The sequence below is a fragment of the Peromyscus californicus genome, unplaced genomic scaffold (genome assembly GCF_007827085.1).
Source record: "Peromyscus californicus insignis strain IS unplaced genomic scaffold, ASM782708v3 Scaffold_4__1_contigs__length_199733344, whole genome shotgun sequence".
NCBI classification, from domain to species: domain Eukaryota; kingdom Metazoa; phylum Chordata; class Mammalia; order Rodentia; family Cricetidae; genus Peromyscus; species Peromyscus californicus.
In genome coordinates, this window is record NW_026294562.1 from 190661149 (window position 1) to 190805327 (window position 144179).

General features: G+C 37.5%; 3 protein-coding genes and 1 pseudogene across 4 annotated transcripts in view; 2 read left to right on the plus strand and 2 right to left on the minus strand.

The window, feature by feature from the left end:
- The first annotated feature begins 17190 nt into the window (after nucleotides 1–17190).
- Nucleotides 17191–32728, plus strand: LOC128095029 (vomeronasal type-2 receptor 116-like; annotated as a pseudogene).
- A 9445-nt stretch (nucleotides 32729–42173) lies between these two features.
- Nucleotides 42174–60917, plus strand: LOC128095031 (vomeronasal type-2 receptor 116-like). The gene is made up of 6 exons (XM_052713694.1): nucleotides 42174–42367; nucleotides 44517–44808; nucleotides 45090–45884; nucleotides 47178–47405; nucleotides 56914–57037; nucleotides 60013–60917. The coding sequence occupies exons 1-6, from the start codon at nucleotides 42174–42176 to the stop codon at nucleotides 60915–60917; spliced, it is 2538 nt and encodes an 845-aa protein (XP_052569654.1).
- A 33977-nt stretch (nucleotides 60918–94894) lies between these two features.
- Nucleotides 94895–122575, minus strand: LOC128125521 (vomeronasal type-2 receptor 116-like). Its single transcript, XM_052762997.1, has 7 exons — nucleotides 122418–122575; nucleotides 122024–122064; nucleotides 119617–119903; nucleotides 118541–119335; nucleotides 116989–117216; nucleotides 106865–106988; nucleotides 94895–95799 (listed from the first exon to the last, which is right to left on the minus strand). The coding sequence occupies exons 1-7, from the start codon at nucleotides 122573–122575 to the stop codon at nucleotides 94895–94897; spliced, it is 2538 nt and encodes an 845-aa protein (XP_052618957.1).
- A 10475-nt stretch (nucleotides 122576–133050) lies between these two features.
- LOC128125394 (vomeronasal type-2 receptor 116-like) overlaps nucleotides 133051–144179 on the minus strand; it is a 49047-nt gene continuing 37918 nt past the window's right edge. For both annotated transcript variants that reach the window (XM_052762775.1, XM_052762774.1), the window contains exons 5-6: nucleotides 138936–139059; nucleotides 133051–133952 (exon numbers count right to left, since the gene is read on the minus strand). In XM_052762775.1, the coding sequence (XP_052618735.1) occupies nucleotides 133051–133952; nucleotides 138936–139059 (1026 nt within the window). The remainder of the gene's footprint in view (nucleotides 133953–138935; nucleotides 139060–144179) is intronic.

The following is a 144179-nucleotide window of genomic DNA, read 5'->3' on the forward strand; positions in this document are numbered from 1 at the left end:
GGAAGCTGAGCAAAGGAAGGACTCTTTATCTTGTTCCATCACATATAGCCCTCCTCTTCACAGTTTCCATGGCACAGTAGCTGGTGGTGTATTACTGAAGGAAACACCACACTATTCAAAAGTATCATTCTAAATGAGTGTAAGTAAATGACTGTCAAATAGTCTGTGATGACCCTTAGATCATTATGTCGCTCCTAATGCCTGTACTAGGACAACTAATATTTACAGCAACCCTAGCTCCAGAGACTTTTTGCATGTACATTCAGTTACACTCTCAGATGCTCTGCATGTGGTCACATTGTGCCTTCTAAAGCTGCATCAAGAATGAAGTAGAAGACCTGTCCACTGTGAACTTCATATATGTTCCTGTTTCTCCATACTTCACTTATATATGTGTAACTATTAGACTTTGATTTCAAAGTCTAGTTCTTCACTCTCTCTATAGAGTAAAGAAGGAATGTGTGAACTCTAAAAGATATATTTGCATTCTTTGAAGTGTAAAGCTTTCACTAACGTGGTGACTGTTTACTCTCTTTGTCACTTCCCTGAGTAAGAGCTGTGGCATGTGGTACTTGGCAGGACTTGAGAACAGCTACCTACCAGTTCATCTTTGCCATTATTTAAGAGGAATGTGTCTCTTCCCTTTGTGTCTAAGCTGTTTATTCTCTGACACTTATATCACACTAACCTCTTACGTTTCTCTTTCTGTAGTTTTACTAATTATAGCTACATATTTTACCAATTTGGGCACAATACACATTTTAATTTTGTGTATTGCTGATAGTTGTTTTCAAACATAGCTCTTTAGTCTGGTAGGCTACTCTAACAGCTCAAGGCATTCATGTTTCTTAATGTTTAGTGTGCAGGAGTTAGTGTTTGAGATTCGTAAGTTATATCCTCAAGTTCCTGTTAACTGCTGCACTTAATCTCTGCATTCAGGAAAGAGCAGGTGCATTTCTGTGAATTTGAGGCCAGTCCATTTTAAAGCCAAATGTCATTCAAAACTATGGAATCCATGGCTTTTTTATGGCCTCAAGGAGTATTTCTCATGTCCATACACACAGATGCATTTATTTACCAAATATACTCTGCTATTTAAATTTACTTAAAAATAAATCTTCTGAAAAAACATTTTGTGCCTGCAACAGATAAACCAGAAGGAAAAAAAAGAATAAGATGAGGATGGACATGAGGGAGTATGTTAACTATATTGTCTACTAATTACAATTAATTATAAGCACAAGAGCTAAACGTTGACCCAGAAACACTACTGAGCACTTACCAGTCATGCTTTGAATGCCTTATCCAATTCAGTTTGTTTCCTTAAAATTACCAGAAACTTTGCTCAATCATTACATGTATTTTTCATAGTGTTCAAAAATTTTAAAATGAATTCATATTCAGGTTTACTGTTTGGTCAAGGCTATGTCCTTGTATTTACCTTCAGAGCAAGCACTCAAAATCTAAAGATGGACAGCCCTCTCTGAAAAATGCAGTCTTATCTTGTTTATGTGAGATGCACTCTCATGAACTTTTAAAGCTTTTGCAAGCTTCTACCTTCTTATTTAATCCCAACCTCACAACACAGCAGATTTGTTTCAATCATACTAGATGGTTGAGAATACTGACCAATACAAGATGATTGTCACTCTAACTACAAAAGATCATCTCTAGATTTTTGACCACAATAAACACTAATTGGATTGGGCTGGCCATCTCAGACAATGATCAGGCTAATCAATTTCCCTCACATTTGAGAACAGAGATAGAAAAATACAATCTGCTTCACCTTTGTGAGCATGATCCTAGGCAACATGCATTTATGCATACCAAGAGTTGAAGTGTATTATAACCAAACCACGACATCATCCACAATTGTAGTTATCATTTATGGTGACATGGACAGTACTCGAGGGGTGAACTTTAGAATGTGGCAATTTCCAGGTATACACAGAATATGGGTCCCAAACTCACAGTGGGATGATACTACACATAAGATAGACTTCACACTTGACTGATTCCTTGGGACTCTAGCTTTCACACACCACTCTAGACAGAAGTTTTCCTGTGTCCTGCAGCTGCTTGGTCACAAACAAACACACAGAGGCTTAGCAAACTCCCATAAAACACCACCATGCGGAGATTTCTGGTTTTAAATTTTTTTGTCCAGATATTGGCTCATCTCAAACACTCAGATAAATACCTGGCAAGGCTGGGTGGATAAAATTGAAATGTGAAGTCTCAGCATCTAAGTCTAAGGCACTGAAGAACTGCTCATCCAATGCCTCATTACAATGGCTAGTGTTCCAGACTTTCAATGTGGCCTTTATTGAGGGCAGTTATGATGTATACAATGCTGTGTATGCTGTGGCCCCTGATCTGTATGAGATGCTTCTTCAACAAGAAGATAATCAGTCAATGGACAAAGGAAAAAAAATATGTTAACTGCTTGAAGGTAGTGTTTCCTGTATTGGATGATATTTAGTGTCATCAATGTCATAGTGCTTAAAAATCTCTTAGATGCTCAAATCTACTGTATTAAAAATATTCATGAAATAGATTTCTAAACATTTTTCTTGCTGTGGAAGGAAATCTAGGCATTGCTATAAATCTCTAATGCAAAAGAGAATTAAGTGGAGGAAACAATTTATCAAGGAAAATCAGTGATTATGTTACAAACACCTGAATATCTTCACTTCATCCTAATACTGAAAACATATCAGTCCTTAGTCATTAATGCTTTCCATGTTGAGAAAATTAGCCTTCATTTATTAATTCTCAAATATGTTCTAATCAGTGTAGGAGATGGTTTTCACAAGTGTCCTTAGCTGATTCTGCTCCCACTCTAAGCTCTGGGAACTCACTTAAATCTAGGAGAGTAATTACATAAGAAATTTGCTAAGATTCTTTTTGATACATACATGCATGTTTGTGTATGTGAATGGATGTTCTCACTGTGCATGGATGTTTGTTAGTGTGTTTCTGTGTATCTATGTATGTATCTGTGTTGCTTTATATACGTGTGTGTTTCTGCCTAGCTGCATAGCTATCTGCCTATTTGTAGAAGTGATCATAAATTTGCCTTATGGCAATGTCTTTCTGTATGAGTGTTTGCTTTTGTGTGTATCTTTATGTGAGTATTAGTTAGTGCATGGGTCTGTATGTGCCTCTGTGTGTGTTTTGCATGTTTCTGTGTATGTTCTTGCACATACATATGTCTGTGTTGCCGTGCATGTGTCTGTTTGTATTGTATGTCTTGGATGTGGGCATAAATTTTTCTGTGTCAATGTCTCTCTGTGTAGTTGTTTGTATGTGCATCTCTCTCACTCTGCGTGTATTTCTGAGACTATGCATGTTTGTGTGGGCCTGTGGATGTGTTTTGTGTGTTTAACTTTCTTTGTGTCTGTTTGTAGGTATATGTCTTTCTGTCTATGTGTGCTAGTAAGTTTATCTGTGTGTCTGGGCATGTACCTGAGTGTGTAGAAATGAGTATGTAGCTGTATTATTTGTGTATATGTCTATGGATGTCAGTATGTCTGTGTGTAGCAGTGGATGTGTGTGTGTGTGTGTGTGTGTGTGTGTGTGTGTGTGTGTGTGTGTGTGTGTGTATGTGTGTTGTAGCATGAATCTTAGAGAGTCTTATTAATAAAATCAAACCTGAGGCCAGTTATTGGGGTCAATGCTGGTAGATCAGAGAGACAGAACAAGCCACAGCTATCTCACATTGCCAGTTCCTCAGCTGGTCCTGTTTCCTCAGACTGGAAGCTTCTGTGTCCTCATCCCAATGGCTCTCAGCTGAACTGCTGCTCGAAGCCTGAATGCTTAACCAGCCAAATGCTTCTAGTTTCTGGTCCTCACGCTTTATAAACCTTTCTGCTTTCTACCACCACTCCCTGGGATTAAAGGCTGCTTTCTGGGATTAAAGGTGTGAGTCACCATGCCTGGCTCTTTCCAATGCAGCCTTGAACTCACAGAGATCCAGAGGGATTTCTGTCTCTGGAATGCTAGGATTAAAGGCGTGTGCTAACATTTTCTAGCCTAAGTATCTTGTGACTTTTTTGTTCTCTGACCCCAGATAAGTTTATTAAGGTACACAATATTTTGGGGAACACAATACCACCACAGTGTGTGTGTGTGTGTGTGTGTGTGTGTGTGTGTGTGTGTGTGTGTGTGTAAGTCAGAGGACAGCTTGTAGGAGTCAGTCCTCTCCTCCTACCGCGTGGATTTGTTTATGTTGTTGAATTTCTCCAAGAATCAAGCCTTTGAGTCATTGGTTCTTAAGACCATTTGATTAGAAAGACTTTTCCCAGCCTTTTATTTTGAGGTAGTGTCTATCTTTGAAACTGAGGTGTGTTTCTTGTATGCAGTAGAAAGATGGGTCTTGTTTTTGTATGTATTCTGTTAGCTTGTGTCTTTTCACAGGTGAATTAAGTCCATTGATATTAAGGGATATTAATGACCAGTGACTGTTAGTTCCTGTTATCTTTTGGTGATAGTGTATTTGTATTTCTCTTCTTTGGGATTTACTACTGTGGGGTTATCTATTCCCTGATTTTTCATGGGTGTATCTGAGTTCCTTATGTTGGAATTTTCCTTCTAGTGCTTTCTGTAGGGCTGGATTTGTGGGTAGGTATTGTTTAAATCCAGTTTTGTCTTGGAATGTCTTGTTTACTCCATCTATGACGATTGAAAGTTTTGCTGGGTATATTAGTCTAGGACTTAACTGATGTCATGACTCAAATGGACTTAAACGATATCTACAGAACATTCCATCCTAACAAAAAGAATAATTTCATTATTCTTGTTTTGATCCAATAGTCATTAATTAGAGAGCCGTTCATTTTCAATGAGTTTGAAAGCTTTTTTTTCTCTTATTGTTGAAGTTTAGGTTTAATCTGTGGTAGTCTGTTAGGATGCAAGGGTTGTTTCAATATTCTTTCATTGTTTGAAACTTGCTTTGTGACCAAATATTTGGTCAAATTTGGAAAAAGTTCCATGAGGTCCTGAAAAGAAGAAATATTCTTTTGTGTTTGAGTGCAATGTTCTGCAGATATGTGTTAGGTTTTTCGTTTATAAAGTCTGTTGGCATGAGAATTACTCTGCTTTGCTTTTGTCTGGATGACTTGTCTTTTGGAGAGAGTGGAATATTGAAATCTCCTACTATCAATGTCTAAGAGGCAATGTGTGATTTAAGCTTTAGTTATGTTTCTTTTTCTTTCATTTTAAGTTATGTTTCTTTTAATGATATGAGTGAACTTGCATTTAGAGAATAGATGTTGAGAAGTGAAATTTTATCTGTATGGATTTCTCCTATATAAATATGGAGTATTCCTTCTCATCTCATTTGATTAATTTGGGTTTGAAGTGTATTTTGTTAGATGTCAGAAATGTTTCCCTATCTTGTTTTCTACATCATTTTTGCTTTAAAAAATTTCCAGCCATTAACTCCGAGGTATGACTATCTTTGATTTTGAGGTATATTTATTATTATTTCCAGAAGGACAGATACTCTTTCCACATCCATTCTGTTAGTCTGTGTCTTTTTATATTGGAGGTGATACTACTGACATATCAGTGAAAACGATTGCTAATTTCTCTTTTGTTGTTGTAGTTTGTTGTTGATGGTGATGTTTATGAGTGTTTCCTTTCTTTTGATTTTGCTGGTAAGAGATTATTTTGTTTCTTGTGTTTTCATGGGTGAAGTTAGCTTCTCTTGTTTGAATTTTCCCTCTGTTACCTTCTGCAGTGCTGTCTGTGTAGGTAGATACTGTTTAAATTTGATTTATCATGGAGTATCCCATTGTCTCCTTCTATAAGGATGGAAAGTTTTTCTGGGTATAGTGGTATGGGTTTACTTCTGTGCTCTCTTACATCTGCAGGACAACTAACCACATCATTATGGTTTTTATAGTCTCCATTGAAAAGTCAGATGAAATTCAAATAGGTCTACATTAATGTTACTTCACCTTTTTCCTCATACCATTTAATATTATTTCTTTGTTCTATATATTTAATGTTTTGATTATATTGTGAGGGCATCCTTTGTCTGTTACAATCTATTTGGTGTTTTGTAAACTTTGTTGTACCTTTGTAGAATTTTCCTTTCTAGATTAGGAAAACTATGATTTTGGGAAAAATATATTGTGGGCATTTGTGGTGGGATTCTTTATCATTCCTATAATCCTATTACTCTTAAGTTTGGCATTCTCATAGTGTTCCTGTGTTTCTGGATGTTTTGTGTCAAGGATTTTTTAGATTTAGCATTTCCTTTGATAATTGTATCTGTTTTGTCTCTTGTATCTCAATGACTTAGATTCTCTACTCCATCTCCTGTTTTCCTGTTTGCTGATCTGGATTTTCCTTTTCCAAAAGTTCCTCAGTTTGTGTTTTCTTTATAGATTCTGTTTCCCATTTCAGATCTTATACAGTTTTATTCATTTCTATCAATGGATTGTTTTTCCTTTCCAAGGATTTACTCATTTCCTACTCATTTTTGTTTGTAATTTTCTCAATTTCTTTCAGGAATTGATTAATTTCCTCTTTAAGATCCTCAACTATCTTGAACAATTTGGATTTAAGGTCTTTTTTATTATGCTTCAACTGTGTTGGAATAGTCATAGTTTGCTGTAGTAAGATAGATGGCATTGTGAGTGACATACTGCCTCAGCTGTTGTTGCTTATATACTTACACTTTTGTTTCTAGGCATCTGAGTTTGTGGTAATTATAGGTCAAATGCTTATTTATAAGTTCTTCTTATTTGTATATGTGTTTGGTTCCTTTGTTTCTGTTTTCTCTTTTGTCTTCTGGCCAGTGTGACCTGAGGTTCTTCAAGGCATCTCCACATGACTTGTGGGGGAAAAAACTTCTGGTGGCCAGATTGGCTTCTATTCCAGCAGGGGTACTCTCCCCAAGTTGGAGCATGGACACTTTGATACAGAGGTGAATGAGATTGTGGATAGGGTTGGGTTGGGGCACCAAAATGTGGGATAGTAAAGAGGATGGCCACCAACATGGACTTTTTATAATCATACATGTTCTCTGGTAGAGTAGGTAATCACCTACAGTGTTGTGGATCTGGGGTACTGTGGTCTGGAGTGTTGGGGATGGTCAATAGCATTTTGTGGACAAGGACAGTGGGGGAGAATCATGGATGGCCTACTTGGAATTCTGGGGGTCATTGTGGTCCTTGGTAGAGCTGGGAGAATCTGACCCAGGTGGGCTTGCAATATTGTAGAAAGGAGAATGTAAAAGAGGGTATAGGGTGGGCTGGCATCAAGAGAATGAAAGAAATGGGGGGTTCACCATGCAAGTGGCCTATGTAAACTTTTGATGGCAGGCATGTTATGAGGTAGAGACTTGATTGACAGTGTAGGGTTGTGTTGAATCATTGACTTGCTCTGTCACTGGTACTGTGAATATTCATTTGTTCATCTGCCCAGGAAATGTTCAAACAATGTTCAAAATACCTGTGGCAACAATAAAACTTTTCAGAATGGTCAATTAACAAAAATTAAGTAAAAATTAAAAGTAAATGTACTCAGATGCTTCTTACAGTGCTTCCCAAGTTGCATTGTGGGCCTATGTTTTAGCCTCTGTTATAAACACACATTGTGTATTTTGCACCACGTATTCCATAAAACTATGCATGCTATTTGACTAACTGCAGATCCTTACCTTTCCCTCCACTCCACCAAACCCAATCTCACAATCTCTTCCCTAGCTCAGCAGCATCCTACCTGCTATGGACTCAATTTTCTACCTCTGACTTTGTTGCAAGTGGAACACAGCAATCTTCCCCTTCTAACTTTCCTCCTGTCACTCATTGCATTATCACAGCCCCAAATTCCAGGAGACTTATCCTGGATACTCACAGCCTACTCCAGCCAGGGAAAAATAAAAGCTAACTGTAGATGTATCCAACCTTCTTATTAAATAAGAAACACAGAACCAATGCAAAGAAGAAAGCCAAGAGGTCAGAGCTAAGAGCTAAAACCTTACCCTTCCTCCTGAGGTGGTCCTACCTCTCCGAACCAGAGCTACCCCTGTGTTAAAGTCTTTATATAGAGTTCCTGTCCTGCCTTCTCATTGGTTGTAAACCCAACCACATGACCGCCTCCTCACGGCCTGTCTGTATAGGCCTCCAGGTTTTCCATGATTGGTATTAAGATTGAAGGCATGTGTATCCAATAATGGCTGTATCCCTGAACACACAGAGACTTACCCAGCTCTGCCTACCAAGTACTGGAATTACAAGCGTACGCTACCACTGCCCTGCTTTCCTATGGCTTGCTAATAGCTCTGACCCCCGGGCAACTTTATTTATTAACATACAAATAACATTTTAATACAAATAAAATATCACCATAGCTAACTGCAAATGTTCACCTTTCCTTCATCTCTGAAAAACAATGCAGTGCCATATCATAAACCCAGCTCTGTAGCTCTGCTTCAGCTAGTCATATCAACTTCTCCAGTGGGTCACAAAGATCTTCCCCACGAAAAATTCTTCTCCATACTCTCTGCTTTATCCCAACCATGCAAATTGAGCAACTATACCTAGGAAACACTCAGGACACTGTGATCAGAGAAACTGACGGGCTATCCACAGATATTGACCTCTCCTTCCATTCTCCCCAGTCAAATCACACATTACCATCCTCAGTTTTAAAATGGACAGTCTGTATTGCACTTTCCTGACTCTCCAATGCATTCCTATGTGACTAAGACACAGGGGTGGGGAAAACCTGCTTTCCTTTCTTCAATGGAGCCCTTCATGTTCCCCCACATGGCCCATCTTCATTAATCAGTTTCAGCTCCCAATATCTAAAAATATATTTTACATGAGAACCTCAGTCGACAATTCTATCATGATTGCAAAAAATTTTCTACCAAGCAACACACAGCTTCCAAAACTACAATGACAAAATCAAAATAACAGAAATCAACACTCACTGCTCATTCATATCTCTCAATAGGAATGGTTTCAAATTACCACAAAAAGACTCAGAATAACAGAATGGATGTGAAAATATGGCCCATCTGTTTATAGAATCCAATAAAAACTCCTCAATACCAAGGTTCGACATTACCTCAGGGTAAAAGTTTGGAAAAAGATATTCCCAAGAAAATGAACAAGATCGTGTATTCACTTCAATATAAATTAAAATAAGAATTCAAATAAGAACTAATCTGAAGAAATTGGAAAAGACATTACATACTCATAAGAGGACATACCCACCAAGATGACATTTCAATTCTTAACATGTATGGCCTGAAAACAAGGGAACCCAAGTTTGCAAAATAATTTCAATTATAGTTTCACATATTGACCTTCATACACTTATAGTGGGAGACTTCAATACCCCACTTTTATCAATGGTCAGATCAGTCACACAATAGATAAACAGAGAAATACTGGAGCTAATATAATTTGTAAACCAAATAGACATAACAGATTTTACAGAATATTTCACACAACCAAAAAATAATATACATTCTTCTTGGCACTTCAAAAATCTTTCTCCAAAATTGATGATATACTTAGACATAAATCAAGTCACAACGCATACAAGAATATTAAAAAAAAACCTCACTACATTTTGTCAAATCATCATGGATTAAGGCTTCATATAAAAAAATAGCAACAACATGAGGCTTACAATATCATGGAAACTTAACAATTCCCTAATGAATTAAAAATGGATCAAAATAGAAAAAAAAATTAACACATTCTAGAATTCATTAAAAAATGAACACACAGTGTACACAAACACATTAGATATACTGATAGCCTTTGTAAGAGGCAAGTTTATGTCACTAACTACCTACTTAAAAGTAATTGATTTCATATCAGTTATTTAACAGGATTCATTCTTTTGCTGCAGGCCATAAACACACTTCAACATCAAGGATAGACATTACCTCAGGATAAATTGTTGGATTAAGTTATTTCAAGGAAATGCACATAAGAAGCAAGGTTGTGTAGACATTTTAATATTTGACAAAAAAAGACTTCAAACAAAAACAGTCAAAAGTGTTAAGAAGGCCACTGCACACTCATCAAAGGAAAAATGACATTTCTGTTCCTTTTTTTTTTTTGAGACAGCGTTTCTCTCTGTAGTTTTGGAGCCTGTCCTGATTCTCACTCTGTAGACCAGCCTGGCCTTGAACTCACAGAGATCTGCCTGGCTCTGTCTCTCAAGTACTGGGATTAAAGGCTTACCCCACTGATGCCTGATTCAATTCTTAACATCTTTATAACCTATATTCCACCAAATTGGAAAATCTAAAATAAATGGATAGTTTTCTCAATAGATATCTCTACCAAACTTACCTCAATGTCAGATATACAATTTAAACAGACCTATAAACTCTAGTGAAATACAAGCAGTCTTTATAAGCCTCCCAAGGGGAGGGGGAAGCCCACAGTTATAGGGTTTTAGTGCAAAATGAACTAGACTTTCAAAGATGAGTTAACTTTAATTTTTTTTAAATTATTTTACAAGACAGAAACAAAATCAATATTACCTAATTCATATTATAAGATAGAGTTACCCTGATCACCAAACCACAGGTGAGCCCAATAAAGAGAGAATAGCAGACCAATTTTCCTGGTGAACATCAATGCAGAAATACTCAATAAAATACTTGTAAACCAAGTCCAATATCTCATTAAAAGGATCATCCCAGAGATGCAGGGATGGTTCAATGTATGGAAACCAACTAAGGTATCAACCATATAAACAAAATGAAAAAAAGAAAGAACACATGATCATCTCATTAGATGACAAAATCCAACACCATTTAATCATAAAAGTCCTGAACAGAATAGGTATGTAAGGGACCTGCCTCAACAGTTTACAACAAATACATGGCCAACACTAAAATTTAGTAATGCTGATTTCTTTATTTTTTTGTTCTTCAAAGGAGTTTATTAGTGAAAAACTGGAAACCTAAAAATTCAACAGTAGCTTAATAAAATGTGGCACATATGAAGAAATATCATGCAGCCATTAAAAAAGATGTAGAAATATATATATATATATATATATATATATATATATATATATATATATATATATATATATATATGACACAGCAAGATCATCATGGTACTGTTGAGTGGAAAAAATTACAAAACAGCATGTACAATTTGATCCCATTTAAAAAATCTCTGAGTGTGCAGAGAGTCTGGAGGCCACACACCTGTCACAGCACTTCTCCTCAGTTGGTGGAATCGGAGGCCATTTTTCTATTTTTCTTTTTGTCAGCATATTATGACTTGTATTAATAAAAAATCATTAACAATTCTTAAAAAGTCTACTTTGATGTAGGAATAAGAGTACAGCTTAGCAACCTGAGGTACAGAGATGTAGATAGGTTAGTCTATACTACTTCACTGGTTTGTCTAGCTGTTTTGATGCTGAACACCTGTTCAAAGGCACTGTGTGGAAATATGGTGGTTAGAGCTCATCTTTATTTAAACCAGTGGTTCTCAACCTTCCTAACTCAGACACCCTTTAATACAGTTTCTCTTGCTGTGGTGACCCCAACCACAAAACCATTTCATTGCTACTTCATAACTGTAATTTTGCTACTGTTATGAATCATAATGTAAATATCTGATATGTAGATGGTCCTAGGCGACCACTGTGAAAGGGTCGTTTGACCCTTGAAGGGGCTGCAATTCCCAGGTTGAGAACCACTGCTATTGACAGATGGGTCCACATTCCTAGAGATCTTACATAGCATCCAGGTCCTGGCATTCTAAGTAATACTTTCCTTACTGACACTAAATGCATCCCTCCACCTCATACCCACTTGTAAAACTGATCTGACAGTATCTCAATCCATTCATTAGAAGGCAAGAGGAAATTTTCCAGAGATGTCAAATTGCAAGCATCTGAGTGTGGAAAGCCAGCTGTTAGCTCTGCAGTGTTTCTCAACATGACCACAGCAGGATCACGCAATTGGTTTACTGTACAACTGGGGAGCCCTGCTTCCAGAATTTGGCTCAGTAGCTCTTAGGGGGTAAGACACAGATATTAGGAGTTTCTTTTTCCTTTTACACAACACGTATTTATTGAGCATATATGTGCCAAGAGTAGGTTATGATTAACAGAATTAAAGTCTCTATCTTAGGCTACATTCTAGAGTGACAGGTACATGCTAAATAAATAAATTATAAAAACAACATAATTACAATTAACAAACATAATAAAAGAAAGTGAAATTCCTTTTTTGTCTTAAAATATTTAAAAAGCTGTCACATGGAAGATTAACATTACTAATTCCACAGGCCCATGTAGACAAAAGTATAAATAAGGTAGAATATTTGAAAACAGCAATTAGCATTTCAACAAGTTTCCAGGCAATGCAGATACTGCTGGTTTGAGGTCTGGTACTCCAATAGGACACAGTAGGAGAGGGCAAGCATGGCACTTTCCTTAACTTCATAGTCTCATGAGGAGATGAGTGCCATGCAGGGAAGGAGAGGGCCTGGAGCAAAGCTGCCTGTCAGGCATTTCACTCTGGCTTGTGCAACTAGGCAACTCATTTCAAATGTCAGGTATTGGGGAGATAAGAAAGTGGACTTTCAGGGACTGTGTGTCAGCATCGTGGCATTCTGTGAAGACTGCACAAACAAGTTCTGTCCCACCCTCTCGTCTTCTCCCTGCTACACTTTACCTCGGAAGCATCCTTCCTACACTAGATTCCCTTGTTTCCTGTTATTTGAAGGTGAAGAAAAGTCTGGGAGGATGGGCTGTGTCATACTGGGGATGCTGACCCTAGGTTTAATTTCTGTGTTCCCCAGAGTGAGGTCCATTCTCATTTAAGGAACCTCATTTGCAATGAAGGTTTTTTTATAAGCACCATGCAAATGTTTTAACTATAATCTTGTGGGTTAGATTACTTTAAGGACAAAGGTGGATAAAATCCATTTCTTTTTCAGTTTGTGGAAAGCCTATAAACACCTTATTTATTATTTCATGAATATATGCACCCTTCACTCATTACTGTGCTACTGAATTATGCTCAGGGGCCAAGGGTTTATTTAAATAACTCTGAATTGCACCATGAATTAATAGGCTTCCCAAGAGTATTCTTCTATGCTAACAATCTCCTTAGGCCTTTACCTGAGTAATAATTAAACTTGTAACTTTAAACCAAAACCAAAATTAAACAAAACACCCAACCAAACAATAAAACCTCACTAAAACAACAACAATAAAAGTAAAGGAACATGCCTAAAGAATATGGTGGATTTGTGGTACAAGGGGACAAGGAGCCTTTGATATTTCCACATTACCATATGAATCCTCTGGTGGCTCAGTTCAGCCCCAGGAACCAACACTCCTGATGGAAAGCATAAGGCCCTGTTACCTACTCACATGGGTGAGGTGGGCATAGCTGGATCTGGCTGGATTCAAAGCAGTGGAGAACGGACTTGACAGGGAATAAGCAAAGCACAGGTGTGAAAGATGTCCCTCTAGTCCACTGTTGTAAAGCCCACACAGTATAGTGTCAAGAAGCTACAGGGACTGGAGAGGAGCATCTGTGTTTATAAAATGTTTACTATGCGCCAGGTCTTTGCTTAAGAGCAAAAGACACAAAGTAACACTTGTCTCCTATTAGGTTGCATACTTACTACCACCATTTTATCTTAAAAAAACAATAAATGGCAGTTATAAATCTGAGTTGAAACTCAAGGAGCCCAATATGTGAGGAAGGCTGGATATGAACCCAGGATCAACTCACACCATATTTACATTTTCTCCTGTACTGTTCTATTTCCCAAAACCTTAATTTGCTGAACTAAAGCTACTGTTTAAACTCACCCAATGTTTTGTAGTCCCTCAAAACCTAAATTTGGACAAGTATAACAGTAATGCTGATTTCTATATAACCAGTATTTTTCACTTCCTTTTTTTAAAATCATATAAGACTATGTGAGTGCGAAAGTACATTCAAATGTTTTAGTTTTAATAATGGAAAACCATAGTTAAGATGTTCCACTTTACAGTGAGAATGAATAGCTAAAAAAAAGACCAAATAAATTAATGAGCATGTAGGAGTTTTGGGAATTCCCATCATTGTTTTAGTATGAGTAGAAACTAAGGTCATCAATGTGGTAAGCACATAGATCTAATTCAGTCAGTAAATGTAGCAATATCTTAAGGTCCATCCACACCATCTTTTGAACTTTCTGAAGGTAGATAAGTCAACAAAGCACATAGACACTTGCCTGCCCATGTTTATTTCAGCATTATTCAGAATACAGAAAATATGGAATCAACCTTGATGCCCCTTAACAGAAGTGGAAATAAAGAAAATACTTCATATAAAATGTTGTTTTTATTTTATATAAAAAAAGATTCATTATTGGTATTTCCAATTCATTCATAGAATTTTAAATGGTTCATTTCATTAATTACCACAATTAAATGTATACACAGTAATTTCTTTTTTACCTTTTCCAGAGAGGGTTTCTTTGTGCAACAATCCTGTCTGTCCTGAAACTCATGCTATAGACCAGTCTGGCCTTGAACTCACAGAGATCCACTTGCCTCTGCCTCCAGAGTGCTGGGTTTAAAGGAGTGTGCCACCTCCATCTGGCCAAGTGAGTTTTAACTATACCATATACATTGGTTTTAGAGAACTTTAAATAAATCACTTATATGTAGATGTAACCAACCGTCTTATTAAATAAGAAACACAGAACCAATGCAAAGAAGAAAGCCAAGAGGTCAGAGCTAAGAGCTAAAACCTTACCCTTCCTCCTACGATGGTGCTACCTCTCCAAAAGAGAGCTACTTCCTGTGTTAAAGTCTTTATATAGACTTTCTGTTCTGCCTTCTCATTGGTTGTAAATCCAACCACATGACCGCCTTGTCACTGCCTGTACAGACCTCCAGGTCTTCTATGGTTGGTATTGAGATTAAAGGCGTGTATATCCAATGCTGGCTGTATCCCTGAACACACAGAGACTTACCTAGCTCTGCCTACCAAGTGCTGGGATTACAAGCATACGCCACCACCGCCTGGCTTTCCTATGGCTTGCTAATAGCTCTGACCCCCGGGCAACTTTATTTATTAACATACAAATAAAATTTTAATACAAATAAAATATCACCATACTTATATGCAATTCACAAATGATTAAATCAATGATGAAAATTAACAAATATGATTACTGGGTACAGAATGCTCTTAGGCATATGCAAATTCTGATGAAAGTCTCACAGGATTTATATACACATTGTGAGGTTGTCCTCAATCTGAAATAAGTAGATGATGTCATTAGCAGGAACTGGGAATGGGGCAGGATGTCATAATAACTAAAGAGACAGACTCTGGAAATTCAGATTTTTCACAGATTCTAGATGTCACAGTGTGCCTCTCTCTTTGGGTGTACATATACACACATATACACATGTTTTTACATGAAGAAAGTAAGAGAGGTATTATTTGAGAACAGAAGGCCTGAAGGAATTGGGACTGGTATAATATGTGAAGTAAGTATGAAGAAAACATCACACATGTTTCATAAATTAAACAAGCACACATACATAATAAAGTGAAAATAAAGGTGTTCTAACTAAGAAATAGAATCAGTATTTACATGAGCAATAGATGTGGGTGACAGAGGGGCAAATACCAACAAATGACATGCTACACATGTGTTAATGGCCATAATAAAACCATTTATGATGTATGTTAATTAAAATCAATATTACACTCAAAACAAAATTAGATACAATTCTGAATCTGAACCACTGGAATTTTAATTTGCACCCTTTAAGAAAGGTGAATTTGCTCTGTCTTCATACGAAAGAATCTTCCTTTCACATTCCTCCATATATCTTAGGACCCCAGGATAGCTCATCACACACCAGAGGTCATGTACATTTTAAATAATTCTATTTAAATGTACAATAAGTTCTAGAAGAGGACAGCAGTCCCATTTGCCTCATCTCAAATACTAAATAAGACATATCACCACACACAGCAAAGACTTGCCCCATGCATTTCTACTTTCTCTGCAGTCCATGTACACTGAAAGAGGCTCATCATCCCATACTTATCAGAACACTCTCACATGGACAGTACGTGTGCTAGAATACAAACTAAGTAGAAGACTAGGAAAATGGTATAAGGATGTCACATCACAGTTTCTATTTGCTCATCAGATACTCAAAATAGTCTTCTTTGCAGCCACTACTGGATTATAAAGTGAGCAAAAACAATGTAGGAAATCAAAGATAAAGAAGAATACATGGATTATCGAAAGGTATTGTTCTGTGAGATGCAAGAATCAAGAAGGAATATCATGTTTTAGAAATCAAATATTCACCTTGTCTTTTCATTAATAATGTTTGATTGGGAGGAGGAGAAGCGATATGTCTTATAAAGTTTATTAAATGAGGAACAGTGGTTTGGTGTTCTCTCAGGGTCTTGTTGAATATTTAAAAATCAACATCAAATGTAAAAATGAACTGTGATTCTTTGATGAGCTGGATAGTTTTGGAACAGCAGAATACAGGAAATTTCTGAATGTGGCCTGATAAGTTGTTCTCAAGAGAGTAGAAATACAGGATTTGGTAAATATTCTGGACCTGTCATTTTTGTAGCATAGGCCCCACTGGACAAGTTGTGTGGAACTCAATTGCTCCAAATATGAAGCTGCTTTACCCTCACAAGAACTTGGTGATACAATGCCCAGTGTGTAACCACGAATTCTGATTTTTAATCTTCCTGAACTAATAATGCCTCAATGTGGATCATCTATTACATCAATGACAACCCATCTAAAGGCATTAACATTAATGGGTTGATGAGGCAGTCATGGTTCCAAATATTCCCAAAATTGCATCCGGCCAGGGGCATTAATTACCACAAAGATGAGTGATGTCATGAAACTACCTGAACTCTCCTCATATATATTTATCAACCAAATGTAATCACATGGACTGCTGACATCAGATGCAGAGCCACAGAGTAGAAAGTGTCAGAGATAGTTCAAGGAGTGAGGAAACACCAGAAAAAAAACAAAAAGCATCATAAATGCACAAGTGTCTCTTCTCCATCCCCAGAAATGAAAGCAGAGGGGGATACATGACTGCCCATTTGATTTGCTTATCTGCATGGCTGGTCACAATTGATACTGCTAAGGCATACAGCTGGAAAATATGTTCATTTTGACTTTCCTCTTCTTTCTCATGAGCATTCCACTTCTTGTGTCCAGTTTCATTCATCCCAGATGCTCCTGGAGAAGAAAGCAGAATGAAGACAAGGATGGAGACTTGGTAACAGGTTGTGTCTTCTCCCTTGCAGCATTGCCATGGCCTGAGAAAAAAGAGAATTTCAACAATGCTTTGAATATACATAAGTTCCTTTGTACGTTAGGGATAGAGGATGAGGATCAGAGCAAAGCTTTGAATCTTCTCCCCCATTTTCCCAACCTGCACATCAACACTCAAAATTATTTTAGAGACTCAATGCTATTTTTTTAATTTTATTTTGTCCAGAGTGTTTTCTGTTTTTCTCTCAGTTACAACTCCAAATTATAAGGATGGAGTTGAGTAAAGAAAGGACTCTACCTTGTTCTATTGCATATAGCCCTCCTCTTCTAAGTTTCTGTAGCACAGTAGCAGGTGATGACTAATCAAATGGACCACAATTCTATTTCAATTAGTATCATTCTAACATGGTACATGTAAACAACCATAGAGTAGAGTCAGATGATGGTACTTTCATTACTGTGTAGGTCCTAATGCACGTGCTAGAGCAACTAATATTTGTGGCACACTTAGCTGCAGAGAATTTTCACATAGATATACAATTACTATTTCTGATGCTCTGAATGAGGTTACATTATGTCTTCTGAAGTCTCATCGAGAACGGAAGTAGGAGACATGTTCACTGTGAATATCATATTTTCCTATTTCTCCGTGCTTCACTTACATACATGTACAAACCCTGGCCTTTAATTTCAAAGTTCAGTTCTTCACTCTCTATTTAGTAAATATGGAATTTATAGAGTGTAAATAATATGTTTGCATTCTTTGAAAAGTGAGACTGTCACTTCCTTTGTCACTTGCCTGAGAGATGGCTGTGGTATGAGTTACTTGGGGATACTTGAGAATAGGGTTAGTGGAGTTACCTATTTGCACATCTTTGCCATTATTTAAGAAACATGTGCCTTGTTTCTTTATATTTAAATTGTTTATTCTCTGACACTTACATCCCAATTACCTCCTATGCTTACTTTCTGTAATTTTGCTTATTATATATGCATATTCTGTCAAACAGGGCATAATACACATTTCATTTTGTAGAATGTTGATGGCTGTTATCAAACACGGTACTTTAGTTCACTGGGCCACTCTAATGGCTCAAGTACTTAAGTTTCTGAATGTTTAGTGTGCAGGAGTTAGTGTGTGAGCTTCACAATTCTACTCACAAATTCCTGTTGTGTGATACTGAAATTTTCAATGGTATTCTTCTGGGTTGTAATAAAGAAATATTAAAATAATTTTTATTTTAAAAATGTACAGGTAAATCTTATTTTTTATACATAAAGAAAACACAGTGGTACAATTTCTAACTGGAAATGAGATTGTATTTAACTCTGAATGAATCATTCAGAATGAAGGAGTATGTTTGATATTTATTGGTCAGATGATGTGAATTGAGTATAAAGAAACATAAGTTATTATTCTTCCCATAAACAGAAACATAAGTTGTTATTGTTCACACCCAACTGTATATTACTCATTTTTATTACCATAAAACCCTCATAAACAATCTTTCATACATTTCACACTTTATAGTCTTCTATTTTATAAAGATTTAATACTGGCATATATAAATATCAGTAGTATATGCATTCTGTGTTAGTGTAAGTGTAAAGATAGTCATAAGATGTTTTCTAGAAAAAAATTATGTTGACCAGATACACCAAGTGCGAATATATGACTTGCCTGTGAAAACATAAAATAGGTGAACAATACTGGGGAGGTAGTAAATGCCCTTAATCTCTGCACTCAGTATCTGGAGCAGGCATATCATCGTACATTTCAGGCCAGTGTGCTCTAGAAGTAGGTATCATTCAAAAGCATATAATCCGTTCCCCACTATGGCCTATGTAAGCATTAGTCCTGTCCATACATGCAGATGAATAGTGACATATACCTTTACCAAATACATCTCTGGTAGTTAAATTAATTTAGAAACAAATCTACAAAATAAAAATTTTACACCTGCCTTAGATAAACCAGAAAAATAAAAGAACAAGACAAAATGGACATGAGGGTATATGTTAACTAGATTGCCCACTGATTATAGAAAATTGTAAGCACAAGAGCCAAATGTACAAACTATTGTGTGCTCATTAAACATTATTTGATTGCCTTAGCCAAGTCAGTTAAAATCATAAGAAAATGCCATAGTCTCATTGGTTCGCACATCACATGTATTTTTCATATTGTTTGATAATTCCAAAATGAAGACATGTTCAGGACTACTGCTTGGATAAAGCCTGTGTCTTTGTCTTTATCTGCTAAGTAAGAACTCCCAAAGCAGAAATGGACACTACTGTCATGGAAGATGCCAATGGCTCATGTTGTTTATGGAAGATGCACTCTCATGAAATTTAAAAGCTATTGTAAGCTTCCAGCTTCTTATGTCATTCCAACCTCACAGCACAGGACATTTGTTTCAGTATTTGGGGGTGGTTTGGAATACCATCCAGTTCATTATATTCCTTCTATTGACTATAAAGGATTATCTGTAGACCTCTGTCATTAATAAACACCATACCCTTTTCCAGAACACCAACTGAAAACAAACACTTTCCATTGGCCTTAACTTTTTCCCTGGATGAAGTAAACAGGAACCCTGATCTTTTGCCAAATATGTCATTCGTATTTGAATTCCCTGAAAGTGGTTGTAAGACTGTGTCAGAATTATACAGTCGCATGCCTTTATCTGAAGAAAATCAAGATTTCCCCCCTAATTATAATTGTATCGGAGGCACTATGTGTATAGTGATATTGAGTGGACCAGGCTGGGCAACATCTGCAATGGTTGGGACATTCCAGGACCCCTACAGATCTCAACAGGTGAGACATTTGTGGTGTGGGTTTGCAAGAAATCGTGACTCTGTTGGTACCACTCCCAGATGCTAAGAGTGTGAGGAGGATACTAGCCTCACACTTATGTCAGACAATGTGGTTCAAGGGTGCTTTTCAGAGACTTGATGGGGCTTCATTTCCTTTTTTGAAATTGAGATGAGGAAAGAAGTAACAGGTAAGAGGATTTTATGGAACTCTGCAAAAGGTGTGTTTACAAGTTCTTAGGAGTGCATGCAACCTCATGCTGCCCCCCTGTGTCCTAGGTCCTGCAGCATACCTATGGACCTTTCCATACCATCCTGAGTGATCATGAAAAATTTCCCTATCTGTATCAGATGGCCCCCAAGGACACAGCTCTACCCCTGGCCATGGTTTCTTTGATGCTTCACTTCAATTGGAGCTGGATAGGACTGGCCATCTTAGAAAATGATCAGGGTACCCAATTTCTATCACATTTGAGAAGAGAGATGGAAAAAAATACAGTCTGCTTTGCCTTTGTGAGTATGATCCCAGTCAACATGCATTTATACATGTCAAGACCCAAAGAGTATTATAACCAAATCATGACATCATGCACAAATATAGTTATCATTTATGGTGACACTGACAGTACTCTAGCTGTGAGCTTTAGAATGTGGGAATCCCTAGGTATACAGAGAATATGGGTGACTACCTCACAGTGGGATGTCACTACAAGTAAGAGAGTCTCCACAGTTGGCTCATCCCATGGGACACTAGCTTTTGCACACCACCATTCTGAGATTTCTGGTTTTAAAAAATTTGTCCAGACACTGAACCCTCTCAAATACACAGATGAATACCTCACAAGGCTGGGATGGATGAACTTTAACTGTGAGGTCTCAGCTTCTAAGTGTGAGACACTGAAGAATTGTTCATCCAATGCTTCGTTGCAATGGCTAATGAGACAGATTTTCGACATGGCTTTTAGAGATGACAGTTATGACATATATAATGCAGTGTACGCTGTGGCCCATGCTTTTCATGAGATGCTTCTTCAACAAGTGGATGATGGGAAAGGACACTATGGTAACTGCTTGAGGGTAGTGTTTCTTCTATTGGATGAAATGTTGTGTCATCAACAGTCTGTTTTATGCCCTGATTTACTGGATTAGTAAATGTTTAATAAAATAGACATATTTCTGAAAATGTAAGCTAGAGGTTGGTATAAATCTTAATGCAAAAGCAATGGAGTGGAAAACACAATTTATCAAGGAATAGTAGTAATTATCTTACAGAGCTTCTGAATATCATTGCTTCTGCTCTCCCACTGGAAACCTAACAGTCCTTCCTCATTAATCCTTTCCATGAAAAGAAGAAGAGCCCTTGTTCATCATTTGTCAAATATGTGGTAATCAGTGTATCAGATGGTTTTTACAAGTGTTCTCAACAGATTCTGTCCCACTGTAGGCTCTGTAGAACTCCTTTGGCATTCTGAGAGTAATTACACAGGAAACAGTGCTGTAACTCATTTCAGAATATACATGTGTATTTATAAGTGTGTGTGGATGGTTCCCACTGTGTATGGGTGTATGTTTCTGTATGTATATTTGTGTTGCTGTTATATATGCGTTTCTCTCTATCTGCATATCTATTGTCTGTGGAACTGAGCATAAAATGTCTTGTGTCAGTGCCTTTCTTTGTGGAAGTTTATTTCTGTGTATAAATCCCTGTGTGTTTCTTACCACGTGTCTGCTTGTGACTATTTGTGTGTTTTGCATATTGCTCTCACATTTGTGTATCTGTGTTCCTGTGTGTCTATCTGTATCTTTGTCTGTCAATTTCTCTTTGGATGGGAGCACAAATTTGCCTGTCATTGTCTCTCTGTGTGGGTGCTTTTATCTGTGTACGTCTCCTTGTGTGTATTTGTCTATAAAAGTGTGCAGTTGTGTGTGAGGCAGTGTTCATAGGTTTCTGTGTGTCTGTTTGTGTTCATGTGTCTGTTTATGACTGTATTTTCAGGTGTGTGTCTGACATGTATATGTATAGGTAAGTGTGTGTATGTTGTATGTCGCTATATGATGTATGAAAGTCTGTATGGATGTGAGTCTCTTTCTCTGTCCATGTGTCTTTGTCTCATTCTGTGTGTGTGCATTTTTCATATCAATGTTTGGTATCTGTATGTATGTCTGGTTTTCTTTTTGGTAGTTTTCTCTGAAAGAACTTTAATTCTAGGAATGTTATGATGCTTTCATTTATCCACTTACTTTTACTGTATTTCTCCCCAGGACACCTTCAATAATGTTGCTTTTAAGAAGAAATCAGTGTATGTTTTCTGACATCAAGGAAGGACACACAATATAGAATGCTGCCTCTCTTCCAGCTGCACTCCTTTCTGAGGAAGACTCACTTCACTAATCCTGTTGGATAAAAAGTGAATATGAACCAGAGAGAATACCAGCAGGGAGAGTATGACATTTTCCAGATTTGGAATTTCCCAAAAGGATTTCGATTTAAGGTGAAGATAGGAGAGTTTAGTCCATATTTCCCACATGGTCAACAGCTCCATATAAATGAAGATGTAATAGAGTGGACCACAGGAAGGAGACAGGTGGGTCTGACTTAACTGTAATCATTTCTGTCACACCATGGTAACACTGTCAGGTGGTGAAATAGAATGTCACATTGAGAAGCACTTTCTAGCCTCTAATTTATATTTTCTCTTTTCAGTTTTTGATGTGACATTTTATTAATTCTTTGGGGCCGCAGACATGCATGCTACACATACAGTGGATTTTTATCACTCTAGAACAGGTTTCTGGTTTTTAATATATAAAGAAAATTGATTGTTACCACTGTACTCTATTATTTCTAGCAAACTGAGCAATATCCTCTCGAAGCCATCCTGATTACTGCACAGTGATTGTCCTTTTTTTCTGCTGAACCTTTGACATAGATGCTGAAAGACTGAGGCCAAATGTAAGGAGGATTCAAGTAAACACATGCAAACCATTATTTCTTATTATATAATTCGCTTTAATCCTTTTTACCAGCAGGCTTCTAAATGCTCAACATCTCTAACCATACTTTAAGATAATATTTTCATAACACATTTTTAGATACCCTATGAATGATAACATTCTTCTCTCTTTTTTTTTCCTTTTTTCTATTAAATGTGTATGGATGTCTTGTCTGCATATATGTCTCTGCAACACTGGTTTGCCTGGTGCATATAGATGCATATAGACTTGGATCCCTGCGAAGTGGAGACATTGCAGGGCCACACAGTGGTGCTAAAAATCAAACTTGGGCCTTTTACCTGGTCAAGAATTGTGACAGACAACTGAACCAATTCTCTAGTCCCTGAAGCATGTCCTGTGCAAAATAAATTGCTCAATAGAGAATGTTTCTTGGTCCCACTAATTCTTTCACAGTCCACACAAACAAGGGTGTGTCTAATTTCCTTATGTGTGTGGTGAGAAAGCATTATTAGCAAAATAAATGGTTTTTGAAAATTCATAAATGATTTATTCTACTATAAGTCTATGGTATGATATAGGTATGACTTGGGATGGGGGTAGTTTTATGGTATCCTATTCCAACTTCCTGACTATAAAGTAGCTTGAAATTTAAAGAAGCTAACTTCAGAAAAGTCTTCAAGCTTGATATAAAGTTGTATGTCATGAAGACCAGATAGTATAAAATCTACAAAAATATTCTTTTTTTCAGAATGACAAGAAAAGTTATTATCAGGGAAGAGGACATATGAGCTGAAGGTACAGAAACTGAACTTTCTATCCATTCAGAGAGCAGCAATGAAATTTCAAGTGTGCTCTAACCAAGCTCACTTGAGTATTTCAAAAAACATCCACTGGAGGCATACAGAAGATTAGTAATAATGCAAGCAGTGCTCTACTCCCAGATACAAAATTTTCTATTCAGAAAAGAGGAACAAAATATAAAGAAATCAAATCAATACAACTCTAAATGTCAGAGTCATAGACTTAAATGTGAATATGTTCAAAGACATACTAAAAAAAGAATCCAAAGAATGATTATAACAGTATTCCAGAATATCAAGCAGGACACAAATCACCTCCAGCAGAATGCAATGAGATCACAAAAACTTGCATACAATGAGGAACTGAGTGAGCATGTGACGAACACATTTGAAAAGGTATAAACAAATGAAAAAATTCAAACTAAAATATGTAAAGAAAGGAAAATAAATCCAATAAATATCCTAATAAAAATTTCCACTAACAGATATTTCAAGTTGGAGACAAGATGGCAGACTTGAAGACAAGGCAAAAGAATTAGGAAACTGAAACTGTGACAAAGGTAAAAATAAGGACAAGTGAAGGATATATGGGACCAGGGGGATAGGATTAAAGGACCAAATTTACAAACAATGAGCAGAAGAGAAGAAGGACTTACCAAGACATCAACAGTATATCCAGTAAAATACAATGGGAATTTTCCACAATATAGGGAGACATGTGGACATCTAGAGACAGGAGGAATTTAAATTCTAAACACATACCAGTAAAAGAAAATCTTCCCATCACATATTTTACTTAAAATTTGAATTATAAAAGTAAAGAAAGGAAACTGAAGGCTGCAGAGAGAGAAACATATTTCTTCAAAAGGTCCCTTCAAGATAACAGCAGATTCCCCCATGAACTCTATTAAAAGGGGAACCTTCATCCAATAACTATACAAGCAGATGCAGAGATTCATTGGCAAGCACCGGGCCAAGCTCTGGCAGTCTAGTTGAATAGAGGTAGAGGGATTATTTCAGCAAGTGGGGTCAAGATAATGACAGGGCAAAACACAGAGAAAGTTGACCCAAGTAGTAAGAGCTTAGGGTCTCTAAACCTACAGCTAAGGGGCCTCCATGATATCTGCCTAAGCCCCTTGAATGTAGGTGGTAATTATGTTGCTGAGACTGTTTGCAGCCCTTGCAGTGGGACCAAGATCTGTCCCTGGTACATGAGATGGATTTGGAAACTATACCCTATGGTGGGATTAATTGCTCAGCCTTGATGCAGGGGGGAAGAAATTTGTCCTGCCTCAACTTGGTATGCCATTCTTTGTTGACTCCTGTGGGAGGCCTTACCCTTTCTGAGGAGTAGATAGGGTGGAAGAAAGGAGGTGTGGGGAGGGAACAGGGTGAAGGGAGGGAGAGGCAATTGTGGTTGGTAAGTAAAATAAATCATTTCTTTTTTTTTTGGTTTTTCGAGACAGGGTTTCTCTGTGTAGCTTTGCGCCTCTCCTGGAACTCACTTGGAAGCCCAGACTGGCCTCGAACTCACAGAGATCCGCCTGGCTCTGCCTCCCGAGTGCTGGGATTAAAGGTGTGCGCCACCACCGCCCGGCTAATAAATCATTTCTTAAAAAAGAAATTGGAGAACTATATACATTTTCTCCACTCTTCTTGAAAATTGTCCTTAATCTTAGCATGTACAAAAAGAAATGGTAAACATGAAATACAGACATAAAGGGAAGAAATGTGCCCAGTGGTAGCATACACCTTTAAACCCAGCATTCAGGAGGCAGGAGAGGCAGATCTCTGTGTCATCTAAGTTAACCTACTCTATATATGTAGTTGAGGTATACCAGCAATACATTGTGAGACCCTGTTTCAAGAAAACCACAACAAAAAGGAATATTTGTACATAATCATATTGTGTAGAAAGAGATAGAGGCCATGTGATTTTGATACAACTCAGTATTGTACAACGGATGCAAAGTAAGTATGCAACAATCAGCAGCTGTCTAAAACAGTATATAGATCGCTATCACCAGGTTTTGATTATACAAAGTTTTTGTATTTAAACTTAAAGAAATCCCTTAATTAACTTAAACTATCTAACTTTTATTCCAGTTCCCCAAATACTTGCAGCCTTTGTAAGGCACTTTGACCTCAGGAAACATTCCACCTAAAGCTCCATACATATCAATCCAACATTTCTTTACCACAAATGCACCAGGCTCTGCCTATTTAGCTGTTTTTCTCTTTACAATTTGTTGGCCATGCTTTGTAGTGGTATTTATAGTAGTTCTTGTTTTCTATTAGAGATTTGAAGAGATATTTCCTATGTTTCAGATATTCATTTATCCTAGTTTGCTGCACTGTTGCTGTGATTAAACACTGACCATCAGCAAACTGAGGAGGAAGGATTACTTAGGCTCATGGGTTACAGTAAAGGGAAGACAAAATAGAAATCTGGAGACTGCAACTAAACTCTGAAGGAACACTGCTTACTGTCTTGCTCTACTTGATCTCTCAAATAGCCCTGCATAGAGACAGCACTGTCCACAGTGGACTGGGCACTCCTACATCAATTACCCATTAATAAAATGCATAAATAATATGACAGCAGCTAGTTCCTTGGAGAGAAATATTTTAGTTAGAGTTTTCTCTAACTTTTCAATGATCTTTCTGTCAACGTAATTAAAATTAACTAGAAAAATCAGTTTGCACTCTGTGGTGTTTGCCCATAGCAAACAACCCTTTTTTATTCCTAAATTTCTAAGATTGGGAAGCTACTCGAATTTACATCAGATTGTTTTCATACATTTGCTTGTTGGGCATTATAAAACATACTAAGTTTGCTGGTGGTGGCGCACGCCTTTAATCCCAGCACTCGGGAGGCAGAGCCAGGCGGATCTCTGTGAGTTCGAGGCCAGCCTGGGCTACCAAGTGAGTTCTAGGAAAGGCGCAAAGCTACACAGAGAAACCCTGTCTCGAAAAACCAAAAAAAAAAATTTAACATGCTAATGTAATATAGTTATGGAAGGAGTTGGTAAAACTCCTGATAGCAGCATATGTCTGATTTTCCTCAGATGCCACCCTCTGTGTGCAGTGCTGATTGTGGTCCTGGATTCAGAAAATTCTTGCAGGAGGGAACTGCAGCCTGCTGTTTTGATTGCATCCCCTGCCCAGAAAATGAAGCTTCTAATGAGACAAGTGAGTGTTTGCTGCTGAGATAAATCCTTCACATAGATCTTCTCCCAAACACACAGGAATGACAAAAGGTTCTAAAAGACGTCTGTAAAAATAAACCATATCACTTTCCCAAGATAGCTTTTATAGAACTATTATTATTAACTTATTAACAATGTCACTTTAAATAACATGTTATGCTATGACATACATCTTTGAATCGTTGAAAATCCATTGTGACATTCTCAAAGAAATATTTGTTAACATACAATTAAAATCACATTTCAGTACAAGTAAAATACCACCACATTTCCCCTTTTCTATTTTAATAAAAAGGAAAAAAAAAGAAAAAGGTTATAACTAACAAAAGAAAAACTATATACAAAAGTACAATGACTATATACAATATATACAAGTAATAAATGTCTAAACAATGTCTAGTCCATTTGTATTTGACAAATTCAGAGAAAATAATTTCATTATCTATCCTATTTTGTTAAGTCCAAAATGTATCTAATTCACTTTCTATCCTAATTAATCTTCAACTATAACTAACTAACCTTCAACTATAGCTACCTAATCTTCAACTCCCTCAGAGACCTTGTCTGGGGGTCAGAGCTATTAGAGTCATAGCAAGTGCATGGCGGCGGTGGCGCATGCCTTTAAGGACCTGGAGGGCGGTACATTCAGGCAGTGACGAGGCAGTCATATGTTTGGGTTTACAACCAATGAGAAGGTAGAACAGGAAGACTTTAAAGACAGACACACAGGAAGTAGGTCCTTTTCGGAGAGCTCTCTTGGCTGGAGAGGATCCCTGAATCAGGAAGGGTGAGGCTCTTAGCTCTGACCTCTTGGCTTTCTTCTCTGAAAAAAAAAAAAAAAAAAAAGAAATATTTGATAATCAAACTGTAAAATGAGAGAATTCTATACAATGTCTTAACTAGTGAAAAATCTTCTCTGGAACTACATGTAGATTAGATTCCAGTCATGAATCTTTAATATTTTTTCTATTTCCATATCTGTATGTGACCTTACATAAGCTTATAGGTACCATGTACATGCAGGAAATCAATGGAGAAAAGACTAGGGTATCAGATCCATTGAACACTTTTATGTGGGTACTAGAAACCAAATCTAAGTCCTCTGTAAGATTAATGAAGAGTGGAAATAATTGCTTGTAAAATTATAAGAAACTGTCAAGTAAGATAAAGATTTCAAGCAATATCCAGGGAGCCCCCCTTTTTAAAGGTTCAATGTGATTTGAAATCTAGGGAATTGTGGATGTGTTGGCACATAATGTAGAAGTATTGAGTCCTATAGTCAATTTGTTTATATATAGCACACAGTTAATAATGTCAAACAGTAGAAGATTAAAATGATTTTGTATGAAAGCAACTAGCCACAGTTATTCAAATGGTGTTGTCACCTACACAGCCCATGTTAGTTAAATGATTATTTGTTTAGAGTTGGTTACAGAAAAATGGCAGATACATAGGCTTTCTCTCATATTTCCTGTCATCCTATATAATGAAAGACCTTAAAGGACATTTATGGCCATTAAGATGATTCAGGAATCAAATCTCTTGCTACTAAATCTGCTGATGAATTCATCCCTAGGGCCCATATAGTAGGAAGAGTTTTCCAACCCCTAGAGGTCATGTTCTGATCTCTGTGCACTCACACATACAACATACTCCAATTTAATTACACAAACTGTAATGAAACTGTTTAAAATATAAAAACATATAAGAGTAAAGGGTATTACAACAATAAATACAATTAAACAAAAATATTTTTATCATTTCTTTAATTATGTTTATGTATGTGATTATGTGTACACAATTGCAGGTGCATGTGAGATGCAACCAAGGCCCCTGTAGTTAGAGTTACATCCAGTTCTGAGACACAAGATGGGTTCCTGGAACTGAATACAGTTCTTCTGCAAGAGTAGTACATTTTTCCTCACAACTGAAACAACTTTCCATTCCACTAAACAATTAACTAAATACATGGGTCCATAAATGCATTGTTCTAGATAAAAAGACTTGAAGTCTAGAAGCACATCATCACTCTATTCAATTATCCAATTATTCAAAGCAAGTGTAGCCTCATTTCATAAACTTTCCTTGGTGGAGATTACAATTTATGGATGTGGTACTATTCCTCACAACAAACTGTCTGTGCTATCATTCTTGCTTGAATTTTCTTCTTTTATTGTGCTCATGGTATTGTATCAGTATCTACTTCATACTTGAGTACACTAACATAAACTGAGACTCACATAGATGGGTATTAGTGAAGGAGGAAAGTGGTTGCTTATTCCCGAAGATGATGGAATCAAGAGGTAGCTCATTAAAATGATAAGTATGTACAGAGGATTCCACCTTCAGGATAGGGTTACTGAACAAGAATCAGGGATAAAGCATTCCTAATGGCAGATTGGGATACAACTGAGGACATATTTATTTGATTTATTTGACTTTTGCATTTTAAAACATAAAATTATATTTATGTAACATTTGTCTCTCATTCTCATCCTCCTATTTTCCTCATATAAACACAACCACTCTCATATTTGAGCTCTGTTGTTATTTTTGCATGTATACAAACATACACATAAACAAACACACACACAACTTACTGATCCTGAAGGGACTCTAGTGAGGCTGATATTGGCAAATATGACTACAACAAGTCCTGCCCTTCTCCCCCATTCCCTTTGCCTTGATAAAATCCATTATATTCCAGTGATAGTTTAAATGAAATTGGCCCCATCAGAGGGTGTGGTCTTGTTGGAAAAGGTGTAGTCTTATTGGAGAAAGTGTGTCACTGTGGATGCAGACTTCAAGGCCACTTAAATGCTTAAGCTATACACAATGAGACAGCTTACTTTATGTTACCTATGGATCAAAAGATGTAAAATGTTCAGCTTCTTCTCCAGCACCATGTCTGCCTGAATAGCAACAAGGCCCACCATTATGATAATGGACTGAGCCTCTGAACTATAAGTCACTCATTTAAATGTTTAATTTCATAAAAACTACTGTGGTTATGTGTTGCTAAAGTTTTCCTGCCTGGCCCACAGTCAGGACAAATCTCTCTCACCTGCCAGTCCCACAGCTGCTCAGACCCGACCAAGTAAACACAGAGACTTATATTGGTTACAAACTGTATGGCCATGGTAGGCTTCTTGCTAACTGTTCTTACAGCTTAAATTAATCCATTTCTATAAATCTATACCTTGCCATGTGGCTCGTGGCTTACCGGCATCTTCACATGCTGTTTCTCATCATGGCGGCTGGCAGTGTCTCTCTGACTCAGCCTTCCACTTCCCAGCTTTATTCTCCTCCTTGTCCCGCCTATACTTCCTGCCTAGCCAATGGCCAATCAGTGTTTTATTTATTGACCAATCAGAGCAACACATTTGCCATACAGAACATCCCACAGCAGTTATGGTTTTCTTTACAGCAATAACTGAGGCTACATTCCTAAAGCTAGCCACCAGGGTCTATTCCCTAATTTGGCCACTTTCTCCTCCTGAGGCTATCAAGGTCAAGCTACCAAAGTATTGAAGTTAAACTAGCAAAAACTCCCTTGTGGCTCTCCTAATTAACATGTCCAATCAAAATTAAACAGTTCATCCTAATATGGGGTTCCCATTTTTCCTTCATAAACTGGCATTTTCCTAAAGGCCACATCTCTGTCCTCTCTATTCAGAGGCCGTTCTTTGTCCTCCCTGTCCTAAAACCCTTCCCCAACTCTCGTGTTGCTTTACCCTTCTCCTTCATTCTCTGTCTCTTGATTTTGCCTCCTATTTCCTGGTCATAGTCTGTAGCAGGATCCTTGCTGTTGTTCCCTTTGGGGGCAGGGGCCAAGTAGCTGCAGAGTCAAACCACACAGACTCCAGGAGAATGTGGAAACAACAAGCTCAGTTTATTCAGGAAGAGGCAAGCCTTATATACCCTCCACCCCTTCCTGGGGGAAGGTCTGATGAATATGCATCTGCTGGTATGACATGGCTGCCTCTCATTGGTCCAGGTCATCTCCAGATCATGTTTCAGCTGCTGTTGCTAAGACCCTTAGGCAGACCCAGGCTGGCTCTCAGAAAGTATCTTTTTTACTTGTTTGGGCTGTCTGGCTCTCAAACCCAGTAGGGATGAGTCATCCCACAATAGTCCTCTGGTGCAAATAAATATACTTTGCATTGAGAACTAGGTTTTGACTTGTGCTGATTCCAAGGGTCCCTACTGATTGTGTTTAGTATTTCTTCTATGTCAATGGGTTTGGGCCGGTAATTTGAAAGTAGAAAGCACATCACAGGACATGTCCAAATAGCAAACATGGTCTCCATCAATTACAGGAACAGCGGTCATAAAACAGACAGAAAGACATCAGGAGGCACTACAACCATGGGATCTGATACTTTAAAATAAACTCTGTGCAAAATAACCCTTAATGATTTTACCCTCTGTCAATTCACCAGTTTAAGTCCTTTCATCATAGTATTCAGAATGTACTGAAAATATATGCGATTTCTAATAATATAGAAAATGGCATCATCGACACACAGTCAAATAGAAAACATAATGGTTGATTTCATTCCTCATAAAGACAATGAATGAGTATTTTGGAAAAGAAGCATTGCTATGGAGCAATGTCCATCAACTACATCCTCAGAAACAAATGCAGATATTGCAATGCTTGTTCAACACACTTAATTGAAATATCCTGTCAATAAATGGTTGAAGCTGCACTAATCATACTTTTCTCTCTCCATCAGATGTGGATAAATGTGTGAGGTGTCCAGAGGACCAGTATGCCAACAGAGAGCAGGACCAGTGCATTCACAAAGCAGTGATCTTTCTGAACTACTAAGATCTCTTGGGGATGGCTCTTGCCTTAATGGCCTTGTGGTTCTCTGCATTCACAGTTCTGATTTTTGGGGTCTTTGTCAAACACCATGACACTCCCATTGTGAAGGCCAGTAACCAGAATCTTAGTTACATATTGCTTATCTCACTCATGTTTTGTTTCTTGTGCCCCTTACTCTTCATTGGCCAACCCAACTTAGCTACCTGTGTAATGCAGCAAATCACATTTGGAGTTGTATTCACTGTGGCTGTTTCCACTGTGTTAGCCAAAACAGTGACTGTGCTGCTGGCCTTCACATTTACAGCCCTTGGAAGCAGGATGAGGTTCTTCATGATTTCAAGGGCACCTAACTACATCATTGCCATCTGTACCCTCATCCAAATTATTCTCTGTGCAATCTGGCTGGGAATTTCTCCTCCATCCATTAACATTGATACACACTCTGTGCATGGCCAAATCATCATTGTGTGCAACAAGGGCTCAGTTACTGCATTCTACTGGGTCTTGGGATACCATGGCTCTCTTGCCTTTGGGAGCTTCATTGTGGCTTTCTTGGCCAGGAATCTCCCTGACACATTCAATGAAGCCAAGTTGCTGACCTTCAGCATGTTGTTGTTCTGTAGTGTCTGGGTCACCTTTCTCCCTGTCTACCACAGCACCAAGGGCAAGGTCATGGCTGTTGTGGAGGTCTTCTCCATCTTGGCCTGCAGTACAGGCCTGCTGGGATGTATCTTTATCCCCAAGAGCTACATAATTTTGTTTAAACTGGAGAGAAATTCTCTTGAAAAGATAAGGGAGAAAACATCTTCCTGATCACCCATTTCATAAATTGATACTGATAACTATAGTGTTGTTACAGAACCACCTACTCTGATACAATGCAAGATGTATGCATTAGCTAGTGATTCTCATTGTGTCTTCTAAAGATGATGTCAAGAAATACCATGTATACTACTTTTCTGTACATGCTGGCCTACAATCTTCCACTCAACCTCTTATTATACAAGACCTAGTTGTTGGGTATTAGCACATAGAGGATGTGTTCTTTTCTTTCTCTAATTCAAAAATAGACTTGAAATACTCTGAGCAATTCTTTTGATATCTGAGTGAATGTGTGACTTTGAATGTAAAAGAAAACAAGAGAAAATTTGTTGTATGTGAATGAATGTTTTCAGATGATGAAACTAATTTTTCCCTTTGCTGAGGAAGACAAGAGAATCCTGTTGTATCCTGGAAGTTAGAAGAGTAAAACTTACAAGACAGAAAGATGCTTTGTTAAACAGATAGAAATAATATGGAGAAATATGGAGAAATATCTCAGCATTTACAATCATGTGTGACTTTCTCAGAGGAGATGGGTTCACTAACTTATCCACACATCTTACAGTCCACAGCCTTCTATTCACAATAGCTCTAATGAATCCGATACCCTCTTCTGTTTTCCAAAAACACCTACACACAGATGTGAACATGATAACACACTCAAAAAGCATAGACACAAAATTGAAATTAAATGAATGTATAAGTTGAATTTTACATAGCACTATACTGCAACACTTGTTTTCTCATTCATTGAAAATAGATTTTCTTTCACATAATGTCCCCTGATTATGTTTCCACCTCCCTCTGCTTCTCCCCACATCCCTTCCTATCTGAATCCACCCCATTTCTATCATTCATTCGAAAACAGTCAGGTTTCTATGGGATAATAACAAAAATATACTAAGATAAAGACTATGTAACACATTGGAATTGATCAAAATGGGCAAACAGAAGGAAAAAAGCCCAAGAGAAAGCATGGGAATCTGAGCCATGTGTTTGCATATTGAGGATTTCTGTAAAAATCATACATATATGTGTGTGTGTATGTGTTTGCATACATATATACGTGTATATATATTTTTAAATACATTATGTATATCCTAAAATATTATATATATGTATACATGTGTGTATATATATACATATATATATATATATATGTGTGTGTGTGTGTGTGTGTGTGTGTGCGCGTGTGTGTGTATATGTGTGTGTGTATATATATCTGCTAAATAAAAAGTGGGGGAAATGAGGGGACCTCTGACACAATATTATGAGATGAGGACTTCCAAAAATGAGATTGACTGAGTTTTCTGTTTTCATCTATTTCTGGGCATCCAGTCTACAATTAAAAGTAGTTTAATTCCCTATTGAGACTCCTTTGGAGGAAAGTAAATTCCCATTAGCTGGTGGTTATCAACTCGAGATTGCTTCTGAATTAAGGAGGAGGCTTGTGTTCATTCTACTTTCAGGTCTTGGACCACAAATGGGAAAACATCCATGTAAGTACTGTTCCTATACCCTCAGGTCCTGTTATTTCTTTTGCATATCAATGCTGCTTATTTAGAAGGTCTTTTTTCTTTGGTGTTCTGAATGCCCTCTGGATTTTGTACTCTTTCTATATATGCATTCATGCTATTCTCTGTGCCTTGTAAGGATATATGTGAAGGAAACAGCCCTTTTAAATTTAGTTTTCTTTTTCTCACTAGAATATCTGGCTGTTGATTTCTGTATTTTTCCTGTCTGTTGCAGAATCAAGATTATCTGATGATGATTGAACAAGACCTTGATCTAAGAGTATAACACAATGCAATTACAAGATATTTTATTGCTTTTTAAAGAACTGTAGCATTTGTTTTTACTGCAGGTAACTGGGATATCTAGTCTCTGATTCTTTTTCACCCAAGTTGAGTATTTATGCAGTCAAATCAGATATTGGTTGCTTACTCTTACAAATTTGTTTTTTTTGTTTGTTTGTTTTTTGAGACAGGGTTTCTCTGTGTAGCTTTGCGCCTTTCCTGGATCTTGTCTGTAGACCAGGCTGGCCTCGAACTCACAAAGATCCACCAGGCTCTGCCTCCCAAGTGCTGGGATTAAAGGTGTGCGCCACCACCATTTCCCTAGCTATCTTGCAGGCAGGATATCACTATAAATCAAAGGGGTTTTGGATGTGTTGGCATTTACAATTCTCATTTGTTAATGGCCCGAGTACATTTCAGTATCAAAGACACTAGAATACTGGGCGAAATCTCAATTAAGGCACCAGATCAACTTCTGCATGTTTAATATGTTGTGAAGGTGAAGCTGTGAAGGTCTTACTAATTGGTCCTTGCTATCAGTCTTTGGAGAACACCCTATAATCCTGGTCACAGCCTGGGTTGCCTGGTGACTCCCATGGGATCCCTTTAGGCAACAATTTAATTAGATGTGACCCAACTTCATTTGTGATGAAATGGCCAGTTGGGTCTCTGTCTCCCTTATTATTTAGTGAATTTATTTAGATCTCCTTTAGGCATGTACATAATTTAGAAAGCTTCTACTGTATTAGGTTTATACAATACTCCTCAAATGGCCTTTAATTTTACATCTTTCTACACATTTCCTCACTCTTCCTTCCTGCCAGTCCTCTCCCCATTTGATCTTCAAAGTAGTTTTAATTTGCATTTTCATGTGGCTAAAAATGTTGAACATTCTTAAGTATTCGTCAGCCATATGTGTTTCATCTTCTGAGAACTCTTAGTTCTGTACCTTTTCAAAATTGAGCTAACTTGTTCAGATTTTACATTCTTTTAGATTCTAGATATACTAATCCTTTATTCCCAGGATGCCAAAAGTATTGGTTAAGCTGTTTTGTCTTTTCCATTGGTATTTTTTAAGCCTATTTCAATGCTAAGCTAGCTATAGCTGTGCAATCTAATTACGCTTTTCTACCCCATTGAAATATTTGTATAGAGTAGTGTCAGTATGGTGATCCTCTGTGACGATATCAATAGAGTGTAATGGAATATAAATATGATGATACCTCCAGCTTTGTTCTTTTTGTTGTGCATTGCTTGGTCCATCCAGAGTCTGTTTTTCTATTTGAATTTTAGGATATTTTTTCATAGTCCCATTTTTTTCTTTATATTATGATGGAATTTCGATGAACATTGTGCAGAGTATCAGTGTATTGTTCATTATATAGGCAAGTATTATTTGCACAATATTAATTATCAATCCAGGAGCATGTGAGATAGATTCCATCTTTCAGTGTCTGTCGGTTTCTTTCCTTGGTGTTATAAGACATTCACCATGAAGATGCTTAACATCCTTGGTAATGTTTATTCCCAGGAATTTCATGTTTTAGAGGTTACTGCAATGGAGTTGCTTCCTTGATACATTCCTCAGTGTTATTCTTTCTGTTATATGCAAGAGCAATTAATTTTGTGTAGTGATTTTGCAATCTGCTACTTTCCAGAGAGTAATCATCAGATGGAAGAATTTTCACAGTGAACATTTAAGGCCTCGTGTACGTGTACAAAATCATTAGCACATAGAGAAAATTTGACTCACTTTCTTTTCTGACTTGTTACTCTAAAAGAATACAAAGAGGCCTGCTCTTATTCCAGGGGAATGTGTATTTTAATCCTTTGTTCTTTCATAGGAAAGACTCTCAGTTTTTCTATTTTGTTTTTTAATTCTTGACATACATTTGTCATATGTTCTTTCATGCTGTCCTAATATTTTTCTTCTATGCTGAGTATTTTAGTGGTACTGAAGATTTCGAGAAGTGTTTTCTTCACATGTTGAGATGATTATGCAATTTATGACCTTGTATATTAAAGCAATTTATTAAACTCTCATGTTTTGGAAGTCACTTGTTTGCACTTCCTGTTTTACTAGGTAATATTATTTCCTTCTCAGGTCTCTGAGGGAGTGGAAGATTATAAAGTTGCAGTTTCAGTTTTCCTTATTAAGAAATTTCAGAAAATAAACTCAATAAGAACTTGTAAAATGTACAGTTTTGAAAGTCATAATAAGATAGTTTTCTATTAGTAATATGAGATAGGATATAGAGTGAATTAGGTACATTTGGAGTCACCAAGTTAAGATAGATAATGGAATATTTTCTCTGACAGATGCAAATGGACTAGACATTGTTGATGTATTTATTGCTTGTATATATGTATATAGTTATTGTACTTATTGTATATAGTTTTTCTTAGTTATAACTTTTTCATTTTTTATGAGACAAAAAAGGGGAAATATGGTGATATTTTGTGCTGATGCATGGTGATTTTTTTTTGTGTTTTAATAAATAAATCTTGCCTGGAGATCAGAGGGAAAAGCCAGCCATTGTAAGTAAACACAGAAATCAGGCAATGGTAGCACATACCTTTAATCTTATCACTTGGGAGGCAGGGATCTGTCTGGATGCCTGTGAGTTCAAGGCCACTCTAGAGAAGAGAGCCAAGCATGGTGACACATTCCTTCAATCCCAGAACAACCATAGAGGTCTGGATCGCTGTAAAGACAGACAGGAACTGACAGAGCTGGGCAGAAAGAGGAAGTGATGTAGCTGTACTGAGAGAGCCAATGAGAGAACAGAACAGAAAGGTATATAGGCATGAGTAGACAGAAGAAGCTCTCTTTGGAAGCTACAAAGTTGGTGAGGTGAGTTTTGTTGGTGGCTTGTCCCATTCCTCTGATCTCTCTCTGGTTTTAACCCCAAATTCTGGCTCTGTTTTTTTATTTAATAAGAAATTTAAAATTTAGAATTTCATCAACAACAACCCAATTGACAGCTAATAATAATCATAAAGCCAGTTCTTATGATTCAAAGCTGTATTCTTGTCTCTGTAGTTAATGCATGCTTATTAGAAAACAACTTTATACAGGAAATGAAAGTAAAATATTTTTTAGACTAGAAAACTAACCATTAGAAACTGTGACCAGGGATATTGACACTACAAAAATAAATCTTTTGTAGTCTTTGGTACTTCCTATTATAAAATATTTGTATTAAGACTCGTGATTTCCTTAAATAGAAATTTGAGAAATTCAGAGACTTTTGATGGTCAGAGTCATCTAAATACTACAAGAGATCAATTTGCCAAGTTGTTCTTCCCATATCAGTTCCATAATTGTGTCTTTTATGGTACACTTAAATTTGAAGTTTCTTATGTCATGCATGAAGAGAGCCCTGGTCATTACTTCTAAAATCTCATGCTTCCTCTGTAGATTATTTCTAATGCTGAGATCTTAAGAACCTATTGAAAAGTGGAATCTCAATGCAGAGTCTTTGCAATATTTTTCTATATTTAGAAACTATTAGGTAACTTGAGTTTTGTGTTTGTGTGTGTGTGGTTATGCCCACATGTGAGTTCAGGTAATCCTGAAGCCCCAAAGAAGCCATCTGATCATTTCAAGTTATTGATACAAGTGGTTGTGAATAGCATTTTGTTGGGGATACATATGAGGACCTCTGTGAAATAAATATGTGATATTAACCACAGAGACATCAATTTAGCTTCTGTAATGTTCTTTCTACCTGTTTATCAAAACATACCACTCTCTTCTAAGTTCTTCTGTTCTAACTCCTAGGATGCATCAGAATTCTCCTCCTATCCTCTTGAAAGGAGGTATATTGCTTTACTCTCATTGACAAAATGTTCACTCTTTTACAAATATCCTGTCTTTTTCTCTCACCCATCAACTGCATCAAAGTCAAGCATTCACTCAGATATTAAAATAAGAAGTTTGAATTTACTATGAACACTTCTGCATTTTAGAGCAGAGAAGAGTATTCCACTCTGCACTATTGCCCAATGGCTAGGTCTTTTGAAATTTATGACTGAGTAGGTTACAAGAGACAATGTAGGAAACAATACTAGACATAATATTGCTAGGCAATATCAATAGAGAAAATAGTGAGAGTCATTTTATAAGAGAAAGGACTTGCAATGTAATCTAATATTTTTTGGCTATGAACCAACTACATATATGGAGTGAGAATTCATTAAATACGAGTTCAGGAAGATGATTTCTCTCTGATCTTTTGAAGACAATGTCTGTCTATTTTTAACAAAATTGTGCAGCACTTGGGGATAAAGATGCATCCAAGCAGGCCTTCGGTGGAAGCCAAGAAGGAGAAAATCTCCAAAGCCACAATGACATCGCCCTTGGTACTATGGAACACAGGGAGAAAACTGACCCAGATACTGCAGAACAACAGCATGCTTAATGTCAAGAACTTGGCTTCATTGAATGTGTTAGGCAGCTTCCTGGACAAGAAAACCACAGTGAATCTCCCCAGTGCCTGGCAGGCCATGTATCCAAGGACACAGTAGAAGCCAGTGACTGAGCACTTCATGCACACAATGATAATGTAGCCATACTCAGAGGTGTATTGTTATCAACAGAGGGAGGATAAGCTCTTCACCAGACTGCACAGAAAATAGCTTGGATCAGAGTACATATGGCAATAATGTAGTTAGGTGCCCCTGAAACCAGAACATACCTTATTCTTTGTCCAGAGACTGTGATTATTAAAGCCATCAGCACAGTCACTGTTTTGGCCAACACAGTGGAAACAGCCACAGTGAACACAACTCCAAATTTCTGCATGGTACAGTAGCTGGATTAGGATGGTTAATGAAGAGCAAGGGGCACAGGAAACAAAAGATGAGTGAGATAAGCAAGATGTAACTGAGTTTCTGGTTGTTGACCTTCACATTGGGAGTGTCATGGTGCTTGACAAAGACTCCAAGAACCAGAGATGTAAATGCATAGAAACCACAAGTCCATTCAGGCAAGAGCCATCCCCAGGTGGTCTTCATAGTTCATCATGATCACAGCTTTATGATTTCATTGGTTCTGCTCTGTGCTGACATACTGGTCCTGTGGACACTTCACATACAGATCCACAACTCATGAAGAAAAAAAGTGTGGTTAGTGTAGATTCAGCATTGATATTTTCAGGACATTTCAATTAAGTGTGTTGAAGAAGCATTGCAATATCTGCATTTTGTTGTTGAGGATGTAATTGAATAATACTGCTGCATAGCAATGCTTCCTTTTCATAATGCTCATTATCTCTATGTGGAACAAAACCAAAGAATCATTTTCTGTCTATTTAAGGTTATTGATGAGATAGATCATTGGTCGTGTTTTCAGGAAACAACAGATTTTGTAGTATATTTTGGAGGTTATGATGAAATGATTTATACTGGTGAATTCAAAGAAGACATATTCATAAACCATAGTTTTGCTGAGTGCATTTTAAAATCAGAGATCTCATGCATTCAGTGTCTCCTGAGGTCTTTGTCTCTTTTAGGAAAGCTGTCTCTATGACATATATACTTTTTCTTAACTGGGACCAGATGTATGATATATTTTCTAATTCAAATTTGCTAGCCCAAATACATTGAAATAGAAACAACTCTAAATGGAATAAGTAAGGCATATGTATCTGTATATGTTTACAGCTGTATATACATATAAAAGTACAAAAGGAATTCATGAATTTGAGTGTGATTGGGTTTATATGGGTTTAAGCAGGAGGATGAAAGTGAGATAAATTTTTTGAATATAATATCAATATTTGAGAACTACAAAGAATAAAACAATAAATAAATACAGCATTAGTTGTGTCCTTCTCTGGTATTAGGGACAGTAACTTGCAAGTCCTTTTCATAAGAAGCAGTAACCTTACCACTGAAAGAAAACTCTATACATACTTAGTAATAAAAAATCTGTACATCTTCATTTCATCACCTTTGGGAGCATAGAGCACCTTCCTCCTGCCCTAACTTTCAACTTATTGAGATCCAGACCCTGTTAATGTGCTCACAGCTGAAGTAAATATTGATAAACAACATGAGAAAGATAACACAAGAGCCTTTAAGAACAAGTGGTAAAACAGAATTTTGTATAGAGCAATAGTACCCATAAGATATTATCATTACCATGGTAATTGGAGGAAACCATATTGTAATTGCTCTAAATCTTTACATAATTGCAGAGAGGCATGATGTGCTTCCAAGATTTAAAGTGTTTTTATTTAGAAGAATGTTTTTATGGACAAATTTGTAATTGGTTAATTTGTTTAAGGGACTAGGAAGTTTGTTCCTAGTTCATCACAAAACAATGGGTCATGAACTTTTTATATGTTTATTATTAAATGTACAAAAATATTGAGAAGATAACAGTAGTCCTGTTTGCTGCATCTCAAATACTAAATAGGACATATCACCACCCACAAAAAAGACTTGCCCTACATTTGTCCTACATTCTCTGCAGTCCATATCCATTGAGAGAGGCTCTTTATTCCATACTCAGCAGAACATTATGACAGTGGCAGTGCAGGTCCCAGAATGCAAGTGAAGTAAATGAGCAGAAAAATTGTATGAGAAGAATTTATACATAAAACACAGGGTTACTTCCCAGGTTCGATTTGTTTCTAAAATACTCAATAAGACTTCTTTGTAGCCACTAATGTATTATAAAACAAGCAAAAACAACATTGGAAACCACAGATAAATAAGAAAAAATGGGTCAACACATGTGAGGACTGAGAATTATGGATGAGTACCTTAGTTTAGAAATGAAATATTCAACTTATCTTCTCATGAATAATGATTGGTTGGGAGGAGGAATGATAGGTCTTATGTAGTATATGAAATGAGGCATACATCAGATGTTCTTTCTGAGCTCTTTGAATATTTTAAAAAATCAACATGTAATTTGTAAATGAACTATGGTTCTTTGATGATCTGGATAGTTTTAGAACAGCAGGATCCAGAAAGTTAAATGATTTGCACTGATTATTGGTTTTCAAGACAATGGAATCACAGGTTTTGGTTAGATATTCTGTAACTGATACTGGTGTAGAGTAGGCTCCACTCTGAATGCTGTGTTTAACTTAATTACTCTAAACATGAAGCTGCTTTTCCATGACATGGACTTTGTGATACAATGCCAGTGTGGAACCATGAATTATCAATTTATGAGTTCCCCTGAACCAATAATGCATGTCTCACTGTGGATAATCTAACAAAATACACTGGCATCATTTCTAAAGCTGATAACACTAACAAAAAGCTGAGACAGTCATTGGACTAAACTTTCCCAAAATGTCATTTTCCCTGGGGCTCTACTTTCCAAAAAGATGAATGATGTCATGAAACTAGCTGAACTATCATCCTATATATTTATCATTCAAATTGTACATCATGGACTATGGACAGCAGGTGAAGAGCCCCAGGGAAGAGAGTTTCAAAGTATTCTCAATAGGTGAGAAACAAATGCACAAATAAAGAAAATGAATCATGATACATAAGTAGCCTCTTATTTGGTTACAGAAATAAAAGTAAGTAGAGATGTCTGGGTGCCCATTTGATGTTCTGATAAGCATGGCATGTCACAATCCAAAAGTCTCAGGGTTATAGCAGAAAAAAAAATGTTCACTTTGATTTTACTCTTCTTGCTCCTGAACATTTCACTTCATGTGTCAAGTTCCATTCATCCCAGTTGCTTTTGGACAACAAAGCAGAGTGAAGACAAAGATGGAATATTTCAGTCATGTGCCTTTGTACTTGACACAGTTCATGGGCCAGTGGAGATAACAGAGTTCATACAACCATTCAAAGAAAGGTAAGTGCCTTATACTTTTTACATAGATGCCGTCATGAATATTTCATGAGGGGTCAGAGGTTGAGGATCAGAGAAATGCCTTGAAACTTCTGCCTCGTTCTCCCAACCTGCACATCAACAAACATCTCCAAATTCTTTTAGAAAGTCAATGCCATTTTTCTACTTTTAATTTGTCCAGAGAGTGTTTTGTTTTTCTCCCAGTTACCCTCTAACTTCCAAGCCTGGAAGCTGAGTAAAGAAAGGACTCCATACATTGTTGCATCTCATAGAGTCTGCCTCTTCACAGTTCCATATCACACTATCTGGTGATGTCTCATCAAAAGGAACCTCATTCTAATTCAGTGAATGCCACCCTAACTGGGAAAATAAATGGCCATACAGTAGAGTCAGCTGATGGATATGCCATCAATGGGTAGTTTTTAACACATTGCTAGGGCAAATGATATTTTTGGCACACTAGCTACAGAAAATTTTCACATAGCTCTTCAGTTACTCTCTCAGATGATCTGCATGTAGTCACACTGTGCATTCTAAAGATGCACCAAGAAGGAAAGTAGGAAACCTATCCATTTTGAACTTCATATGTGTTCCCGTTTCTCCATACTTCATTTGCATAGCACTGGCCTTTAATTTCAAAGTCCATTTATTCACTCTTTCTTTAGAGTAAAGAAGGATTGTATGGACTGTAAATGATATGTTTGCATTCTTTGAGAACTGTGGCTGTCCTTAATAGTGGTGACTGCTTCCTTCCATAGTCACTTGCCTGAGAGACAGCTGTAGCATGTGATAATTGGCTACAGTTGATGGTAGGGAGAGAGGTGTTGCCCACTAGCTCACATTTACCGTTATTTAAGAAGCTGTGTCTTCTCTCTATATATGTCTAATCTGTCTATTCTCTTGACACTTACATCACATTCACCACTTTTGTTTTTCTTTAAGTAATCTTATTCATTATATCTGCTTATTTTACAAGTTTCAAGACTATCTATATTTTAATTTTGTGTATATTTCATCTTTATTGGTTAGATGGTATGAAATGACTAGGAAGAAAGTGGAGTTATTATTCTTCCCATAGACATAAACACAAGCTGGTATCATTCTCTTGCAACTGACCTGTCACTCATTTTTTACATGAAACTTCATAAACTTTTTCATACATTTTACATTTTAGAATCTTCTATTTTACAAACATGTAGTAGTGGCACATACAAATTTTAATAGGATGCTATTCTTGTGTTAGTGTAACTGAGAAGGTCTTCAAACAATGTTTTCTACAAGAAAAAATTGTGTTGGTTAGATAAACCCAGTGTGAATATATGACATGGCAGTGCAAACATAAAATAAGTGAACAATACTAAAGAGGTAGTACATGCCCTTAATCTCTGCACTCATGACCTAAAGGAAGTGTATCCCTGTACATTTGAGGTCCATTTAGTCCACAGCTGGAATCCATTCCCTTCTTATGGATTAACTGAGCATTAATATTATCCATTCCCATAAATGAATACAGACATACATTATTACCAAATCTGTCTCTGGTATTTGAATTTATTTAAAAACAAATCTTAAAAAAGATTTTATGGCCACAAAACATAGACCAGAAAGAAGAAAGGTAAAGATTGTCAGGATGGCATATGTTAACTATATTGCCCACTGATTATAAAGAATTGGAAGTAACAGAGCCAAATGTTATCCTGACTATTGTGCATAATCTGACATTCAAGATTGCCTTACCCTATTCAGTTAATTTCATAAGAAAATACTATAAACTCAATGATTCACACACCATGTGTATTTTTTATATTTCTCAATAATTTAAAAATGAAATCACAATCAGGTTTACTGTTTGGTCAATACCTTGGGCCTTGTCTTTACCTTTTGAGAAAGAACTCAAAAACCAGAGATATACAAGGCTCTCTGTAGAAGATACTTATGGCTCATCTTAATTATAGGCCTGTATTCTCATGAACTTTTAAATGTTTTTGTAAGCTTCCATCTTCTTATGTCATCTCAAAATCCCAACATAGAAGTTTTGTTTCAGTCTTTGGGGGTGCTTGGGAATACCATCCAGTACAAGATAGTCCTTGTATTGATTACACATGATTATCTTTAAATCTCTGTCTCTATTAATCACCGTAACCTTTTACAGAGGAGGAAATGACAACAATCAGTTTGCACTGGCCTTAGCTTTTTCAGTGGACCAAGTCAACAGGAACCCTGATATTTTACCAAATACATCTTTAGCATTTGGATTTCTAGCAGATGATTGCAAGTTCATGTCAAAAGCATACGATATCATTCAATCTTCTGCAAAAGATCATTATAATGCACCTAATTATAACTGTGTTAATCTGACCATATGTTCAGTGGTGCTTTCAGGACCAAACTTGGCAGAATCTTTAGTAGTTGGAAAAGCAATGGACCTCTACAATTCTCAGCAGGTGAGATTTTGTGTGGTAGTTTTGCAATAAATCCTGTCTCTATTGGTGCCATTCCAAGATGCAGAGAAGAGTGTGAGGGACAAACTGACCTAACACTTATGTAAAACTACATAGCTCAAGGGTACTATTCAGAGATTTATGGGCCTTTCATATTTCCGTTTTTGAAGTATAGATAAGGGAATAAGTAACAGGTAAGGGGGTATTTAAGATCTCTTTGCAGAAAAGTGTATTTAACAACTTATTTTAATGCATGGTACCTCATGGTTTTCCCTGTGTCCCAGGTTGTTCAATTTACCTTTGGACCCTTCCATCCTATCCTGAGTGATCATGAACAATTTCCTTATTTGTATCAGATGGCCCCCAAGGACACATCTCTAGCCATGGCCATGATCTCTCTCATGATTCACTTCAGCTGGAACTGGATTGGGCTGACCATCTCAGACAATGATCATGGTATCCAGTTTCTCTCATATTTGAGAAGAGAGATGGAAGAAAATATAATCTGCTTTGCCTTTGTGAACATGATTCCAGTCAACATGCATTTATATGTGTCAAGAGCTGAAACATATTATAAGCAAATCATGACATCATCCTCAAATGTTGTTATCATTTATGGTGATACAGACAGTACTCTAGCTTTGAGCTTTAGAATGTGGGAATCTCTAGGTATACAGAAAATATGGGTCACCACCTCAGAGTGGGATGTCACTTCAAGTATGAGAGACTTTACACTTGACTCATCTCAAAAGACTCTAACTTTTGCACACCATCATGCTGAGATTTCTGGTTTTAAAAATTTCCTCCAGACATTGAGCCCTCTCACCACAAATGAATACCTGGCAAGTCTGGAGTGGATGAACTTTAACTGTGAAGTCTCAGCTTCTAATTGTAAAACACTGAAGAATTGCTCATCCAATGCCTCGTTAGAATGGCTAATGGGACAGACTTTTGACATGGCATTTAATGATGGCAATTATGCTATATATGATGCTGTGCATATTGTGGCCCATTTCTTCCAGGAGAAGCTTCTTCAGACAATGGATAAAGTGAAAGAACATCAATATAATTGCTTGAAGGTAGTGTTTCTTCTATTGGATGATATTTGGTGTCATCAATGTCAGAGTCTTTAATAGTCTCTCTGATGCCACATTCTAGTTGATTAGGAAATATTTTGCCAAGTGTAAAGCTTTCTGAACATTTTTGCTCCTGAGAAAGTAAATCTAGTGCTTGGTATAAATCTCAATTGCAAAGGCAGTAGAGTAGGACACAGAATTTATCAAGGTAAATCAGTGATTTTCTTACAGAGGACCTGAATATCATCACCCCTGTTCTAATACTAGAAACATAGGAGTCCTTCCTCATTAATCCTCTCTCTGATGAGAAGATAAGCTTTTGTTCATTAGTTGTCAAATAAGTGGTAATCAGTGTAGGGGATACTTTTCTACAGTGTCATTAGCTGATTCTGCCCCAAATCTAGGCATTGGAAAATACACAGAAAATAATGGTAGGATTCTGTTCATTACATATATGTGTATCTATATGTGTGGATGGATGGCTATTATTATTTATGATGTATTTGTGTTTGTTTCTGTGTATCTAGGTGTATATCTGTGTTGATGTGAATAAATGTGTTTCTGTCTATCTGCATATCTGTCTGTTTGTAGAACTTAACGTTAATTTTTCTTACATCAATGTTTTTCCAGTAGGTGTGTGTTTCTGTATGACTCTTCCTGTGTGTATTTGTCAGCACATGTGTCTACATGTGCCCATGTGTGTTATTTGTGTGTATTTTTGGATTCGATTGTGCACATGTATATCTCTGTTTCAGTGTATCTGTGTGTATTTGTATGTGTGGCTGTCTGTCTTTGGATTTCAGCATAAATTTGTCTGCATCAATGTCTCCCTGTGCATTTGTATCTGTATATATCGATGAATTTGTGAGTGTGTGTGTGAGCCTGTGTATGTTTTTTGTGGGTTTCTTTTTCTGTGTGTCTGTTTGGGTGCATGAGTGTGATTTTGTGTGTCTTTGTGTTCACATGTGTGTCTTGGCTTGCATATGTATGTGGGAGAAAACAGTATGTGGCTGTATTATATATGTATCTCTGTATCTGTATGAGAGTGTGTGTGTATGTCTATATATTTAATATTTATGTTTGGTGTGTTCATGTATGTATGCATTTGTATTTAGTAGTTTCCACTGAGAGAACTGCAATTCTAGGGACATTATGATAATTTTATTAATCCACTTGCTTTCATTGTGATTTCTCAACTGTGCACCTTCAATAAAGTTGTATTTATGATGAAATCAGAATACATTTTCTGACTTCAAGCAAGGACATACACACTAAAGAATTTTGACTGTCTTTCAGCTGCACTCCATTCTTAGGAAGACCCACTTCACCTATACTGTTGGGGACAAAGTGATAACAAAACAGAGAGAAAAACTGCAGGCAGAGTATGACATTTTCCAGATTTGGAATTTACCAAATGGTCTTGGACTTAAGGTGAAGATTGGACAGTTTAGCCCATATTTTCCACATGGTCAACAGCTCCATTTATATGAAGACATTATAGAGTGGGCCACAGGAAGTACAGAGGTGAGTCTGACCTAAATCTTCTGATTTCCATTACACAGCATTTCTATTTGTGCTTCCTTGTAACTTAGTGAAATGAAATAGATTGCCACATTAGGGACCATTCTTTAGCCTCCTTTAGTATGACTCTCTTTTTCACTTTTTGATATGATGTTTTATTAATTCTTTGAAGATAACAGACATGAACACATTGAATATTTATCATACTACAACATGTTTCTGTCTTTTAATATAATTATAAAAATGCTTGTTAGCACTGTTTAATATTATTTCCAGTAAAGTGAAATTCTCTTGGTACCACTCTGTGTACTACACAATGATTTTCCTTTTTTCTGCTGAACCCCTGACACCAGTGGTGAAAAACTGAAGCTAATTGTAAATGAGAAAATTACACATATGCAAATCATTATTTTTTATTACAGATTGAGTTCAAGAATAACCAGGGCTACAAAGAGAATCCTTGTCTCTAAAAACAATACAAAAAATAAAGAAATGGGCAGAAAGAAGGAAAGAATGAAAAGGAAGAAATGCCATTAATTAAGATCATCTCTTAATTTTTTTATTTAAAACAAAATTTTATTCATTTTACATACCATTTTACGTACACAGATCCCCCTCTCATCCCTGCTCCTGCACCCTCGATCCTTGCCTAACCACCCTGAGCCACCCTTCATCCCCTCCTGTAAAAAAGTAAGTTCTCCCATGGTGGGACAACAAAGCCTGGTACATTCAGTAGAGGTAGAACCAAGCCCCTAACCCTGGCCACAAGTGTGAACAACGTGTCCAACCATAGGTAATTGAATCCAAAAAGCCAAAGATATATCCTAATCACTTTGCCAGGGATCCCTCAAACAGATCCAGCTACACAACTGTCTCCCTTATGCAGAGGGTCTCGTCTGGCCCGATGCAGGTTCCATAGTTGTTGGTCTAAAGTTTGTGTGTTTCTATGTGCTTGGTTGAGCTGGCTCTGTAGATTTCCCCAGCATAATCTTGACCCTCCTTGACCATATAATCCCTCTTCCCTCTCTTCAACTGAACTCCCAGAGCTCGACCTGGTGCTTGGTTGTGTATCTCTGCATCTGCTTCTATCAGTTACTGGCTGAAGGCTGTGTGGTGACAGGGTATTCACCAATCTGATTACCAGGGTAATCCAGTTTAGGAACCCTAAGCACTATTGCTAGTCATCTAATCTTGGGATATCCTTGTGGATTCCTGGGAATTTCTCTAGCACCAGGTTTCTCTCTTACCCTATAATGTCTCCCTCTATCAAGATATCTCCTTCATTGCTCTCCTACTCCATCACTCCCCCAGCTAGACCACCCTATTCTGTCATGTTCTCATCCTCCATATCCACCCCTCAATTGCCCCTCCATATCTCCAGTTCACTCCTGGAGATCTCTGTTTCCCCTTCCCAAGGTGATTCTTATGTCCCTCTTTGGGTCTGCCTTGTGTCTTAGCTTCTGTGGAGATGTGGGTTGTAGTCAGATTATCCTCTGCTTTTCATCTAGTATCCACTTACCATGTTTGTGTTTCTGAGTCTGTGTTACCTCACTCAGGATATTTTCTAGTTCCATCTATTTATCTACAAATTTCATGATGTCATTTTTTTTCTCTACTGAGTAGTACTTCATTGTGTATATGTACCACATTTCCTTTACCCATTTTTCAGTCGAGGTGCATAGATTGTTTCCAGGTTCTGGCTATTATGAATAATGCTGCTATGAACATAGTTGAGCAAGTTTCCTTGTGGTATGATTGAGTATCCATTGGGTATATGTCCAAGAGTGGTGTAGCTAGGTCTTGATGTAGATTGATTTCCAGTTTTCTGAGAAGTCCCCATACTGATTTTTGGAGTGGCTGTTCAAATTAGCACTCCCATCATCATGTCCTTTCCTTATAGAAGGTTCTCAGTTTCAGGAGGTAACATTTATTAACTGTTGCTCTCTGTGTCTGTGCTACTGGTGTTATATTTAAGAAGTGGTTTCCTGTGTCAGTGCAATCTAGGCTACTTCCTAATTTCCCCTCTTTCAGGTTCAGTGTAGCTGGATTTATTTGAGTTTTTTTATTTTATAATTTAATTTAATTTTACACATCAGCCGCGGATTTTTCTGTCCTCCCTCCTCCTGCCCCCCTGCCCTTCCCCCCAGCCTACCCCCCATTTCTATCTCCTCCAGGGCAGGCACTCCCCTGGGGATTCAGCTCAGCCTGGTAGATTCAGTCCAGGGAGGTCCAGTCCCCTCCTCCCTTCACCCAGGCTGAGCAAAGTGTTCCCGCATAGGCCCCAGGTTCCAAACAGCCAGTTCATACACTAAGGACAGGTCCCAGTCCCACTGCCTGGGGGCCTCCCAAACAGTTCAATCTAATCAACTGTCTCACTTATCCAGAGGGCCTGATCCAGTTGAGGTTTTTGATACATATTGATTTGAGTTTTGTGCATAGTGATAAATACGGATTTGTTTGCAGTCTTCTACATGTTGACACACAGTTATGCCAGCACCATTTGTTGAAGATGCTTTCTTTTTTCCCTTGAACAATTTTTGTTTCTTTGTAAAAAAAAAATTAGGTGTGCATAGGTGTGTGGAATAATGTCAGTATCTTCACTTTGATTCCATTTGTCCACATGTTTGTTTTTATGTCAATATCAAGCTTATTTTATTACAATAGTTTATAGTAGAGCTTGAAGTCAGGGATGATAATGCCTCCAGAATTTGCTGTATTGTACAGGATTGTTTGGGCTATGTTAGGTTTTCTCTTTGTCCATATGAAGTTAAGTAATGTTCTGTTGAGGTCTGTGAAGAGTTGTGTTGGGATTTTGGTGGGGATTGAATATGTAAATTTATTTTGTAAAGATTTCCAATTTTGTTATGTTGATTATACCTGTCCAAGAGCATGGGAGATCTTTTTTATTTTCTGATATCTTCTTCAATTTCCTTCTTCAAGGACTTAAAGTTCTTCTCATACAGGTCTTTCATTTGTTTGGTTAGAGTTACCCTAGGGTATTTTATATTATTTGTGGCTATTGGAAAGGGTAATGTTTTTCTGATTCCTTTCTCAGCCTGTTTATCATTTGTTTATAGGAGAGCTATTGATTTTTTAAATTAAAGTTTTATCCAGCCACATTCCTGATGGTACTTCTCAGTTGCAGAAGCTCCCTGGTAGAATTTTGAGGGTCACATATGTAGACTATCCTATCATTTCCAAATAAAGTTTGACTTCTTCTTGTCCAATTTGTATGCTTTTCATATCCTTTTGTTGTCTTATTGCTCTAGCTAGGACTTTGAGTACTATATTGAATAGATATGGGGAGAGTGTGCAGTATTGTCTTGTTCCTGAATTAAGAGGTATCACCTTGAATTTCTGTCCATTAATTTTATGTTTGCTACCAGCTTCCTGTAAATTGCCTTTATTATGTTTACGTATATTTCTTGTATTCCTGATTTCTCCAAGAACTTTATAATGAAAGGATGTTAGATTTTGTCAAATGCTTTTTCAGCATCTATTGTGATGATCATGTAGGGTTTTTTTCTTTCAGTTTGTTTATATGATGGATTACATTGATAGATTTTCATATGTTGAACCATCCCTGTATCTCTGGTATGAAGCTTACTTCGTCATGGTAGATGATTTATTGATTATGTTGTTGGATTTGGTTTGCCAGTATTTAATTGAGTATTTTTTTCATCAATGTTCATGAGGGAGATTATTCTATAATTCTCTTTCTTTTGCATCTTTGTGTGGCTTGGCTATCAGGGTAACTGTAGCCTCATAGAAATAATTTGGCAATGTTCTTTCTGTTTCTATTGTGTTGAAAAATTTGAGGAGCATTGTATTACTGTATCTTTGAAATTTTGGTAGAATTCTGCACTGAAACCATTTGGCCATGGGCTTTTACTTATGGGTAATAGGTCTATTTAAATTGTTTAACTGGTCTTGATTTAATTTTGGTATATGACACTTATCTAGAAAATTTTCCATTTGTTTTAGATTTTCCAATTTTGTGGAGTACAGGTTTTTGAAGTATGACTTGATGATTCCCTGGATTTCCTCATTCTCAGATGTTATGTCTCCTTTTCATTTATGATATTGTTAATTTGGATATTCTCTCTCTGCATTTAGTCAGTTTGGATAAGGGTTTTTTTTTCTATCTTGTTGATTTTCTAAATGAACCAACTCTCTGTTTCCTTGATTCTTTGTACTGTTCTCTTTATTTCTATTTTATTGATTTCAGACCTCAATTTGATTATTTCCTGGCATCTGTTCCTCCTGGGTGAGTTTGCTTCTTTTTCTTCTCTAGCTTTCAGGTATGCTGCTAAGTCGCTAGTATGAGATATCTCCAACTTCTTTATGTAGGCATTTAGATCTATGAATTTTTTCATAGTACTGCTTTCCTAGTGTCCCATAAGTTTGGTATGTAGTACATTTATTTCTGTTGTAATCTAGGGAGTCTTTAATTTCTTTCCTTATTTTTTCCTTGATGCAGTGGTGATTCGGTTGAGCATTATTCAGTTTGCATTAGTTTGTAGGCTTTCTGTAATTTGTGTTTCTATTGAATTCTAACTTTAAGACATGGTGGTTTGACAAAATAGAGGAGATTATTCTATTTATTTTTGTAACTGCTGAGATTCGCTTTGTGATCAAGTTTGTTGTCACATACTTAGAGAAGGTTCCATGGGGTGCTGAGAAGAAGGTATATTCTCTTGTGTTTGGTTTGAATGTTCTGTAGATGTTTATTAAATCCATTTGAGTCATAACATCTTTTAGTTCCATTATTTCTCCACTAAGTTTCTGTCTGGCAGACCTGTCCACTGGAAATAGTGCAGTGTTGAAATTTCTCACTATTAGCATGTTGTGTTTTATGTGTGATTTAAGCTTTAGCAATGCTTCTTTTACATCTGTGGGTGCCCTTGTATTTGAGGCAAAAATGTTCAGAATTGAGACCTCATATTGATAAATTTTTCCTGTGATGAATATGTAATGTCGTTCTTAGCCTCCTTTAATTAATTTTAGTTTGAAATCTATTTTTTTTTTTTGGTTTTTCGAGACAGGGTTTCTCTGTGTAGCTTTGCGCCTTTCCTGGGACTCACTTGGTAGCCCAGGCTGGCCTCGAACTCACAGAGATCCGCCTGGCTCTGCCTCCCGAGTGCTGGGATTAAAGGCGTGCGCCACCACCGCCCGGCGAAATCTATTTTTTTAGATATTATAATAACTTCACCATCTAGCTTCTTAAATTTGTTTGAATGGAAAGGCTTTTCCCAGGCTTTTACTCTGATATAGTACCTGTCTTTGAAGTTGTGATGTATTTCTTGTATGCAGCAGAAGGATGGATCCTGTTTTCGTATCCATTCTGTCAGTCTGTGTCTTTTTATAGGCAAATTGAGTCCATTGATATTAAAGGATATTAATGCCCATTGGTTGTTAATTCCTGTTATTTTTTGGTGGTAGTGTTGTGTGTTTCCCTTTTTGGGGATTTGTTGGTGTGGGATTATCTATTTCCTGTGCGTTCCTGGATGTTTCTAAATTCCTTAGGTTGGATTTTTCTTCTAGTGCTTTCTGTAGGGCTGGATTTGTGGATAGGTATTGTTTAAATCTGATTTTATCATGAGAAAGTTTTCTTCTATGATTTTGTAGAATATATTCTCTGTCTTTGAGCTGCTATTCTTCTCCTTCTTGTATCCCCATTATTGTTAGGTTTGGTCTTTTCAAGGTGTCCCAGATTTCCTGAAGGTTTTGTGTTATGACTTTGTTGGCTTTAATGTCTTCTTTGACTGCTGAATCTATTTCCTCTATCATATCTTCAGTGAGAGAGTCTCTCTTCCATTTCTTGCATTCTTTTGGTTATGCTTGCATCTATAGTTCCTGTACAGATGCTCAGATTTTACTTTCCAGCATTCCCTCCGTTTACATCTTCTTTTTGGACTCTATTTTAGTTTTCAATTCTTGCACTGATTCTTTTGCCAGTTTTATTGCTTTTTCTTGGTTTTCTTGCCTTTCTTTAGGGGATTTATTGATTTCTTCCAATTTTTGTTTCTCTTTGCTTCAATTCCTAAAGAGAATTTTTCATTTCCTCTTTAAAAGATACTGTCATTTTAAAATCATTTTTAAGGTCATTTTCTTCTATTTCTTCTATTTTGGGATGTTCTGGTCTTGTTGATGTAGAACCAAATGGTGGTGCCACATTGGTCTTTATGGTGTTGAATGTGTTCTTACACTGGCATCTACCCATCTTTTGCTCCAATCAGTGCCAATGGTTTCTGTGTGTCAGGGAGCCACACTTGGTCTAATCAGCATTCTTGGTCCAGTTGGAGCTCTTGGTCCAATTGGAGCTGGTGTAGTCTGTTTGAGGGAGCAGTTGTGGTCTTGGGGCATGGGTGGGTTTTGGCAGTGGAGTGGGGCTTATAGTTTACAGTGTCTGATGAGGGGGTGGTAGTAAGCCCTGCCTGCAGGAGTCCCGCCTGCTGGCCTGCAACTTGGCTTGCAATGGGTGGGGGTATAGGGGTACAGGTTGTATTCCTGGGCCTAAAGCCTAGAGGCTAGGGTCATCATGTAGGAGAACAGACTCCAAATTGAGATCTTTTAAGATGGGAAAAAACATATCTTTTATTTGGGGCTTAATTTGAGTAGCTACAACATTAATCCAGATTATTTGATTTTGGAAAGCTAATATTTATCTAGGGCTACACCCTCTGTTGGAAGTTAATACAAGGACATTGAAAAGTAAGCTTTTGCTGTTTATCTACTTGCTGTCACCATTCTAGCAATTCTGTTCTTTCACTGGCATAAAAACTATTTATTTGTGATTCTAGTGTATACTGAAGATCAGCAGAAACCTTTAGCCTCTAGACTAAGAAGTTTCTGGATTCTTGGTCTGTTCATTTGTTTACAACAATTGTTGGAATAGCTAAACCATAGTCTATAAGACATTCAAAGTATATAAATTCATATATATATATACATATACATAAATATAGAGAGAGAGAGTGAGAGAAAGAGAGAGAGAGAGAGAGAGAGAGAGAGAGATAAAGACAGATTCATTTTCTAAGTTCTTTTACTCCTGAGAACCCTAAGTAGTACAGAGATAGAAAAATGCTCAACAGTGAACATAAATTATAGGAATTCATAATTATTCTTACAGTGTTATGGAAACACTAGAAGAACTTCTACACAAGGAAAAGTAGGATATATTCAAATGATCAAGTAATATAAAGACAGCACTAGAACACCAGCCAGAAAAACAGCTGTTAGAATAATATCAAATAATGCAGTAACAATAATTGGCCATAATTAGCAAATAATTCTCAATAACATTTAAATATTAATCTTCTAATTTTCTAATCAAAAACACAAACATCAACATTGGTTTGTAAAACCAACAGTCATTTTTGCTTCCAGAATCTAACCTCACTTACAAACATGCAGAAATCCCTTCTGTAAATATGTAGGGAAAGAATGTTGAAGAAATGGAACATAATAAAGAAAACTAGAGACTAAACACATTGATTTATATGGTAGAAAAAATTCTCAACTAAATACTGAGTAATATAACTCAACAACACAACAAAAATATCTATCCTTGTGGCAAAGTTGACTTCATTCCAGGGATACAAGGGGGGTTCAACATATGCATATCAGTGAAGTAAATGTGGCACATAAATAGACTCAAGGATAGAAATACATGATCATCCAAATATGGGCAAAAAGAGCTCTTAGCAATGTTCAAGATCCATTCAGAGTTAAGATTTAAAACAAACAAAAACCTGAAACAGTAGTCTGAACATATCTTGACTGGATAAGTTTTCTTTCTTATTCATTAATAATTATTGTACAGACCAGTCACATTTAAAAAGATTTCCTATGACAATCCTGTTGTCATCATTGTACTGTATGAGGAGAAGCTCAAAGCATTTCCATTAAAATCATCAGTGAGGCCAGATACATGTGGTGGTTCATATCTTTAATCCAAACTCTTGAGAGGCAGAGAGAAGCAAATCCTTGTCTGTTTATGTCCAGTCTGGCCTTGATAGTAAGTCCAAGCAAGCTAGGTTTGCAAATAGAGACCCTGCCTAAAAATACATGGTCAGAAATGGGACAACAATATACATATTTTCCACTCTTCTTCAAAATAGTCCTTAGTATCTTACCAAGAACAACAAGAAATTGTAAACACTATAAACAAAAAAGAATGGAAGAAATGTGCCTGCTGATAGCATATATTTTAATTCCAATATTCAGGAGGAAGGAAACACAGATCTCTGTGGTAACTATGTCAGCCTAGTGTATATCAGGAGGTGAGGTCTCCCAACAACATTGTGAGAGCCCCTTTCAAGAAAACTGCCAAAGAAAAGGAAGATTTGTAGTAATCCATATTGTGGAGAATATGAAAGACCCTGTGCTTAGGAGACACTGCAGTTTCAACACAGAACTCAGTACTGAAGAAAGGATGCAAAGTGAAGACACAACAAACAGCAGCTTTCTGAAGCAGCATTCAGATTGCTCTAAGGAGGTTTTTGATGAAAAAAAAGTGACTTTTTATTTTAAACTTTAAGAAATCCTTTAATTAAGATTAAGTAAGCTAACTTTTATTCAGGTTCCCCCAGTACTTAAAGCTTTTGTACAGCATTTTCACCTCAGGAAACGCTCCACCTTTCAGTGGTGACAATTTCAGTGAGCGACAATTCTTGTCAATTCAGCATGTAATCACTACAAATGTACGAGGCTCTGCCATTTACCTAATTTTTCTTATACTCTCTCTTTCATGCTTTGCAGTGCTATTTTATTAGAGTTCATGTATGGTATCTGAGATACGAGGAGTTACTTCCCCTGTTTCATATGTCCACTAGTTCTAGGTTGCAATGCTGTTGTTGGGATTAAACAGTGCCTAAAAACAAAGTGAAGAGGAGTGGTTGATTAGGCTCATGGATTACAATCAAGGGAGGACAAGGGAGGATTCTGGATTCTGCAACTAAAGCATAGACACTTAGGGGGAAAATCTCTACTTACTTGCTTGCTCTGCCTCATTTCCCATATGCCCTGCCTAGGGAAAATGCCCACAGTGGGCTGAGCACTCCTAAATCAAGTGCCAATTAATAAAAATGTATCACAGGTAGGTTGACAGGCTAGTTCAATGAAGAGGATTCTTTTAGGTCAGGTTCCCACTAACTTTTTAATGTACTTTGTAGTAAGTTGACAAAAATTAACTAGAAAAAAGTTTGTAAGCACCATAATGTTTGCCCACAACAAACAACCTATTCTTCTTCCTGAATTTCTAGCAAGGTGAAGCTACTCAACTTTATATTAATGTTTCCACACATTCATATAAATGACATTATACAGTATACTAAGTGAAATGTGGTCACTCATTTGATGTATATAAAATAAGCTTATTGTGTAAATAAAATATGTTCACTCATTTGCTGTATATAAAATAATCTTATTTCACCATGTTCACCTAATATATATATATGGAAGAAATAGGTAAAACTACTGATAACAGCATGTGTCTAATTTTCCGCAGATGCCTTCCTCTGTGTGCAGTGCTGATTGTGGTCCTGGATTCAGAAAATTCTGGCAGGAGGGAATGACAGTCTGCTGTTTTGATTGCAGCCCCTGCCCAGAAAATGAAGTTTCTAATGAGACAAGTGAGTGTTTCTGCTAGATAAATTCTTCCCAATGTTCATCCTCTCTAACCCACATACATGGAGATGATTAAAGCGTTTAAAAGTCCAATCCACAAATCAAATACATCACTTGCCTATGTTCATTTTTATAGGAATGTGATCAATAACAGCATATTTTCAAGTAATACCCTTTGCCTTGGCATACAGCTTTGACTCATTGGAAATTCATTTCATGTGTCATTTTTTCAAATAAACAGTTTTGATAATCAAACTACACTATGAGGGAATTCTACAAAAGTAGTTTCTAGTGTGATTATCTCCTCTAAAATTACAGGTTGATTAAATTCCAATTATGAGTCTTTAATAATATTTATTTCTTAAATTTGAACATAAGTTTAAGACACCATGTACGTGCAGGAGTCAGTGGAGAACAGATCAGAGCATCAGAGCCACTGAACTCTGTTATGTGGGTGCTAGGAACCAAATGAAAGTCCTCTGTAAGATTAATGGAGACAGGAATAATTATTTGTAAAATTATCCGAAACTGTTTAGCATGAGACAGAAAACTTCAAGCAATATCCAGAGATCCCTTTTCAAAGGATCAATGTGATTTGAAGTCTAGGAAAGTGTGAATAAGAGATGTCACTTGATGAAGAAGATACAGTGTCCTGTGTTCAAAATTTGTCTATGCATCACCCATTTAATAATGCCACAAATACAAGATTAAAATTATTTTATATGAAAGCAACTTGCCACAATTTTCTGAATAGTGTTGTCGTCTACATGGCTCTTTTTAATCAAATGATTGTTTGTTTAGAGTTAGCTCCATGCAAATGGCAGATGGATTATTTTTCTCTTCGATTGCCTGTCATCATGTGCAATGTGAAATAAAGTCTCTAAAGGACACTTATGGCCACTAATATTACACAGCAATTAAATTCCTTGTAGTAGGAAGAGGTAACCAACTCCTAGATGTTTTCTTCTGACCTCCCTGCACTCACACAAATAATATTTACTGAAGTGATTAAATAAAGTCTAGTGAAATTGTTTTAAATGTAAAAACATAAAGGATTAATGTGTATTTACAATGATAAATACAACAAAACTTAAGCAAACAATATTTTATTATTTCTTTCATTATGTGTATGTATGTGAGATGAGTGGTTATGTGTGCATAATTGCAGGTGCATGTGAGAGGCATCCAATGTCTCTGAAGTTAGTTACAGCCAGCTGTGAGACACCTGACATGGGTGCTGGGGACTGAACTCAGGACTTCTGTAAGAGCAGTACATTCTCTTCACAACTTAGCCAACTTTCAGTCCCGTAAGCAAATTAACTAATTACATATGTTTTTAAATGCATTATTCTACATAAAAAGACTTAAGATCTAGAAGCACATCATGACTCTTCAATAATCCTCTGATTCAGAGCAACTGTAATCAAGTTTCCTTATCTTGCAAGGTTAGAGATTACAGCTTATGACTGGGGTCCTATTCCTCCAAACAAACAGTCTGTGTTATCACTCTTGCTTGAGTGTCCTTGTGTGGAGTTGCTCATGGTGTTATATCAGTATCTCCTTCATACTGGAGGACACTCACAGTCTCGGTCTCACAAAGATGGAAATTCAGGGAGGAGCAAGGTGCTTGTGTTCTTCCCAACAGTGTAGGAATCTGGATGTAGGATTTTTAATTCTAAAAATATACAGAGGTTTCTACCTTAAGTGATAGGGTTACTGTTTCTTATGAACAAGCCTCAGGACTACAGGGTCCTTCCTGCCAGATGAAGGCACAACCGACCATGATGATAACAAACTAAACCTCTGAATTATAAGACATCCAATTAAATGTTTTTCTTTATGAGAGTTGCCAAGGCGATGGTTTCTATTCACAGCAACAGAAATACTACCTAAGACATTTCCTTTTTTTTTTGGTTTTTTGTGTAGCCCTGGCTATCCTGGTACTAGCTTGACCTTGAACTCACAGAATTCTGCCTTCCTCTGCTTCCCTTGTGCTAGGATTAAAGACATAAGACACTACCTATGGGCTGGCAATTACATACTTAAAGTTAGCCACCAAGGTCTGTTCCCTTATTTGGCCATTACGTCCTCCTGGGGCTGACTATCAAAGTCCATCTATCAAAGTATTGAAGTCAGGATAGCAACACCCCCTGTGGCTGTTCTAATAGACTTGACTATCCAATTAAACACTTCATCCCAAGATGAGCTACCCCTTTTACCTTTATGAACTGCCATTTTCCTAAAGGGCATATCTGTCTCCTCTCTATCCAGAGGCAGTTCTTTGTATTCCAGTCAAAAACCTGTTCCCCATCTCCCATATTCCTTTCCCTTCTCCTTCATCCTTTATCTCCTGTCTTTATCTCTTATTCACTTACCATTTACCTCTGAGATGAATATGTTGAGAATTTAATCCTAGGGTATCTCTTGCTGACTCTGAGATTTCCTACTGATTCTCTTTAGTGTTGCTTCTATGTCAATGTGTTTAGGCTGACAAATTCACACTAGAAAATATATCACAGGTCTTGTCCCAGTAGAAGACACAGTCTCCATCTATAATGTGGACAGAATTCATAAAACAGAAAGAAAAAAACCAGCAGGCAATGTATCTGTGCTTCTGAGACATTAAAATATACACTGTGCAAAACAATGGTTAATGATTTCAGCTTCTGTCACTTAAATACTTTAAGTCACTTTATCATAGCATCCACAATGGTGCTAAAATATTTATGCTTTCCTTAAGATGACAAATGGAATCATTAACACACAGTTAAATACACAACATGATGATGGTTTGGTTTCCTTACACATAAATATAATGAATGAATATTGTGAAATTGAAGCATTGCCATGCAGCAGTGCCTTTAACCTACATTTGCAGGAAGAATGTGGACATTGGACTGCTTCTGCAACACACTTAATTGAAATGTCTGGTCTCTAAATATGCTAATCTGCACTAATCATACTTTCCTTTCTCCATCAGATGTGGATCAGTGTGTGAAGTGTCCAGAGGAGCAGTATGCCAATGTAGAACAGAACCAGTGCATTCACAAATCTGTAGTCTTTCTGACCTATGAAGACCCCTTGGGGATGGCTCTGACCTCAATGGCCTTGTGCTTCACTGCATTCACAGCTGCAGTTCTTGGGATCTTTGTAAGGTATCATGACACTCCTATTGTGAAGGCTAATAACCGCAGTCTCAGCTACACCTTGCTCATCTCACTCCTCTTTTGTTTCCTGTGTCCCTTGCTCTTTATTGGCCATCCCAATGCAACTACATGCATCCTGCAGCAAACCACATTTGGAGTTGTATTCACTGTGGCTGTTTCCACTGTGTTGGCCAAAACAGTTACTGTTGTTCTGGCTTTCAAAGTTACAGCCCCCAGAAGAACGATGAGATTCTACCTGACTTTAGGGGCACACAACTATATCATTGCCATCTGCACCCTAATCCAAATTATTCTCTGTGCAATCTGGCTGGGAGTTTCTCCTCCATCTATTCACATTGATGCACACTCTGAGCATGGCCACATCATCATTGTGTGTGACAAGGGCTCAGTTACTGCATTCTACTGTGTCTTGGGTTATCATGGTTCCCTTGCATTTGGGAGCTTCATTTTGGCTTTCTTGGCCAGGAATCTCCCTGACACATTCAATGAAGCCAAGTTGCTGACTTTCAGCATGCTGTTGTTCTGCAGTGTCTGGGTCACTTTTCTTCCTGTCTACCACAGCACCAAGGGCAAGGTCATGGTGGCTGTGGAGGTCTTCTCCATCCTGGCCTCCAGTGTTGGCCTTCTGGGATGCATCTTTTTCCCTAAGTGCTACATAATTTTGTTAAGACCAGAAAGAAATTCTCTTCAAAAGTTAAAGGGGAAAACATCTTTCTGAACTGACATATTCTAAACTGAAACTGACAACTTTAGTGCTGGTACATTACCACGTTTTAGGATACAATGCAAGATGTATTCATTAGCTTTTGACTCTTACTCTTTCTTAAATGACAGTGCCTAGAATCATCATGTATACTACTTTTCTGTACATATTCTCCTGTAAACTTCCAATAAAACACTTATTCTGTAAGACCTGGCTATTGGACATTATTCCTGTAGATGTTCTATTCTTTGTCTAATATACATTAAGATTTGAAATAAACTGTGTTCTTTTGATGTCTGAATGAATGTGTGACTTTGACAGCACTTGAATGGTGAAACTTAACACAGTATGGTGTTTTCACACTCAATTCCCCTCTACCTACCCTATCTCCAATATCCACTATGCCTCCATTACCCTACCAAAAAGAGCAAGTTACCAAAAGAAAAACCCCATGTGTGGCAAAACAATACACAGTAAGACAAGGCAAAAGAACATGTCTTCAAGTGTTTCTCACCAATTCGAGTTTCCTCTTTAGTGAATTCTGGGTTTAGATCTCTACCACATTTTAAAATTGGATTATTTGGTTTTTGATATCTAGTCTCTTGAGTTTTCATATATTTTGGATATTTGTCCTCTATCAGATGTGGAGATGGTAAAACATTTTACATTCCTTAGGCTGCTTCTTTGTCTCAGTGATAGTGTCCTTTGCCTTAGAGGAGCTGTTCTGTTTCCTCATTCCTATTTATTAATTGTTGGTCTTAGTTTATGCACTAGTGGTGTTCTTTTCAGAAATTCTTCTCCTATAAAAATCACTTCAAGGCTTTTGCCCACTTCCTTTTCTCGCGGGTTCAGGATATCTGGTTTTATGCTAAGGTACTTGACAAATTTGGACTTGAGTTTTGAGCAGGGTAATCAGTATGAATCTGTTGCAGGATGTCTTCTATATGCAGACATTTGTTGAAGATGCCTTATTTTTTTCAACTGTGTATTTTTGTCTTCTTTATCAAAATCAGGTATTCATAGGTGTGTGAATTTATATCTAGGACTTCAATTTGATTCCAATGTTTAACTTTTCTCTTTTAATTCCAATACTATGCTGTTTTTATTATTATAGGTTTTTGTACCATTTGAAATCAGAAATGGTGAAGCTTCTAATTTTCTAATTTTCTTTAATTTTTAATTATTATTTCAGCTGTTCTGTTTTGTTGTTTTTTGTTTTTCCCCGTGAAGCTTAATACTTTCCTCTGAAGATGTATGAAAAAATTGAGTTGGAATTGTGCATTCTGATGTTGAAGCTTGGCTTTATTATTCCTGATTGAAATCATAAATTTTTGATTTCTAAAATTATTTTACTTTGGGTCAATTTTTATTATTGATTTCATATCCATTTTTAGGTCTTGACATCTTTTATTTACTCCTCCCCCTGTTTATTTGTGTTTTCCAAGATTTCTTTTTTAATCATTATTATTTTCATGCTAATACATTCTGACTATAGCTTCCCCTTTCTCCACTCCATTCTGTCTCACTCCACATGCACACATCTGCTCTCCACTAGATCCACTGCTTCTCCTTTTCCCTTCATTAAAGGGCAGGCCTCCCAGGGAGGTCGAGCAAACACAGCATAACAAGTGACAACAAAACTGGACAAAATCCATCATGTCAAGGCTGGATGAGGCAGCCAATAGGAGGAAAGGTGTCTCATGAGCAGACAAAAGAGTCAAAGACACATTTCTTCCACTCTTAGGTGTCCCACAAACACCCCAAACTAAACTACTTCCATATGTATGAAGAGGACTTAGTACAGACCCATTCAGACTCCATGATTTCTGCTTCAGTTGTTGTGAGCCCCTGTAATCACCACTTAGTTGATTCTGTGAGCCATGGTCACCTGATTTCCTTGACACCTCTACCTCCTATAAGCCTTCCTCTTCCTATTCTCCAGGGTTATTTGTGTTCCGTTTAATGTTTGGCTCTAGGTTTCCTCTCTGCATATGCTTCCAGCAGTTGATAGAGGAAGCCTCTCTGGTATTGATTGGGCTAGGCACTGATCTATGAGCATTGCAGGTTATTTAGGAATCGATTCTAATATGTTTGTTTTGGTTTAGGTTTTGGTCAGTTATGTTTGCTTCCACCCTACGTCTGTGAGTCATTTATCTTCTGCCTCCTAGCCATACTTTTCCAAGATTTGTATAAAGGATTTGGTAACTTCATCTTTTAAAACCCTCATTATATTCATAAATGCTATTTAGAGTCTTTTGGTGGGCTTCAGAAATGTTGAAATATTCAGAGACTGAAGGTGTATGGTTACTGGGCACTAGTGGAGACACATTATCTGGCAAGTTGCATTATATTTTTTTAGGTCAGACAGCAGGCTGCCAGAGGTGTGGATGATATTGGGGAATTAGATCTGTGGGAAGAGAGGGAGAGAAAAGGTTTAAGGGAAGCTTTGTTTGTTTTCTTGAAGGAGTGACCAGTGGGTAAGCAATATCCTGCTGGAGTTCAGTGTTGTGAGTCAGCAATGGGTGGTGAGAGGGAGGTTTGAAAGGGGATATCTGTGGGATCCACAGCAAATGGGAACAGTGTGTCTGTGAAGGTTGCCACTGAGGTCCTGCTGCTGCAAGCTGATGACAAGCCTTGATGGGTTGGATCTGGGGAATAGAGGGAGAAATTAAGGTCTGCAGGTAGACTATTGAGATTTCTGGCAGGTAAATCTGTAGGTTAACAAGGATTTTTCTTGACCACTTTCGTACTTCAGATGTTAGCTTCTATCAGATGTGGAGTTGATAAAACCTTTCCCCCATTCTGTCTCATCTCGAATGTTATATAAGACTTATAACTACCCACAGAAAAGACTTGCTTTACATTTGTTCTTCTTTCTCTGAAGTCCATATCCACTGAAAGAGGCTTGGCATCTCACACTCACCAGAACACTCTCACACTGGCAGTGCAGATTCTAGAATGAAGAAAGAAATAGATGAATAGAAAAAGGTAAAAGAAGAATTTACTCATTAAACACCAGGTGACTTCCCATTTTCTATTTGCTTCTAGGATACTCAACAAGATTTCTTCTAAGCCAATACTGGAATGTAAAATGAGAAAAATATTGTAGGAAATCAAAGATAAAGCAGAAGAAATGGGTTAACAGAGGGAATTGATGTGTGAGAACTGAGGCTTGGGGAGGGGAGTAATGTTTTAGAAATCAAATATTCACCCTATCTTCTCCTTAATGATTGGATGGGGAGAAGAGTGATAGATCTTATTTAATATTTGAAATGTAGCACACACAAATCTCTCTATGGATGTTGTTGAATCTATAAATATCAACATTTTTGTAATGTTGTAAATGTAACAGTGGTTATGTGATGTAGTGAATTGCCAGGATTCAGGAAATTTCAAAATTGTCTCAGGACAATGAAGAACAGGCTTTAGTTTGATATTCTGTAGCTGTCACTGGTGTAGAATAGGCCCAACTGTGAATGCTGTATAGAACTCAGTTGCTCTAAACATGGAGCTGCTGTTCCCTGACATGGACTTTGTGGTACAATTCCCAGTGTGTAACCATGAATTCTGGCTTTGTGAGTCCTTCCTGAAACATTGCTGCATATCTCAATGTGGATCATCTAACAAAATTTACTGACATCTTTTCTAAAGACATTAATATAAATAGATTTTTTTAGGCAATCCTGAGACCAAGTTTTCCAAAATAACATCTCAAAGGAGCCTTAATTTCCACATATATGAGTGATGTCATGAAACTACCTGTACTCTCCTCACATATATTTTTCTACCAAATTTAATCACATGGATATCAGATTCAGAGACCCAGAGAGGAGAGTGTCCAAGATTCTTACAGATGTGAGGAACTACCTGGAAAAAAAAGATTCATAAATGCACAAGTAGCTATTGGTGAAATTATTAAGGCCACTCCACGTAGTTAAAAGGAGATTTATTTAATGGCGTAACTTACAAATTAAGGGATAGGTAGGTCGCGGAGTCTGGGGAAGGTGTATCGCAGTCCTGCAGTGTTCTCTGGAGTTCTGCTAGGTACACCTCTCCAGTCCAGGGTCCCGCAACAGAGAGAGCGCCCGCCGATCCAGCTCTCGGGTCCCCAGGCGCCTCCCTTGGACCCACCTTGTAGGCGTGACAGTTGCCGAAGTCTCAATGGGGGTTGGAACTTCCAGATCAAAGCTGGAATGGCTACCCACTACATCTCCCCCTTTTTGTCTAAATAAGAAAGTTCTAACCTAATACAAGACTATATACAAAGGAATGGTTATCAAATATTGTCCAGGAATAATGAGGGATAATGACCTAGATAAGATGGAAGTACAACCAATGCAAACAATATCAAGCAAGAAACACATACTAAAGTCCAGAGAAGTATAGAGCATAGGTAAATGGCATGTTACAAAGATCATTCCAAAAGGTGTCCTATCCTAAAGAACCTGAATCTAATACTTAATATGTTCTATCTACTAAGTTGTAACTATAACTGCTAGTCTTCAATCCCATCAAAGACCTGAGAAGGAATATAATGGTACCTGAGAAATGGTAGATGGATGCAAGCAACTTTCGGGAATCTTGCGAGAGTAGACGGAGACAGCTGGCAGCCTGGACAGTCACCTAATGTTTCTCAGCATTGTTGGTGCATTCAAATTGGCTACAGGCCTAAAGTATCTGACAGACCATCTTCAGAAGCAGGAATTCTGAAAGACCATCTTACCCTGTCTTGGCAGAGTACAGTGGTCGCTTTCCTTGTGTCCCGCTTGTCCAGAAAGGATAGCATTGCATTAGTACTGTCAGCCGTCGAGGCAAGGGCAGTTCTTTGCCCAGTAGGCCATTTTGTGCCAAGAAGACAAACTTCCAAATGGAAATGTCTTAGAAGCCCAACATTCTCTCGGGATCAAATTGATGCAGCCAGGAGCAATTATGTCTCACATCAACAGAATTCTAAGTTATTTAAATGCCATATTCTCTAGGTCTATGAAGTGTTTGAAGATTACCTGTCCATCTGACCTATGTATCTGTAAATCTGGATAACCTAACTAATGTAACTATAGAGATGACAAGCATAGGTGACTATAAATCTATAAGTCTTATCTACCGAAATAACCTAAGGACTAAGGCTTCACTTAAACAAGGTAAACAGTCTATAAGCAAGTGTATGGTAAAGAACGATGACTTCAAAATTGTGACAATACACAAGATGTTATAACAGAGGTAGGAGTATATAGTGCGATATGCAATATGACAATAATCTTAAATATATATCAATATTTATAACAGAGGTAGGAGTATATAGTACAATATGCAATATGACAATAATCTTAAATATATATCAATATACCGAATATCCTAAACAGAAGTAGAACCTACATAAAGTATGACAGATATAAATTTACATTTGTATCAATATACAAATATTTCAAATAAGAGTAGAAATATATGTACATTATAACAAATATAGTTCCGTATTTGTATCAATATACAAATTATCTTAAACAGGAATATAAAAATAGTTTACATTTGTATCAGCATATAGGAATCCATAACAGTGCAAATTATCTAAGGCTGCTATTTTACTAAATTTGTTTCCTAGTATATACAATAATCTACCATATTATCTTATACCTATCCATTCCATTTCTTCTTTTCCCTTTTTTTTAGAATACTGAGTTTAATATTTTCTTCCACCCCCAACCCTATAACCATCATCCTTAACCCTGAGAATTATGAAAACTAAGGGAGAAGGGGTGTCATTTTCTTAGAATTGCTTCCTGCTGTTTAGGGGGTGATGTTATCTCTGTTGGTACTGTGAGAAGGCTCAGATAGTTTAATCTCAGTTAGAATAACTGTAGGTTCTGCAGCAAGTCTTAGAGTAATGGGTAAGATTGTCTGAAAATCTGGTAAGAAGTGTAGTATGATGATGATTACCATGGCATCATTCTGGATTGGGTAGAGTTGTTGTTGTTGGGGTCCCATCTTCCTTCTGGAGACTTCCGAGATTGCTATTGGAAAAACTTATTTGTTATCAAAATGGAAGGTTTGGATTTAAAGAGGACATAGCATCTAAGAAAAGATTCTGAGAAATCAAGAGTAAGCATGGAGAGAATTAGAATCTAGAAGACAATGGTCCCTTTTTATTGGTTTCCTTCTGTCCCACACCAGAGGGCTCTTCTGATATGGGACTGAAGAATCTCTCAAACTTTTCTTTTAGCAATATGCTTGGGTTTAGAGAAGGAGTGAGTCAATTCCATCTCCAAAGCCAGCTTGGCTTATAATTGAATTGGAACCACAACTTTTTTAGATTGATAGAGAGATAGATGTTAGACAGTGAGATTTTACCATGTGTAGATTGGTACCAATAGATTCTTTCTTTCTGCTGTAAACATCCAGATATCCAAGGTCTTATGACTTTTGGAAGATGGGTATTTTCATTATCCTGGAAAGACAAAAACAGAACCCTACCCCAACCTTTGATTGTTAAATTTATCTTACAACTTGTAGAGATGTCACATTGGTGGATGATCTTTTACTTCTCCTCATCAAGAGGATTTTCCTGTTCGAATTGAATTTTTATTAATTTTGTTGTTATCCATAGCTTTTCTTCTCCTGCAGAAACAAAGGCAAAACCCCTTCCCCAACGTAGAACATATCCAGGCTTCCATTCTGAGGTCAGCACATCCTTGAAATAAACCGGTTGGTTTAGCTCAGGAGTTTTGTCTGTTGTCCAATGTCTCTCCGCAGCTGTTGTTCCTTTCTCATCAGCATTGAGAAAATTCAAGGTTAATAAAGCACTATACAATCTATTTCTAGGAGTCATTGTTACTTGTTGCTGTTTATTTAGCATATCCTTTAAAGTTAGATTGGATCTTTCTATGACTGCTTGGCCTGTGGGATTGTGTGGTATACCTGTAACATGCTTTATAATGTAATAAGCAAAGAATTGTCTCATTTTATTGGAGAAATATGCTGGGGCATTGTCTGTCTTAATTTGTACAGGTATTCCCATGATGGCCATAACTTCTAATAGGTGTGTAATCACAGAATCAGCCTTTTCAGAACTTATAGGAGTTGCCCATTGAAATCTTGAATAGGTGTCAATGGTATGATGTACATACTTTAATCTTCCAAATTCTGCAAAATGAAACACATCCATCTGCCAAATTTCATTTCTTTGTATACCTTTTGGATTGCTCCCTGCAGGTAATGGAATCTGGTTATAGATGGAACAAGTAGGACATTTTTTTCACAATATCCTTAGCCTGTTGCCAAGTGATGAAGAAATCCTTCTTCAAACCTTTGCTATTTACATGGTATTTCTTGGGAAATTCTGAGGCTTCTAGCACATTACCTATCAGTAACTGATCAATCTCATCATTACCTTGTGCTAGAGGCCCTGGCAGACCTGTATGGGATCTGATATGTGTTATATATATAGAATGTTCCCTTTTTCTGATGATTTTCTGCAATTGTATGAATAATGAAGTTAATTCTGTATTATCAGGAATAAATTCAGCAGTTTCAATATGTAAAACAACTCTCTCTGCATATTGAGAGTCAGTGACTATATTGAGGGGTTCTGTGAAGTCCATCAGTACCATAAGAATGGCATACAGTTCTGCCTTTTGTACAGAGCTGTATGGACTTTATACCACTTTACTTAAGTCTCCTGATTTATGTCCTGCTTTCCCTGATTTATTTGCATCACTATAGAATGTGAGGACTCCAGAAATTGGCTTTTGTCGTACAATGTGAGGAAGGACCCATTCAGTTTTCTTTATGAATTCTATTCTCTTGCTTTTGGGATAGTGGTTGTTAATCTCTCCCAAAAAGTTACTGCAGGCTCTCTGCCAGTATTCATTATCTTTCCATAGTGATGAAATTTCCTCATTAGTTAAAGGTACTACAATTTCTGCTGGGTCTATTCCTGTCAACTGGCAAAGTCTTAGTTTACCTTTTTGAATCAAATCAGAGATCTTTTCTATATAAGTCTTTAATTTCTTATTTGGTTTATGTGGTAGGAATAACCATTCCAATATAATATCTTCCCTCTGCCTCAAAATACCTGTTGGGGAATGTCTGGAGGGGAATATAACAAGAATGCATTTAAGTTCTGGATCCACACGATCCACATGTGCTTCTCGAATTGTCTTTTCTACTAGAGCCAATTCCTTCTCAGCTTCGACTGATAATTCTCTTAGATTATTTAATTCTTTGTCCCCTTCTAGAGTATTAGCCAAACTTTGTAGTCCATCTTTGGGTATTCCCATGATACCCAGTAAGTTGGAAATGCTTCCTAATAACTTTTGAAAATCATTAAGAGTCTTCAATCAATCTCTCCTTAGTTGTACCTTTTGGGGTCTAATTTTTTGTAGCTCTATCTTATATCCTAAGTAATTAATAGAATCTCCTCTTTGTATTTTTTCAGGAGCAATTTGCAGTCCCCAGCAAGGCAAAACTGTTTTTACTTCTTCAAACATGCTTTCTAATGTATCTAACTTTGGATCAGCTAGTAGGATATCATCCATATAGTGATAAATTATGGATTGTGGAAACTTTACACGAATTATCTTGAATGGTTTCTGCACAAAGTATTGGCACAAAGTAGAGCCGTTTAACATTCCCTGTGGGAGGACCTTCCATTGATATCTCTTGACTGGCTGAGAATTGTTATAATTAGGTATTGTGAAAGCAAATTTTTCTCTATCATTTTCTTGTTAAGGTATGGTAAAGAAACAGTCTTTTAAGTCAATAACTATTATAGGCCATTCTTTAGGTAGCAGAGAGGGCAAGGGCATCCCAGTCTGTAGGGAGCCCATTGGCTGAATTACTTTATTAATAGCTCTCAGATCTGTCAGCATTCTCCAATTACCAGACTTTTTTTTAATAACAAATACAGGAGAATTCCAAGGGCTGGTAGATTCTTCAATGTGTTGAGCATTTAACTGCTCTTGAACCAGCTGTTCTAAAGCTTGTAGCTTCTCTTTTGTCAAAGGCCATTGTCCAACCCAGACAGGTTTATTAGTTAGCCATTCTAAAGGTAAGGCAGTTGGTACTTCTGAGAGTTCAACAGCAGTCATGCTCTGTTTGTGAACAGCCTGAATGTTTGGTGCCTGATTTTTATAGCATGTCATGATATTATTCCTAGAAACATGCATTGGTCTGTATTCCTTTTCTGAAAGTGTAGGAATTTTAATCTGGGTATTCCACTCTTGTAATAGATCTTGGCCCCAAAGATTTACTGCTACATTTGCTACATATGGCTTCAGCCTTCTTCTCTGTTCTTCTGGCCCTATGCATTCAACCCATTTTGAACTCTGTTTTATCTGAGATAGGATGCCAATCCTTAAAAGTTGGACATCTACCTCTTGAAGAGGCCAATTCGGATGCCATGATTTTGGTGTAATTATCATCACATCTGCACCTGTGTCTACCAGGCCCTCCATAACCAGGCCATTAATTCAAATTCTAGGCTTTGGTCTTTGTTCATTTACGAAAGTCTGCCAAAATATTTGTTTTATAGTGTTCTTTGTAAACTGTGATCCACCTATCAGAGCTGTTTTATCATCCATTGCAGTATCGGTTTTTACATTAGGCATTGGTTTATTCAGTTGTCCTGGAGAGGAATTTCTTCCACAGTGGCTGGGAATGTTCATACTACATTTGATTTGGGGGCCTGCAAGAGTCCCCCTGAGGCATTTCCCACCAGTAAAGGGTTGCCTCGTATATCTATTTTTGATCTGCAGTCACTGGTCCAATGTCGGCCTTTGCCACACCTTCTACATAATCCGGGAAGTGGTTGGGGTCTCCTGTTTAGGCTATTCCTAAAAGGAGTATTACTTCTAGGAGTACCCCACATACAGGTTTTACTTATATGACCTGGTGTACCACATTTAAAACATTTGGTAACAGGGGGCCTTCTTTCACCTCTGGGATTTGTCTCTCCTATCCAAGCCTCATTATTGTAGTTATGAGACTCAACACCAATAGTATACTGAATCCATTCTTCCAAAGGAGCTGATCTGATCTTTAATGGTGTAAGTATTCTTCTGCATTCTGCATTAGCCAAGGACTCAGTTAATACTTTTCTTAATTCTTTATCCGATATAGCTTTTGTTATAGCTGTGTTCAGCCTTCGTTAAAAATCGGTGAAGGGTTCGTGCAGTCCCTGAAATATCTTTGTGTATACCTCAGTTGGTTTTCCAGGTTCTGGAATTTTTTCCCAAGCATTTAGAGCTGCAGTACGGCATAGGGATATTGTATGCTCATCATAAGTGGCTTGTACAATCCTGTCAGCAAAACATCCCTCACCAAGTATTTGATCTTGGGAGATCACAAAACCTCTGAGTTTACCTTATTGTTCTAAACTTTTTGCCTCTTCTCTCAACCAGTTTTTCCACTGTAGCTGCTGGCTATATTCCAGAACAGCTGAAATTAACTGATGCCAGTCATCTGGGATGATTCTATGTGAGGTAGACCACGAATTTAACATCTGTCTTATGTATGTGGAGTGTATCCCATGCATAACTACTGCTTCCTTTATATTTTTAAAGTCCCTTGTTGAAATTGGTTGTAATGTATATGTATTATATGGCTCGGGGTGTGTGTCATCTGCTGGCTTCTCATGGATAATAACAGGATAAGCCATTGTATGAGAGCCATTTGGAGATATTACAACCTCTATGGTCTTGCCCTTCTGCTTATTAGGTCCCTTGTCATGTTTACTGAGAGGTTCTTCTAAGGCTTGCAAACAAGCACCTAGGGTCTGTTCTAGGGAGGGAACCTCCTCTCTGGCAAGAGACTCCAGATTTCTCATGGAATCATAGAAGTTTTTATGTTCCTCAGAAACACATGATTCCATGGACCTTATCTTATCAATTAATGATAATCTTTCTTCCTTATATAGTGCCTGGAGTGTTAGTGTTCTGTCCATTAAATATTCACATTCATTATCAATAACATCAATTTTTGGTATAAGCCTGTTTTGTAAATCCTGATCAGCAGATTCCAGAGAAAGAATCTTTTTCTGTATGCTTTCATTGCTATTTCAGAAAATAAAGAACTTAGACATAAAGAGAAAAGACATATGCTTGTTATATAATGACAAAAATTAGCTAATAGGTAACTGGTCTATGCCTGTTCTCAGATGTTACAAAGCATGACATTCCACAGCTTTCACTCAGGCAAGTGACAAGGGGAGTAAGCAGTCACCATTATTAGTGACACCTTCACTTTTCAAAGAATGGAATCATATAATTAACAATTTTTGAATTCCTTCTTAATCCAAAGAAAGAGTGAAGAACTGGTGCTTGATATTAAAGGCTAGTGGTAATACATCTATATAAGTGAAGTATGGAGAAACAGGAAAATATTTGGAGTTCACTGTAGACAGATATCCTACTTTGTTTCCTGATGAAGCTTTAGAAGGCATAGTATGACCAAATGCAAAGCATCTGAGATAGTCATTGAATATCTATATGAAAAGTCACTGGAGCTAGGGGAGCCACAAATATTATTGCCCTACCACATGCATTACAAGCTACACATTAATGGAAGGACCATCAGCAGACTCTAATTAACAGTCTCTTACTTACACCCACTTAGGATGATATGCATTGGTATAGTATGGGGCGATTTTCAGTAAGACTCTACTGGATACTGTGCTGTGTAAACTGTCAACAGGAGGCCTATATGTGATGGACCAAGGTATACAGTGCTTTTTTCACTCAGCTTCCAGTCTTTTTTTTTTTTTGGTTTTTCGAGACAAGGTTTCTCTGTGTAGCTTTGTGACTTTCCTGGATCTCTCTCTGTAGACCAGGCTGGCCTCGAACTCACAAAGCTCCACCTGCCTATGCCTCCCAAGTGCTGGGATTAAAGGTGTGTGCCACTACTGCCCAGCAGCTTCCAGTCTTATGAGTAGAAGGGTAACTGGGACAAAAACAGAACACTCGCCAGGCGGTGGTGGCGCACGCCTTTAATCCCAGCACTCGGGAGGCAGAGCCAGGTGGATCGCTGTGAGTTCGAGGCTAGCCTGGGCTACCAAGTGAGTTCCAGGAAAGGCGCAAAGCTACACAGAGAAACCCTGTCTTGAAAAACCAAAAAAAAAAAAAAAAAAAAAAAACCAAAAAAAAAAAAAAACCAAAAAAAAAACAGAACACTCTCTGGACAACTTAAAAGTAGAAAAGTAGCATTGAGTCTCTCAAAGTATTTATAGTTGTTTCTTTGTGTACAGGTTTGAGAACGGGACAGAAGACTCAAAGCATTGTTCTGATTCTCATTTTCAGACCACTCATGAAATATTCACGATGAAATTTACATAGAAGATACAAAGTAACTTATCGTAAATTCATAATGTTGTTAAAATTTTCTTTCTCCACAAGCCATTGCACTACTCCAAGGGAAAAGACACAACCTGTCACCAAATCTCCATCATTTTCTTATTCTGCTTCATTCTCTAAAAGCACCTGGAATGAATGAAACTGGAAACAAAAGTTCAGGAGCAAGTAGATGAAAACCAAAGTGAACATCTTTGTCTCTCCATAAGCCTGGACAGTGTGGATTATGACATGCAATGAAAATCAGAACACTATATGTGCACCCAAATCTTTACCTGATTTTATTTCTGGAGCCAAAGGAGAGTATTTGTGCATGCATGATTCCTTTTTTTTTCCATGTGGTTCCTCACCTCTGGAGAATCTTGGACATTTTCTTCCCTGGGGCACCCCCACCACTCATCATTATCACCCCATCAGATATCATCATTTCTATGATTTCCAATGATGAGGAGACAGATAGTTTGGGCCACTTGAAATCTGTCAGTTTGGGCCCTGAGAAATCTGTCATGGAGAACATAGCTGTCAGTTTGGTACCCAAGATATCTGGAAAGGAGAAGGAAACTGTCATTAAGTTGTGCACTGCTCTCCACTCTGCTCCACCACCACAGTGAGAGGCTACACCTCCTCCATGGTATTCTTGGGGAGATCTAAACCAGTACTTGCCTGCCTCAAGAGGTGGCTACTCTCCCACAGCATCAGGTGTCTTACAACCCTCATAGCCTGCACTACTTTCAGTCCGTAGGTCCATAGAAGACTTCCCTATTAAGATGGGACCAAATGTGATGCCCAGCCCTTATTTCCCACCCCAACAGCTGTTCTCTCTTTCTTCTGCGAGGCAACCAATAAGTGAGGCCCAGATTTGCCCTACTTTCAGCAGTTCCTTAATGGTGCATGCAGTTACAAACTTATTCAGATTGGTACCATTCAGTTAAAGTTGTATTGGAGTCTGCAGTCTTTCTCATTTGGAGATCAGCCTATGATGATCAAGCAGAATCCCAGGCCTGGATGAACACCTTACTTAATGTCCCAGTGACCTATGATATGCTCACAGGGTGGGGGGAATATGCCCATCCTGTGCACCAGGCACAGATTGACTTGAATGACTACTTTCAACAGGTCTCAGACCTGCCCCACAAGGCCCTTCAAGGGTCTCAGCCCAGCCTAAAAGTACTGGGCATCTTTGCCAAACTACTTGCCTGTGCCCCTGGTGAGAAGGAGAGTCCCTATCTCCATCCAATTGCAGCCACCAGCCCCCCTGCTAAACCATGGGAGAAGGTATGCTTGTGTTTTTCCTCAGAGTGCCACTATGGCACTATGGGTCCCAGCAAGAGATGTTTGCTTGGCACAGATCAGCCTGTTTCCACCAAGGAGAAAATAACCCAGGATGAATAATATATATATATTTATATATATATTTATATATATAGTCCCCTTTCTTGCTCTCATTGACCCTCTAAAGGTGGAAGACTTGCAGGCCCTCATTTTTCCTCATTTTATATGACATGTTAAGAGGAATGACAGTTTAGCAGGCTGGGAGCTAGCTAAATATATTAAGGACCCTTGGTCAGCTAAGTTTCTATATTATTCATTACAGTTAACACATGAAATTTTCCAATTCAATCAGAAAAATGCAGAGGTTATGGCGTATGACTCTTTATTTTATTTTTGAAAAGTTTTGGCATGATATAAAAAGGCTGTTTGATTCCTCTTGGAATTTTACATATGTTTTGATTGGTAGGATAGTACTTTTAATCTTTCACCTTTTTAAATGTCACCTACAGCACATTCAGCAAAAGTGGTTGGCCACTAAGGCGACTTTACAGGTGTTAATGGCTCTTAGACATCCAACTCATAGCTCTCAACAGGAGGTTATACATGCCTGGCTTTCTAAAATTCAAAAGGCTACTGTCTGACCTTTACCACCCAGGATGACTCCCCAGGAATGGGCACTCTTCAAGGGCTGGTAGTCAAAGATGAGTAAGAGCTTGTTTGGCAAGCCAACCTAAGGTACAATCCATATGCTGAGCCTCCCTGAGGCAGGGTCAATAAGGCTGGACCAAAGAACTCCAACTCCAGCTGAGTGCCCACATAATAAAATAAAAGGGTGGATTGTAGTAGGGCAGGCCCATAGGGTTGAGGAAACTGGCTCAAATCAGTTGCCAAGGCATGAACCTAATGCACTTATTTATGAGCCAACCTGAAGTTTGCCTGAGGGCCTAGCAACAGGCACTCTCAGAGTTCCTGGTTGCTGGCAGAGTTTATGTTTGTGCCCAGCCAATGAGGAATGACCACACAATGGCAGCAGATTGAGTCACAGACTTGGTGCAGGGAGGAAGTTATATAAGGTCTTTCCTATTATTAACTAAAGAAGTTTGTTGTTTGCCTTCAACTGACTCCCAGTGTCTGTGCAGTTGATGGTTCACCTTCTCACCCCTTCCCTGAGGGAGCCATTTGGATCCAGCAACACCAGGGTTTCCAGAAGAGATCCTACCAATGGTGAGAATAATCTGAGGGGGAAAGAATCTAACTACACCAAATTCTTTCATCCACCATTTTAATCCTTTAAGACAAAATTAGCCAGTTCTCTTGGGCAACTGGTCTACAACTGTACAAGCAGTAAGTCTTTTACAATACAGTGCAAAGCTTTCAAGGTCCCCATGACAGCAGCGATAGTCAGCTTAATTTGCAAGCCAAAAGGGGAGTGAATAAAGGAGGTGGGGTCAAATAAGGCCTGGAATAAGTCAGAAATGGAATTTATGTGCTCAAAATACATTCTTATAAATGGTTAGGTGAAACATTATGAATTTATCATAAATGTGCTGAAACTATAATTTTAAAGTTGGTTAGGTAAAAGAATCTATGAGTCACTAAAAGAAAACTGTCCTCTTTTTCTTTTTTTTTTTTTTTTTTTTGGTTTTTCAAGACAGGGTTTCTCTGTGTAGCTTTGCGCCTTTCCTGGGACTCACTTGGTAGCCCAGGCTGGCCTCGAACTCACAGAGATCCGCCTGGCTCTGCCTCCCGAGTGCTGGGATTAAAGGCATGCGCCACCACCGCCCGGCTGTCCTCTTTTTCTATGTCACCATTTTCCAGGAGGGCAGGGTAACTTGCATCACAGCTTGAGGCACCTGGTATTAAAAAAAAAAAACTCTTTTGTTCTAAGTAAATTGCTCTAGGGTGCTACTTGGGCAGTGATAGAAAGGGAGATCTAAGCTTAATTTGCACAAGAAGCAAAGCTATGTACCTAATGTCTGCCTGGTCTAGGCAGGGTCTTCATATGGGTGTTTATCTTAATTCAAGAGATTAGTGGGTATTCTGACACCCCATTCTGTCTGCTGCTTATACTTGGAGGCTTTATATGGAGCTGGTACTGGGTTCAGATGCTTGCTAAAGGAGATAATTGCAGATGGCAGACATCTAATTCTAATGCTAAAAATGAGCAGAAAGTCTGGAAGCAGGAAGCTTTGCCTGCATGACTGTATCCAAATACCTGAATTGTATATGCCCAAGGAATGATCAGTCCACACTGTTTAGAAGTTCTTGGGGAAGCTATGAGAGCATACATGAAATTCATAGCAGAAAACAGCTGATATAGTAAAAGTCAAATACCACCAAATACTCCTTGAGACTTGGCTTCCCCTGGGAGAATTCCTTGATTCTTCCAGGTAATAGCTTTGTTGTAGTCAGCTGAATTCCTGCTTCATATTCCTGTGTCCTGCAGCACATAGGTGTGGTTATCAGGTGCTTGAAGAGTCTACATTTGTCAGTACATTGTGCTTTGATCCTGTATAACAATCCCATTTGAAATAAACAAGGGCAGCTGAGTATTGATCCAGGGCCCTCCTGAAGCTATCCCGCTGTGTCTCTGTCTTTCTTATCCTCTCCTTCTACCTTTCTATCTAATACTTCTTCATTCATATCCCCTCCTCCCAGCAAACCTTAGATAGGTCAGAGTTGGACTCTGACAGACTCCCACACACAAGCACACACACACACACACACACACACACACACACACACACACACACACACACAACCTCAGACTACCATCAACAACATCTAAAAGAAGAACAAAACAGAAATTAACAAACATTGGTTGTTGATATACTAGTCATCTCAACTCTCCAATAAAAAGACAAAGACTAACAAAAGGGATATAAAAACAGGATCCCTACTTCTGCTGCATAGAAGAAATATACATCAACATCAAAGATAGTCATACCTCAGAGGTAAGGGCTGGAACACGTATTTTTTAAAGCAAAATGACCTACAAAACAACTTGGTGTAGTAATTCTAACATCAAACAAAATACACTACAAATGAAAATTAATCAAAGGAAATAGGAAAGGATACTACATATTCATCAAAGGAAAAAATCATCAAAGATGATATTTCACTTCCTAATATCTATGCTGTCAAAACAAGGGCACCCACATTTGTAAAAGAAACATAACTAAAACTTAAATCACACATTGACCCACATACAATGATAGTAGAAAACTTCAATATCTCACTCTCACCACTGGACAAGTCATTCAGATAGATACAAAACAGAAAAGTGCTGAAGCCGAAAGACATTATAGAAACCAAACGATGTAACAAATATCTATGGAATATTTTATACAAGCACAAAAAAGTATATGTTTTATTTTCATCACCTCATGGAACTTGCTCCAAAGTTGAATACATTCTCCATTATACAGTAAGTCTGAACAGGTTCCAGAAAATTTAAATAACACCCTACATCACATCAGGCTATCACAGTTTAAATGTGAATATGGAAAATAAAAGAGAAAAGAAAGATTTCAAACTCATGGAATCTGAACAACTCTCTAATGAATGACTAGTGGGTCAAGACAAGAATAAAAGAATTGAAGATTTCCTAGAATTAAATGAAAATGAATACAATATATACCCAAACTTATGGGACAAAAATGACAGTGGTAGGAAGAGGAAAGTTCACATCTAACTATCTATATAAAAAATCTAATCCAGATAGGAAATTGTTCCTGACCACTCAGGATAGGATGGAAGTGTCCATATGTAAGCTGAAGGAACTAGGACACAGGGAGCAGCATGAGGTAGCATGCACTCCTAAGAACTTGTTAAACACATTCCTCTATCAAATGTTCTAGAAAACCTCCTTACCTGTTACTACTTCCCTTATTTCTGTTTCAAAAAAGGAAATGGAGCCCAATAAAGTCTGTGAACAGTATCTTTAAATGATACAGTTAGCTGTAAGTGTAAGACCAGTCTCCTCCTCACAGTCTCCTTAGCATCTGGGAATGGTAACATGGTACAGGATTTCTTGCAAACCCACCCAGCAAAAAAGTCTCACCTGCTGATATAGGTAGAATTCCAGGACTATCCCAAGTATGCCATGTTTCCCATTAAAGTTCTGTAAGCAACATTTTACACCTTATCTCTTTGCTAGAGTAATAATTAGGAAGAGTGTCATGTTATTGTGTAGAAAGATAAATGAGATTATATAAATGTGAAACAGTCTTACAAGCCCCTACTGGTAATTCAAATTCTAGAGATATATTTGGTAAAAGATCAGGGTTCCTGTTGACTTCATCAATAGAAAAAGTCAAAGCCAGAGCAAACTGGTAGTTTTCAGATGGTATTCTGTGGTGGTATTGTGTTCCCCAAAATATTGTGCACCCTAATAAACTTATCTGTGGTCAGAGACAGAACAGTCACTACATACAAAGGCTAGACAGTTGTGGCATTCACACCTTTAATCCTAGCACTCCAGAGGTAGAAATCCCTCTGGATCTCTGTGAGTTCAAGGCCACATTGGAAATGGCCAGGCATGGTGACTCATGCCTTTAATCCCAGAGAGTGGTGGTAGAAAGCAGAAAGGTATATAAGGCATGAAGACCAGAAACTAGAAGCATTTGGCTGGTTAAGCATTCAGGTTTTTGAGCAGCAATTCAGCTGAGACCTATTCTGGATGAGGACTCAGAGGCCTCCATTCTGAGGAAACAAGACCAGCTGAGGATCTGATGAGGTGAGGTAGCTGTGGCTTGTTCTGTTTCTCTGATCTTCCAGTTCACCCCAATACCTGGCTCAGGTTTGATTTTATTAATAAGAACTTTTAAGATTCCTACTACAGTATTCCATAAAAGGATATAGTGTTAATTGTGGACAGAGACCTACAGATGGACATTTTAATTAATAGAAGGACTATCCTGTGCTGAACAATATTCTGAACCTCCCCCAAAGATGGAAACAAATGTTCTGTATTGTGAGGTTGGGGTCAAATAGGAAGCTGGAAGCTTGCAAAAGCTTTAAAACTTCTTGAAAGAACATCTCCCATAAAAGAAATTAGCCATTTATGTCCTCCACAGAGAGTGCCGTCCATTTCTGCCTTTTGAGTGCTTGCTCAGTAGGTAAAGAAAAGGCTACTGTTTTTGACCAAACAGTAAAACTGATCATGTTTTCATTTTGTAATTATTGAGCAATATGAAAAAATGTGATATGTGAGACATTGAGTTTATGATACTTTCTTATAAATAAACTGAATTGGATAAGGCAGTCACAGAATTACTGTTGAGTGCACAGTAGTCTTTCTGAGGCAACATTGGACTCCTGTACTTATAATACATTATAATTAGCGGGCAATATATTTAACATATCTCCTCATGTGCATCCATATCTTGTTTAATTTTCTTTCTGGTTTATCTCTTGTAGGCACAAAATCTTTTTAGAAAGCATTTATTTTTAAATAAACTCAATCAGCAGTGATATATTTGACGATTATGTGCACCTGTGTGTATGGACATGAGCAATGATTATTTAGTGCATTTAATCCATTGTCATAAAAGTGCACTGGATTACATGGTTTGACACTTGGCTGGGCCTAGACTGGCTTCAAATGCACAGCAATACACCTGCTCTGTGTACAAAGTGCAGAGATTTACGGCATATACCCCAGTATTGTTCATCTATTTTATGTTTACACAGCTATGTCCAATGTTATCACACTTGGTATACTGAACAACATCATATTTTCTAGACAGTACCTTTTTTCTACATTTCCAGTTACACTAACACAACACTTACAATCTACTGAGAACAAGTTATGTCTGGAAATTGCTTGAAATTTTTTTCTGCAAGTATTACATGTTTGTAAAATAGAAGAATAGAAAGTGTAAAATGTATGGAAAATATGTATAATTTTTTATATTATAAAAATGATCAAAAAGTTAGTTGGAACACAACAATACCATTTTAGATTTATGTTTATGGGAAGAATAATAACCCCCACATTTTATGACTCATTTCATATCACTGGCCAATAAACATCAAGCTCAAACACACTCTTTCATTCTGAATGATTCACTCTGAGTAAAATAAATCTGTTTCCCATTTAGATATTTTACCACTGGGTACTCATGTATAAAAATGGGTATTTATCTATAAATACCTTGTTAAAATAAAATAATTTTAGAATATTCTTCATTACCAAACAGAAAAAGTATTATTGAAATCTTCAATAACACTCAACAGGAATTTGATATTAGAACATATGAAACTCACACACCAACTCCTGCACACTAAACATTAAGAAATTTTCATGTCTTCAGCTGTTAGAGTGGACTAGTAGACTAAATTGCTGTGTTTGAAAACAACTATCAGTGATGAACAAAATCAAAATATGTAGAGTATCCACATTGGTAAAATATTCAACTGTCATTAGTAAAATTACTGAAAGAGAAATGTAAGAGGCACATATGACATATGTTTCAGAGAATAAACAACATAGACATAAAAAGAGAAGACAGATTCTTCTTAAATAAAACCAAGATGAGCTACTAGGTAACTACTCTATCCATATTCTCAAGTGATGCCAACTATCACATTAACAAGGTTACATATGTAGTTATCACTAATATTGACAGTCTCACTTTTCAAATGCAAACGTATCATTTACAGTACATACATCCCTTCATTATTCTAAGGAGAAAGTGTTGAACTGCATTTCGTGTTTAAAAGTCAGTGGTGGTACATGTATATAAGTAAAGTATGGAGAAATAGGAACACATGTGAAGTACACAGTGGACAGGTCTCCTAATTACACTCGATGCAGCTTCAGAAGACATAGAATGACCACATGCACAGCATCTGAAAGAGTGAATGAAAACTTATGTGAAGACTCTCCACAGCTAGAAGTGCCAGAAATATTGATTGCCCACTTAGGATGAAACCCATTGAAATAGTATGGGATTCCTTTCAATAAGACATCACCTGCTAATGTGCTGTGGAAACTGTTAAGAGAAGGGCTATATGTGATGGACCAAGGTATAGAATACTTTTTTCACTATTCCTCCAGCCTTGCAAGTAGTATGGTATCTGAGAGAAAAACAGAACACTATTTGGAAAAATTCAAAGTAGAAAAATAGTATTGAGTTTCTAAAATATCTTGGGGTTGTTTCTTGGTGTGGAGGTTTGGAGACCAGGACAGAAGCCTCAAAGAATTGCTCTGATTCTCTTCTTGAAACCCCTCATGAAATATTCATGATAACATTTACATTGAAAATACTAAGACACTTACTGTATAGTCAGACTGTGGTTCAAATAATCTTTCTCCACAGGCCACTGTACTGTTCCAAGGGAGAAGATGCAACCTGTCCCCAATTCTCCATCCTTGTCTTTATTCTGTTTCATTCTCCAAAAACACCTGGGATGAACAAAACTGGCCACAAGAAGTGGAATGTTCAGGAGCAAGAAGAGGAAAGTCAAAGTGAACATTTTTGTCCTGCTCTAAGTGTGGGCAGTGTGGATTGTGAAGTACTATGCAGACGAGCAAATTATTTGTGCACCCATATATTCCACATGCTTTTATTTCTGTAAGCAAATGAGAGGCTATTTGTACATTCATGATTCATTTCTTTTCCAGGTTTTCTCTCAATTCTGGAGGAATCTTGGAGACTCTTCCCCAGGGCTCTGCATCTGATGTCCTCAGTCTCTGATGAAATTTTCTTTATGAAAATATATGAGGAGACTTCAGGTAGTTTCATAAAATCACTAATGTGTAGCTGGAGAGCTTTTCTCTCCAGGTCCCACCAAGTCCCGCCAGTCCCAGAGCCCACTTATAAAATAAACACACAGTTGCTTACATTATTTAAACTGCTTGGCCATTAGCTCAGGCCTATCATTGTCTAGCTCTTACTCTTATATTTAGCCCATTTCTATTAATCTATTAATCTATTAATTTGCCACGTGGCTTGTGGCTTACTGGTACCTTATATCTTGTTTGTGGCAGCAGTTCCAGGCAGTCTCCCTCTCTGCCTTCCTGTTCCCTCAATTCTCCTCTCTGTTAGTCCTGCCTATACTTCCTGTCTGGCTACCAGCCAATCAGTGTTTATTTATACAAAGCGATATCCACAGCACTTCCCCTTTTCTTCTTTTTCAAAAAGGAAGGTTTTAACTTTAGCATAGTAAAATTACATACAACAAAACAATTATTAAGCAAGAATTACAGTTACAGTATCAAAGAAAATATCCTATCTTATATTTGTGAGTCTAAGGTTTTATATTTAACCCATCTTTTATCATAGCTGAGGAAATTATAACTATCCAGTCTTCAACTACATCAAAGACCTCAGAAGGATATAATACTACCTGAGAAATGGGAGAAGGATGCAAGCAACTTTTGAGAGTCTTGCAGGGTAGACAGAGACAGCAGGCAGCCTGGACAGTCATCCAAAGTTTTCTTGTAAAGTTGGGGCATCTGTCTTCAGCTCACAGGCCTAGAGTCTCTCAGTCACATTTTTCTGTGTCCTGTAGAATGTCTGGCAGTTTCCTCTGCAAAGCAGGAACCTGAAGGACAATTTTGTCAAGCAAAGTTCAGTGGTCACCTTCCTATGGGTCCTGCATGTCCAGTTGATCAAGCAGTCCAGGCAAAAACAGTTTCTTGCCCAAATGGCTGTTTTTGTCAAGGTGAAGATAAACTCCATATGGAGTGTCTTCAATGCTCATCCTCCTCCGAAGTAAATTGGTGCTGCCAGGACCAGACATGTCTCACTGTCCAGAAAGTCTAAATTTTTAAAACATTTTAAATGCCATATTCTGTAGGTCTTTGAAGTGTTTGAAGATTACCTATCTGTCTGAAATATATCTATGTATATCTAGAAGACTTAACTAACATGGCTATAAATATGACTATCATAGATGACTATTTGTTGCTAAAGTTTTCCTGCCTGGCCCACAGTCAGGACAAATCTCTGTCACCCGCCAGTCCCACAGCCGCTCAGACCCAACCAAGTAAACACAGAGACTTATATTGGTTACAAACTGTATGGCCGTGGCAGGCTTCTTGTTAACTGTTCTTACAGCTTAAATTAATCCATTTCTGTTAATCTATACCTTGCCACATGGCTCATGGCTTACTGGCATCTTCACATGCTTTTTGTCATCATGGCGGCTGGCAGTGTCTCTCTGACTCAGCCTTCCACTTCCCAGCTTTATTCTCCTCCTTGTCCCACCTATACTTCCTGCCTAGCCAATGGCCAATCAGTGTTTTATTTATTGACCAATCAGAGCAACACATTTGCCATACAGAACATCCCACAGCAACTAATTATTAATATATTTCTTAATTATCCATTACAATTTTAAATGAGTAACATAAACATAATACCTCAAATAAGAATGGAAATATATATATACAGTATAACAAAATTAAGTTTAAACTTGTATCAATAAGGTAAAATCTATAGCAATGTAAAACATTTTAAACAAGTTGTTACTCTTCAAAAGTAGGTTCATTAATCTACCCTTTCATCCTATCATATCTAAACTATCCCTTTTTTTTAGAAAGAGATTGTATTTATAATCAACCTACTTTAAATAAAAAATATTGTTTTTTCTCTGTCCCACACCAGAGGGCTTTTTTGATTTGGGACATAAGAATCTCTTAACCATTTTTTTAAGAAATATGTCTGGGTTTTGACGGGGAGTGAGCCAATTACATCTCTAAAGCCAGCTTAGTATATCTGGGAATTTGGGCTTAGCATCTCTTACTACTTCCTCCTGGAGGGGGGGCACTGTATCTTATGGGGACACATAGAAAAATTTAGGCTTATGGGGTAGCCCATGAGGCTGTATTGTGTGAGCCAGTTGCCTTGAAACTGTTCTGGATGGTAGATTATCTGGGCCATGATGTCATTGGAGACCTTTCAGGGGGTCTTGGCTGGTCAAACCTGATGTATCTTAATCTGGAACAAATCTATAGCCTCTGGCTTTCTGTGGGAACAAAAGCAGAACCTCTTTTCTAAAGCAACATATCCTTATATCCAAATTTTGAAGTCAAGGTACCTTTAAAATTTATATTTTAGCATAACTTAACAGCTTTTACAATCAAATGTTTTTCTTCAGTTACGAATATCAAAGAGAACATAATCCAGATTTTCTGTGTGATAGCCATCTTTATGTGACTTTTTTTATATTAATTTTACTGTCTCTTAAAGACTTTATTTTTAAAAACTATTTGTTTATATAACTGTATATATTCCTTTTTTTCTCTTTCAAGCCTATGTACATTTTTACATACATTGTAAACTATTTCATCTGAATCAGTCTTATTGTGAACCTATTACTTTAAAGTGCAGCATTCTAAGACTGAAAGAGAGCTGTGGCTATTGGCTCTGCCCACTTCAGCTTCCCAACATGGTGGTGGTACATTTTCTACCAGCTCTGGGAGCCATCAACTCTCAGAAATAGTGGGTCTATGCTTTTTATCAAAGCAGCATGTAGTCCAGAAACCTTTTTTTTATACTAGTAAAGACTAAATCTACCACACAGCATAATGTGCCACTGGCAGATGCCTCATTTTCATCATAGTGCAGGTCAAGCACTAACACCAAGAACCCGTCAGTAGCACAAACCCATGTTTTGCGGCGTTTAGCTGCCCATATGAGACATGAAGTAGGAACCTGGTTTTGGCTCTGTTTAGAATTGGTTATTAAATATTTTCAGGTTTAAGGTGGAAACTCAAGCCATTGGGTGCCATTTGTATCTGGAGAGCTTTTTTTCTCTGGGTCCCACCAAGTCCTGCCAGTCCCAGAGCCCACTTATAAAATAAACACACAGATGCTTACATTATTTAAACTGCTTGGCCATTAGCTCAGGCCTATCATTGTCTAGCTCTTACTCTTATATTTAGCCCATTTCTATTAATCTATTAATCTATTAATTTGCCACGTGGCTTGTGGCTTACTGGTACCTTACATCTTGTTTGTCCTGGCAGCGGCTCCAGGCAGTCTCCCTCTCTGCCTTCCTGTTCCCTCAATTCTCCTCTCTGTTAGTCCTGCCTATACTTCCTGTCTGGCTACCAGCGAATCAGTGTTTATTTATACAGAACATATCCACAGCACTAATGTTTATGGAAATTAAGATTCTTTGAGGGATGCCAATTTCTGGAAAATTTGGTCCCAAGACTGCCTGAACAATCTGTTTATGTTAATGCCTTTAGGAATGATGTCATTGGATTTTGTTAGGTGATTCACATTGATAGATGCTTTAATGGTTCAGGAACAACTCATAAAGTCAGAATTCATGGTTACACATTGGGAATTCTATCACAAAGTTCATGTCAGAGAAAAGCAGATTTATGTTTAGAGCAATCGAGTTCCACACAGGATCAGCAATGTGGCCTATGCTACATAAGTGACATGTGCAGAATATCTAACCAGATCTTGTGCTTTCATTTTCTTTCAACCAATAATCAAGCCAAATCCAGAAGTTTCCTGAATCCTGTTGTATCAAAAATTATGCAGTTCACCACAGAACCACTGTTCATTTACATGTTAAAAGTAGATTTTTAAAAATTCAGGAAAATGCAGAGAGAAAGCCAGTGTCGTGTGCCTCATTTCAAATACTAAATAAGATCTATCACTCCTCCTCTCACCCAATTACTATTAATGAGAACATAAGGTGAATATTTGAGTTCTAAAACATGATCTCCCTCCCTGATTCTTAGTTCTCACAGATCAATTGCTTGTGATCACCCATTTCTTTTGCATTATCTTTGATTTCCTTCATCATTGTTGATCATTTTATAATTCAATAGTGGCTGTGAAAAAGTCTCTTGTTGAGTATCTTAGATGCAAATAGAAACTGGGAAGTGACTCTGTGTTTAATGCGTAAATTATTCTTTTACCATTTCACTAGTCATCTATTATTGTTTTCATCCTAAAACTTGCAGTGCCAGTGTAAGTGGGATGATGAGCCTCTTTCAATGGATATGGACTACAGAGAAAATAGGACAAATGTAGGGCAAGTCTTTGCTGTGGGTGGTGATGAAGAGAGCATTTGAGATGAGGCAAACAGGGCTAGTTTTTTCATCTGGATCTTACTGTACATTTAAATATCATCATTTAAAAGTGCATGACATCTGGTTTTGTGATGAGCTTTCCTGTGGTGCAAGATGTGCATAAAGAGGAATGTGAGAGGAGGAGGCTTTCATAGGAAGACAGAGCAAATTCAACTTACTTATTTATTTATTTATTTTACATTTTTGCCAGTCAGGTTCTCTACCTCCTCTCCTCCAGTCCTTTCCCTGCCTCCTCTCTGGCTCCAGCCATAATCCACTCCTCTTCTGTTTCTATTCAGAAATTGTCAGGCCTCCAGAAGATATCAGCAAAAATTGGCATATCAAGTTTTCATAATACTAAGCACCTTGCCTTGTATTAAGGTTGGACAAGGTGACCCAGTATGAGGAATAGGTTCCAAAAGCTGGCAAAAGAATTAGAGACAGGATCTTTCTCAGAAAATTCGGATTTAATCTACCGCATGATCCAGCACAATCTTCTTTCAAGTGTGCACATGAAATCTGCAGCAGTCCAGGTTTGGTATGATATCCAGTTTTATTTTGTGTGTAATAATTATTATTTCTTTAACTGATATACAGCATTAAGGACTTCATCATGACACATTCACACATGGGTAGCATGTCCTTTGTTGGAATTTGCCACTCTGTCCCCTACATCTCCGGCTCTGCTTACTACCAATTCTAATACTGAGTTCAAACAGCTTCCTTCTAATTTCATGATGTGTGTGGGTTTGTTCAGTTTATGAGACATGTGATGTTTTCTTCATACTGGCTTCCCATGTTATGCCATCCTCAATTCTTCAAGCCTTCAATTCTGAAATCACACCTTTCCTACTTTATTTGTGTAAAAATGTTTATATATATGTATACACATGCACACACACACACACACACACACACACACACACACACACACACACAGAGACATACCCTGTTACATCTTGAGTCTGTAAAACATTTGGATTTCCAGAGTCTGTCTGTTTAGTTATCATGATAACCTCCTACTCCATCCCCAATTTCTGCTAAATTTAAATTTTCCAGGTTGAGGACAACTCCATTTTCTGTTTATAAATCGTTTCAATCTTTAACCAGAATTCCAATGTGTGTAAGAGAATTCTGTACCCAGTAATTTTATTTAATCCCATCATTGTTTCAAGCATTTATGAATCACATAGAAGCTATTCATTTAAACTTCTATAAGATTGGTGTATGTGGTTTAGGTATAAATCATTGTGTACATATTTAAGTGTGGTAATTCATTGAATGAAACTTTCAAATATCTAGGAATGTATTGTAAATAGCAATAATTATTCTGTACATATGAAATTTATATAAAAAATTTTAGATATCTTTATGTTCTCATCTGTTGAGAGTCATTAAAGTTTAACCCATATCTTGCATATTCTGAGTAATGCTGAATTACACAAGTGTCTATGTGCTATTCTGACATATGCCCATCCAGAAAATTCCATGAGAAGCATGCATGGACCAATAGATACTCCTGTATTTACTGACTGTATTAACTCTATATGCTTATCACAATGGGGCTCTCAGTTTCTACTCATACTAGAAATGCTCTTGGGAATTTCCCCTACCCCATACATGTTCCTTAATTTATTGTGTCATTTTTTATCTATTCATTCTCACTGTGGTGTGGGACTCCAAACTTAACTATGGGTTTCCATTTGATAGCGAAAACATTTGAAGGTACTTTCACATTCATGTTCTCTTTCATAATTTGAAATGGGGAAGTAAAAATCTTGGTTACAAAGTAGTCGGAATTACTATTTTTTTTTATTGTTGGCTATGCACTTGATGTACATCACATTGGTTACATTGAGGTAGGTCCCTTTTATCTCTATTGTCTTCAGGACTTTTATGATGATGTGGTGTTGGATTCTTTCAAAGACTTTTCTTCATCTTATGAGATGATCATTTCTTTTTACTCAGTTTGATTATATTGTGAATAAATTAATTGATTTTTGTATATTGAACAACCCCTACATGATTTTGAGTATTTTGTGTATATTTGCATTGATATTCCCAAGGGAATTTGGTCTGTAATTCTCATTATTGGGCCCTTCTGTTGTCTGTATATCAAGTTAACTCTATGTCATATAATGATTTAGGCAACATTTCTTTTGTTTCTGTTTTATGGAATCATTCGAGAAGTGTTGGTGTTAACTCTTCTTTGAAAGTCTGTTTGAATTCTCCAATAAAACTATATAACTATGGACTTTCTTTCCCTTGAGAGACTTATAATGACTGCTTCTATTTCAGTAGGGGACAGAGGATGATTTAAATTGTATATCTGATCTTGAGTTAAGTTTGGTAAGGAGACATACTGAGAAAATTTATACATTTATTTTGGATCTTGAAATTTTTGGAGTATAGATTTTAAAAATATGTTCTCATGATTCCCTGTATTTCATCAGTGTCTGTTGTTTGCCTCTGTTTCATTTATCATTTAATATATGTATATACTGTCTGTTCTTTTAGCTAGTATGGATAGAGATTTGGTTATCTTGTTGAGTTTCTCCAAAAACCAAACCTTTGAGTCATTGGTTCTTTGTATTCACATTGTTTCTATTTTATTGATTTCTGCCCTCAGTTTGAATGTCTTCCTCTCTACTCCTCTTTGGTGACATTATTTTTGTTGTTGCTTTTCAAGAGCTTTCAGGTGTGCCTTGAAGTTATTAGTGTGATTTTCCTGCAGTATCTTTATGTAAGCTGTTAGTGTGTCCCACAAGCTTGTGTATGCAGTGTATTCATTTTCATTAAATTCTATAATGTCATTATTTTTTCTTTATTTCTGTCTGGACCTACTTTTCACTAGAGAGTTGTTCAGCTGCCATGGTTTTGCATTAACTTCTGATGGTCTGATATGATGCAGGAAGTTACTTCAATTTTCTTGTATCTGTTTCTGAGAATGTGGACAATCTTGGATAAAAATATCATGATGCACAGAGAAGAAGGTATATTCTTTTGTGTTTTGTGAAGTCTTCTGTAAATATCTGATAGACTTTCCTGAATTTAACTCCTTTAAAAAAAACCGATCCACTTTTTAGTTGGTCAGTTTGAATTAAGTACCTTAAAACCACCCACATCAGAGTTTATAATTATGCCCAGGACACATAATAGGATATTTCATGCACAGATTTTCTCAAAGCCAAATTTTTATTACTACTAATACCTTCCATACAGAGAAGCAAACTAGAAGTATTTTATTGGTTTGAATGAACTGTGCAAGAATTATGGAGACAAAGTGAGATTCTTCCAGTGAGAAATTTTTCCACAGGGTATATTTTAGGGCTGGAGAGATGGCTTAGCTGTCAATTACAATTGGTGTTTATGAAGAGGACTCAGGTTTGATTTTCAGATCTAATTGACTGTCATGAAGCTCTCTTCAGTTCCCAGTCTCCCTAATCACTCTTCTTGTGTCATTATGCATCAGTAATGCTAGTATTGCATAGATATGCATGCAGACAAAATTCCCTTATGCACATAAAAGAAAAAAAAAGACAAAAAGAAAAAGATAAAATTATAATTAATAGAATACCTAATACAGATCATGAAAATGTAATGTATTTTTTATGGCTACAAGTATGGACAATTTTGACCTCTTTGTAAAAAGACTCACATAAAACTATATAATAAAAATTAATAACTTGTGCATGTTGATTTAATTCTATCCCTCCATTAGTTTAAGTCTTTTCAATAACTAATCCTGAGGTTTTACATAATGGAGTTGAATGAAGTTTGTAGTACATTTGCAGAATGTCATTGAAACAATCTTTCTATATACCAATGTACTCTTCTAAGGAAGAAGACACAACCTGTCCACAAGTCTCCATCCTTTTCTTTATTCAGCTTCATTCCCAAAAAGCACCCGGGATGAGTGAAACTGGAAGAAGTGGAATGTTCAGGAGCAAGAAGAGGAAAATTAAAGTGAACATCTTTGTCCTGCTGTGAGCCTTGGCAGTGTGTATTGTGGAGTTCTGTTCAGATCAGTACATTATGTTTGAACACATATATTCCCACCTGCCTTTATTTCTGTAGCCAAAGGAAAGGCTACTTGTGTGTTATTGATTCTTTTTTTTTTCTAGGTGGTTCCTCACATCGGCAGGAATCCTGGACACTCTCTTCCCTGGGTTTCTGAATCTGATGTCCATGTGATTAAATCTGATTGTTAAATATATATGAGGAGAGTATAGGTAGTTTAATGATATCACTCATAATTATGGAAATTAAGGCTCCTTTGACAGTGCCATTTTGGAAAATTAGGTCCCAGGGGGCCTGAAAATTCTATTTATATTAATGGCTTTAGATATGATGTCAGTGAATTTTGTTAGATGATCTACATTGAGACAGGTAGTAATTGTCAAGGGAGGACTCACAAAGTCAGAATTCCTGGTTGCTCACCAGGAATTGCATCACAAATTCCCTGTCAGAGAGAAGCAGCTCCATGACAAGAGCAATTGAGTTCTACACAGCATTCACACTGGGGCCTATGCTACACCAGTGACAGTTATGGAATACCTAACCAAAGCCTGTGCTTCATTGTCTTGAGAAACAATAATAAAGCCAAATTCAGAAATTTCCTGAACCGTGCTGTTCTACCACTACCCAGCTCATCACGGAAACACTGTTACATTTACAACATTACAAAAATGTTGATTTTTATAGTTTCAAAAACATCCATACAGATCTTGTGTGCTACCTTTCAAATACCAAATAAGATCTATCACCCCCTCCCAATCAATCATTATTAAGGAGAAGATAATGTGAGTATTTGATTTCTAAAATATGGTTTCCCTTTAAATGCCTCAGTTCACATACATCAATTTCTTGTGTTGACCCATTTCTTCTGTTTTACCTGTGATTTCATGCAATGTTTTTCTCATTTTACATTCCAGTACTGGCAGGGAAGAAATTTTTTTGAGTGTCTTATAGGCAAATAGTAACTGGGAAGTCACCCTGTGTTTCTTATTATACCATTTTCTATTCATTTATTTTTATTTTCATTCTAGAACCCGCAGTGCCAATGAGACAGTGTGCTAATGAGTGTGGGATGAGGAGCCTCTTTCAGTGGATATGAATTTGTAGAGGAAGATGCACAAATATAGCGCCAGTCATTTCTGTGAGTAGTAATAAATCTTATATGGCATTTGAGATAAGGTAGAATGGGGGAAAGGGTTTATCAGCTCCACATCTTAAAGAAATTAACACCTAAAGTTTAGAAAGGAGTCAAGAAATGCCCTGCTAATCTACAAGCTACGCCTGCCAGAAATCCAGGTAGACGACCTGCAGACCTTCCCTTCTTCCTGATTCATCCAGATCCAACCCCCCAAGGCTTGTCATCAGCTTTGCAGCAGAACTTCAGTGGCAGCCTTCACAGTCCCACTGTTCCCATTTCCTGTTGATCCCACAGATATTCCCTTTCAAACCTCCCTCTCACCACCAATTACTGTATCATAGCACCCAATTCTAGCAGGCACATATTGCTTACCCTTCCATAGGCCACTCCTTCCAGAAAACAAGTCTTCCCATAAACCTTTTCTCTCCCTCTGTTCCTACAGATCCAATCACCCCAATATCATCCACAGCAATATTGCAGAACATCTCTGGTAGACTGCTCCCTGACATAAAAGATATAATGCAAACTAGCCAAGACAATGTGTCTCCACTAGTGCCTAGTGACCCTATCACTTCAGTATTGAAACATTCCAACATTTGTGAAGCCTGAAACCAAGACCTTAAATAGCTTTTATGAATATAATGAGGGTTCTTAAACATGAATTTATTAAATACTTTAAAGAAATCCAGGAAAAGGATCGGTAGAGAGAAGAAGCTGAATGACTGAGAGACATAGGGAAGTGCAAAACAGAACTGACTAAAATAAAACAAAATAAAAATTAATTATTTGATTCATAAATATTCTGTAGCATTCATAGATCAATGTCTAGCCCAGTCTACACCAGAGAGGCTTCCTCTGGTAACTGCTTGAAGCATATGCAGAAATCAGACCCACAGCCAAACATTAATTGGAGCATAGGGAACCTTGAAGAAGAAGACAGGAAGGATTATAGGAAGCAAGGAAACCAGGAGAACATGGCCCATAGAATCACCTAAGCAGGGCGTATAGGGGCTCACAACAACTGGAGCAGAAATTATGGTGACTGCATGGGTCTGTGCTAAGTTCTCTGTGTACATGCAGTAGTTATTTAGCTTGTGAAGTTTATGATACTCTTAACAGTGGAAGATGAGAGTCTCTGACTATATTGTTTCCTTATGAAACACTTTTCTTCCTATTAGGCTGCCTCATCCAGCCTTGATATGAGAGATTTTTCCTAGTTTTGTTGTCACTTGTTATGCTGTGTTTGCTTGACCTCCCCGGGAGGCCTGCCCCTTAATGAAGGGAAAAGGAGAAGCAGTGGATCTAGAGAAGAGTGTAGGTGTGTGATGAGTAGGACAGGATGGAGTGGAGGAAGGGGAAGCTATGGAGAAGATGTATTATATGTGAGAATAATGACGATTGAAAAAGAAATCCAGGAAAACAAAACAAACAGGACAAGGAAATAAATAAAACAGTTCAAGACCTTAAAATTGAAATAAAATAAAAAAAAAATGACCAAAAGTGAAATAATTCTGGAAATAAAAATTTTAGGAAATCAAACAGCAGCAATAAAACCCAGATTCACTATCATTGTGGACCATTCCAACCCAATTTTTTATGTATCTTCAGAGACAAATATGCAGTTTCATAGGGGAAAGCCACAACAAAAGATACAGAATTGCTGAAATAATTAAGAAAAATTAAATAAAAATTTTAGAAGTTTGACCATTCCTGATTTCAATTTGAAAAAAACCAATAGTAACAAAAACAGCATAGTACTGGAATAAAAAGAGACAAACTGATCACTGGAATCAAATTGACATCCTAGATATAAATTCACACACCTATGGACACCTGATTATGAAAATAAGAGACAAAATACACGTTTGAAAAAATAAGGCATTTTCAACAAATGTCTTCATATAGAAGACAACTTGTATCAAGTGCCTTAACATAAAGCCAGATATCCTGAACCTAGTAGAAAAGAAAGTGAGAAAGAACCTTGAAGTCATTGCAATTGGAGAAGAATTTCTGAATAGAACACTATAAGTTTACACACTAAGACCAACAATTAACAAACAGGGACTCATGAAGAAGAAAAGCTCCTCTAAGGCAAAGGACACTACCCTGAGACAAATCAGCAGCCTAAGGAATGGAAACAAGGCTTTTACCATCTCCACATCTGATAGAGGACTTATATCCACAACACATAAAGAACTCAAGAGACTAGTTATCAAAAACCAATAATCCAATTTTAGAATGCAATAGTGAACTAAACCCAGAATTCACTAAAGAGAAAACTCAAATTACTGAGAAAAACTTAAGGAATGTTATTTTGCCTTGTCTTACTGTGTATTGTTTTGTCATCTTTGGTTCTTGTCTTTTGGAGTACACTTTTGGAAGGTTAATGGAGGCATAGTGGATGTGAGAGCGTGTGTGTAGTTAGGGGAGAGTTGTGTGTGAGAACAACACAATGTGTTTAGTCTCACCATTGTGCTATCAAAGTTTCACATTCACTCAGATATTGAAAGAACAGAGTTTATTTCAATTATTATTGTATATTGGAGAAAGGAGAGACCTTGAACACTAGAATATTGTCTAATAGCCAGGTCTTGTGGAATGAGTGGTAGATTGGAATTTTATAGGAGACAATGTACAGAAAAACAGTATGAATAATAATTTTAGGCATCATCATTAGAAGAAGGTTGAGAGTCACAAGCTAATGCATACATCATACATTGTTGTAGCTAGAGTTTTCCTGCCTGGCCCACGGTCAGGGCAAACCTCTCTCACCTGCCAGTCCCACAGCCGCTCAGACCCAACCAAGTAAACACAGAGACTTATATTGGTTACAAACTGTATGGCCGTGGCAGGCTTCTTGTTAACTGTTCTTACAGCTTAAATTAATCCATTTCTATAAATCTATACCTCCCACATGGCTTGTGGCTTACCAGCATCTTTACATGCTGTTTGTCATCATGGAGGCTGGCAGTGTCTCTCTGACTCAGCCTTCCACTTCCCAGCTTTATTCTCCTCCTTGTCCCACCTACACTTCCTGCCTAGCCAATGGCCAAACAGTGTTTTATTTATTGACTAATCAGAAACACATTTGCCATACAGAACATCCCAGAGCACATTGTATCCTAAGAGATGGTTCTGTACCAACACTAAAGTTGTCAGTTTCAATTAAGGAAATGTCAGTTCAAAAAGATGTTTTCTCCTTTAACTTTTGAAGAGAATTTCTTTCTGGTCTTAACAAAATTATGTAGCACTTAGGGAAAAAGATGCATCCCAGAAGGCCAACACTGGAGGCCAGGATGGAGAAGACCTCCACAGCCACCATGACCTTGCCCTTTGTGCTATGGTAGACAGGAAGAAAAGTGACCCAGACACTGCAGAACAACAGCATGCTGAAAGTCAGCAATTTGGCTTCATTGAATTTGTCAGGGAGATTCCTGGCCAAGAAAGCCAAAATGAAGCTCCCAAATGCAAGGGATCCATGGTATCCCAAGACACAGTAGAATGCAGTAACTGAACCCTTGTCACACACAATGATGATGTGGTCATGCTCAGAGTGTGCATCAATGTCAATAGATGGAGGAGAAACTCCCAGCCAGATTGCACAGAGAATAATTTGGATGATGGTACAGATGCCAATGATATGGTTAGGTGCCCCCGAAGTCAGATAGAACCTCATCCTTTCTCCGGGAGTTGTGACTTTGAAAGCCAGAACAACAGTAACTGTTTTGGCCAACACAGTGGAAACAGCCACAGTGAATACAACTCCAAATGTGATTTGTTGCAGAATGCATGTAGCTGCATTGGGATGTCCAATAAAGAGGAAGGGACACAGGAAACAAAAGAGGAGTGAGATGAGCAAGGTGTAGCTGAGTCTGCGGTTATTGGCCTTGACAATGGGAGTGTCATGATGCTTCACAAATACCCCAAGAACCACAGTTGTGAATGCAGTGAAGCAAAAAGCAATTGAGGTCAGAGCCATCCCCAAGGGTTCTTCGTAGGTTAGAAAGATCACAGATTTGGGAATGCACTGGTTCTGCTCTGCATTGGCATACTGCTCCTCTGGACACTTCACACACTGATCCACATCTGATGGAGAAAGGAAAGTATGTTTAGTGCATTTAGCATTTTTAGAGATCAGACATTTCAATTAAATGTGTTGCAGAAGCAGGCCAATGTCTGCACTTTTCCTGAAGATGTAGGTTAAAGGTATTGCTGCACAGCAATGCTTCAATTTCACAATATTCATTCATTATATTTACGTGTAAGGAAGCTAAACAATCATTATGATGTCTATATAACCGTGTGTTCATGAATCCATTTGTCATCTTAAGGAAAGCACAGGTATTTCAGCACCATTGTGGATGCTATGATAAAGTGACTTAAAGTTTTTAAGTGACAAAAACTGAAATCATTAACCACTGTTTTGCACAGTGTATATTTTAAAGTCACAGAAGCACATATACATTGCCTGCTGCTTTTTTTCTTTCTGTTTCATGAATGCTGTCCTTATTATAGATGGAGACTGTGTCTTCTACTGGGACAAGACCTGTGATATATTTTCTAGTGTGAATTTGTCAGCCTAAACACACTGATATAGATGAATTTATAAACAGTATTATTAAATAAGAAACACAGAGCCAAGTATAGGGGGTGAAAGCCACAGAGATCAGAGAAATAGTGAGAGCCACCAGCTAACCTTATCTCACCATGCCACTGTGGCTTCCCAAGAGAGAGCTTCTTCCTGTCTAACCTGCGAAATTATTTCCTTGTTATTCTGCCTTCTCATTGGCGCTTAGCCCAGCTACCTCATTTCCTTGTCACTGCCTGTCTGTACAGACCTCCAGGTCTCTATGGTTGGTACTGGGATTAAAGATGTGTGCTACCAATTCTGCCCTGGACTTCCCTTCTGGAGCACAGAGACCCCAGCCACTTCCTGAGACTTAGAGGCCAGCCCCCAGCTCCCATCCTGCCCCGGACTTCCCTTCTGGGCATCTCATCTCTGGGCACCAGCCACTCCGGGGAAGACCTGTCCAACTTGGCCCCAGGTTCTGGCCACTGGGCAGGTTCCCTTCTAGCCCCACTGGGAAGGATCTCCTTCTCCAAGACCTCCGGCAGACCCTGCAATCTCCACGCCCATCTGCCTGAGGCCCCAGCCTCTTCCTGAGACTTAGAGGCCAGCCCCCAGCTCCCATCCTGCCCCGGACTTCCCTTCTGGAGCACAGGTGAGTGCCCTGGCTTTGCCCAGACCCCATCCCTGGGCACCATCCACTCCGAGGAAGACCTGCCCAACTTGGCCCCAGGTTCTGGCCACCAGGCAGGTTCCCTTCTAGCCCCACCGGGAAGGATCCCCTTCTCTAAGACCCCCAGCAGACCCTGCAATCTCCACACCCTGCCCCCACGCCCATCTGCCCGAGGCCCCAGCCACTTCCTGAGATTTAGAGGCTGGCCCCCAGCTCCCATCCTGCCCCTGACTTCCCTTCTGGGAGACAGAAAGAAAGAGAGGGAGAGAGAGAGAGAAGAGCTCCCATCCTGCCCCGGACTTCCCTTCTGGACAAGAGCGCCCATCCTGCCCTGGACTTCCCTTCTGGAAAAGAGCGCCAATCTGTCCAGGACTTCCTTTCTGGAAAAGAGCTCCCATCCTGCCCCAGACTTCCCTTCTGGACAAGAGCTCCCATCCTGCCCTGGAGTTCCCATTTGGACAAGAGAGCTCCCATCTGGACAAGAGAGAGACTTTCTGAATCTGTCAGCTCTGTCTGAACCAAGTGTGCTGATAAGACCAAGAATGAACCACAAGGAGATGGGCAGACGTCAAGGCAGAAATACATACAACAAAATGAATAGCAATACAGCATCACCAGAACCTAGCCCTCCTCCAACATCTAGACCTGAACATCAAAAATTGGAAGAATCAGAAGAAAACAGCCTTATGAATGACATCATGAAGAAGTTAGAGGCTTGTGTAGATGAAAAGACAAAAAAATGGGAAGAACGCTGTAAACAACTATAGGAAAGGGCAAACAAATTAGAAGAAATCAATAAAGTCCTGGAAGATAACAATAAAATACTGAAAGAAAATCAAGAAAAAGCAATGAAACAAATGAAAGAAACAGTCCAAGACCTGAAAAGGGAAATAGAAAAAATAAAGAAGACACAAACAGAGGGAATGCTGGAAAAAGATAATCTGAGTAAACTAATGGGAACTTCAGATGCAAGTATAACCAACAGAATGTAAGAGATGGAAGAGAGGATCACTGGCATTGAAGATACAGTAGAAGAAATAGATTCATCAGTCAAAGAAAACACTAAAGCCAACAAAGTCATGAACCAAAATGTCCAAGAAATTTGGGACACCATGAAAAGACCAAACCTATGAGAATAGGGATAGAAGAATAAGAAGAATACCAACTCAAGGACACAGAAAATATATTCAACAAGATCATAGAGGAAAACTTTCTCAACTTAAAGAAGGAAATGCTTATGAAGATACAAGAAGCCTATAGAACACCAAACAGACTAGTCCCCCCAAAAAAGTCCCCTCGCCACATAATAATTAAACAACTAAACGTATAGAATAAAGAGAGAATATTAAGAACCGCAAAGGAAAAAGGCCAAGTGACTTATAAAGGCAAACCCATAAGAATAACACCTGATTTCTCAGTGGAGACTTTGAAAGCCAGAAGGACCTGGACAGATGTAATGCAGACACTAAGAGACCATGGATGCCAGCCTAGATTAATATACCCAGCAAAACTTTCAATCATCATAGATGGAGCTAACTAGACATTCCAAGACAAAGTCAAATTTAAACAATACTTATCCACAAACCCAGCCCTACAGAAAGCACTAGAAGGAAAATTCCAACCTAAGGAAGTCAGATACACCCTCAAAAACACAGGCAATAGATAAAACCACAGCAGTAAACCCCAACGAAGAGAAGTACACACACATCACCACCAAAAAATAACAGGAATGAATAATCACTGGTCATTAATATCCCTCAATATCAATGGATTTAATTCACCTATAAAAAGACATAGTCTTACAAAATGGATATGAAAGCAGGAACCATCTTTCTGCTGCATACAAGAAACACATCTCAAATTCAAAGATAGACACTACCTAAAAATAAAAGGCTGGGAAAAGACTTTCCAATCAAATGGTCTTAAGAAACAAGCAGGTGTAACCATCCTAATATCCAGCAAAATAGACTTCAAACTAAAATCAATCAAAAGAGATCAAGAAGGGCATTACATACTCATCACAGGAAAGATCCGCCAAGATGAAGTCTCAATTCTGAACATTTATGCCCCAAACACAAGGGCACCCACATATGTAAAAGAAACATTACTAAAGCTTAAAGCACATATAAAACCCCACACATTAATAGTGGGAGACCTCAACACCCCACTTTCCCCACTGGACAGATCTCCCAAATCGAAACTTAAGAGAGAAAAAAAGGACTTAACTGATATCATGACTCAAATGGACTTAATCGATATCTACAGAACACTCTATCCTAACAAAAAAGAATATACCTTCTTCTCAGCACCCCATGGAACCTTCTCTAAAATCGACCACATACTTGGCCACAAAGCAAATCTCAACAGATACAAAACAATTGGAATAACCTCCTGTGTTCTATCAGACCACACTGGTTTAAAGTCAGATTTTAACAACAACAAAAACTACAGAAAACCTACAATCTCATGGAAACTGAATAATATTCAACTGAATCACCAATGGGTTAAGGAAGAAATAAAGGAAGAAATTAAAGACTTCCTAGAGATCAATGAAAATGAAGACACCACATATCCAAACCTATGGGACACTATGAAAGCAGTACTAATAGGGAAATTCATAGCACTAAATGCCCACATAAATAAATTGGAGAAATCTCACACTAGTGACTTAACAGCACACCTGAAAGCTCTAGAACAAGAAGCAAAGTCTCCCAGGAAAAATCGACACCAGGAAGTTATCAAAGTGAGAGCTGAAATCAATAAAATAGAACCAAAGAGAACAACACAAAAAATTAATGAAACAAAGAGTTGTTTCTTTGAGAAAATCAACAAGATAGACAAGCCCTTATCCAAACTAACCAAAAGACAGAGAGAGAACATCCAAATCAGCAAAATCAGAAATGAAAAGGGGACATAGCAACAGACATTGAGGAAATCCAGAGAATCATCAGGTCATACTTCAAAAACCTCTACTCCACAAAACTGGAAAACCTAAAAGAAATGGATAACTTTCTGGATAGGTACCACATACCTAAGTTAAATCAAGACCAGATAAACTATTTAAATAGTTCAATAACCCCTAACGAAATAGAAACAGTCATTAAAGTCTCCCAACCAAAAAAAGCCCAGGACCAGATGGTTTCAGTGCAGAATTCTACCAGATCTTCAAAGAAGAGTTAATACCAATACTCTCTAAATTGTTCCACACAATAGAAACAGAAGGAACATTACCAAACTCCTTCTATAAGGCTACAATTACCCTGATTCCTAAACCAAACAAGGATACAACAAAGAAAGAGAACTACAGACTGATCTCCCTCATGAACTTTGATGCAAAAATACTCAATAAAATACTGGCAAACAGACTCCAAGAACACATCAAAACAATTATCCACCATGATCAAGTAGGCTTCATTCCAGGGATGCAAGGGTGGTTCAACAAACAAAAGTCCGTCAATGTAATACACCATATAAACAAACACAAAGAAAAAAAAAACACATGATCATCTCACTAGATACAGAAAAAGGATTTGACAAAATCCAACACCCCTTCATGAAAAAGGTCTTGGAGTGATCAGGAATTCAGGAAACATACCTAAACATAATAAAGCAATTTACAGCAAGCCAACAGCCAACATCAAATTAAATGAAGAGAAACTCAAAGCAATTCCACTAAAATCAGGAACGAGGCAATGCTGTTCACTCTCCCCAAACTTATTCAATATAGTACTTGAAGTTCTAGGCAGAGCAATAAGACAACATAAGGAGATTAAGGGGATACAAATTGGAAAGGAAGAAGTCAAGCTTTCCCTATTTGCAGATGACATGATAGTATACTTGAGCGACCCCAAAGATTCCACCAAGGAACTGATACAGCTTATAAACACCTTCCACAACATAGCAGGGTACAAGATCAACTCAAAAAAATCAGTAGCCCTCCTATATCCAATGGACAAAGAAGCTGAGAAGGAAATCAGAGATATCTCACCCTTTACAATAGCCACAAATGACATAAAATACCTTGGGGTAACACTAACCAAGCAAGTGAAGGACCTATATGACAAGAACTTTAAGTCCCTGAAAAAAGAAATTGAAGATGTCAGAAAATGGAAAGATCTCCCATGCTCATGGATAGACAGGACTAGCATAGTAAAAATGGCAATCTTACCAAAAGCAATCTACAGATTCAATGCAATCCCCATCAAAATACCAACACAATTCTTCACAGACCTGGAAAGAATAATACTCAACTTCATATGGAAAAACTAAAAACCCAGGAGAGCCAAAAGAATCCTGTATAATAAAACAGCCTCTGGAGGCATCATGATCCCTGACTTCAAGCTCTACTATAGAACTACAGTAATAAAAACAGCTTGGTACTGGCATAAAAACTGACATGTGGACCAATGGAATCAAGTTGAAGACCATGACATTAATCCGCACACCTATGAACATAAAATTTTTGACAAAGAAGCCAAAAGTTCACAATGGAAAAAAGAAAGCATCTTCAACAAATGGTGCTGGCATAACTGGATATCAACATGTAGAGGGCTGCAAATAGATTCATATCTATCACCGTGCACAAAACTTAAGTCCAAGTGGATCAAGGACCTCAACATAAATCCAGCTACTCTGAACCTGCTAGAAGAGAAAGTAGGAAGTAGTCTTGAATGCATTGGCATAGGAGATCACTTCCTAAATATAACACCAGTAGCACAGACACTGAGAGAAACAATCAATCAGTGGGACCTCTTGAAACTGAGAAGCTTTTGTAGAACAAAGGATACGGTCAACAAGGCAAAGCGACAGCCTACAGAATGGGAAAAGATCTTCACCAACCCCACATCTGACAGAGGACTGATATCCAGAATATATAAGGAACTCAAGAAATTAGACATCAAAATGCCCAACAGTCCAATTAAGAAATGGGCTATAGAACTAAACAGAGACTTCTCAACAGAGGAAACTCAAATTGCTGAAATTCATTTAAGGAATTGCTCCACATCCCTAATCATCAGGGAAATGCAAACCAAAATGAATCTGAGATACAACCTTTAGCCTGTCAGAATGGCTAAGATCAAAAACACTGGACACACCTTATGCTGGAGAGGATGTGGAGCTAGGGGAACTCTCCTCCACTGCTGGTGGGAATACAAGCTTGTACAACCACTTTGGAAATCAATATGGTGCTTTCTTAGAAAATTGGGAATCAATCTCCCCCAAGATCCAGCTATACCACTCTTGGGTATATACCCAAGGAATGCGCAATCATACCACAAGAGCATTTGCTCAGCTATGTTCATATCAGCATTGTTTGTAATAGTCAAAACCTGGAAACAACCTAGATGCCCTTCAGATGAAGAATGGATAAATAAAATGTGGTACATATACACAATGGAATACTACTCAGCAGAGAAAAACAATGACATCATGAGGTTTGCACGCAAATGGATAGATCTAGAAAAAAATCATCCTGAGTGGGGTAACCCAGACTCAGAATGACAAACATGGTATGTACTCACTCATAGGACGATACTAGATGTGGAACAAGGATGATTGGACTGCTACTCACATCACCAGGGAGGCTACCTGGAAAACAGGACCCCAAGAAAGACACGAGGATCACCCAGTTACGGAGAAATGGATGAGATCTACATGAACAGCCTGGACATGAGGGGGTTATTGAAGGGCGAGGGTGGAGGAAAAGAGAGCTTGGGGGAGTGGGAGATCTCAGCTGGATCAACAACAGAGAGGGAGAACAGGTAATAGGAGACCATAGTAAATGAAGACCACATGAGAATAGGAAGAAGCAAAGTGCTAGAGAGGCCCACAGAGATCCACAAGATACCCCCACAATAGATTGCTGGCAATGGTTGAGAGACAGCCCGAACTTATCTACCCTGGTGATGGGATGGCCAAACATCCTAATTGTCATGCTAGAAAACCCATCCAATGACTGAGGGAACTGGATGCAGAGGTCCACGGCTAGGCCCCAGGTGGAGCTCTGGGAGTCCAATTAATGAGAAAGAGGAGGGTTTATATGAGCAAGAATTGTTGAGATCAAGGTTGGATAAAGCACAGGGACAGATAGCCAAACAAATGGAAACACATGAACTATGAACCAATGGCTGAGGGGCCCCCAACTAGATCAGGCACTCCGAATGGGTGAGATAGTCGATTGGCTTGATCTGTTTGGGAGGCATCCAGGCAGTGGGACCGGGTCCTGTGCTCATTGCATGAGTTGGCTGTTTGAAACCTGGGGCTTATACAGGGTCACTTGGCTCGGCCTGGGAGGAGAGGACTGGACCTGCCTGGACTGAGTCTACCAGGTTGATCTCAGTCCGTCTGCGGGGGAGGCTTTGCCCTGGAGGAGGTGGGAATGGGGGGTTGGGCTGGGGGGAAGGTGATGGGGGCTGGAGCAGGGAGAACAAGGGAATCCGTGTCTGATATGTAGAACTGAACTGTATTGCAAAATAAAAATAAAAATTAAAAAAAGAAATATTAAATGGAAAAAAAGATGTGTGCTACCATGCTTGGTTGTTCCCTAGTGTGTCCTTGAACACACAGAGACTCTGCTTGCCATGTGATTGAATTAAGTGCATGTGCTACCACTGCCTGACTTTTGTTTATGGCTGGCTATGTCCTCTGATCTTCAGGCAAACTTTATTTATTAACATACAAATAAAATATCACCACACATTGACATAGAAGCAATATTAAACAGAATCTGTAGGAAACCTCAGAGTCAGCAAGAGATATCCTAGGATCAAGTTCTCAACACAAAGGAAATTTATTTGACTCAGAGGTGAATGGTAAGTGAATAAGAGACAAAGACAGAATATAGAGGATGAGGGAGAAGGGAAAGGAACATGGGAGATGGGTTACAGGTATTTGGCTGAAATATAAAGAACTTCCTCTGGATAGAGAGGAGACAGATTTGCCCTTTAGGAAAATGGCAGTTCGTAAAGGTAAAAAGGGAATCCCATATTACAATGAAGTGTTTAATTGGATAGTCATGTCTATTAGGACAGCCACAGTGGGTGTTGCTATCCTGACTTCAATACTTTGATAGCCAGCCCCAGGAGGAGGTAGTGGCTAAATAAGGGAACAGACCTTGGTAGCTAGCTTTAAGTATGTAATTGCAGCCTGTTGGTGGATTCTCATGTCTTTAATCCTAGCACAAGGGAAACAGAGGCAGGCAGAATTCTGAGTTCAAGGTCAGCCAAATCTACAAAGCTAGTTCCAGGATAGCCAGAGCTACACGAAAAAACCCTGTCTCAAAAAAAAAAGTAAGTGTCTTAGGTAGTATTTCTGTTGCTGTGAGGGGAAACCCCGACCTTGGCAACTCTTATAAAGAAAAGCATTTAATTGGGTGTCTTATAATTCAGAGGTTTAGTTCATTATCATCATGCTTGGTCATGGTGGCATGCAAGACCTGGTGCTGTAGAAGTACCTTAGAATTATACATATTTGATCCATAGGGAACAGTAATAAACTGACTCAATGGGTGTGGCTTGAGTGTCTGAGAGTTCAAATTCTTCCTTCAGAGTGACACACTTTCTCCAAAAAGACCACCCCTTCTCCAACAAGACAACATCTACTAATAAGACCACTCCTCATAATCTTATGGGGTCAAATCACATTCAAACTTCATCAGTAATCTAATGGTTTTTAGAAAGGCAAAGGGAAAAGGGAAGAAGAGTAGGGCTTGATAAAGACATGTTGCCCACTCTCCATCTACCTAAAGTCCCTTCAGAATCATTAAGTATTTTTTTGTGTGTGTGTCTTTGTGTATATGTACAGATTTATATGTGTGTATACATATAGAATAATAAAAGAGCTCATGAATAAGAGTGTGATTCAGTTTATATGGGGTAAGTAGGAGGATGAAATGATAGAAGAAAGTTATATAATTTTGATGTCTGAAAATGCAAAAATAATTAAATATATTAAATAAATGCCCCCTTAGTTGAGTCTTCATCTGGCAGGAAGGACTCTGTACTCCTGAGGATTGTTCATAAGAAACAGTAACCTTATCACTTAAGGTAGAAACCTCTGTATATTTTGAGAATTGAAAAGCCCTCCATCCTGATTCCATCACCCTTGGGAAGAGACAAGTACATTCCTCCTACCCTAATTTCTATTTATGTGAGACTGAGATGCTGCGAGTGTCCTCCAGTGTGAAGAAGATACTGATATAACACCGTGAGCAACTCCACACAAGGACATTCAAGCAAGAGTGATAACAAAGACTGTTTGTTTGGAGGAATAGGACCCCAGTCATAAGCTGTAATCTCTAACCTGGCAAGATAAGGAAACTTGATTACAGTTGCTCTGAATAAGTGGATAATTGAAGAGTCATGATGTGCTTCTAGATTTTAAGTCTTCATTTAAAGACACACATAATTAGTTAATTTATTTAAGGGACTGAAAGTTGGCTCAGTTGTGAAGAGAATGTACTGCTCTTACAGAAGCCCTGAGTTTGGTCCCCAGCACTCATGTCAGGTGTCCCACAGCTGGCTGTAGCTAACTACAGAGACATTGGATGCCTCTCACATGCACCTGCAATTATGCACACATAACCACTCATCTCACATACATACACATAATGAAAGAAATAATAAAATATTTTTGCTTAAGTGCTGTTGTATTTATCATTATAAATACAGATTACTCTTATATGTTTTTACATTTAAAACAATTTCACTAGACTTTGTTTAATTACTTCAGTAAATATTGTATGTATGAGTGCATGGAGGTCAGAAGAAAACTTCTAGGAGTTGGTTACCTCTTCCTGCTACAAGGAATTTAATTGATGTGGCATATTATTGGCCATAAGTGTTCTTTAGAGACTTTCATTTCATTGCATAGGATGACAGGGAATAGAAGAGAAAAACAATCCATCTGCCATTTGAATGGAGCTAACTCTAAAAAAATAATCATTTGACTAATAAGAGCTGTGTAGGTTTCAACAACATTTAGAAAATTGTGACAAGTTGCTTTCATAAAAAATGTAATCTTATATTTGTGACATTATTAAATGGGTGAAGTATAGAAAAATATTGAACACAGGACTGACTCTGTATTTTCCACATCAGGTGCCATCTCTTATTTATACTTTTCTAGACTTCAAATTGCATTAATAGTTTGAAAAATGGATCTCTGGATATTGCTTAAAGTTTTCTGTCTCATACTAAATAGTTTCTGATAATTTTACAAGTAATTATTCTTGTCTCCATTAATCTTACAGAGGACTTTCATTTGGTTCCTAGCACCCACATGACAGATTTCAGTGGCTCTGATGCCCTGATCTGTTCTCCATTGACTCCTGCACATACATGGTGCCTTAAACTTTTGTAGAGATACATAAACACATTCAAATTTTATAAATAAATATTATTAAAGACTCATAATTGTAATTCCATCTACCTGTAATTTTAGAGGAGATAATCACACTAGGAAAGACCTTTTGTAGAATCCCTTCACACTGTACTTTGATTAGCAAACTGTTTATCTGAGAAAATAACACATGACATGAATTTTCAATGAGTCAAAGCTGTATGTCATAGCAAAGGGTGTTACTTGAAGATATGCTGTTATTGATCACATTCCTATAAAAATGAACATAGGCACCGGGTGGTGGTGGTGCACGCCTTTAATCCTAGCACTCGGGAGGCAGAGGCAGGCGGATCTCTGTGAGTTTGAGGCCACCCTGGTCTCCAAAGCAAGTTCCAGGAAAGACGCAAAGCTACACAGAGAAACCCTGTCTTGAAAAACCAAAAAAAAAAAAAATGAATATAGGCAAGTGATGTATTTGATTTGTAGAGAGGACTCTTAAACTCTTTAAACATCTCCATGTGGGTTAGAGAGGATGAACATTGGGAAGAATTTATTAAGCAGCAAACACTCACTTGTCTCATTAGAAACTTCATTTTCTGGGCAGGGGCTGCAATCAAAACAGCAGACTGTCATTCCCTCCTGCCAGAATTTTCTGAATCCAGGACCACAATCAGCACTGCACACAGAGGGTGGCATCTGAGGAAAATTAGACACATGCTGTTATCAGTAGTTTTTCCTATTTCCTCCATATCTATATTTGATGAACCTGGTGAAATAAGCTTATTCTATATACAGCAAATGAATGAACATATTTTATGTACACAACAAGCTTATTTTATATACATCAAATGAGTGACCACATTTCACTTAGTATATTATATAAGGTCATTTATATGAATGTGTAGAAGCATTAATATAAAGTTGGATAGCTTCACATTGCTAGAAAATTAGAAAGAAGAATAGGTTGTTTGTTGTGGGCAAACACTATGGTGCTTGCAAACTGGTTTTTCTCGTTAATTTTTGTCAACTTACCACAAAGTACATTAAAAAGTTAGTGGGAACCTGATCTAAAAGAATCCTCTTCATTGAACTAGCCTGTCAATCTACCTGTAATACATTTTATTAATTAGTACTAGATTTAGGAGTGCTCAGCCCACTGTGGGCATTGTTATCCCTAGGCAGGGCTGTATGAGAAATCAAGCAGAGCAAACCACTAAGTAGTGGTTTTTCCCCTAAGGGTCTATGCTTTATAGAAGCCAGAATCTTGACTTGTCCTCCCTTAATTGTAACCCATGAGCCTAATCAACCACGCCTCTTCATTTTGTGTATAGTCAGTGTTTCATCACAATAATAGCATTGCAATCTAGAACTAGTGGACATATGAAACTGGGGAAGTAACTCCTCATATCTCAGATAACATACATGAACTCCAATAAAATAACACTGCAAAGCATAAAAGAGGGTATAAGAAAGAAAAAAAAAACAGATAAATGGCAGAGCCTGGTACATTTGTATTGATAAAGTGCTGAGTTGACAAGAATTGAACTGAAAAGTTGTGCATTTCCTGAGGTGAAAATGCTTTACAAAGTTTTGGGGGAACCTGAATAAAAGTTAGCTTACTTAATGTTAATTAAAAGATTTCTTAAAGTTTAAAATAAAAAGTCTTTGTTCCATCAAAAACTTGCTTAGAGTGATCTGTATGGTGATTCAGAAATCTGCTGATTGTTGTGTCCTCAATTTGCATCCTTTCTTCAGTACTGCGTTCTGTGTTGAAACTGCAGTGTCTCCTATGCACTGGCTCTTTCATAGTCTCCACAATGGTTAACTATCAATGTTCCCTTTCTTTTGTAGTTTTCTTGAAAGAGGCTCTCACAATGTTGTTGGGAGACCTCAACTCCTGATATACACTAGATTGACATAGTTACCACAAAGATATGTTTTTCCTTCCTCCTGAATACTGGAATTAAAATATATCCTGTCAGCAGGCACATTTTTCCCTTCTTTTCTGTTTATCATGTTTACAATTTCTTTTTATACTTGCTAAGATATTAATAAGTTTTTTGAAGAAGAGTGAAGAATATGTATATACTTGTCCAATTTCTGCCCATGTATTTTTAGACAGGGTCTCTCACTGCAAACCTAGCTTGCTTGGACTTGCTATCAAGGCCAGACTGGACATAAACAGACAGGGATTTGCCTCTCTCTACCTGCCAAGAGTTTGGATTAAAGATATGAACCACCACATATATCTGGCCTCACTAATGAATTTAATGGATATTCTTTGAGCTTCTCCTCATATAGTAAAATGTTGACAATAGGATTGTCATAGGAAATCCTTTTAAATGTGACTGGTCTCCACAATAATTATTAATGAATAAAAAAGAAACCTTATCAAGATGTGTTCAGTCTCTTGCTTCAAATTTTTGTTTGTTTTAAATTTTAACTCAGAATAAATATTGAACTTTGTTAAGAGACTTTTCTGACCATATTTGGATGATCATAAATTTCTATTCTTGAGTCTATTTATATGCCACATGTACTATACTGATATGTATATGTTGAACCCGCATTGTATCCCTAGAATGAAGTTATCTTTGACACAAGGACAGATATTACTGCTGTGTTGTTGAGTTATATTACTCAGTGTTTACTTGAGAATTTTTCCAACCCATGTACATCAATGTGTTTAGTCTCTAGTTTTCTTTATTATGTTCCATTTCTTCAACATTCCCTGTCCCCATATTTACAGAATGGATTTCTGCATGTTTGTAAGTAAGGTGAGTTTCTGAAAGCAAAAATGACTGTTGGTTCTACAAATCAGTGTTGATATTTGTGTATTTTGATTAGAGAATGTGAAGATTAATATTTAAATGTTATTGAGAATTATTTACTAATTATTGCCTGTTATTGTTACTGCATTATTTGATATTTTTCTAAGAGTTGTTTTTCTGTCTGGGTTTCTAGTGCTGTCTTTATATTACTTGATCATTTGAATATATCCTACTTTTCCTTGTGTAGAAGTTCTTCTAGTGTTTCCATACCTCTGTAAGAATCATTATGAATTCCTATAATTTATGTTCACTGTTGAGCATTTTTCTGTCTCTGTACTAGCTAGGGTTCTCAGGAGTAAAAGAACTTAGAAAATAAATCTGTCTTTATATCTCTCTCTATATATGTATACATATGTAAAAATTATTAGAATGTCTTATATGCTGAGTTTTGCTATTACAACAATTGCTGCAAGGGAATGAAAAGCCCTAGATTCCAGAATCTTCTTAGTCCATGAGGCTGAAAGTCTCAGCTGATCTTTGTTATACCCTAGAATCTCAAATAAATAGTTTCTAATGCCAGTGAAATTATAGACTTGCTAGCAAGGTGAGAGCAAGTAGATAAACAGCAAAAAACTTCCTTTTCAATGTCCTTGTATTGACTTCCAACAGAGGGTATAGCCCTATATAAATATTGCCTTTCCAAAAATCAAATAATCTGAATTAATGTTATGTCTTCTCAAATTAAGTCCCAGATAAAAGATATGTTTTTCCCATCTTAAAAGATCACAATTTGGAGTCTATTCTCCTAGCTGATGTCCCTACCCTCTAGCCTTTAGGCCCAGGAATGCAACCTGTGCCCCTATACCCCAACCCATTGCAGTCCCAGTTGCAGGCCAGCAGGCAGGACTCCTGCAGGCAAGGCTTACTAACACCTCCTCTTCAGACAATGTAAACTATAAGCCCTACTCCAATGCCCAAACCCACCCATCCCCCAGGACCACAACTGCTCCCTGAAACACAGACTAAACCAGCTCCAATTGGACCACAAGCTCCAATTGGATCATGAATGCTATTAGGCCAAGTGTGGCTCCCTGAGACACAGAAATCATTAGCAATGATTGGAGCAAGAGATGTCAGTGTAAGAATATACTCAACAACATAAAGACCAATATGGTACCACCATACAGTTGTACATCAGCAAGACTGGAACACGCTAAAATAGAAGAAACAAAAGAAAATGACCTTAAAATGATTTTAAGATGATAGAGGCTTTTAAAGAGGAAATGAAAAATTCCCTTTAGGTATCGAGAAAAAGTGAAACAAAAAATTGGAAGAAATCAATAAATCCCTTAAAGAAAGACAAGGAAACCAAGAAAAAGCAATAAAACAGGTGAAGAAATAAGTGCAAGAATTGAAAACTGAAATAGAGGCAATAAAGAAGACATAAACTGAGGTAATGCTGGAAATTAAAATCTGAGGATGGGTACAGGAACTATAGATATAAGCATAACCAAAAGAATGCAAGAAGTGGAAGAGAGACTCTCTGGCACTGAAGATACAATAGAGGAAATAGATTCAGCAGTCAAAGAAAACATTAAAGACAACAAAGTCATAACACAAATCCTTCAGGAAATCTGGGAAACCATGAAAAGACCAAAACTAAGAATAATAGGGAAAGAAGGGGGAAAAGAATAACAGCTCAAAGGAACAAAGATATATTCAACAAAATCATAAAAGAAAACTTTCCCAACCAAAAGAATGAAATGCCTATAAAGATGCAAGAAGCTCAGAGAACACCAAATAGACACAACCCAAAAAAAGTCCCATTGCCACACAATAATCAAACCACCATACAGAATAGAGAAAAAAAATATTAAGAGCTGAAATGCAAAAAAAAAGTCAAGTAACATATAAAGACAAACCCATCAGAATAACACCCAAATCCTCAATGGAGACTCTGAAAGCTAGAGGTCCTGAACAGAAATTATGCAGACACAAAGAGACCATCAAAGCCATCACAGGTTATTATAACCAGCAAAGCTCTCAATTGCCATAGACCAAGTGAAAAAGGTATTCCATGACAAAACCAGATACAAAAAATACTTATCCACAAATCCAGCCCTACAGAAAGCACTAGAAGGAAAAATCGCACCTAAAAAATTTAGATTTACCCCAGAAAACACAGGAAGTAGATAATCCCACACCAACAAATCCCCAAAAAGGGGAAAACACAACACTACCTTCAAAAAATAACAGAAATTAATAATCACTGGTCATTAATATCCTTTAATATCAATGGACTCAATTTGCCTATAAAAAGATACAAGTTAACAGAATGGATATGAAAATAGGATCCATCCTTCTGCTGCATGCAACACACCACAACTTCAAAGACAGACACTATCTCAGAGTAGAACGCTGGGAAAAGCCCTTCCAGTCTAACGGATTAAGAAGTAAACTGGTGTAGCTATGCTAATATCTGAAAAAACAGATTTCAAACTGAAATTATTAAAAAGACTTTAAGAAGGACATTACATATTCATCACAGGAAAAATTCATCAATATGAGGTCTTAATTCTGAACATGTATGCCTCATATTCAAGGGCACCCACATATGTAAAAGAAGCATTACTAAAGCTTAAATTGCACATCAAGCCCCACACTTCAACACTGCAATATCCCCAATGGACAGGTCTGCCACACAGAAACTTAATGGAGAAATAATGGAACTAAGAGATGTTATGACTCAAATGGACTTAATAGACATTTACAGATCATTCAAACCAAACACAGAGAATGTGCCATCTTCTCAGCACCCTATGGAACCATCTCTAAGGATGTAACCACATACTCAGTCAAAAAGCAAATCTTAACATTTACAAAAATAAATGGAATAATCTCCTGTATTTTGTCAAAACACGATGTTTTAGTTAGAAATCAACAGCAACACAAGTTACAAAAAGCTTACAAACTCATAGAAACTGAATAATGCTCAACTGAATCACCACTGGGTCAAGGAAGAAATAAAGAAATTAAAGACTTCCTGGAATTCAATGGAAATGAAGGCACAACAAACCCAAACTTATGAAACACTATGAAAGCAGTACTAAGAGGAAAATTCATAAGTCTAAATGCCTACATAAAGAAGTTGGAGATATCCCACACTAGTGACTTAGCAGCATACTTAAAAACTATAGAAGAAAAAGAAAGAAACTCACCCAGGAGGAATAGATGCCAGGAACTAATCAAATTGAGGTCTGAAATCAATAAAATAGAAATAAAAAGAGCAGTACAAAGAATCAATCAAACAGAGAGTTGGTTCTTTGAGAAAATCAACAAGGTAGAAAAAACATTATCCAAACTACTAATAGACAGAGAATATCCAAATTAACAAAATAAGAAATGAAAAGGAAACATAACATCTGAGAATGAGGAAACACAGGGAATCTTCAAGTCGTGCTTCAAAAATCTGTACTCCACAAATTGGAAATTCTAAGAAAATTGAAAATTTTCTAGATAGGTAGCACATACCAAAATTAAATCAAAACCAGTTAAACAATTTAAATAGACCTATTACCCATAAGGAAATAGAAACAGTTATTAAAAGTTTCCCAACTAATATAATACCATGGTCAGATGGTTTCAGTGCAGAATTCTACCAAGATTTCAAAGAAGAGCTAATAATACTCCTCAAATTTTTCCACACAATAGAAACACAAGGAACACTGCCAAATTATTTCTAAGGGGCTACAGTTACCCTGACAGCCAAGTCACACAAAGATGCAAAAGAAAGAGAATTGCAGATCAATCTCCCACATGAACATTGATGCAAAAAGACTCAATAAAATACTGGTAAATCAAATCCAACAACATATCAAAAAATCATTTACCATGATAAAATAGACTTCATCCCAGAGATGCAAGGATTGTTCAACATATGAAAATCTATCAATGTAATCCATCATATAAACAAATTGAGAGAAAAAAACACATGATCATCTCATTAGATGCTAAAAAAAACTTGACAAAATCTAACATTCCTTCATTATAAAGTTGTTGGAGAAATCAGGAATACAAAAAATATACTTAAACATAATAAAGGCAATTTATAGCAAGCTGGTAGCAAACATCAAATTTAATGGACAGAACTCAGTGTGATGCCACTATATTCAGGAATAAGACAAGGCTGTACACTCTCCCCATATCTATTCAATATAGTACTCAAAGTCCTAGCTAGAGCAATAAGACAACAAAAGGATATGAAAGGCATATAAATTGGAAAGGAAGAAGTCAAACTTTATTTTCAAATGATATGATAGTCTACATAAGTGACCCCATGAATTCTACCAGAGAACTCCTACAACTGAGAAGTACCATCAGGAATGTGGCTGGATACAAATTTAATTTAAAAATACAGTAGCTCTCCTATACACAAATGATAAACAGGCTGAGAAAGGAATCAGAAAAACATTACACTTTACAATAGCCACAAATAATATAAAATGTTCTGAGGTAACTCTAACCAAACAAATGAAAGACCTGTACGAAAAGAATTTGAAGTCCTTGAAGAAGGAAATTGAAGAAGATATCAGAAAATAAAAAAGATCTCCCATGCTCATGGACAGGTATAATCAACATAATAAAAATGGAAATCTTTACAAAATAAATTTACATATTCAATTCAATTCCCACCAAAACCCCAACACAACTCTTCACAGACCATGATAGAACAATACTTAACTTCATATGGACAAACAGAAAACCTAACATAGCCAAAACAATCCTGTACAATACAGCAACTTCTGGAGGCATTATCATCCCTGACTTCAAGCTCTACTATAGACCTATAGTAATAAAATAAGCTTGATATTGGCATAAAAACCAACATGAGGACAAATGGAAATCAAATTGAGGATACTGACAATTGCCCACATACTCTGTGCACACCTGATATTTTACAAAGAAGCCTAAATTGTAGAAGGAAAAAAAAGAATTTTCAACAAATGATGCTGACATAACTGGATGTCAACATGTAGAAGAATGCAAACAAATCCGTATCTATCACAAAACTCAAATCAATGTGTATCAAAGACCTCAAATAAATCCAGCTACACTGAACCTGAAAAAGGGGAAAGTAGGAAGTAGCCTAGATTGCACTGGCACAGGAAACCACTTCTTTTTTTTTTTTTTATTTTTTATTTTTTTTTTAGGTTTTTCTTTTTTTTTTTAGGTTTTTCGAGACAGGGTTTCTCTGTGCAGCTTTGCGCCTTTCCTGGATCTCACGCTGTAGACCAGGCTGGCCTCGAACTCACAAAGATCCGCCTGCCTCTGCCTCCCAAGTGCTGGGATTAAAGGCGTGCGCCACCACCGCCCGGCTGGAAACCACTTCTTAAATATAACACCAGTAGCACAGACACTGAGAGCAACAATTAATGAATGGGACCTCCTGAAACTGAGAGACTTCTGTAAGGAATGGACAGGGTAAATCAGACAAATCAAGGACAGCCTACAGAATGGGAAAAGATCTACTCCAACCCCATATCTGAAAGAGGGCTGATCTCCAAAATATATAAAGAACTCAAGAAACTAGAAATGAAAATACCATACAAGCAACTTAAAAATGGGCTACATATCTAAACAGAATTCTCAACAAAATAATCTCAAATGACTGAAAGGTATTTGAAATTAAGACTTCAGACTTAAGAAATTTCTCAGCATCCTTAGTCATCAGGGAAATGCAAATCAAAATGCCTCTGAGATACCATCTTACAGCTGTCAGAATGACTAAGATCAAAAAACACTGAGGACACCTTATATTGGAGAGGATGTGGAAAAGGGAGAACATTGCTTCACTGCTGGTGGGAGTGCTAATTTGTACAGCCATTCCAAAAATCAGTATGGAAACTTCTCAGAAAACTGAGAATCAGTCTACCTCAAGACCCAACTATATCACTCTTGGGCATATACCCAATGGATAATCAATCATACCACAAAGACACTTGCTCAACTATGTTCATATCAGCATTATTCATAATAGCCAGAACCTGGAAACAATGTAGATGCACCTCAACTGATGAATGGATAAAGAAAATGTGGTACATATACACAATAGAGTATTACTCAGCAGTAAAAGCAACGACATCATGAAATTTGTAAATAAATAGATTGAAGTAGAAAATATCATCTTCTGTTTGAGTGAGGTAACGTAGACTCAGAAACACAAACATGGTATGTATTCACTCATAAGTGGATACTAGATGCACAGCAGAGGATAATCAGACTACAACCCACATCTCCATTGAAGCAAAGACACAAGGCACAGAAGAATCACTTTGGGAAGGGGAAACAGAGATCTCCAGGAGTGGAGCGGAGATATGGAGGGGCAATTGAGAGGTGAAGATGGAGGATGTGAGCATGAGGGAACAGGGTGATCTAGCTGGGGGAGTGATGGAATGGGAAAGCAATGAAAGTGATATCCTGATAGAGGGAGATTTTATAGGGTAAGGGAGAAACCTGGTGCTAGGGAAATTCCCAGGAATCCACAAGGATATCCCAAGATTAGACAACTAGCAATAGTGGTTAGGGTTCCTGAACTGACTTATCCTGTTAATTAGATTGGTGAATACCCTAACTGTCATAATAGAGCCTTCATCCAGTAACTGTTAGAAGTAAATGCAGAGATACACAACCAAGCACCAGGTCGAGCTCTGGGAGTCCAGCTGAAGAGAGGGAAGAGGAATTATATGAACAATGGGGGTCAAGGTCACAATGGGGAAATCTACAGAGACAACTCAACCAAGCACATAGGAACTCAGGAACTTTAGACCAACAGCTGTGGAATCTGCCTGGGCCTGGACAAGACCCTCTGCATATGGGAGACATTTGTGGAGCTGGATCTGTTTGAGGAACCCCTGGCAGTGTGATCAGGATATATCTCTGGTGCATGAGCTGGCCTTTTAAATCCTATTACCTATGGTTGGACACCTTGCTCACACTTGAGGTAGGGATTAGGGGCTTGGTTCTACCTCTACTGAATGTACCAGGCTTTGCTGTCCCACCATGGGAGAACTTACTTTTTTAGAGGAGGGGATGAAGGGTTGGTAAGGGAGAGGGTTAGCATGGATGGGGGATGCAAGAGCAGGGATGAGAGAGGGATCTGTGTTTGGTATGTAAAATGAATAAAATTTTTGTTTTAAATTAAAAAAAATTAGCCAGGCGGTGGTGGTGCACCCCTTTAATCCCAGCACTTGGGAGACAGAGCCAGGCAGATCTCTGTGAGTTCGAGGCCAGCCTGGTCTACAGAGCGAGATCCAGGAAAGGTGCAAAGCTACACAGAGAAACCCTGTCTCAAAAAACGGGAAAAAAAAGATATAAAAAAATAAGAGATGATCTTAATTACTGGCTTGTCTTCCTTTTCTTTCCTTCTTTCTGCCCGTGTCTTTATTTTTTGTATTGCTTTTGGAGACAAGGATTCTCTTTGTAGCCCTGGTTATTGTTGAACTCAATCTGTAATAAAAAATAATGATTTGCATATGTGTAATTTTCTCCTCATTTGCAATTAGCCTCAGTTTTTCAGCACTGGTGTCAGGGGTTCATCAGAAAAGAGGAAAATCATTGTGTAGTACTCAGAATGCCAAGAGAATTTCACTTTACTGGAAATAATATTAAACAGTGCTAACAATCATTTTTATAATTATATTAAAAGACAGAAACAGGTTCTAGTATGATAAATATTCAATGTGTTCATGTCTGTTATCTTCAAAGAATTAATAAAACAACATATCAAAAAGTGAAAAAGAGAGTCATACTAAAGGAGGCTAAAGAATGGTCCCTAATGTGACAATCTATTTCATTTCACTAAGTTACAAGGAAGCACAAACAGAAATGCTGTGTAATGGAAATCAGAACAATTAGGTCAGACCCACCTCTCTACTTCCTGTGGCCCACTCTATAATGTCTTCATATAAATATAGCTGTTGACCATGTGGAAAATATGGGCTAAACTTTCCAATCTTCACCTTAAGTCCAAGACCATTTGGGAAATTCCAAATCTGGAAAATGTCATACTCTGCCTGCAGCTTTTCTTTCTGTATTGTTATCACTTCTTCCCCAACAGTATATGTGAAGTGGGTCTTCCTAAGAATGGAGTGCAGCTGAAAGAGAGTCAACATTCTATAGTGTGTGTGTCCTTCCTTGAAGTATTTATGCAATTATGATTTCATCATAAATACAACTTTATTGAAGGTGCACAGTTGAGAAATCATAATGAAAGCAAGTGGATTAATAAAATTATCATAATATTCCTAGAATTGCAGTTCTCTCAGTGGAAACTACCAAACAGAAATGAATACATACATGCAGACACCAAACATAAATATTAAATATACAGACACACATATGCACACTCATACAGATACAGAGATACATATATAATACAGCCACATACTACTTACTCACACATACATGTATAAGCCAAGACACACATGTGAATGTACGGACACACAAAATCACACTTATGTACCCAAACAGTCACACAGAAAAAGAAACCTACAAAAAACATACACAGGCATACACACACACACACACACACACACACACACACACACACACACTCACGATTTCATAGATATATACACATACAAATGCACAGGGAGACATTGATGCAGACAAATTTATGCTCAAATCCAAAGTCAGACAGCCACACACACAAATATACACAAATACACTGAAACACAGATATACATATGCACAATCAAATCAAAAAATACACACAAATAACACACATGGGCACATGTAGACATACACACTGACAAATACACACAGGGAGAGCCATACAGAAACACACACCTACAGGAAAAACATTCATGTAGACAAATTAACGCTAAGTTCTACAAACAGACAGATATACAGATAGACAGAAACATATATAAACACATCAACACAGATATACACCCAGATACACAGAAACAAACACAAAAAAATCCATAAACAATTATAGACATCCATCCACACATATGAATACACATGCATGTACTGAACAGAATCATATCATTATTTTCTGTGTGTTTTCCAATGCCTAGATTTGGGGCAGAATCAGCTAATAACACTGTAGAAAAACGATCCCCTACACTGATTACCACTTATTTGACGACTAACAAACAAAAGCTTATCTTCCCATCGGGGAGAGGATTAATGAGGAAGGACTCCTATGTTTCCAGTATTAGAACAGGGGTGATGATATTCAGGTGCTCTGTAAGAAAATCACTGATTTACCTTGATAAGTTCTGTGTCCTACTGTACTACCTTTGCAACTGAGATTTATACCAACCTTTAGATTTACTCTCTCAGGATCAAAAATATTCAGAAAGCTTATATTTAGCAAAATATTTCCTAATCAACTAGAATGTGGCACCAGAGAGACTATGAAAGACTCTGACATTGATGACACCAAATATCATCCAATAGAAGAAACACTACCTTCAAACAATTATATTGATGTTCTTTCACTTTATCCACTGTGTGAAGAAGCTTCTCCTGGAAGAATTGGGCCACAATATGCACAGCATCATATATATCATAATTGCCATCATTAAAAGCCATGTCAAAAGTCTGTAATCCTAGCCATTCCAATGAGGCATTGGATGAGCAATTCTTCAGTGTCTTACAGTTAGAAGCTGAGACTTCACAGTTAAAGTTCATCCATGCCAGTCTTGCCAAGTATTCATTTGGGGTGAGAGGGCTCAATGTCTGGAGGAAATTTTTAAAACCAGAAATCTCAGCATGATGGTGTGCAAAAGTTAGAGTCTTTTGAGATGAGTCAAGTGTAAAGTCTCTCTTACTTGTAGAGACATCCCACTGTGAGGTAGTGACCCATATTTTTTGTATGCCTAGAGACTCCCACATTCTATAGCTCAAAGCTAGAGTGCTGTCTGTTTCACCATAAATGATAACAACATTTGAGGATGATGTCATGATTTGCTTATAATATGTTTCAGCTCTTGACACATATAAATGCATGTTGACTGGAATCATGTTCACAAAGGCAAAGCAGACTGTATTTTCTTCCATCTCTCTTCTCAAATATGAGAGAAACTGGATACCATGATCATTGTCTGAGATGGTCAGCCCAATCCAGTTCCAGCTAAAGTGAATCATGAGAGAAATCATGGCCTGGGCTAGAGATGTGTCCTTGGGGGCCATCTGATACAAATAAGGAAATTGTTCATGATCACTGAGGATGGGATGGAAAGGTCCGAAGGTAAGCTGAACGACCTGGAACACAGGGAAAACCATGAGGTACCATGCATTAAAATAAGTTGTTTAACACACTTTTCTGCAAAGAGATCTTAAATACCCCCTTACCTGTCATTTATTCCCTTATCTATACTTTAAAAAGAGAAATATGAAAGGCCCATAAATCTCTGAATAGTACCCTTGAACTATGTAGTTTTACATAAGTGTTAGGTCAGTTTGTCCCTCACACTCTTCTCTGCATCTTGGAATGGCACCAATAGAGACAGGATTTCTTGCAAAACTATCACACAAAATCTCACCTGCTGAGAATGGTAGAGGTCCATTGCTTTCCCAACTACTAAAGATTCTGCCAAGTTTGGTCCTGAAAGCACCACTGAACATATGTCCAGATTTATACAGTCATAATTAGGTGCATTATAATGGTGTTTTACAGAAGATTGAATGATATCGTATGCTTTTGACATGAACTTACAATCACGTGCTAGAAATCCAAATGATAAAGACATATTTGGTAAAATATCAGGGTTCCTGTTGACTTGATCCACTGAAAAAGCTAAGGCCAGTGCAAACTGATTGTTGTCATTTCCTCCTCTGTAAAAGGTTACAGTGATTAATAGGGACAGAGATTTACAAATAATCATGTGTAATCAATACAAGATCTATCCTGTGCTGAATGGTATTCTCAAGCACCCCCAAAGACTGAAACACATTTTCTGTGTTTGGATGTTGGCATTATATAAGAAGATGGAAGCTTACAAAAACATTTAAAGGTTCATGAGACTATAGTTTCTATAATTATATGAGCCATCAGCATCTTTCATAGAGAGCCTTTTTTTTTTTTTTCGAGACAGGTTTTCTCTGTAGCTTTGTGCCTTTCCTGGAACTCACTTGGTGGCCCAGGCTGGTCTCGAACTCACAGATATCTGCCTGGCTCTGCCTCCCGAGTGCTGGGATTAAAGGCGTGCGCCACCAGCGCCCGGCTCATAGAGAGCCTTTTGCATCTCTGGTTTTTGAGTGTTTTCTCAAAATGCCCAATGCTTTGATCAAAGAGTAAAGCTGATCATGATTTCATTTTTAAATTATTGAGAAATATAAAAAATACACATGATGTTTGAGCCATTGAGTTTATGGTATTTTCTTATGAAATTTACTGAATAGGGTAAGGCAGTCATGAATGTCAGATCTATGCACAATAATAGTCTTGGCAACATTTGGCTCTGTTAATTATAATTCTTTATAATCAGTAGGCAATATAGCTAACATATGTGATCCTAACCATCTTTGGCTTTTTTCTTTCTGGTTTACCTATTGTGGCCATAAAATCTTTTTTAAGGATTTATTTTTAAATAAAATCAAATACCAGAGATGTATTTGGTAAAGATGTATGTCTGTTTTCACCTGTAAATATGGATAGTATTAATGCTCAGTTAGTCCATAATTAGGGAATGGATTCCAATTTCAGACTAAACTGACCTCAAATGCACAGGGATACACTTCCTTTAGGTCATGAGTGCAGAGATTAAGGGCATGTACTACCTCTTTAGTATGGTTCACTTATTTTATGTTTACACTGGCATGTCACATTTTTTTTTTGGTTTTTTGAGACAGGGTTCCTCTGTGTAGCTTTGCACCTTTCCTGGAACTCACTTGGTAGCCCAGGCTGGCCTCGAACTCACAGAGATCCGCCTGGCTCTGCCTCCCGAGTGCTGGGATTAAAGGCGTGCACCACCACCGCCCGGCGGCATGTCACATATTTATATTGGGTTTATCTGACAAGATAATTTTTCTTGTAGAAAACATTGTTTGAATACCTTCTCAGTTACATTAACACAAGAATAGCATCCTACTGAAATTTGTATGTGCCAGTATTACATGTTGGTAAAATAGAAGAGTCTAAAATGTAAAATGTATGAAAAAAGTTTATGGAGTTTTATGTAAAAAAAAAAATGGGTGGCAGGTCAGTTGGAAGAGAATGATACCAGTTTGTTTTTATGTCTATGGGATGAATAATAATTTCTCTTTTTTCCTAGTCATTTCATGTCATCTAACTAATAAAGATCAAGTATACACAAAATCAAAATATAGTCTTTGCAATTGATAAAATAAGCAGATATAATGAATAAAATTAAAGGAAAACAAAGGTGGTGAATGTGATGTGTCAGAGAATAAACAGATTAGACATATATAGAGAGGAGAAACACGCTTCTTAAATAACAGTAAATGTGAGCTAGTAGGCAACACCTCTATCCCTATTAAAAATTGTTGCCAATTATCATGTTACAACTGTCTCTCAGGAAAGTGACTACTGAAGTAAGCAGTCACCAGTTTTAGGGACAGCCACAGTTCTCAAAGAATGCAAACATATCATTTACAGTCCATACAATCCTTCTTTGCTCTAAAGAAAGTGAATAAATGGACTTTGAAATTAAAGGCCAGTGATTATTCATGCATACAGTAAAGTGTGGAGAAACGGGAACACATATGATGTTCAAAGTGGACAGGTTTCCTACTTCCATCCTTGATGTATCTTTAGAAGGCACAGTATGACTACATGAAGGTTCTGAGAGAGTAAATGAATATCTATGTGAAAATTTTCTGCAGCTAGTGTGCCAAAAATATCGTTTTCTCTAGCAATGTGTTAAAAACTACCCATTGATGGCATGTCCATCGGCTGACTCTACTCTATGGCCATTTGTTTGTACCCACTTAGGGTGACATTCATTGAATTGGAATGGAGTTCTTTTTGATGAGAAATCACCAGATATTGTGATATCAAAACTGTGAAGAGTCAGACCATATGTGATACGACAATGTATGGAGTCCTTTCTTTACTCAGCTTCCAGGCTTGGAAGTTAGAGGGTAATTGGAAGAAAAACAAAACACTCTCTGGACAAATTAAAAGTAGAAAAATGGTATTGACTTTCTAAAAGAATTTGGAGATGTTTATTGATGTGCAGGTTGGAAGAACGAGGAAGAAGTTTCAAAGCATTGCTCTGATCCTCATCCTCTGACCCCTCATGAAATATCCATGATGACATTTATGTAGAAAGTATAAGGCACTTACCTTTCTTTGAAAGGTTGTATGGAGTGTGTTATGTTTGTTGGCCCATGTTCTGCACCAAATATGAAGGCACATGACTGAAATATTCCATCCTTGTCTTCACTCTGCTTCATTGTCCAAAAGCAACTAGGATGAATGGAACTTGACACATGAAGTGGAATGTTCAGGAGCAAGAAGAGTAAAATCAAAGTGAACATATTTTTCTGCTCTAACCCTGGGAAATTTGGATTGTGACATGCCATGCTGATCCGAATATCAAAGGGGCACCCAGATATCTCCACGTGCTTTTATTTCTGTGGCGAAATAAGAGACTACTTGTGTTTTCATGATTCATTTTCTTTTTTTGTGCAGTTGTTTCCTCACCCATTGAGAATACTTTGAAACTTCTTCCCTGGGGCTCTTCATCTGCTGTCCACAGTCTATGACATACAATTTGGATGATAAATATATAGGATGATAGTTCATCTAGTTTTATGACATCATTTATCTTTTTGGAAACTAAAGCCCCAGGGAAGATGACATTTTGGGAAAGTTTGGTCCCATGACTGCCTCAGCAATTTGTTAGTGTTAACTGCTTTAGAAATGATGTCAGTGTATTTTGTTAGATTATCCACAGTGAGACATGTATTAATGGTTCAGGAGGACTCAAAAATTAACAATTCACGGTTCCACACTGGGATTGTATCACAAAGTCCGTGTCATGGAAAAGCAGCTTTATGTTTAGAGTAACTGAGTTACACACAGCATTCAGAGTGGGGCCTGCTCTATACCAGTATCAGTTACAGAATATCTAACCAAAGCCTGTGATTCCCTTGTCTGGAAAACCAATAATCAGTCCAAATTATTGAATTTTCTGAGTCCTGCTGTTCCAAATCTATCCAGTTCATCAAAGAACCACAGTTCATTTAAAATTAAATGTTCTCCCTCTCTGTTCTTGATCCAGCTGGGATTTCCTGCTCCCCCAAGCTCTCTTTCCTTTGACCCTTGCCCTTCATTACCCCCACTCATGTCCATGCTGTTCATGTAGATCTCATCCATTTCTCCATCATTGGGTGATCCCCGTGTGTTTCTTGGGGTCCTGTTTTCCAGGTAGCCCAAGATGGTGATATGAGTAGCAGTCCAGTCATCCTTGTTCCACATCTAGTATCCTCCTATGAGTGAATACATACCATGTTTGTCTTTCTGAGTCTGGGTTACCTCACTCAGGATGATTTTTTTCTAGATCCATCCATTTGCCTGCAAACATCATGATGTCATCGTTTTTCTCTTCTGAGTAGTATTCCATTGTGTATATGTACCACATTTTATTTATCCATTCTTCAGTTGAAGGGAATCAAGGAATAGGAGACCATGATAAATGAAGACCACATGAGAATAGGAAGAAGCAAAGTGCTAGAGAGGCCCACAGAAATCCACAAGATACCCCCACAATAGACTGCTGGTAATGGTAGAGAGAAAGCCCGTACTGACCTACTCTGGTGATGGGATGGCCAAACACCCTAATTGTTGTGCTAGAAACCCCATCCAATGACTGAGGGAACTGGATGCAGAGATCCACTGCTAGGCCCCGGGTGGAGCTCCAGGAGTCCAATTAGTGAGAAAGAGGAGGGTTTATATGAGCGAGAATTGTTGAGATCAAGGTTGGATAAAGCACAGGGACAAATTGCCAAATAAATGGAAACACATGAACTATGAACCAATGGCTGAGGGGCCCCCAACTGGATCAGGCCCTCTGAATGGGTGAGATAGTCGATTGGTTGATCTGTTTGGGAGGCATCCAGGCAGTGGGACTGGGTCCTGTGCTCATTGCATGAGTTGGCTGCTTGAAACCTGGGGCTTATACAGGGACGTTTGGCTCGGCCTGGGAGGAGGGGACTGGACCTGCCTGGACTGAGTCTACCAGGTTGATCTCAGTCCTGGGGGAGGCTTTGCTCTAGAGGAGATGGGTATGGAGGGTGGGCTGGAGGGAACGGGAGGGTGGCGAGAGGGGAGAGAACAAGGGAATCTGGGGCTGATATGTAGAACTGAATTGTATTGTAAAATAAAAAAAAATTAAATTAAATTAAATGTTGATTTTTTTTAAATATTCAAAGAGCTCAGAAAGAACACCTGACCTGTATGCTTCATTTCATATACTATATAAATCCTATCATTCCTCCTCCCAACCAATCATTATTCACAAGAAGATAAGTTGAATATTTGATTTCTAAACCAAGATTCCCGTCCATGATTCAGTCCTCACAGATCAATACCACGTGTTGACCTATTTCTTCTTGTTTATCTGTGTTTTTCAATGTTGTTTTTGCTCATTTTATGATACATTAGTGGCTGAAAGAAGTCTTATTGGGTAGGTTAGAAGCAAGTAGAAACTGGAAAGTTACTCTGTGCTTTGTGTATAAATTCTTCTCATGCAATTTTCCTACTCATCTACTTTACTTGCATTCTGGAACCTGCACTGCCACTGTGATAATGTTTGACTGAGTATGGGATGAATAGCCTCACTCAGTTGATGTGGACTGCAGACAATGTAAGAAAAATATAGGGTAAGTCTCTGTTGTTTGTTGTGATTTAGTATTTGAGATGAGGCAAACAGGACTACTGTTCTCTTCTCAATCTTATTGCACATTCAATACTCAACATTTAAAAAGTCCATGACCCCTTGTTTTGTGACAAGCTAGGAACAAAATTCTTAGCCCCTTAAACAAATTAACCAATTACAGCTATCCATAAAAACATTGTTCTGAATAAAAATACTTTAAATCTTGGAAGCACATCATGCCTCTCTGCAATTATGCAAAGATTCAGAGCAATTACAATACGGTATCCTCCAATTACCATGGTGATGATAATAACTTATGGGTACTATTGCTCAATACAAAGATTCTGTGTTACCACTCGTTCTTAAAGGCTCTTGTGTTGTCTTTCTCATGCTGTTTATAAGTATTTACTTCACCTTTGAGCACATTAACAGGGTCTGGGTCTCAATAAGTTGAAAGTTAGAGAAGGAAGAAGGTGCTCTATGCTCCCAACGGTGGTGGAATGAAGATGTAGAGATATTTTATTGTTAAGTATGTATAGAGTTTCCTACTTTCAGTGATAGGGTTACTGCTTCTTATGAAAAGGACTTGCAAGTTGCTGTCCCTAATTCCAGAGAAGGACACAACTAGTGCTGTGTTTATTTATTTTTCATTCTTTGCAATTCTCAAATATTGATATTATATTCATAAAAATTCTCTGACTTTCTTCCTCCTGCTTACACCCATAAAAACCCAATCACACTCAAATTCGTGAGTTTACACAAATGTAAACATATACAAATACATACAACTTACTGATTCCACTTAGAGTTGTTTTTATTTCAATGTATTTGGGCTGGCAAATTTGAATTAGAAAATATACCAGAGATCTGGTCCCAGTATAGAAACAGTCTTTATATCTCATAGAGGCAGCATTCCTAAAAGAGACAAAGACCTCAGGAGACACTGAATGCATGTGATCGGTGACTTTAAAATGCACTCAGCAAAACTACGGTTAATGAATATATCTTCTGTGAATTCACCAATGTAAATCATTTCATCATTGCCTCTAAAATACACTACAAAATCTGTGTTTCCTGAAAACACGACCAATGATCTATCTCATCAGTAACCTTAAACAGACATAAAATGATTCTTTGGTTTTGTTCCACATATAAATAATGAGAATTATGAAATGGGAGCATTGCTATGCAGCAGTATTATTCAATTACATTCTCAACAGCAAAATTCAAATATTTCAATGCTTCTTCAACACACTTAATTGAAATATCCTGAAAATATCAACGCTGAATCTGTACTAATCATACTTTCTTTCTTCATCAGTTGTGGATCATTGTGTGAAGTGTCCAGAGGACCAGTATGTCAACACAGAGCAGAACCAAAGCAATCATAAACTTATGATCTTGATGAACTATGAAGACCACCTAGAGATGGCTCTTGCCTTAATAGCCTTGTAGTTTCTATGCATTTACAGCTTTGTTTCTGGGGGTCTTTGTCAAGCACGATGACACCTCCAATGTGAAGGCCAACAACCAGAAACTAGTTACATCTTCTCTTCCTTATCTCACTCATTTTTGTTTCTTGTGCCCCTTGCTCTTCATTGGCCATCCCAACTCAGCTACATGCACCCTGCAGAAAATCACATTTGGAGTTGTAGTCACTGTGGATGTTTCCACTGTGTTGGCCAAAACTGTGACTGTGTTGATGGCTTTAATAATCACAGCCTCTGGAATAAGGATAAGGCCCTTTCTGGTTTCAAGGGCACCTAACTACGTCATTGCCATCTATACTCTGATCCAAGCTATTTTCTATGCAGTCTGGTGAGGAGCTTATCCTCCCTCTGTTGATATCAATACATATCTGAGTATGGCTACATCATCATTGTGTGTATCAAGTGCTCAGTCACTGGCTTCCACTGTGTCCTTGGATACATGGCCTGCCTGGCTATGGGGAGATTCACTGTGGTTTTCTTGTCCAGGAATCTGCTTAACACATTCAATGAAGCCAAGTTCTTGACATTAAGCATGCTATTGATTTGCAGTGTCTGGGTCAGTTTTCTCCCTGTGTACCATAGTACCAAGGGCGATGTCATTGTGGCTTTGGAGATTTTCTCCTTCTTGGCTTCCACTGAAGCCTGCTTGGATGCATCTTTATCCCCAAGTGATAACACAATTTTGTTAAGAAGAGACAGACATTTTCTTCAAATGATGAGGGAGAAATCATCTTCTGAACTTGTATTTAATGAATTCTCACTGGCAAATATATAGTTGGTACATAGACAAAAATATTGGATTACATTGCAAATTCTATCATTTTTAGAATGACCTCACTATTTTCTCTAATGATGTTGCTTAGCATATCATGTCTAGTACTGTTTCCTACATTGTCTCTTATAACCATACATTTCATAAGACCTAGCCATTGGTCAATAGTGCAGAGTGGAATACTCTTCTCTGCTCTAAAATGCAGAAGTGTTCAAAGTAAATTCAAACTTCTTATTTTAATATCTGAGTGAATGCTTGACTTTGATGCAGTTGAGGGGTGAGAGAAAAAGACAGGATATTTGTGAAAGTGTAAATTTTTTGTCAATGAGGGTAAAACAATATACCTCCTTGCAAGAGGATGGGAAGAGGAGTCCAACGCATCCTAGGAGTTAGAAGAGAAGAACTTAGAAGATAGTGGTATGTTTTGATAAACAGGTAGAAAGAACATTACAGTAGCTGAATTTATATTTCTGTAGTTAATATCACATTTTTTTTTGCAGAGGTCCTCATATGTATCCCCAACAAAATGCTCTTCACAACCACTTGCATCAATAACTTGAAAGGATCAGGTGGCTTCTTTGGGGCTTCAAGATTATCTGAACTCACATGTGCACATAACCACACATACACAAACACATAACCCAAGTTACCTATTATTTTTTGAAAATAGAAAAAATATTACAAAGACTCTACACTGAGATTCCACTTTTCAATAGGCTCTTAAGATGTCACTATTAGAAATAATCTACAGAGGAAGTATGAGATATGAGAAGAGATGACCAGGGCTCTCTTCATGCATATTCAAATTTAAATGTACTATAAAAGACACAATAAAGGAATTGATATGGGAAGAATAACTTGGCAAATTGATCTCTTGTACTGTGTATGAATTTTAGATGACTGTGACCATTAAAACTCTCTGAATTTCTCAAATTTCTATTTAAGGAAATCTCAAATTTCTATTTAAGGAAATCATGTGTCTTAATACAAATATTTTATAATAAGAACTACAAAAGACTTACTTCTGTAGTATAAATATACCTGGTCACAGTTTCTAATGGTTAGTTTTCTCATCTAAAAAAATATTTTACTTTCATTTCCTGTTTAAAGTTGTTTTCTAATATGCATGCTGTAACCACAGAGACCAGAATACAGCATTGCATCATAAGAACTGGCTTTATGATTATTAATAGCTGCCAACTGGGTTGCTGTTGATGAATTTCTAAATGCTCTTATTAAATAAAAACACAGAGCCAGAATTTGGAGTTAAAGCCTGAGAGAGACAGGCCACCAGCCAACCTCACCTCACCAACTCTGCACCTTCCAGAAAGAGCTTCTTCCTGTCTACTCATGCCTAATTGCCTTTCTGTTCTGTTCTCTCATTGGCTCTCTCAGTCCAGCTACATCACTTCATCTTCCTGCCAAGCTCTGTCACTTCCTGTCTGTCTGTACAGAGCTCCAGACCTCTATGGTGGGTCTTGGATTAAAGACATGTGTCACTATGCTTGGCTGTGTTCCCTAGTGTGGCTTTGAACTCACAGAGATTCAGACAGATCCCTGCCTCCCAAGAGATGGATTAAAGGTGTGTGCTACCGTTGCCTGACTTCTGTGTTTACTTATAATGGCTGACTTTTTCCTCTGATCTCCAAGCAAGCTTTATTTATTAAAGTACAAATAAAATATCACCACATTTCAGCACAAAAGATCACCACATTTCCCCTTTTTTTCTAATAAAAATTTAAAAAGTCATAACTAATATAAGAAAAACTATATACAATAAGTATAATAACTATATACATATGTGCAAGCAATAAATACATCAACAATGTCTAGTTAATTTGCATTGAACAAATTCAGAGAAAATATTCCTTTATCTATATAATCTTGGTGAGTCCAAATGTACTAATTGGACTCACCTAATTCACTTTATACCTATCTTCTTTTACTAACAGAAAACTATCTTATGATGTCTTTGAAAATTATACATTTTACAATCTTAGTGAGTTTATTTTCTGAAAATTCTTAACAAGGAAAACTGTGACTACAACTTGATAATCTTCAACTGACTCAGAGACCCAAGTAGGAAATAATATTACGTAGTAAAACAGGAAGTGTACACATGCAACTTTGGAAATATGAGAGTCTATTTGTTTTATATAGACAAGGCCAGAAATTACATAATCATCTCAACATGTGAAGAAAACACTTCTGGAAATCTTCAGTATCACTAAAATACTCAGTATAGAAGAAAAATATTAGAACAGCATGAAGGAACATATGACAAATGTATGTCAAGAATTTAAAAAAAATAGAAAAACTGAGAGTCTTTCCTTTGAAGCAACAAAGGATGAAAATACACATTCCCCTGGTATAAAAGTAGGCCTCTTTGTATTCTTCTAGAGTAACAAGTCAGCAGAAAAGAAAGGAAGTCAAATTATATTTATGGGCTAATGATTTTGTACTTGTACATGAGGCCCTAAATATTTTCTGTGAAAATTCTTCCATCTGATGATTGCTCTCTGGAAAATAGCATCATGAAATTCAGCACACAAAATTAATTACTCTTCCAGATAACAGAAAGGATCATACTGAGGAATGTATCAAGGAAGCAACTCCATTGTAGTAACCTCTAAAACATGAAATACCTGGGAAAAAACATCACCAAGGATGTTAAGTATCTTCATGGTGAACATCTTATAACACCAAGGAAAGAAACCGACAGTCACTGAAAGACAGAATCTATCTCACATGCTTCTGGATTGATAATTAATATTGTGCAAATAATACTTGCCTATATAGTGAATAATACGCTGATATTCTGCACAATGTTCATCAAAATTCCATCATAATATAAAAAAATGGGACTATGAAAAAAATCCTAAAATTCAAATAGAAAAACAGACTCTGGATGGACCAAGCAATGCACAACAAAAAGAACAAAGCTGGAGGTATCATCATATTTATATTCCATTACCCTCTATTGACATAGTCACAGAGGATCACCATACTGACACTACAGTATACAAATATTTCAGTGGGGTAGAAAACCCATAATTAGATTGCACAGCTATAGCTAGCTAGCTTAGTATTGACCTAGATTTAAAAAAAAACCAAGGGAAAAGACACAGCAGCTTAATAAATACTTTTTGGATCCTGGCAATAAAGTGTTAGTATATCTAAAAGAATGTAATTTCTGAAGAAGAAAAAAGTTAGCTCAGTTTAGAAAATGCACAGAAATAAGAGTTCTCAGAAGATGAAACACACATGGATGAGCAATACTTAATAATGTTCAACATCTTCAGCCACCATGAAAGTACAAATTAAAAATGTTTTGAAGATCAAATGGGGAGAGTGCTGGCAAGAAGGAAGACTGAGGAAATGTGTAGAAAGATGGCTAAAATTAAAGGCTTTTGAGGAGTATTGTGTCAACCTAATACAGTAGAAGCTTTCTAAATTATACACATGCCTGAAGGGGATCTAAATAAATTCACTAATAAGGGAGACAGAGACCCAACCGGCCATTTCATCACAAAATGAATTGGGTCATGTATAATTAAGTTTTTACCTAAAGGGATCCCACGGTAGTCACCAAAAAATCCAGGCTTTGGCCAGGATTGTAGGTTGTCCTCCAGAGACTGGTGTCAAGGACCAATTAATAAGACCTTCACAGCTTCACCTTCACAACAGATTAAACATGCAGAAGCTGATCTGGTGCCTCCATTGAGATTTCACCCAGTATTCTAGTATCTTTGATACTGAAATGTACTCTGGCCATTAACAAAAGAGAACTGTAAATGCTAACACATCAAAAAACCCTTTGATCTACAATGCTGTCCTGCCTGCAAGGTAACTAGGAAGGTTGCACAAATTTGTAAGAGTAAGCAAACAATACAACCAATATCTGATTTGAATGCATAAATACTCAACTTGGGTGAAAAAGAATCAGAGATTAGTTATCTCAGTTATACAGTAAAAACAAATGCTACAGTCCTTTAAAAGGCAATAAAATGTCTTGTAATTGTATTGTGTTATATTCTTAGATCAAAGCCTTGTTCAATCATTATCAGAAAATCTTGCTTTTGCAATAGACAGGAATAAATACAGAAATCAACAGCCAGATATTCTAGTGAGAAAAAGAAAACTAAATTTATAAGGGCTCTCTCCTTCACATATCTCCTTACAAGCCATAGAGAATAGCGTGGAAGCATATGTAGAAAGAAATATATATATATATATATATATATATATATATATATATATATATATATATATATAATTTTAGCATATATACATTATATAATTTATGTGAATGTATATATCAACATATGTGTGTGTATATATATATGTATAATTGTAAGATTTTTATGGAAACCCTGAATATACAAACACATGGGTCAGATTTCCATGACTTCTCTTGGGTTCTTTTCCTTCTGTATGCCCATTTTGACCAATTCGAATGTGTTCGATTATCTTTGTCTTAGTATATTTTTATTATTATCCCAAAGAACCCTGACTGTTTTCCAATGAGTGATAGAAATGGGGTGGTTCCAGATAGGAAGGGATGTGGGGAGGAGCTTGGAGGAGCAGAGGGAGGTGAAAACATAATCAGGGGACATTATGTGAGAGAAAATCTATTTTCAATGAATGGGAAGACAAAGAAAACAAGTGTTGCACTATAGTGCTATGGAAATTCAATTTAAAACATTAATTTAATTTCAATTATGTATCTATGTTTTTTGAGTGTGTTATTTTGTTCACATCTGTGTGTAGGTGTTCTCGGAAGCCAGCAGAGGGTATCTGAACCAATAGAGCTATTGTTAATAGTTGGCAGGGAACTGCAAGATGTGTGGATTGGTTAGTGAACCCATCTCCTCTGAAAAAGCCATACATGACTGTAAATGCTGAGATATCTCTCCATATTTCTCAATATTCTTTCTAGCTATTTAACAAAACATCTTTCTGTATTTTAAGTTTTATTCTTCTAACTCCCAGGATGCAACAGGATTCTCCTGTCTTCTTCTGCAAGGGGAAAATTAGTTTCATCATCTGGAAACATTCATTCAATCTACCACAAACTTTCTGTTTTCTCTTACATTCCATGTCACACATTCACTCATATATCTAAAGAATTATTTTTTTGCAAGTCTTACTTTGCATTAGAGATAGAAAAGAACACATCCCATATGTGTAGATGTAACCAACCATCTTATGAAATAAGAACCACAGAACCAATGCAAAGAAGAAAGCCAAGAGGTCAGAGCTAAGAGCTAAAACCTTACCCTTCCTCCTGCGGTGGTCCTACCTCTCCAAAAGAGAGCTACTTCCTGTGTTAAAGTCTTTATAAAGACTTTCAGCTCTGGCTTCTCATTGGTTGTAAACCCAACCACATGACTGCCTCATCACGGCCTGTCTGTACAGACCTCCAGGTCTTCCATGGTTGGGATTGAGACCATAGGCATGTGTCTCCAATGCTGGCTGTATCCCTGAACACACAGAGATCTACCTAGCTCTGCCTACCAAGTACTGAGATTAAAGGTGTGCGCCACCACCGCCCAGCTTTCCTATGGCTTGCTAATAGCTCTGACCCCTGGGAAACTGTATTTATTAAAATACAAGTAACATTTTAGTACAAAATAAAATATCACCATACATATGCACTAATATTAAAGAACCAGGTCTTGTAAAATAAGAGGCTGAGTGGAAGATTATAGGCCACAATGTACAGAAAAGTAGTATACATGGTAATTGTTGACATCATCTTTAGAAGAAACAATGAGAGTCACTAGCTAATGCATACATCTTGTATTGCATCAGAATAGGTGGTTCTGTATCAACACTAGAGTTATCAGTAACAATTTATGAAATGGGTGTTCAGGAAGATGTTTTCTCTCTTATCTTTTCAAGAGAATTTCTCTCCGGTTTAAACAAAATTATGTAGCACTTGGGGATAAAGATACATCCCAGCAGGCCTGCACTGGAGGCCAAGATGGAGAAGATCTCCACAGCAACCATGACCTTGCCCTTGGTGCTGTGGTAGACAGGGAGAAAGGTGACCCAGACACTGCAGAACAACAGCATGCTGAAGGTCAGCAACTTTGCTTCATTGAATTTGTCAGGGAGATTCCTGGCCAAGAAAGCCACAATGAAGCTACCTAAGGCAAGGGAGCCATGGTATCCCAAGACACAGTAAAATGCCATAACTGAGCCCTTGTTGCACACAATAATGATGTGGCCGTGCTCAGAGTGTGTATCAATGTCAATAGAGGGAGGAGAAACTTGAAGCCAAATTGCACAGACAATAATTTGGATGAGGGTACAGATGGCTATGATGTAGTTGGGTGCCCCTGAAACAAGAAAGTATCTCATCCTTCCAGGGGCTGTGACTATGAAGGCCAGCAGAACAGTCACTGTTTTGGCCAACACAGTGGAAACAGCTACAGTGAACACAACTCCAAATGTGATTTGCTGCAGGAAACAGGTAGCTGAATTGGGTTGGCCAATGAAGAGCAATGGGCACAAGAAACAAAACATGAGTGAGATGAGCAATATGTAACTAAGATTCCGGTTGTTGGCCTTCACAATGGGAGTGTCATGGTGTTTAACAAAGACCCCAAGAACAAGAACTGTGAATGCAGTGAAGAACAAGGCCATTGAGGCAAGAGCCATGCCCAAGGGATCTTCGTAGTTCAGAAAGATCACAGCTTTGTGAATGCACTGGTCCTGCTCTCTGTTCGCATACTGGTCCTCTGGACACCTCACACATTTATCCACATCTGATGGAGAAAGAAAAATATGATTAATGCAGCTTCAGTCACTTCTTGACATATTACAATTAAGTGTGTTGAAGAAGCATTGCAATATCTTCATTTGTTTCTGAGGATGTAATTGAAGTACATTGCTGCATACCAATGCTTCCATTTCAAAATACTCATTCATTATTTTATGAGGATTTAAATTAAACAATCATTATGTTGTCTATTTAACTGTGTTAATGATTCGATTTGCTATATTATCAGAAAGCACATGTCATTTCAGTACATTCTGAATGCTATGATGAAAAAACTTCAACTGGTGAATTGACAGAGAGTAAAATCATTAACCATTATTTTGCACAGTGTGTATTGTAAAGTCTTAGATTCCATGGTTGTAGTGCCTCCTGATGTCTTTCTGTCTGTTTTATGAATGCTGTTCTTGTAATTGATGGAGACTGTGTTTTCTATTTGAACATGTCCTATGGTACACTTTCTAGTATCAATTTACCAGCCCAAACCCATCAACATAGAGGAAATACTAAACAGAATCCGTAGGGACACTTGGCGTCTGCACATGACATGTCAAGACCAAGTTCTCAGCACAAAGTATATTTGTTTGCACCAGATGTCAATGGTCAGGAAATAGGAAGCAAAATCATGAGATAGAGAATGAAAGAGAAGGATAAAGCAACAAGAGAGTTGGGGAAGGGGTTTTTGGACAGGGAGGACAAAGAACTGCCTCTGAATAGAGAGGACAGAGATGTAGTTTTTAGGAAAAAGACAGTGTATAAAGGAAAAATGGGACCCCTATGTTATGATGAAGTGTTTAATTCTGATTGGATATATTAATTAGGAGATCCACAAGGGAGTTTTTGCTCACTGTACTTCAATATTTTAGTAGCTAGACCTTGATAGTCAGTCTCAGGAGGAGAAAGCACCAAATAAGGGAATAGACCCTGGTGGCTATCTTTAGGAATGTAGCCTCATTTCTGTTGCTATAAAGTGAACCATGACCACAGTTGCTATGGGCCAGAGGAATATATTATAAGAACTCAGCTGGTTATGGCAAAGCCACCACCTGAAGGGATCAATGAATTCCTTCAGAGGAAGCCAAATTCCAAGGAGCATTTGGTATTATTTGGCTTGTTATATATCAGCTGTCTTCTGTTATGAGAATCATGTGTGCTTTCAAAGTTTTCCCAATTGATTTTTTCCTAAGAATTGCTAACAGTGTGAACTGATCACTCTTTGTACATATACATTCAAGGTATCTGGAGAACATCCCCAGAAAAGGCTTCCTTCCCCCCAGCCCATCCATTTCTTCCCTTTCTGCACTAGAACCAGATATTCCCCCTTAACCACATTAAAGGACTAACAGGAACAACAGTCCAAACCACCACACAATAAGTCTCCTAAATTAAGGTCATTTCTACACGGAGACACCGCCTAGGTCTGGTGGATCTTAAGTAATAGCTTCACACAATTTAGCTCAGACCCTCCTTTTCTTACAGCCTTCCTAACTTTATAGACCTCTAATTCCTTACCTAATCACTTCTAGGAATATTTAGATAACCTTATGTGCTGACAGCTATGCACAGTCAGAACCCCAGTTGAAGCCTCCCTGTAATTGTCATCATTGGCAGCATCTGGCCAGGTCCATCCACAGATCAAGGAAATTACCTTATCAGAGATACCTCTGTACTCTCTAAGAACAGACTTAAGCATCCAGAGTAGCTGTTTGAGAAGGCCTGGCAGATGTGCCAAATAAGCTTTACTACCTGCTTTCCCAAATCTTACCTCTAGTTCCAGATCTCCCTTTAACTATCATCAGAGGCATCTAGCTGTACACAGGTTGCCTAGCAACTGATCACACTTTCCCGGACCCTGCAGAAAAAATGGCATATAGCTTGGACAGACAGGAGCCACAGGAAAAAAGGAAGTAGTTTTATTTTCTCCCATTGACCTAGTAACTTATAAATTCTTAACATTTTCTACCAATCAAGTTTAAGATTATAGTTGAGCACATAAGATCCCTCTTCTTAGATATTGTCTAAACTTAGCCTTTAGTTAATTCATTTCCCCATTAGTCACTTCCCTTTTGGGTTGCAAATGATAATTAACAATTTCTGCCCAACTATATGATTCTTATCACCCCTCCATTTGACCCTTGAAGCCTGGAAGCCAAGGGACTGCTGCTTGTAAGTATACTGGGACTCCAGGACATGGAAGATGGAGAAGAAGATTGGGAAGAATAAATAACTGGACTAAGAGCTCAGTGTACTGAGATTCTATTTCCCGAAAATAGTTCTCGCCGTTCCTAGTTCTCTCTCCTGAGGCCCTGGGATGTATAATATTAAGGCTAGTCCTTCTAATATTATACAAGACACAATAGTTCTTATGAAGGAAAACATTTAAATGAGTGGCTTATAGTTCAGAGGCTCAGTCTGTTACCATAATGGTGGGGCATGTTGCTATGCAGACATGTTGCTGGAGAAGAAGCTGAGCATTTTACATATTTTGATCCATAGGCAATATAAAGTAAGCTGACTCATTGTGTATGGCTTAAGCATTTCTTTTTTTTTTTTTTTTTTTTTTTTTGGTTTTTCGAGACAGGGTTTCTCTGTGTAGTTTTGCGCCTTTCCTGGAACTCACTTGGTAGTCCAGGCTGGCCTCGAACTCACAGAGATCCGCCTGGCTCTGCCTCCCGAGTGCTGGGATTAAAGGCGTGCGCCACCACCGCTCGGCTTCTTTTTTTTTTTTCTTGTTTTTTTTTGGGGGGGGGGGCTTAAGCATTTAAGCGGCCTTGAAGTCTGCATCCACAGTGACACAATTCCTCCAATAAGACTACACCTTCTCCAACAAGACCACACCCTCTGATGGGGCCAATTTCATTCAAACTATCACTGGAATCTAATGTATCTTAGCAAGGCAAAAGGAATGGGGGAGAAGCACAGAACTTGCTAGAACCGTATTTACCATAATCAGCCTCACTAGAGTTCCTTCAAAATCAGTAAGATGTGTGTGTGCGTGTTTGTATATGTATATGTGTATCTACATGTATAAGTAACAACAGAGCTCAAATATGAGAGTGATTGGGTTTATATGAGGAAAACAGGAGGATGAGAATGAAAGACAAATGTTACATAAATATAATTTATATGTTTTAAAATGAAAAAAATTTAAATAAATAAATATGTCCTCAGTTGGTGTCCTCACCTGGCATTAGAAATTCTTTATCCCTGAATCTTATTCATAAGAAGGAGTAACCCTATCTTGAAGGTAGAAACCTCTGTATATACTTATTTAAAAACCTTACTTCTTGATTCCATCACCTTCAGGAATAGACAACCACTTTCATCCTTCACTAATTTCTGTCTGTATGAGACCCAGATTATGTGAGTGTACTCAAGTGTGAAGTAGATATTGATATAACACCATGATCATAATAAAAGTAGAACACTCAAGCAAGAGTGATAGCACAGAAGAATAGTATCCCATCCATAAGTTGTAATTTCTACCGTGGAAATTTTTTGAAATGAGACTATATTTGCTCTGAGTCATCAAATAATTTAATAGATTGATGACATGCTTCTAGGTTTTAAGTCTTTTTTTCTTGAACAATGCATTTATGGACCGATGTAAATGGTTAATTTGTTTAGTGGAATGGGAATTTGTCTCAGTTGTGAGGAGAATGTACTGCTCTTGCAGAAGAACTGTATTCAGTTCCAAGAACATATCTTGGGTGTCTCACAACTGGCTGTAACTCTAAATAAGGGGGACTTGGATGCCTCTCACATGCAATTGTGTACACATAACCACCCATCTCACATACATTTACATAATTAAAGAAATAATTAAATTTTTGGTTAATTGTTGTTGTATTTATTGTTGTAAATACCCTTTAGTCTTATATGGTTCTATATTTGAAACAGTTTCATTATAGTGTGTAATTAAATTGGAGTATGTTGTATGTGTGATTCCATAAAGACCAGAACGCAGCCTCTAGGGGTTGGAAACCTCTTCCTGCTACATGTGTCCTAGGAATGAACTCATTATCAGCTTTAGGAGCAAGGGATATTATTTCTGAAGCACCTTAATGGCCATAAATGTCCTTTAAGGTCTTTCGTTATATAGGATAACAGGCAAAATGAGAGAAAATCTATGTATCTGCCATTTTTATGTAACCAACTCTAAACAAATAATCATTTGACAAGTATGGGCTGTGTATGTGACAACACCATTTGAAATAACTGTGGCTTGTTGCTTTCATATAAAACCATTTTAATCTTCTACTTTTTGGCATTATTAACTGTGTGCTGTATATAAACAAATTGACTATAGGACTCAATACTTCTACATTATGTGCCAACACTTATCCACAATTCCCTAGATTACAAATGACATTGAACCTTTGAAAAGGGGGCTCTCTGGATATTGCTTGAAATCTTTTTTATCATACCGAACAGTTTCTATTAATATTACAAGTAATTATTTCCACTCTTCATTAATCTGACGGAGGACTTAGATTTTGTCTCTAGTACCCACATGAAAGAGCTCAATGTATCTGATACACTAGTCTGTTCTCCATTGATTTCCTGCATGTACATGGGACCTATAATCTTATGTAAGGACACATACAGACATAGAAATAGAAAAAGTATTATTGAAGATTTATGACTGGAAACTAATCTACATGTAGTTCCAGAAAAGATTAGTCACTGGTTAAGACATTGTGCAGAATTTCCTCACATTATAGTTTTATTATCAAAACTGTTTCTTTGTGAAAAGATCATCTACAATGAATTTTCAATGAGTTAAAGATGTATGTCATGGCAAAACATGTTATTTAAAGTGACATTGTTAATGATCATAGTCCCATAAAAACTAACTTGAGAAAGTGATATGGTTTATTTTTACAGACGTCTTTTAGAACCTTTTGTCATTCCAGTGTGTTTGGGAGAAGATGATCTACGTGAAAGATTTATCTTAGCAGCAAACACTCACTTGTCTCATTAGAAACTTCATTTTCTGGGCAGGGGATGCAATAAAAACAGCAGGCTGCAATTCCCTCCTGCAAGAATTTTCTGAATCCAGGACCACAATCAGCACTGCACACAGAGGGTGGCATCTGAGGAAAATTAGACACATGGTGATATCAGGAGTTTTGCCTACTCTTTCCATAACTATATTATATTAGCATTTTTAAATATTGATAAGCTTATTTTACATACACCAAATGAGTGACCACATTAAACTTAGTATGTTTTATAATGCCCAACAAGTAAATGTAAGAAAACAATCTGATGTGAAGTTGAGTAGCTTCTGAATCTTAGAAATTTGGGGAAAAAAATCGGTTGTTGCTGTGAGCAAACCACAAGGAGTGTAAACTTATTTTTTTAGTTAATTTTCATCACCTTGACAGAATGACCTTTGAAATGTTAGAGGGAAACCTAACTAAAATATTTCTCTCCAAGGAACTAGCTGCTGTCATATTATTTATGCATTTTCACTAATGGGTAATTGATGTAGGAGTGCCCATTCCACTGTGGGCAGTGCTGTCCCTAGGCAGGGCTGTAGGAGAAATCTAGCAGAGCAAGTCAGTAAACACTGTTCCTAAAGAGTTTAGTTGCAGTCTCCAGATTTCTACTTTGTCTTCCCTTTACTGTAACCCATGAGCCTAACTAACCCTTCCTCCTCAGTTTGCTTATGGTCAGTGCAGCAAGCTGGGATAAATGACGATCTGAAACATGGGAAATATCTCTTCAAATCTCTGATAGGAAACATGAACTCCAGTAAATACCACTGCAAAGCATGACAAACAAAATGTAAAAGAGAAAAACAGCTAAATAGGCAGAGCCTGGTGCATCTGTGGTGAGGAAGTGCTGGATTGATATGTATGGAGCTTTAGGTGGAATCTTTCCTGTGGGGCATTTACCCACCACCCCCACAGTTCCCCGGAGTTTTCTTGAGTGCAAGCAGCAGGAAATATTAGATAGAAGGATTTATTGCAGAGAATCTTGTGGAGATAAACAGATAGAAAATAAAGGATATCCTCGAGTGGGCCTGGAACCTATTCCAATAGGCCCTGACTGTCTCTGCCCCAGGGTTTTTATAGAGACGCCAAGGGGTGGAGCAAAAGACCTCCTCCCCCAGCACAGCCAAGTGCAGACCATCCCAGACACCTGCACTCAGGCCCGTGGTCCTAATCATCCTCTATGAGGACCTGCTGGGTAAAGCCACGAGGAACCCGAGAATGGGTTCCCACAGGTCCCCCTTTCTTAATATATAAAAAATAACTATTAATGGCTTACAGCAATCTCCAAGCTGTTACACTTTCCAGTATGGGAGTAGAGGATGATAAAGATGGCATTTCTCTTTTGAATTAGGTCCAAGGTGACTACAGCAGTCTTAGCTGCCTCAAGCCCTTTCTAAACCAAAAACTCTAAAGGTGACTTCAAACTTAAAGAATCCCTTAGTTTCATCATTAGCATTAACAGGTTAACATAAATATTGCTATACATAGTCACAATTCTCTCAATCTTACAACTCAAAGCAAACTCTTAACAGAACCATTTGAATTAGCATATATGGTGCTATATATAGTTAACAATTTTCTCCATCTTACAACTTTAACTCAATCATTTGAATTTTCTTGCTAACAGAACACAGGAAAAACTTCGATGTATTCACATCAAGCTTAAATATTTCCTTAACTCCACAAAACCAGGGTGCATTAATATCAATAAGTTAAACATAATTTCTGCAAACATAATTCAACCTTAATTCCACTCATAACTCCTCCTTTTCTTTATAGTTTAAAACAAAATCTCAAACCTAGTTAGAGGAACCCAAACTCATACAATTCCTACAAATCCATATTGAAAAGCAATCTTCTCAATCTAACCATTAACACTTTGAAAACTTAGCAAAACATCCAAAAGCAGTTTCTTAAAAAGCTCTTTACACTTTAAAAGTAGCCTCTTAATATACCCCATTTGCATTTCTTACTAACAAAACATGACATTAATCCACTCAATTTTTGAATTTAGACTAAGGAATATTAACTCTCCCCTTTATAATTTAAGCAAAATCTCAAGCCTAGTTATAAAACCCAAACTTTTGTTTAAACACTTCCATTCGTAACACAAAACCAGTTCCATAAGTAATTCCATTTTTACATAAACAGTTCCACAAAACAATTCATGAATCACCAGTTAATAAAGCATATATGCATACACAAAACTGCATCTTGATTCTAGGTAGAAATAAATTTCTTCATTTAAACAGTTCCATTTTTAACCCAATTCCAGCAAACAGTTCCTAGGTCATTACTATGTTTAAACTCAAAATTGTCCCATTGTAATGAAATCTCTATTTATTTCATTAAGTCCCAAAATTCAAATGATAAATTCTGGTACTGGCCTTCCAAATATGAAGAAATCCATAACAAAAATCTTTTTGTAGTTTTATCTCATTATTTTAAGTTCAAGAAGTTCAAAAAAGTAAATTCTGGTATCAGGCTTTCACTTCCAAATATGAAGAGACGTTTTACAAACAAAATTTTTGCTGTTAACAATTTTAGTTCAAACAAGCGTCTCTGCAACTTTTATCCTCACAGAGACCTTTTCAGGCACAGTAATATTCTAAACCGCACCGTTTTTGATGTTAGCTCAGGTTTTTCTGTGTTGCCTCGGTTTTCCACGGATCTCAGCTGCGGATGCCTTGTGCTGGTTCTGGCGTCTGCCATTCTTAGCTTCTTAGCAGCTTCTGGAACTTTTTTAAAACCGCTCAGACTGCCTGCTTTGCAGTCTGCTAGGACACTACCTTCTGTGTCTCAGGTTCTTTCACCATATACATTAATAGACTCACACTTAACATTTACACTTTTTCACAAACTCACATATAACATTTTTTGCCTTGCAAAGCATTTAAACTCACATTCAACATTTACACTTTTTTTACAAACTCACATAAAACGTATTAATATCTACTTATTTATACTCCTTAAGGAAACTATAGAACTACTTTAGCAAATATATTTCTTATTACTTCTTATGTATTTCTTATGTTCATTCCATCTTATTTCTTATTTAAACTTACATTTACAACTAGCATCTTTACTTCTTACAATCTTATTACTACATGTCTTAGGAATACCTTAGATTCTTCTTGTAAGCTTATATTCTTAAAGGAACTCTATAGATCTATTTTACAAACTTATATAGGGCTACCATTGGCATATATTTAACTTCGCAAACACCTAAAGATTTCTTAACAGAGATCTAACAAGAGAATTTTTACAAACTTACATATCTTATTTTCATCTTTTTCTACTTCTTACTCTTAATTATTATCACTATCTCTATTAGAAAGATTCTCTTAACTAGAAAGGAAGTACATACATCATTTCTAAAGTTTAGAGTTTACAGTCAGCTTTGTTATAAAGCACTGGGATTTAGTGAGTGCTGTTGTTAGAATTGTGATAGTTGTTGCTAGGGGACTGTAACTTTCCCAGAATGAAGCCACACTCCAAAGTTGCCGAGTACTCTCAGTCTTTCCAAATTGGCAGAGATGCACTGTCAGCAATAAATGGTTTTTAACTAGAGGCTGTCCCTTCACCCAAATTCATAATAGCTCCCCTAAGTACTTCAATTCAGACAAACGTTTCTATTACAGCAGTACTTTTGGTTTGTTCTACAGAAAAACTTCACTTCATGCTGAGGGTGAAATTACCGTATTTAGCTGCTGGAAAGCTCTTCACCAAATACTGCACAGCTATTAGGTGATATAAAGTATTTTTCTAAAGGAGCTAGTAAAGCCACAAGTGGCACAGCTCCGAACTGTATTTAGTATTTTCACTTCATTAGCTTTAACTCCTGATATTAGCAGCTGTGATATTTAGCACTGATGTCTAATAAGGAACTTTCAGGTGAAGCAACTCTTTTTAAGACAGTTAGATTTTCTGAAGTTTGTTTCCCACCTCTAAAGCAGTCATTTCTTTTTGAATGCTTGTGTACTTGTCTCCTTATTAGATTTGCAAAGGAATTACTCATTGCAGGCAGTTTGTTCAAAAGGCAAAGAACTTTTTTTAATTTCAACATAGGTTTCTTCATATCTAAGACAACTTTCAGTGTATAAACTGCTTTCTCAAGGATTTTAAAGGGGCTTGTTTGCTCATAAAGGTAGCTTTTTGTCTGATCTGAGTTCTTAAGAGGTAAGATTAAGCTTTCTAGCATTGCTTTGAGAAGAAACTTCATTCTGAGATGAAAAGTTTTTGAATTTAGCTGAAATACTACATTTCCCAGAATGCATTTCCCTTATATCAGTCCCTTATTGCAAGCTAGCTTTTGGACTTCATTTCCCATAGTTCTTTTTGGGTCTGAGAGTCAACTTCTAAGTTCTTTTTTACCAGACTTGCTTACAAATTCTTGCCCGGGAGGTTTGAACAAAGTTTTTTCCTTTTGCAACAGGAGATTGGAACAAGCATTTTACATTTTCAGCTATGGCACATTGGGAGATTTCTAATCTCTCCTCAGCTGGCTTCAACAAGTGTCTCTCCTTCATTTGACACTGGCCCCCACATCAGAACTGCACCTGCCTAGTTAGCAGGCATTGAGGCTGGCATTTCTGATAGCAACTTTCCTCAGGGTTTGTGTTTGTCTTAGCCAGTCAGTGAAAAACAAAAGCATTTACAACAGCTTTTCCATAGCTCCTTCAGAGAGATTTTCTCCCACTGATTTCATTCTAATTTTGCTTGTTCCTTGCCCTACAGATGCAGAGCTTCAGATATCTGTCTGCAGCTCTGTACCTCTGCTAGCTGCTTTTGGAGGTAGGGGCTTTTTTTTCTCCCCACAAATCTGCCTCAAATTCTAGCAGCTTTTTCAGGTCATGCATTTTCTGGGGAGGATTATGTCCCTTCGGTTTCTTCAGAGTCTTTCTCCCAGAAGTTCCCAGTTTGGTCTCAGTTTGTCCCCTCTGCCCCAGAAACAGTTTCCAACACTACAGTGGCTGCTTTCCCTGCTACTGAAGGTAGGGGCTTTTTGTCTGTTTCTGTTTTCGGGGTCTGTGTGGTTTGCGTACAGACTGAAAATCTACCAAGGGAGGTTTTTGCCATCTCTAAACTCACATTAAGACAGGTGTTTTGTTTCATTAGGCCTTCACCTGGCCCAGTCCCCCAGTGGGTTGTGTTTGGGTGCTCAAGGACAGAGCTTATGCCAGAAGCAATCACCCCTTAGGGCTACACTCCCT

Coding starts and splice junctions, on each gene's coding strand:
- LOC128125521 (XM_052762997.1), bottom strand. CDS start 122,575: ATGTTCACTTTGATTTTACTCTTCTTGCTCCTGAACATTCCACTTCAT. Junction 122,065..122,417: donor GGTGCAGAACATGGGCCAAC/AAACATAACACA, acceptor GGTGATTTCTCA/TCAAAAAGAACTCCATTCCA. Junction 106,989..116,988: donor GGGCCACAGGAAGTAGAGAG/GTGGGTCTGACC, acceptor AATTTTCCTCAG/ATGCCACCCTCTGTGTGCAG.
- LOC128095031 (XM_052713694.1), top strand. CDS start 42,174: ATGTTCACTTTGATTTTACTCTTCTTGCTCCTGAACATTTCACTTCAT. Junction 45,885..47,177: donor ATCAATATAATTGCTTGAAG/GTAGTGTTTCTT, acceptor ACTGTCTTTCAG/CTGCACTCCATTCTTAGGAA. Junction 57,038..60,012: donor TGAAGTTTCTAATGAGACAA/GTGAGTGTTTCT, acceptor TTTCTCCATCAG/ATGTGGATCAGTGTGTGAAG.